This window comes from Salminus brasiliensis, chromosome 25 (assembly GCF_030463535.1).
Source record: "Salminus brasiliensis chromosome 25, fSalBra1.hap2, whole genome shotgun sequence".
Classification (NCBI taxonomy): domain Eukaryota; kingdom Metazoa; phylum Chordata; class Actinopteri; order Characiformes; family Bryconidae; genus Salminus; species Salminus brasiliensis.
Window position 1 is genome coordinate 18,828,890 of NC_132902.1, and position 144,179 is coordinate 18,973,068.

The 144,179-nt window shown below is 41.2% G+C and overlaps 6 protein-coding genes across 6 annotated transcripts; 4 read left to right on the plus strand and 2 right to left on the minus strand.

Annotated features, from left to right (window-relative positions):
- Positions 1-26,831: 26,831 nt before the first annotated feature.
- On the minus strand, positions 26,832-33,837 carry rxfp3.3a1 (relaxin family peptide receptor 3.3a1). Its single transcript, XM_072671664.1, has one exon. The coding sequence runs from the start codon at positions 33,766-33,768 to the stop codon at positions 32,695-32,697; it is 1,074 nt and encodes a 357-aa protein (XP_072527765.1). The 5' UTR covers positions 33,769-33,837; the 3' UTR covers positions 26,832-32,694.
- Positions 33,838-37,572: 3,735 nt separating this feature from the next.
- pias1a (protein inhibitor of activated STAT, 1a) lies at positions 37,573-101,618 on the minus strand. Its single transcript, XM_072671682.1, is given in 15 exon segments — positions 37,573-43,044; positions 43,150-43,190; positions 43,544-43,683; positions 43,897-44,077; positions 46,206-46,265; positions 46,268-46,335; positions 48,030-48,190; positions 48,585-48,658; positions 51,666-51,771; positions 53,881-54,015; positions 54,528-54,618; positions 54,710-54,757; positions 55,442-55,526; positions 75,804-76,242; positions 101,582-101,618. Coding segments are annotated over 15 exon segments (1,962 nt in total). The 5' UTR covers positions 101,606-101,618; the 3' UTR covers positions 37,573-42,735.
- Positions 101,619-108,810: 7,192 nt separating this feature from the next.
- LOC140548022 (cyclin-dependent kinase 5 activator 1-like) lies at positions 108,811-109,524 on the plus strand. Its single transcript, XM_072671372.1, has one exon. It carries the CDS (start codon positions 108,811-108,813, stop codon positions 109,522-109,524), a length of 714 nt encoding a protein of 237 aa, XP_072527473.1.
- A 10,473-nt stretch (positions 109,525-119,997) lies between these two features.
- Positions 119,998-120,711, plus strand: LOC140548023 (cyclin-dependent kinase 5 activator 1-like). Its single transcript, XM_072671373.1, has one exon. The coding sequence runs from the start codon at positions 119,998-120,000 to the stop codon at positions 120,709-120,711; it is 714 nt and encodes a 237-aa protein (XP_072527474.1).
- A 9,642-nt stretch (positions 120,712-130,353) lies between these two features.
- LOC140548024 (cyclin-dependent kinase 5 activator 1-like) lies at positions 130,354-131,067 on the plus strand. Its single transcript, XM_072671374.1, has one exon. It carries the CDS (start codon positions 130,354-130,356, stop codon positions 131,065-131,067), a length of 714 nt encoding a protein of 237 aa, XP_072527475.1.
- A 10,473-nt stretch (positions 131,068-141,540) lies between these two features.
- Positions 141,541-142,254, plus strand: LOC140548025 (cyclin-dependent kinase 5 activator 1-like). Its single transcript, XM_072671375.1, has one exon. The coding sequence runs from the start codon at positions 141,541-141,543 to the stop codon at positions 142,252-142,254; it is 714 nt and encodes a 237-aa protein (XP_072527476.1).
- Positions 142,255-144,179: the final 1,925 nt, after the last annotated feature.

Sequence of the window (144,179 nt, forward strand, 5' to 3'; positions counted from 1 at the left end):
CTGCCGTGTGTGAGATCCACTCGTACAACCAGCACAACACACACTACTAACACACCACCAGTGCACCCAAATAATATCTGCAGGGTGGAAGGGGGTTAACAAAGTACACAGAGAAACAGATGGACTACAGTCTGTAATTGTAGGACTACAAAGTGCTCCTATATGGTGTGTGGAGCTGATATAATGATCAGTGTTTTAATGTTATGACTGACCAAAGTCATTTTTTAAAACAAATGATAGAGATAAACATTTGACTAAGGTTTAGGGGTGTGAGAAAATATGGATATATCAAAGTTTTGCATTGTACTCAGAGCCCACTCATCTGATTGGATTAAAAGTCAACTTTTCTTTTATGCATATGATGGGGTATTGTTAGACCATGACAGTTAAACAGTTTACTAGAATGTATATATTGTAATTGCAATAAACACCTTGCTTACCGTATTACAGTACATTGAATAGTAACCCCTGAATTGTGATACGTATCATATTGCCTAGGTTCCTGCCAATACACAGCCCTACTTAGATTGGGGTGAAAAAAAGTTCAAAAAGCTTTGCTTTATTAGCTGGTTTACGACACAGGTAAAGCTAGCAGACCCCATATATAATAGCATAGGTTTTAACACTGTCACAGAAACACTGTAATTATCTAACCATATAACGTTGCTGTCCTCTCACGGTGTTCTCTCAGCGTGATTTGCTGTTAGCAATATAAAGAGGCTGTAGACGGTTAGCTTTTAACCTTGCCCTCACTAGGTTCCCCGGGTTTGAAATTAAGCCACTACTCTCCCTTTACTATTGCTCTTATTCTTTAACTATGCTGAGGTAAATACAGTTCTCCATTCCAGGGCAACCTAAAAGTTTACATAAAGAACCATATACAAGAGGCTTTACTGTATTCCAACCTCCATTCATGCATTCAAAGGGTTCTTTGGTCATGGGTCCATTTATGAATCCACAGAGAAAGAGCAGTGAAAACAAGGTAGCATAAACTCCAAAGACAGATTATTAATTCAAGTCAGGAATGACAACTCATGTATATACAGTTACCCTGGGCAACTTACAGCTAAGTTAAATGAACATAAGAGTCTTGCCTAAATAATCTTATTTCTGCTTAGAAGGGGACCTAAACCTCCAATCAACCATGTGTGGAACTGTGGCGTTATCCACTATGATATTCATCCATCCATTCAAGTGATTACATCACCAAAATATTACATCATGCCCTTTTCTTATTTTGCATGTAGCCAACAAATACAACACTGACAACAGACCCTCTTTCCCTCCAGTTGAGAGACGTTTTCACTGGCCGCATTAGTTGTGTAAGATGAGCCGGCCTGTAAGGTGCAGCAGGAACGGATGCTTTGTCCTCTCAGGTCAGTCCTGAGGGAGGAGGGACAAGGGATGGAGGTAGAGAGACAGAAAAAAGGAAAGACGCGATGTAGGGATCAGGTTTTTGTGACTGAGTTTCTGAGACGGGAGTGAAAGGAGGGGCTCGGCTGGGCTCCGTAAGGGAGGAGGAGATAAACCCACAGGCCCTGCTAGAACAGTGAAACATCTGGACAGCATATCAAAACATTCCTCTCTCCCTGTTGGCATCCTACCCCTGGTAGACTGAGTGAAAGAAAGCGAGAGAAAGAATGAAGCAACAAGGACCCTGAAGGGATGATCACACAGGGATGAAATGCACCCTACTAGCACAGTGTGATATGGTGGGGTAAAGGTTTTAGTCTTAGCATGTTCTCAAATGTAGGTGTGCAAGCAATTCAGCAGCATAAGATGATATAACAAACAACAATCAGATTGTACTGTCTCCTAGTGCTCGCTCTAATTTCAGAAGAGCATTTAGAACAACAGAGGAAAAAAGTAATAGCTCTTGAAGGTGTTTTGGAAGCCTTTAAATGTCATTAGTCAAAATGTTAAAATCAAATCATGTGAGCGTTTCAGCAAGGGAACTCCTGCAGGATAAAGACAGCCAGGGAGAATGTGTTAGTGTTCTTTCTCACTGTGCTTAACGGTTCTAATCGAATGCACTTTGAATATGTTTACTGACTTTTTAAATGAAAAAGGTTTCTGTAGTGGAAAAGCACACCTCAAAAAAAAAAAATATTGGATTACCTGTCTCAATGACTTATTTTGAGACGGCAAAATGCTCGTAGCAGTTGCTTATTTTGAGATGGTCTGTATTAGTGACTTGTTTCGAGATGGTCTGTATTAGTGACTTGTTTCGAGATGGTCAATTTGTTCATTGTAGTGGCTTATTTGTAGAACTGGCAGTTAGTAGTAGTGGATTATTTTGAGATTGTCAATTTGTTCATTGCAGTGGCTAATTTTGAGACAGTCTGTTGATATTAGGGTTTTATTTTGAGGCGATCTGTTTGTGATGTAGATGTGTTGCACATCACTCTCTTGCAGCCCGTGCCCATATGAGACCAAGTCTGTATGTTTTCACTGCAGCTCTACATCCAGACTGAGGCCATTATAAGTGTAAGAAACTACAGAAAAACAGTTTGTTTATTGGTTCATGTGCACCCCTAACCATGAGGGGAAATCAGTACAGATCCTCATCTGCGAAACATGGCACCCCGACCCTACTAAAGCCAAAAAACTAGAAGAAACTAAAAGGTCCCACCAGACTCATCTGGTCTTGTTCAGCTTTGTTGTAGCTGCTGGTTCTCTGCAACGTCTAACATCCTAAGCAAAGGCAAAGACTCAAATTCTTAAAAAGCTGGATGGCTGGTATCACTATATGGTATAGCAAGTCCTCCTGTATGTAGCACTGTCACAAAGGTCAGACACCTGCCTTTTCTGTCTGTCAATTACTTTTCCAGCTATTTGAACAATTCTAGAGAACAGCTTCCTGCACTTTGTACCATGATCAATCACATACAGTAATGTTGAAAACAAGAACACTCTCTTCCAGCCAGACACATACCATAAAATATTCATGCAGACTTCAAATCTCTCAGCTTCCTGAGCAAGTGCAATCATTGTTTGTACAAAAGCCAATCTCAACACTGTTTATAAAAGCCTACTCATCATCTATTAAAGTCTTGAAAGAATTAATATTGGCTGTTTTATTAAGTGGTGAGACCAGGGCTGGGAATCTCAGCAATTAGAGTTAACAATTATCATCTTGATGCTGTGTTCTCACTGTGGTACCTTTAAAGCACAGTATTTAAAATTATCCATAATGAATTTCCTTTCCATATCTTTTATTAATAAAACAAATGGATGTGATGTGGCAACTCAACTGGAAGGTTTTGATGGGGCTGCAGTAGAAGAAATGTAGCCTTAATGCAGCAGGCAACCTCAGCACTCACTAAGTGGCCAGGGTCAGCATGTAGGCACGGCATTTCACATGTAGGAATTTACCCAGTGCGGCAACTAACACTAAACCTATCTTAGCGACCTGCCGTTCCTCTGCTCCAGTCTCAGACAGCTTAGCTGCACCCATATGGCTCTGCTTTCCTTCACTGTTCTTGTTGTGGAGCACAGGAGACGCTAGCTGCCACTTATCAATGGTAAACTGTGCAGTTATGGGGACATCAGATTCTGTGGCAATGGATGTCCATTCAGTGATTACACAACTACAGTTGAGTCTTGTTGTAGAGTGTGGGGACCAGTGGCTCAGTAAAATATCTCCAAAGCGCAAAACATAGCATGAAAGCCATGGTTAATAACTGAACCTCAGTAACTAGTCACTCGCTTTATGGTCCTCTGGTTGGTAGCAATGAAAAACGACTGAGGATTGCCAAGGATTTGCATCCATGTAGAAGCTGAAGTAGCGGCGTGGGGCACTCGTCCTTAAAACGACCTTATCAAAGAAACGTCCATTACAATACATTCTCTGTGGGTGATCGGTCAGGAAGTCCTTGATCCAATGAATAAGACTTCCATTTACATTCAGGTCCAGGAGTCGCTGAAGAGAACTACAAATCCGCATAGTATTAACAGCTAAACTAAAATCTGGACCTCTGTAAATGTTTGCCCACCATATTAAACATTCTGAAAGCTCCAACCTCTTCCTCCTCGCGTGCATTATATATTATTATATGAAAACTGTCAGGGTCCAGCTGCCCAACTGTGGATGAAGGTCAAATAGTTACTTCCAACACTATCTAGCATTTCGACAATACTGATATTAAGGCCACAGGTCCAAAGTCATTTAAGTCTTTGCTTTAGTCCTAGGTTTCTTTGCTGGGGGTGGGATAATAGTCAATTTCTTCCATGAGCTAGGCACTGTACAGATGTCTAATAAAAACTTAAAGAGGTGGGCCATCACCCCTCTCAGCCGAGCGGTACACACATTAAGAACCCGGCCACAGAGTCGGTCAGGGCTAAGTGCCTTTCAAGGGCCATACAGAAGAGAGGCAGAAACCATCTTTTTGCAGATGTTATTTTTTGGGAATATCATCATCATCATCATCCTCCTCATCAAGAATTTATGCTATTACTAAAATCTTCAGCATTAAACCTGCTGAAAAAAAATTTTATCATTTAAAAACACAAGGCTGTTTAGGGGCTTGGGAGGTATAACAGTAGAACCGTATACCATAAAAATGACCATATACAATATTCAGTCTACTTACAGGATAAAAGTGAACACTGAACAATTTAAAAACCAACCATTCAGTAAATATTAAACAATCAATCTGACCATTACCAGTGTTAAACTGCGCTGGATCAAGAGAGGGTGGCTAGTTAGCATTAGTTTAGTTAGCATGATAGTCTGTTTACCATTTTCTTTAACAGCACAAGCATTAGATGGAGGCATGACATCATAACTACATGCATACGGTTACTGTCAAACAAAAACCTTTTTTTTTTGTAGTTCTGCACTTTTTGACATTTAAGTTCTAATGGTAGCTTTCCTTTACTTTGTGTCAAACTATCATGAAGGTAAGGTCCAATAGAAATGCTTTAAAATGAACTGGAATCAAATCTTGCATATACAGTTGCTGATGGGAGATAAAAGGCCTTGGTCAACACCTACATTGGTCAGTACATTTTATATTGTCTAGCCTGATTTATGACTACGAACCAGAAGCACTCTATTACGGACTACATCAGGCTATGGAAATGAACACTATGTGGGAGAACTGACACTATATGTATCATATAGTAGTTGTTTTAATATTAGGGAATTACGTGACTGCCCACTCCATAGCACATTTGGGCTCATCCATCACTTCATCTACCACAATACTGGCACCCCAAATGCCTTCAGTGAAGAAAGTTGTCTTCACTGAATTTTCAATTTTAATAACGACAGTGAAGTGTACCAACTCCTTGTCTGTGATAAAGACTAATAGCTCAACAAAATACAAATTTTCCTCAGGAGATGAAAGCCATTCAAGTGCCTTAATGAAATCACTTCATCATCTGAGGCTGGCATCTTAAAGATGAATTCCTCTTCAAACAGCGCGGCTTTACTGTTGTTTTCACAAGAAATCTATGTCAGGAACCTCTTCGATACGCCTGCATTTAGTTTTGTACAGAGTGAAGAAGAAGCGGAGCTTCACGGGCATAACGTTCACCAACTCACACGTCAAAATACAGCAACAGATGAAAGAAACGAGGACCAGTGGCAATGTTTTGAAGGAAAGATTCCCCCCAAAGCCATAGCCATGTAGAGAATGGGTGGTAGGTCAGCGGTTAGAGCACCAGGCTATTAACGACAGGGTCATGGGTTCAATACTCAGGCTTGGCAAGCTGCCACCGTTAGGCCTTTGAGCAAGGCCCTTAACCCTCTCTGCTCCCTGGGTGCTGCATTGATGGCTGCCCACTGCGCCGGGCATGTGTGCTCACAGTCCCTATTCATGCTTACTAGCTTCTTCACCAAAGTATTGAAGTAACGCTTTTAAATGACTGAATACCAATTAGTGACGAGAAAGCGAGGAGTCTGATTATAGGTATGATCATCACACCAATTCTTAACCTTCTAAATACCTGAAGTACGGACCACCTCCAGATTAGCAGCTTCCCACATCAAAAGGCTCACATCAAAGCTTTCTTTCCTTCTCTTACCCTCTCTGGCCTGACCACCTCCATATGAAAGCCAGAAATTATTCTATACTTTATGGGAAATGCAGGCTGGACCAAAGTCAAACCAAGTTCCAAAAGTCTGCTGAATCAGTTGATTTGAGAGAGTTTAAGCGCTTGGTGGAATAAATAAGCTTGAAGGCGTTCTTATGACAGAGTTCTAGCCTTGTGAGGTCAGCCCTGCAGGCATGGGGAGGCAGAGGGGGAGCTTTCATCTACAACACATTCCCATTGCCTGTAATCCCCAGGCCTTTGCTCAAGCTAGGATAACCTTCAATCCACATTAGCAGTTTCCCAGCACTCTGGGGCCTCATGGCTCACTGACAGGCTTTCAGAGAGGCACACACAGTCCCACGAACACAGACAGCCATGCACACAGGCCTGTCCACCCCAACAACATACCCTTCCAGGAATCAGCGGAGAACACACATAGACAGTTTTCTACATGAGTTAACATATGATTGGCTGAGGAAGCTTGTTTATGAACTATAAGCTATAGATTAGGTAGGAGTGGGGAATCGCTACAGGCCTCATGATCCGACAGTACTGGAGTCAGGATATTACCTTTTCTGAAATGTAAGGATCTGTGATGTGTTATATATTGCAATGTGACATTGGGCTATAGTGTGATTTATTGGTGTTCCTGATTCCTGTATAGACGGGGCATCAAATCCTGTTCTCTTGCGTGAGGCATCAGACCGTTTCTAGCAACTCTACTGACAAACCTTGATTCATCTTGAGAATCATGAAACCATGTTTTAGTAATCACATCTTCACTAAAAGGACACCAGGGCTGGACAACGCTAATATGTTCAGTACATATGTGATCACCATTTTGGGAAAAAACTACAAAATTAGAAATTGCTGTAATTTTGCTTATGTGCATTTAATGCAGGTGGACGAATTTCATAAATCTTGCAGGATTTCATAAAGACTCTATGCCACTCAAATATACTATATTCTACTGTTATCCACCTGGGTATTTGGACATATTTAATAAATATGAATGAAATTCATATTAAGCCTACCAGAACTGACAGCAAAAGGTCAAATTTGCAAATGCAGTAAAACAGAAAGTAAATATTTAAGTGCAGCAGCTTCAGCGTCACCTTAACATTTTGCTCTTCTGGAGTTCAATTAAACACAACAAATATCAGTTTTTTAAAAATCCAAGCTAAACTGCTGATAATGTTTAGGAAAATACCACAAGTGCTGATAACCACACAGTAACAATGCCTTTACATTCATGTTTGCAGTTGATCCAATTCTTCACAAAAAGACTCAACACCAAAACTATTTTCTTCATCAGCATTTTCTGTCGTATAAAGGAGGTCAGGACTCTAACAATGCTTATAGTTACTGCAGGTCATTAACATGCAGGCCAACACACAGTAAACACTCTCTGGCTTCAAAACACCAGTAATAAGCCAGCATGAACACACACAGTTTGGTCCATTAAGCTCCATTTTTCTGACAAATACCAAGCAGTTGAAAATAGCTGAAGAACATTATGTCTCTTTTTTTCTGGAAAACAACTAGTCACCATGACATATCTCCTCACCTTTTTTTTTTTTAAAGGGCAATAATTCATATGTAATATAATATAATATTTTTTTGCTCAAAAAAGGATAGGACATGTTATTTTTAAAAGGAATAGTGAATCTGCTGTTAATGTAGTGATATCTTGATCTGATTCAGGTCTATTTGAATGGCTTGTGTACTGTCTATTTTAGACCCAATCCAGTGAAATGAAAACTGATTCAGGACAGCCCTGCTTTTAATCCACATAAGAAAACGGTATATATTGTGAATAGGGTTGAAACAGTATGAGATTTTAACACATTTGAATGTTTTACGGTATCACATAAGGTGTTTCACAATTCTTATCATCATCATCATTTTCATCATGTACATTTCCCTTAAAGGAATAGAAACAGAAGGTTGTTTGATTAAGCAAATGCTAGTAAAACATTTTTACTAATGGAAATATACACACAATAAAAAAGAAAAATCTTTTAAAAAATGCTTATAACTATTTCCATTATATGTTAATCTGATTATTTTCTCTGTTCAACTGCAATACTGGCATTAAGCACATGTACACAGTATGATGACTATCAATTTCCATACCATGGTACGCAATCCCAATTGTGAGCGTTACATTTCCCAAACCACATCTATTTTTTCCTACAATATCTTTTTAATTGAGCAATTTCCAGGGCAAACAACCATGGGCTTAGGCAATCCCATCTCAGCACTCCTCTCAAACCACTGCCCGCTGTCTGACTATTCAAATATTAACAACACAACACAAAGAATTGAGTTTCTTAGACAGATTAAATACTACACTTGAATGAGACCCTTTAACACAGATTCTCAGTTCTAGATCAATACAAAGCAGTTATTCGAGGAGTTATTCGAGCAGGTTCGAGGCCTGGTTTAGTTTGTGTTCAAGAACACATCCAAGCGTAGGAGATTCTAAATCGCAGAAGGCAGCAGGAGATACACACGGTGCAATCACTGCAAATTACATTCAGTCCAGCTGCTGAACAGTAGGCTTTGAATAAATAAATGAACACACTCATTACTGGCTTTCTCCAGCTGCAAGAGTGACAAACATTACATATGCAAAGAGCATTCATTAGTGAGAGCCTCAGGCACAGTTAAAGGTCTCTACAACTGGGATGCTCTCAGCAACGTACTTGATAAAATTTTACTGAGCAGTCATTAATTCGGCTGAAGCAAACCGCTCAAATATCAATACGTTTTCAGCTCATTAGCTCTCAGGAGATCTGCTCAGACTCAAAACACCCGTCAAATCGACTCCTCCTCCTTTCACAATGGAATGCAGAAACATCACAAACGCTGCAATGCCGGAGCATGAGCGAGGCCTGGAGAAGGTTCGGATGTTGTCATCATTCCATTACTCCACTCGCTCGCTCACGCAACGCTCTCCGTGAGCTGAGTCAGCCCTTTCTGCAGCATGAAGAAATGCTGCCCACGTTCAGGGAGTAACTGAGGACACAGAGCATGAAGAACCTGCATTTGGAAAAGGCAGTGGGTGTGTGCTTATCCCCCTTTGTGCTCTGTTAAATGATAGGGCTCTCAATAATAGCAGTGTATTGTAGTCTGGCTGCGGCACACTGTAGACCCATGTTAAGAACTATGGGATTCATAAGAAAACAGTTATCATGTGATAACGTTCTGGACAGCACAGATACAAAAAAAATATTAATATCACAATATATCACATGCCTGGTAGTAACTAGTGAGCACCACATAACGGACACTGTTAAAATGGGTCTGTATTTTCAGATTATACCGTTACTACTAGGGGTGTAAAGAGGTTGTCTTTGCAATCCAGGAACGTCTTTCTACTAGATTTCGGAGCAGTGCTGGGAGGATCCTTAAATCCCCTAAAAGTATTGGATGCAGATCCATCATTCCAAAGTAGTTCCACTATGCCACAGCTCAGAGCTGGGGGGTTCGCCCATAGGCATGGTGCCAATAGGTTTCATCAACAGGTTCACCTGTTTTAGAGAGTCCTACTCTATTGGTAATTTGTTTCTATAGAGACTAGATAAGCTGTGTGTGCGCACTTGCACATCTGGGACAACTTCAAGCTTTCATTAGAAGTGGTGTCCACAAACATTTGGACATACAGTGTATAATGATCTATTATATAGGGGTGTAGGTGAAATGTGTCCTCAGCATTTATCCCATCCATGGTAGCGCGCACACACACACACACACACACACACACACACACACACACACACACACACACACACACACACACACACACACACACACACACACACACACACGGCGACCTTCCGGTCTCAAGCCCACTTCTCTAACCTACAGAGCCCTACTAATGCAACTGCATAGCATAGAACAAGGTTTGCAATCAATCAGCATTAATCAACAGTCCACACCCAGCACAGTCATGTAACGCGCCACACTCCTCCTGACTCCCAGCACTATTCTCATTTACAGAAAAATCGAATTGGGGCCTGAGGACTGTGACACATATAGTTGCTGCAGAGTGTCTTGTGTGTTTATTTGTGTCTATTCTGACACTTCTACAGTCCAAAGCACTGCGTAGTAAATGGGAATCCATGTTCATTTTCTCTTCGTCTTAAGGATAAACTTATTGGTAGTTTTAGTTATTGATAGTTAGTCAAATTAATTTCTAAAATATTTCACAATCATGCACACGCCTTTTGAAAATTTCTGGGTGGAGGGTACTCATATGTCTCTTAAGGTCTCGGGTTTTTCCAGTGATACTTATTGCACATTTAGGACCTTGTTACAGTTAGTTTGATATAGGATATTGAGCGGATATTGAGCGGATATTTGCGTCTCACCCTTAGTAGACTTTATGACTTCATAACAAACACCAACAAGCTCCTTGTCTCTGTTTAAAACTATAAAAACGCTCAGTGTCTGCACTTTACAGACATTCCCTTTCAGGTGCTGCAGCGGTTCTGGCTATTACCATTACATGCAGGCCAACTGGAAGAAATGGAAAGATTGGGAGTAGTTTGTACTTTGTAATAAAAATAAATCAATAACAATAATACAGTGTGGTATGAAAAGTGAATATGCGCTGATCACTGGACAGATAAATCAATGGATTAAAAATAATATAATTGATCAGTCTTTCACATTATCACTTATCATAGTTCATGTTTCCAAATGTTACTTTTTGTGTAGCCCTAATCCCAATCAGTACCAAGAGCCCTCCGAGCTTCAAGTACGACTCAGCTTGACCCACCAAGTGGAACAAACTTTCCCTGGGTGCTCGAACATCAGAGTCCCTCAAACACTGACTGAAGTCCCACCTCTTCTGAGGTCAAATGTAGTGTTGAGTATTATGGTCTCCATATTGACTTGTGTTTAGTAGTATCTAAGCTAGGGTATCTTTTTTTTCTGAGTAAACAGCAAAGCACTTTTGTAAGCAGTTTTGTATAAAAGCATCTACTAAATGCTTTAAATGTACATGTTAATGTAAATGTTTTTATCAGTAAAAACAGGTCATCAAAATATTTTGTCACAGTTTTCATTAATTAAATGAACCCTGCTGGGAATAAAGCAGAATAGCCCCACTACTGATTTAAAAAACAGAAGACACATTATAGAAAACAATCACTAAGTATCTTGTATGTGTGGTACACATTGTTCTAATACCCATTTCTCAACAATTTCCCCTCCTCTCCTGAGCATACCTCTAAGAATAGAATGGATCACACGGTTAATTACGTTGTAGTCACTGTAACCGTGAATGACATAACATCTTAAACCAAGACCTAATCATGCATCAAAGGGAGCCTGAGGGAACGGAAAACACAGCTTTGCGATAGACTTTATGCATTTAGTAAGAAAAAAATTCAACATCTATTCCCCTGTGTGAAAAAGTGCCTGCTCCCGTCCTTTTATAAAGCTGGTTACACTTCGCTTAGCAGCAATAACTGCATCCAAACGCTTTCTGCAGTTGGTAATTAGCGTTGCTGTGGAGGGATTTACCTCACTCCTCTTTCCAGAACTACATCAGCTCAGTGACATTTATTGGCCACACGTTGCAGTGCCCTTTACATTTCAGGGGTTGAGTCGGGACTTTTTGGTTTGTTTGTTTGTTTGTTTGTTTATTAATTAATTTATTTTTAATAAAATCATTCAATTTTTCTCCCGTTTTAGAGAGCCAAATGCCAAACCCACTCAGTAGTACACTCCCCCGATCACATGCAATGCTCCCAACACCGGTAGGGTGAGGCCTTCCTTCAACACATATGCAACCAGCTACTGCTTCTTTTCAAACTGCTGCCGACACAACGTTACTGGGCAATCAATGCGCTCTGAAGAATGTGCCAGGTGTCCAGTTTTGATGCAACGGTTAGCAGAGACCCACGCATCACACTGAAATGAAGCAAGAGAGATCCGCCAGTTGTTGCTGGTAGCAAGGCTTTCAGGTCTGCAGCAAAGCATCCCCAAACCTCCATGCTACCGCCACCATGCTTCACAGCAGATATGAGTGTAGAAACATCTGCCAAATATCTTCTATAAACTTAGATTCTTTATCATTAATATCTCTGTAACACACTGTTCCAAACTCAAGATGGTCATCTAGGTGTTTCTTCCAGGCTGAGGCATGGACACTGACCTAAGCTGAGGCAAAAGACTCCTGCAGTTCTACAGATACCGCTCTTGGGTTCTGTCATTACTTACATCATTTTTTTTGCAGTGCTCTTTCACAGATTTTGGGAGACTGTCCACTCCTGGGAAGATTGCTGCTCCAAACGTTCACCATCTGAACAGTATGTCTCTGATTGTAGCTCGTTGCAACCATACAGCTTTAAACATTTTTAACATTTTCCAGACTGATGACCCTTTTTCTCTGAGGTTTTCAGAAATCTCTCTTCTCTTTGATCATAACCTGAATGGTTACTGATCATAATAATAATAAACGGATATTGTATTTTTTTAAGTGAGAAGTAAACCGAGTCCTCATAATTAGTCAAATATTAAACAATAATATTTTCAGCAAATCTTAATGCAGTGCCTTTTATAACAGAACATCATAAAAATGTGCAGCTTACAGAGTCAGGGCTTATAGTAACACCTGTTTTGGCTGAAATCACAGCCTGTAAATACTTTTTGTAGCAGCAAAAAGTCTTTCAGTTCTTGAAGCTGGAATGTGTTCCCAGTCTTCTGAGATATTCTCAGATAGTCTTGCATGCAAAGCATGTTTCATGTCTATTCACAAACATTCTATGATGTTTATTATCTTGTTGTTGAAGCAATCAAATTCTTAGCTTCAGGCGCTCAACAGATGATTTTTTGCATTTGCTGGAATTTTAAGGAATCCATTCTTCCTTCCACCCCTGTAATATTGCCTGAATACTGCAGGACATGCTTCACAGTTGACAAGGTGCTCCTTTAATAAAACGTCAACCCACCCTCCAAATGCACCTATGCTTATTGAGGCAAAAAAAGGTTAATTTTCTATTTATTCCCTTAAAGAAGTTCAAATTAAACGTTAAAAGAAAAATAGCAACTCCATCAATGGAACACACAGATTACCTAAAGCTGCCAGAAGCGCTGCGACTCTGAGGAGTGCTTTGGCTTGTCTTCTGCATTCGCACAACACCTAGGGTTTGCCCCAGAATGGAACAACTGAGGTATGCACAACAAAACTAAATGCCTTCACGAGTGCCTCCATACTTTTCCACAGGATGCAATATTTGCACATGTCAATTTGCATGGGATTAATAGAGCCTGAGGTTATTTTTAAGGCTCGTTTCACCGAAGATAAATTACTGACATGGCACATTCTGACTAATATCACTGAGAAACCCTGGTAATAGTGTATACAACTGATCTCATCTGAATAGGGATTAAGACTGAAGTTCTGTTCGGTTGCCTTGTACTGTGCCCCAAAACGTACTCTACTCAGAGATGAGCTTTAGTGTGAGGGGGCAGGGACCATCTATTTGCTTAACATGTTCCACACAAAAACATTACAATGTGACTTGCAATGTGTTTTTTCTCCCAATATGTGACATTTATTAAATAAATATGAAACAAATGCTGATTTTAACATTTACATTTGGTTCCTGTAAAGGACTTAAGATTCTCTTAAATCAACAAAACAAGATTTTGCATAAGACTGTATGCAAATGCACTGGTTTTCATGCCATCACAGAAATATCAATCAATGGAATCCTTACACAGGCTGACACAGGTGTAACACGTATAATCTACAGAATAGTCCATGAATAGTATGTCTGAAATGTTGTACTCATGTTTACATACTACAAAACACTCAGTACTCAGGGGGAGGGGTAAAAGAGGGCAAACCAGCTGTGTCTGAAACTGTGCCATATTCACCATCCCCTACCTGCCAAAATTCAGATCACAAGTGAACGATTTCAGACACCTCGTTATGGGAGTGTGAGCTCACTGCTGTCCGACAGCAGAGTGTGACGAATAAACATCTGACGGTCGGTCAAGTACTTCTTTGGTCAAGAAGCTGCAGACAAATCTTCAAACCAAACAACAACAATGGATTATGGATATTCCATGTTATGTGCACATCATTTTTACACTATATATTAGGTAAATTGTGTGATTGGTACAGTGCACTGACAATGCAGCTCTAAGTTTTCTGACAAAATATAGTATTCACTAATATATAGCGAATGGGACACTGTGCTGTAGTGCCCCCTTGCAGTAATGCTTAGAACACAGCTCATGCTTACACTGGGAAATGTGTTGGGACATTTTTGAACACAACTACAAACAAAATGCTTTTCCTTTCTGTGTGTCAATCCCAACGAAAGTTCAAAATCACAGCAAAGGAATGAGAAGGAGGTGCTTTTGGGAAACGATGACTGAATACAGGCAGCATCAACACCCAGTGTTGTAATTTAATACATAGAGATGAAGGCTTTCCCATCTCCGTTTCGCAGAAATGGCTTTGCTTTGTGAGCCGATGTTGAGATATCATGCAAGCCATCTAAGCATTTATCATCTGATAAATTCAGGAATTTGACATAAGCACTGCATGTCTTCTATATTAAACTACTTCAGTTTCCCTTGTGTTCTGTGCCTATGGAACTGCATGAGAATCCCCCCCCCCCAAACACACACACACACACAGCTAGAAATTCAAATGCCCTGGGACGGCTTTCTTTTCCCCCTATTCAAAACAAAACTCATACAAAAGGCCCTTCAGTAGCTGGCCTTCTGGGTCCAACACAAAGATCAGGGCTGAGTTTCTTTGACATGTAAATTCAAGAAGCCAGAAGGGTGCAAGAACCAGGCATCTGCAACCGTGAGCCGTGTCTGAATCTCAGTAGCTATCTTGTGCCAGCGTACCATTTGTATACTATCCAAGTAGGCTACAGTCTCAGGAGTGAAACAACAGGTTCCCCCACATACAGATTTAGATTAGTCCTAAAGTAAATTTAAGCTCGACACTTCTCTGGAACTGTTTATACCACAGCCAGGCCAGAAAAGCAATTATTTCTACTTATTACAGACGGATTTATTCTCCTCATGTTGTCAGTAATGAAAGGAGGCACTGGTATTGAACACAGCTACTCGACGAGGTGAATACAGGATATTTAATAATGCTCAAGCCTTGTTTTGTGTTGTTGTTTTTTTTTTAAGGGAAACTCGAGTATGCATGCATGCAAGTGCCAAAACAAAACTTCTCAGGCCCACAAACCACTTCACTGCCCTCGGGTTACAAGCTGTAGTGGAGCATCCACATTTATTCAGTATCTCACAGAATAGAATAACAGAATAACTCATTTATTTGAATCTCTGTAGCTATTGTAAAAGAAAGGCTACATCTCAAAATGAGGACTGTGGGCAACAGCAACGATGCTTGGGGGTCCGATCAACACAACAGGACTAAATTAAACCCCATAAAGGAGCAAAGAGCTGAATGTAGATAAATCAAGATGTTATTTAGTGTACTGGACACTGCATACAAGTAGCAGTATGATCCTTTGTAAGTTTAAAAAGAACAAATCCATCATGACCTGAGCTCCAGGTTATCATTGAGAGTCTGAGGTCTTACAGACAAATAACCAATGGTCCAGAAATGCATGTAAAGAGATAGATAGCTAATGTAACTTTGCAATGGATGAGAAAACTGATACAACTGTAGCACTAGCTATAACTTCATCGACTACAAGGGGGAACTGGAGGTGGACGTCATGTCTCAACTTTCCCACAAACTGTTGTTCAAGTCTCGCCCAGTTTATCTGCAGCATATCTAGACACCTCACCCACTTCACGTTTAGGCAGGAACATGCTGGAAATTCACTAAACTTGAGCCTTGGGATACTCCCAACTTTCCAGAGAGTCAGGTCAACAAAGCATGTGTATGGAACAGAAACCCATGCTGGTCAAGGTGGTTAATAATGAGGAACCCCTCGCTTCCACACAGCACCCACCCTCACCCCTCCACACACACACAGATATCCAGAAAGCCAGCGTGAACTCACTGTGATAGTGACTTCGTGCTTCTTCAGGCGGTACTTCAGACTCTTCATCGTTGCTCTTTGGTTGAGTAAGTTTTCCTGTGTGTGAAGAACAGGCTTAGTCTAGCAATAGAAAATAAGGAAGGCTGTAACGCTGTGTTAATCTACGACGAAATAGAAAATATATATAAATAATAAAAAATAAACACTTTCCACCCTCAAACTTCTCTCCCCAGAAGAGAAACTGCGATTTTCACCTGATGCGTTCACCACACACTCTGAACCTGTCGTTGGACAGACAGCTGCCTCAACCAACAGGAATCTGAAACCTCACGCACACGCGCTGACCGTGAGCCAATCAGGTCACACTGTGGGAGGGACTTCCTCGACGGTTGGAGTTTAGTGTGGATGTGTGGCGGGGAGCGACCTGAGATTTGGTGACGTCATCCTTACCTGAGAGGGGGCGGGACGTGTTCAGTCAAATGGCGGTTTGTTCATAAGTGAGTTTTTAGAAGTGTTGAAATTGAAAGATTTATTTTAGAAACGTAAGAGATGATGTAGAAAGTGTATTTTTGACATTATTATAAAGTACAACAAAAAATAAATTAAAAAAACAAAAACAAAAAATGAAATATATATATATGTATGTATATGTGTGTATATGTGTGTATATGTATGTATATGTGTGTATATGTATGTATATGTATGTATATATATATATAGGCCAACAAAAGGTTAGAGCACCAAACCTTTAATGACAGGGTTGTGGGTTCGATACCAGGGCTGCCCCTGTTGGACCCTTGAGCAAGGCTCTTCACCCTTTCTGCCTCCAGGCACCACAGCGATGGCTGCTCACTGTCACTGTGTGTGTGTGTGTTTGATGACTAGTGTACGTGTACGTGTGTGTTCACTGCATGGATAGGTTAAAGGCAGTGTCTAACACTAATGGTGAATATGTCTGTCTGGTCTTGTCTTACAACCCTGTAATTTTGCCTCAGAATGAAATATGCTGATTTTCCTTTTCATGCTGGGCTCATGGGGGGATGAGGGAAAATGTATGATATACCTGACAGCCCACAGCTGCATAGTATAGCATAGCCCAGCCTAGCTTTTAACTCTGTATCCACGTTTTTATAATAATATTCTCCAGCCTTACTGGATAGAGTTACAGCCTGTAGTTAGCTAGCTGAAAATACTGTTCAAGGGTCTGAAAGTAGGGCTAGGCGATATGGTAAAAATACTATATCAACATTTAAAGATATTTTCATGCTAAATAATATTTAACACAATTAATCACAATACAATTTAAATATTGTCATATTACTCACTACTTTCTGAAAGGGTTCATTTTAGCCAAGCACCCTGCTAGCACCTGCTCGCTTCATCAGCTTTACTGCGATATCTGCAGTTGGCTCTTCTCTGAGTGGTGCTTCACCCAGTCGGCCTAGCGTTAGCTTATAGCCTTTTTAGCTTCACTTCCATATTCTCCATACGTAGTCATTGCATTTAGCCTGGAAAGGCTGTTACGTAATAATTTTTTTTGGGGGGGGGGTGGTGGAATTGGCCCGTTTTACAACTGACGTGAGTTTTGCTTGCATATATGGTATTGCACGCCACAAATATTACCACACTGCTGGTCATTTAGGATGAAGTTCATTTTTAAGCTTGAATTTCTAAGCTCAGGACACTTTTTGAACAAGGCACCGCACAGGAGAGCCAGTCAGAACAGAGGTACTTTGCATACATCAGCCTTAAAAGAACAGTAAGAAGAACAGCCTGTTTTAATACACCATCTCGTGTTAAAGCAACGGTTGAGTGTAAAGTCAGATTTACATAATTTTCCCTTTACCCCAAACCTATCTCATTCTAGTTTTACAATTGCTGTTATAAAGCTAGCACAGTAAAAGCCTATATCACCAGAATCCTGCTACTTTACTTCATTTCGCACAGTGTGTGAACATATACAGTAAGGTCATGCATAACATTGCACTAATGCAACACATCAGCACTCAATTACTCGATTACTTAATTACGGTCTTCTGGTAGAGGAGGATTATAGACTATAAAAATGAATGTAGTTTTTCACTTGATATGGAGGTTAAGGAGTAGGGGATGAGGTGGGGTGGTGATCAGTCAATATCTCAACCTTACTGAATGCAGTTAAATCCTCACAGCAATGCCCTAAAATCTAGTAGAAAGCCTTCTTCCCTGGACAGTAGCGACAGTTACTCCAACAAAAGAAGGGTAAACTCTTTTAATACCCTTTTGGAGTAAACAAGGAATGAGCCAGTGTCCCAATACTTTTGTCCATATAGTTTATAAGAAATAACAAGAGATTGGAAATGGTAATGTAAAAATAGTTTGAAATATGTGTTTATTGGTAGTACAATTATACAAGAATCGTAATATCTAGGAAATGAGCTCACATTTATTTATTTAATGAGTCCAGAAATGTCCAGATAAATAATGCAATTCTAAACCAGGACTGGCCGCCTGTGTTCCATACACAAGCGGCTTCATGTTACACAGTTGAAAACTCCAATCCAAGCAGGAGGAGATGTTTATTAGGATTCTTGGACAGGCGTTTGGCCAGTCTAGTTGTGAATCAGTGCCACTCAAGAGATCTGTTGCCCCCTTCTGGCCTCACTAAGAACAAATGAGGGGTTAAATTATTTCCTCCTGGGGCAGTGAGGCATGGCAGGCCTCTTAGTCTACAAATAAAGGAGCTACTAAGGGTTCCCAGAGTGATGCCACAGAGGAACCATTTTTGCAAAAGGGATGTTTGTGTAAAGAACCTTTTAAAGGTTTAAAGAAATGGATGTAAAGGTTCTTCACGCTCATATGTCTTATGGAACCAAAAATAGACGTAGAAACACCTGCAGTATGCAGTGTAGTGTGTGAGAAGGCTAATTTAACAGTGACAGGTTGATGTTGTTTTTTTTGGCTCAATACACCTGGTGTGGGATGCAAATAAAAATAATTGTCACTATATGGACAAAAGTATTGGGACACTTATTCATTGTTTCTTCTGAAATCAAGGGTATTAAAAAAGAGTATCCTGCATTTGTTGGAGTAACTACCTCCTACCTACTGTCCAGGGAAGCCTTTCACTAGATTTTGCAGGACCATTGCTGTGAGGATTTGGTTGCATTCAATGACAAAAGCTTGTTGAAATGTTAAATGATCACCACCCCACCTCACCCACAATTTCCCACCTCATCCCAAAAGTATTGGATGGAGCACCAATCATCATTCCAGAGAACACAGTTCCACTTTATACTTCCACTTTATACCTCCATGTATAGAAAGTCCTATTCCATTAGCGATAGTTCTCTACAGGGACTAGACAAGCTGTGTGTGTGTGTGTGTGCATTTGCGCACCGGTGTCAGCAATGGGTACAATGTAAAATAGATGAATGCATTTATTTGAAAGGGGTGTCCACAAACATTTGGACATATAGTGTATGTCTGTATCAGGTGAAAAATATTATATTCCTTTTAGAGTCTCTAGCTATGCAAATGATGTAAATCTAATTTTACATTGAACCATTACTTTAACATGAGATCCAAAGAAGCGCCACGTGTCCGTAAAGCAGGCTATTGTTAGACGACTGATCTTGCGCCACTGCCTTATTTGCATATTGTTCAAGTAGGCAATTGTCTTGAGAGTGGATCTGATTTCTCCACATCCAGATTAACCCTCCATACCTCAAATGCATGTGAATATCAGAGTCCAAACACAGGCTTAAACACAGCACTAGCTATGTTATACAGGTATATTTATAAAGGAAAGCAATGAGGATACAGATGGAGTGTGGTGGAGTGGGGATTTTAAGGAACTGCTCATGATTTGAAAGAAAACCACCTTATCTGTGAGAATACGGTGCCATGGGCTTTAATAACCGCCAGGAGAAGTGTGCTGAAGCATCTTAATTGGACAGCGCTTCACCTTGCAGCGGGACAGTGACCCGAAACACACTACTAAAGCAACTGTGGAGTTTGGAATTGGAATGTTCTTGACCGTTCAAATCACTTTCCTGACCTGAGCTGCAGTGTCCATGAATTTCACTAAATGAAAGAAGAAGAAGAAGGAGCTAGAACTAAAAATTGTTACATTACAGTCCAAACAGAGCCTCACCGGGGAAGACAGTTTGAGAGAGTTTGGTGATGGTTCAGCCCCAGACTGCAAAGGACTTTCAGCCATTTCTTTAAAGCAGTTGTATTCCTAAGAGAAGAGGGGGACAAAATGCTCTAATAATTGGTATCAACCAGCTGACGTGAACATCCCTGCCACGTCTAATCAATTCATTCCAAAAACAGAGTGGTCTGGTAGGTTTTCACAGGAGTTTCTCTGTCACATGCACAGCCTCTGCTGCTGGTTACCTGTGCAATCGTGGCCCGCTAATGGCACTGATACACAAAATGACTACTGAGAGAGCTACTGCCAACATGGAGATGTCCGAAAGGCATACTCGTCGGTCTTCATCTGCTCATTTACTCGTTGTCAAACCAGTGCATGCTCTATGCAATTACACATCCCCGAAACTTACTGACCATCACTTTAACCTGTCTATGTTTTATTAAGATTATGTTACAGCGCTGTGGAAAAGTACTTAGCCCTGCTGATTTTCTCTGTTTCGAGTGTTTAAACAAGTGGATTTATGAAATATCTGAATTATAGGAGGAGGAGCATGCCTGAAGCCCCTCCTACTCCTAATCTAAAGCCCTATGAATTGCATTTCAACCTTGTTCATGTGTTCTCAATGTCTTTACAATGATCCCACACCACCCTGTCACCTCCCTTTTACTCTGCCAATACTCTCATTCTTAGCTCCACTTATCAAAGGAGGTCTGGCTTTTTACCACTAAGCAGAAGCCACCAGAACTCAAGTTCCCCACGTTCTCCCTCTCTTTCACAGTCATCTCCATTTATTGTTATTATATGCTGATGGCATAGTCTAAATTTGCAAAAATTAACACAAATATTTAAAATATTTAAATGATAAAATTATTCAACATAAGAGTTATCCTTGGGGGAAAAGGCTGGACCTTCAGAATGGTCCTTCACATTGTTCTGAAGCATTTTGAGTCTGCTCTGCTTTATAGAACTGCTTTGTTCAGATATAGTTGTAGGTATACAGCATCTCCAGTGGTGCAGTGGTGGCTCAGCGGTTAGAGCGCCGGGATATCAATAACAGGGTTGTGGGTTCGATTCCCGGGCTCGGCAAGCTGCCGCTGTTGGGCCCTTGAGCAAGGCCCTTTACCCTCTCTGCTTCCTGGGTCCTGGAGTTGGCTGCCCACCGTGCTGGGTGTGTGTGTACTCACTGCCCCTAACACGTGTGTGTTCACTACCAGATGGGTTAAATGCGGAGGACACATTTTGCATGTCCAATCCTTGCTCTGGTAATTGTCAGTGAGGAGTTTGGTAGGTGAATTGGCTGTGCTAAGGTGTTCCAGCCTTGCGCCTATTGATTCTGGGTAGGCTTCAGACCCACAGCGTCTCTCACCAGGAAGAAGCAGATAAGAAGGTGGATGGATGGATGCATTCATCTGAATCTTGGTATTGGTTAAATGTGGTTAATTTATTAATAAGGAAGGGGGTGGCAATTTTTCAATGGGCGATTCACCAATTGGGCCAGTACCTTTTTACAAAGGTGATTCACAATGGGACAATTGCTTTTTTACATGGATGATGAACTGTTGTTTAAGAAAAATATTCTAGGGACGTTCTTATCAGGTAATTTTGCTCTCAGATCCAATCTGAGTATCAGCCAGTCCGATCTGATCCGATCTTTGTGCTTGTATGACTAATCCAGCCACAGTTTAGATAAGATGAGCTGTTAATTAATACTGAAGTTAAATCCCTTAATTTTTAGTGTCATTTTCTATAATCAGACATTCTGGACCGATTAATGTAGTTTAGAGACTTTTATAAATGACTGTTTTATAGTGCAGTGTATTTGGGTTTCAACAGTGTGTGTGTATTAGCATTTTCTGAGAATTAATTAGAGTTTTATCAAATTTGCTGGCTGGGCTATACAGTCTGGTAGTCTGGTAATGGTGCCTTGAGGACATGGAAGGAAGACTTGTTGACAGGATTGGGATTAAAATAGCCAATTCCCTATCCTTTAAAATATGTCTGGATCAGGATCGGGCCTCCCTAAAATATGTATTAGAAAATTTTGTTTGTTTAATATAACATAGCAAATATTTAATTTTATAGTCAAAACGACTTTCACTTTGGCCTGAATTGCAGAAGCTCTGGCTATATGGTGTATGATATCATGAGGGGATCATGTGTCTCCCCTTATATCGTCGCTGAAAAACATTGCAATCCAAAATATATAGTAATTTAGAGCATTTCTATTTCATCTATTTCATCCAGACACATTTACGCAGAGTACAGAGCAGCTACAGAATTCAAACGATGAGGGAAACAAAATATAACAGGCAGAAATGGAGATGTATGTACCCGTGTAGGTACATCCTCAAGTATAGGTATATGCAGTGTATATATTACACTGAAGTCTGAAGTCTGGCCCAGCTCAAAGTCTTAAGTAAATGGTGTCCTGTGACATCATTCCGGTGAGTCCTTGGTCTGTAGTCGTTCTCCGTGTCTAAAATGAAATCTTAAGGCCTCTGATGAACTGCTTTATCCTTGAATGGTTTTCATGGTTGCCATGGAAATCATGGTTGCTATGGATTTGTCTGATGTCTGGTCCTGGACCGGTGTGATGAGGAAAAAGGGATTTGATTATCCTGTCACAAACCCTCAGGTCAACACTACTGAGGCGTTCAGACTGTGCTTTAACTCGGCTAGAGGCGCTAGGACAGCGGTTTCAGCGGGTTAAGACCAGGCCTAATAGCAAACACTGTCAACAGCAAATGTGCTTCATTTTAGAGTGATACTGAAGAAGCACTTTAATATATATGTGTGTATATATATATATAGTTAATATATAAGAGACCACTTAATTATTTTCCTTATTATTTGCATCTCTTCGTGTTTGGCAGCCATTGTATTCCAGGCATTTCATCAAACAAAGCTGAATTACATAAATTTGCAGACTATGAATGGCATAAAGTCACCCAGCAGCAATGTGAAAGACTAGTGGAGAGCCTGCCATGACATGAAAGCTGTGATTGGCAGTCAAGGTTATTTCACCATAGTGATTTTTAATGCTCTCAGTTCAAATATTAGTACTGTGTTGTTCAAATTTGAATAATAATGTCTCTGCATTATAATTATTATTATAATTATTTGAGCAGTTGTTTTTGAGCAGTTGTCATTTCTGCAAATAAATCATTTAAATAGCAAAATTTGTATTTGGAATTTAGGGGAAATGTTGCCCATGGTTTCTGAAACAATGAAAATGTTAATTTCCCTAAACACATTCCCTATAAATAGTAAAACCACTTTATGAGAGGAACTCATAAAGTAGGGCGGTCTCTTAATTTTTTTCTGGAGCTATATATATATATATATATATATATATATATATATATATATATATATTACAAATCTTCTGTCATACGCTTTGCACACTCTTCCAACATCTGTGTCATTCTATCTATCCATCTATCAATTTTCTCACCCCTGCTTTGTGCAAATAGGGAGGGTTAAAAAAAGCAAATGGACATGATTTATCACCCCAAACACAGTCGATCCACTATCTGTGGTAGCTGTGTAGTATCTAAAGTTCAGAACAGGAAACGCTAATGTTGCTAATAATAATAATTTATAAACACACCGAAAAGCACTATAAATAACCAAAATCTTCATGTATTTGCTTGAACAAATCATTGGAAAGCTACATAAATAAATTCAAATAAACAACATGTATTAAAACAGCATAGACCTTGTTTAAATATGAATTACATTGGAACTATGTTTTGTACCGGCCACCCATGCCAACTAATAAGAGGATCATGTGACTAACTGCTTGATATGTTATCGTTTATTAAAAAAATCCATCCCTCTTTTTTCACAGCTGTGTGTCATTTGGTTTGGAGCTGGTGACATCCCACATAAATACCACATGGCCTAGTAAGGCGTGGAAACAAGATCCTAAGTCGTGTCTATGACTTTGTAGGACAAGCTCTCGTTCTTATTCTCACGTTTTACTAAGTCATGCCCATGACTTAATTATGTGGGATGTCACCACCGGGACTTCCTTCTTCAAGAGCTCAAATGCTCTTATGAGCTACTATCGCCACATACAGGGCAAGCATTTTCGTCTCTGTGTGGACAGGCATATTTTCAAATACAGGAAATCTGTTTTTAAACATATACGGATACATGTTACAATATCTCTAAAGCTAAAATGCTTTTTATGCAAGGACGAGGTGGAAAAGTTTGAATATCACTAATGGAAATTTTCATTATTAATTTTGGCTTCAGCGATATTCTAACATTTCCACCTCGTTAAAAGCTTTGTGCTGTTTTTGGATGTTTTTTTATTTTGGACTTCTGTTTGTGCATTTTCAAAATCTGAACAAATGGTGGATAAATGCTGGAATAAAACCCATATCAACAAAACAGCATTATTTAAAACAGGACACTGTTGAAAGGTTAAGTGCTGCAAAGACCCTTATTTTAGTACCTTTAATTTGAAGGGCGTTTTACTACTATAGTACAGCATGAGACTAACAGTATCTTTTCGCAGGAATAATAAAATAAAGACAGATAATAAACCTTGAGAATAAAAGACAAGAGACTCTGGTTCTACATGAAGCAGCAAGAGGTTGGAACCCTTTGAAAAAAAAAAAATCAAAAGCCTCAGTACAGACCAACTTCCATCTAAATTATTTAGCCTGAGGAGAAACTTTTTAAATTATTCACTGTCTTTGGCTCGCTTTTGAAGAACATAGTCAAATTAGAATTCATCCTCGTCAGACAGAAATGAGAGTGTTCTTCACAGCTGGCCGAATCGCAGATGCCATTTCAGACAAATATTTGTCTCCTCCTCGTAATTGCTATGCGACCGTGTTGCGTCAGATAAAGTAAATGAGATGATGTAGATAGTTTTTAATTATTTGCTTTTGCCTGCTTGCAGATGTATTTATGGGGTGAAATGATGGATCAGCCCTCTAAACTTCACAAGTCAACCCCGCTTAGAGCACATTGCACATTGTCGGAGCTCAAACTGAGGGGTCCCTGAGGACAATGAGGGTGATCGCAACAGTTCAATTTGTGCTAACACACTCCTATCTGGAACACACTCCGTAATGGAAATAGGTGGACATGAGAGAATAGGTCGGGAAATGGACGCCAGCTCCAAACACGCAATTCCACAGAGTAATAGGATGAGGTCTTCACAGAAAGTCCTGCAGACAGTGGTGTCTGTTTATATTTATGGGCTCTATAGAGAGCGAAGATTAATGGATTATTTGGGTTAAGTTTACCTGTAAAGTGAGCAGCTCATTAAATCTGTTTAATCCCACCAGTCATAGTGATGTGTGTTTTGATTTCTACAGCAAGTAGTTACATATTATTATTATTATTATATAATAAAAAACATACATTTCAAAATGTGTATCATCACTGTATGTCCAGAATGGAAACTTTAAGTCCTTAAGTTTTAATGTAAGTCAATGTAAAAATATTTCATTTTAATAAAGAACAACAGATTGGCATTATGTCAAAAAGTGAAAAACAGCAAAAACTGAGATACAAGGTTTTTGCATGCCAGCTGTGATATGTGGGTCCCATGACCAGAGCAATTAATTTTAAGTATGTTTGTTTTGTTGTCAAGTATGCACTTGAGGAAAATGCTGTCCACATAAGAGCTTTGGCAAAGGAAGTCCAGAAAACAAGCTAACCCCTCTGTGCTCTCAGCTTATTATTATTAATCTATATCTGAATTCAGTCCTTATTTTTTCATTTTCACAGAAGATGCTCAGACACAGATCTCTGTAAAGCTGATGTGTGACAACTTCAGTTTTCGGTTGCACCTTTTATGTAAATAAAGCTGAATTGAATTGAATTCCCACAAACCAGCAAGGACCCACCCTATCACATGATGCTACTAGCATTGGTAAGGTGAAAGCTAGCATGTGCATCTCCAAGACGAAGTCAGCCAACCACACCCTTTTGAACTGCTGCTATATCACTGGACAGCTAAACACGCTTGGAGGAGAATGCTATCTGCCAATTTATGTAATCTAACTAATGCCCACTGGTTAGCATCACTCTGAGTGATGGGGGTGAGGATGGCTGTGGCATCGCCAGGGATCAAAGTAATGATAGGGCTCATTGTTAGACCTGTTGTTCTGTGACTACTGCACTATACTATATTATGCTATACTACCAGTAACTGCCGTGTTGTTTGAGGGCGAAGACTTGAAGTACAGACCCAACAAATTCTTTGCATTCACCAGCCATAACATTATAACCACAGACACATGACGTGAATAACATTCTGATTATATGATTACAATGGCATCAATCCAGAGGTGGGATATACATATAATGCAGCAAGTGAACAGTCAACAGGACAACCAGTGAACCAGCAGCATGGAGGCTCTACCTCACAACTTACAGGACTTAAAGGATCTGCTGCTAATGTCTTGGTGCCAGATGGAGCCTTTCTTGTGGAGTCCATGTCTCAAGGGGGACCTACAAAATATTAGGCTGTTCTGTTGAATTATGATGACAAAAATGTCGATAAACCAGCATTTATGCAGGGAGAATTAACCGAAGGGCACATCCCTTCACACCAAAAATATTTAATCTGACCAAGCAATGCATGTCATGACATCATTACTAAGGTAATGCAAGAGCAAGGCTGATTACTCAGATGTGACAGCATACAGCATTTATTTCAGTAGATACAGCCAGTAGAGCAGCATGTGAATGCTGTGAACACATGACCACAGTGTGCTTCTATGAATATGAGGCCAGTAATGATTGTGGTTGTACTGTTTGTCTCCATTACAGCAGTTCTTCACTATATTACACATGTAACACTCGAACAACTCTCAAGAAGCGACTTTGCTACTGACATAACTTGAGTGATGAGTTTAGTTTTTTTTGCAAGGGCTGCTTTTCACTCAGTTTAGTGACTCCCTTCATCAGAAAGGAACCACAGGCCGAGCTCTCCCAGTGAGCTTCTACATTAGTAGCCCTTAACAGCAGCTGTGTGTGATCTGGAGCCTCACCAGATGTGCTTAGTTTCAGCTCAGTGCCAAATGACACTCAAAACATGATTATGCCTCATTGTCAGCAATTTAACTGCTGAATGCTCAGCACCTCCTTCAGCGATGAACTCGCAATTAACACGGCGCTGCCAGCACTGAGGGGCTCGACTGAATGGCCACGGAAAGCAGCAGTGCTGAGAGCCGGGGTCTCGGACGAATGAAACGTGAATTTTTGTCTGATGTTGTTAGACCCCCTCCCTAAGGACAGATCTCGCTCGGTTCATGCGGTATGTCTGTAGGGGGTGTCTATCAATCTCTGAGGAGAGCTGAGAATGAAACACGGCTGACAGGGTTTCGGAGAGGACAGCAGCAGGAGGGGGCTCGACAGGGGAGATGATGCATTCTTTTATTACAAAGCTTCATGTTTCAAGCTGGTAGCTTTAAAAGACATGAGAGATATGCTTTTAAGAGGAAGTCATCCAGTCATTCCAAATTTCTTAATTCGGTTGTTGAGTTGTAAATAAAGATATACTCAGTGGTTTGATGTGGAGAGGTTCTTTGCAGAGAATCTTCAGAGGTTTATATGTTATATTGATATTAGTATAATAGTGGTAAATCTGCAAATAAGTGTGTGTAGGGGGCTATATCACTCCACCAACACTGCATTTAATAAAATGCATTGGATCGCTGGTTCAAATCCCGGGTCATGATATTTGCCATCAGCAGCCAGAGTCTGAAAGAGCACAATTGGCCTTGTTCTACTAATCACTAGTACTGTGAGATTGGTCAGCACAGGTGTCTGTTGTTGTAGAGTTGGGAGGGTAATAGGGGGATGTCTCAGGCTTTAGACGCCTGGTTCCTGTCACTACTGCTGTCACTGGGGACTATTTGTCTTTGCAACGCCCTTCAAATAAACTATATGGCCACAAGTATTGAAACACCTGGTTATTCACAGCTAGTGCTTTATGAAATTTGACATGACATCTTCTCTACTGATGCCTTGTTAGGCCTGTAATGCAGCCTTTTCTCCCCCCAATGTGTACCAACACAGTTATATGGCTCGTTGGAGAGCTGGCAGCACACAGTCTGGACAATAATAGCTTGTGTAACTGTACCTGTGACTTGCTGTGTCTCACACTGGACAGTGAGGTGAGGATTAAGAGCATCGTTTTCAGCTGTGCAGTTCAAGAGCAGCAATCAGAGACATCACAATAAGCTTTAAACTGGAGCAAATGGACAACAGTGCTCAACAAACACAGATCCACCAACCAGTAAAACTGTGAGATACATATCACTTCCTCTGAGCACTCGGAAGAAACCATAGTCTCTGTAATCATGAATCTGTACAGTCGGGTGGTAAATTAAAGGAAAACCCTGGATAAATGGGTGGAGAAACCTAACAAGCACAGAATCTTCCAGCTAGGGATGTAATATAGCTCTTGAAACTCTACCATGCTCTGTGGCATGTACAAATGCTGAGCAGGCCCTGGAGACCTTGATTCTGGAAAAGGAAAAGGTCTTAGTGAATTTGAAAGAGGGTTCATTATTATGGTAGGAGCTGTAGTCACAAAGGCTACATTCACACAGCAGGTGAAAGTGGCCCAAATCTGATCTGATATGTGACATGGCGGACAGGACACAGGCACAGGAGGATGAGGCTGCAGGGTCAAACACATTCTTGGTGATAAGCCCAGCTGTCAGCCGCTGTGTCAGCTCCTGTCATGCTGGAAACTTCACGTGAAGCACTGCTCCTTTGCACATGAACTGTTAAGTACACTGGTTAAGCAGTGCAAACTCATTAAAAAACAGTGGATTTGGTAAGAAATATGGATTTGGGACACTTTCTCTGCTATGTGAACAGAGCCACAGACTGGCTAACTGACCACTGACTAAAGTAATATCTGCTTTTAGATCAATGGGAAGTAAATCAGTAAATAGGGATGGCAATCGCAATGAGCATGATGTGGTTGGTGTGGCGCAACGGGTAGCACCGCTACCTGTCAGTAAGCTTCGATTCCCGGTCTGGGTGGCTATGCTGTGCTACACCAATAAGAGTCTTTGGGCCAGACTCCTAACACTACATTGGCCCTCAACCTCTGTAATACGAGTAACCTTGGAAGTCGCTCTGGAGAAGAGCGTCAGCTAAATGCTGTAAATGTAATGATGCTTGCGCATTAGTACATACGATATGTAAGAAAAAACAGAAGAGCAGATGTTCCTCAGGTGAGTGAGAACGTCAATGCAGGTCATAATTAGGCTGTCAGCAAGAACAGTCTGTCCACATCTACACAGAGAGGAGTACTGTAGAGCGACAGTGAAGCTGAAGAAACCCCTCATTACAGAGGCCGATGCACATTTGTGAGTTCAGTGGTGTAAAAATCACAGGCACTGGTCTTCACTGATGTGGAAAACAGTGATCCGGTCAGATGAGTCATCTTTTACCATATTATCCACAAGTGGATGAGGGCAAGTGTAGCACACACAGAGAGAACAGCACAGGCCTGAATATTTACCCCTACTGTGAGGGGATCCAGAGGCTCTTTAATGCTGTCAAGGTAATTATGTGAAGTGCATGGTTTGGGTCCATGTATATGAAGTGTTTTCAGGTAGCCGTTTCCTCGGTTCCTGATGTTATTAACAAACGGCAGTCAATAGGATCAGTGGTGGCAAAGGTGAGGTCTGGAGGACCAAGAAAACCTTCCAGGACAACTTGTAGAACTGCTGGATCGACAAATGCAATTCCTTAATCTGACTGCAATAAACCCTGAAAAAGGTTTAGCAGACTGTGGAGTGGTGGTGCACTGTTCTACTGTGAGCTTTATAGAAAAGTCCATAGAAGAAGACTTTTCCCGCATCCACACCACAAAATTCAGTGTCAGAAGTTTCCAAAGGAACATCTTGTGGACTGATAAAATTACAGTACAACCTTCTGGCCACAGGAGTGAAGATTCTCTGCAAATCAGTTCAAAGATATTCTGACTGATCGGCTTTGTCCAAAGATACACCATGTCTGTCTCGGTGAGTGTGGTCTCTTTAGGATGGCATGTCTCTTATATACCACAGCTTTTATAGTCATCAGATCTCAACCCATTTTAAGGAAGATTGAGTCATAGCTTGAACCACATTCTCCACCACCATCATCGTCATCAAAACACTGCCGGCTTATGTTTTGTACAGTTGCAGAGACTTGCAGAGTCTATGTGAAGGTGCTTTAAAGCCGTTATGGCAGATCATGGTGGCCTAACACTGCACTACGCCACTTTATCTGGGGTTTTCCTTTAACTCGTCACCCGTCTGCATATATACAGCTCATCTGTTGCTGCACTATTTATCAGCCTCCCATAGGACCACCCTTGGGCACTACTGACAGGATATTATTTGGGTGGTGGACCATTCTCAGCAGAGCAGTGACACCAATAAGGCAGGGTTCTGTATGCAGCGGCAATATTAATGTTTCAGACACATCAGTTTTGCTGGGGATTTTACACACACTAGTAATGCCAATGGGCTCACCAACCAAGATCACCCAGGCATCATTAAATGTCTCATAGGTGGTCACCTAGACAATTACGTGTAAAAAATAAGCAGTGGTCCTACAATGGTTCTGCAGTTGTGCAGCAACAGATGGACAGTCAGTAATTGTGCACTGTATACTCTATATAATGAAACATTCATAGACACCTACTCAGCCAACGCCGGTTCCAAAATCCAAATCAAGGGCGAAAAGAGGGATTGTCCCCATTTCACAGACTCTAATCTTCTCAGAAGGCTGTCCAGTAGATGTTGGAATATTGCTGTGAGGATTTGATCGTATTGAGCCACAAGACCAATCAGCAAGGTCAGGTACTGATGTTGGGTGGTTAGTTCTGGATCACAAACACCATTCCACGTCATCCTGAAGGTGTTGATAGAGCTCCATAAGACCAGATAATGCAGTTCCACTGCTCCACAGCGCAAATCTGGAGAGGCTTAACACCCCTCAAGCCAAAGGTTTGCATTGGGCATGGTGATTTTAGGCTGAGCTGATGTGCTGCTGGTGCTCCAGAGCACTCCATTCCAGCAGCAATGGTTTAAGGAGATAACATGATTAAACAGATAAGAGTGTGCAATTGAGTGCCTGCTTCAGCAATGGGTTCACCTTAAAGGTGTGTGTTCATAATGATATATTAAACTGAAGAAATGTCTTTAAAATCATTTGTAAATGAATAGAAATGGGTTTCTTGTTAGAACACCCCATCCTTAGAGAGGATTTTGGAGAAGCCTGTCTTCATTAAACCACAGACATTTCGTTTGATTTGCTCTTGCAGATGCAGATCAGTCTGGAAAGGGAACAATTAGAAATCAGCTAATCCAGCCAAACATCTGCCAGCATGGCCAGGTCCGGCTGTCCTGGCAAGTCCAGCCTAACTGAAGCTGCGGGATGAATAAAGAAGTCTTCAATAATGCTAAAATGTCATCACGGGACATAAAGGTAGCTCTTACTACAGTTGAGCACATCTTCTACCATCAGAAATCACAACAAATGTGATTTTGATCATGGGAGGGGCGAAGGGATATAAATATAATTGAAAATATAAATAGGCATTTTACATAGTGATTGTAAAGACATTTCTTCAGTTGTATTAGTTTAGTTATATTATATTTTGTGTGATTGTCCTATATATATATACACACACACACACACACACACACACACACACACTATGGAAAAGGTATTGGGACACCTGCCATTCATTGTTTCTTCCTAACTTAAGGGTATTGAAAAGCTAAAGTCCAGGGAAGGCTTTCTACTACATTTTGGAGCATTGCTGTGAGGATTTGATTGCATTGATCACCATCCCACCTCATCCTCAACTGCTCAACTGATCCCAAGAGTACTGGATGGAGCACCAACCATCATTCCAGAGAACACTGCTCCACGGTTTTACACCCTTCTAGCCTACGCTTGGCATTAGGCATGGTGCCAATAGGTTCATGCTTATCTGCTATCCTATTCTATTGGCAGTACTTCTCTACAGGGACTAGACAAGCTGTGCACATCTGTGTCAGCAATGGGTGCAACTTAAAGTAGCTGCATTCATAGGCAGGGTTATAAGTGGTGTCCACAAACATGTATGTGTGAGTATATATATATATATATAAATATATATTGTAGGCGAATGCAAAAGTTTGGACACTCCAGTTTAAATGTTTTGGTGGTCTTTGATGGGTAATAGTGTGGTGTAGTGAGTAACACTATCACGCTCCAAAATAAGCACTAATCCATGAAACGTGTCACTTACAAAATCAACCAAACTGTCGCCCAAACTTTAGCATACGACTGTAGGCGTGTGTGTGTGTGTGTGTGTGTGTGTTTATAGACCGACAGAGACAGATATAGACAGAGAGAGCGAGAGACACAGACATCAGCATAATCAGTAATAGGTATTTTCAGTCTCGTGAACGCTCCATTAGTCCGACCGCGTCCCCCTCTCGCGCGGGCGCGCGCGCGCGCCTCCGGGCACAGCTCTCGCGCTCAGTCCCGCAGCCAGAGCTCCTTGAGCTTTTTCCTGAAGTCCCGGCGCGTCATGCAGTAGATGACGGGGTTGAGGCAGCTGTTGGCGTGCGCGAGGCACACGGTGAGCGGGAACACGTACGTGTGCACCACGTAGTACGTCCGGTCCCAGCGCACGACGTTGAACTTGACCAGCACGCCCCACAGCGTGACGGCGTGGTTGGGCATCCAGCAGAGGAAGAAGGAGAGCACCACGAGCGTGACGGACCTGGTCACCTGCGTCCGGCGCTTCGTGTTGTTCCTCATGCCGCGGCGGCGCACGATCCTCAGCAGCAGGAGGTAGCTGACGCACACGATGGCCATGGGCACGACGAAGGCCACCAGGATCTTCTGCACGTGGTACACGGCCAGCCAGTGCTGCCCGTCCGGGAAGCGCAGCAGGCAGAGCTTCTCGCCGGCCACGTTGGTCACCGAGGAGAAGACGGAGGTGGGCGCCGTGGCCACCGTGGCCAGCGCCCAGAGCAGCGCGCCGACGCTGCGCGCGGAGCACGTGCTCGGCGAGGCGCGCTCGGTGAGCGCCGAAGCCACCGAGCGGTAGCGCGTGACGCTCATGGCCGTGAGGAAGAAGACGCTCGCGTACATGTTCATCACCGTGGCGGAGAGCACGATCTTGCACATGGCGTCGCCGAACGGCCAGCTGAAGTCCAGTGCAGTGTCCACGGCCCAGAAGGGCAGCGTCAGCACGAACTGGAAGTCCGTCACGGCCAGGTTGAGGATGAAGAAGTTGATCTTGTTGGTCCTGCGGTCCTGGCGCGCGCGCACGAAGAAGAGCACCAGCAGGTTGCCTACCAGACCCGTGGCGCACACCACCGAGTAGGTGACCGAGATGATGAACCTGAGCGCGGGGCTGCCGTCCGCGGACACGTCGATGTCCTCCAGGCTCCTGAAGCGCTCCTCGCTCTCGATGAGAGACCGGTTCAGGGTGCCGCTCTCGTGCTCCTCGTCCACCGGCGGCGTGACCTCAGCGTTCCCCATGTCGCCGAGAAGAAATACAGAAGCTAATTTGAGCGCATCACACCTGCAAGACCACAGCATCCACCCGGTCCTCCGCGCGCTCCGCTCTGGCTCTCCACCGCACCAAACAACCCGCGCTAAACCGCGGCGCGCGCACCAAACCCGCTTATGGCGCGCGCTCTCCAAAAGCGCAGCGATTGGTGAGTTTCATTTGGGCGGGACCAATCACTGGGCTCGATCTCCTCTCTCTCTTTCAATTCATTCGACTTTGTGCTCTCTCTCTCTCTCTCTCTCTCTCTCTCTCTCTGTCTCACACACACATACACACACACACACACACACACACTCTCTGTGAGTCTGTGTCTCTCTCCCTCTCTCTCTCTCTCTCTCTCTCTCTCTCTCTCTCTCTCTCTCTCTTTCACACACACACACACAGTCTCTCTGTGAGTCTGTGTCTCTCTCTCACACACACACAGTCTCTCTGTGAGTCTGTGTCTCTCTCCCTCGCTCTCTCTCTCTGTCTCACACACAGTCTCTCTGTGAGTCTGTGTCTCTCTCCCTCGCTCTCTCTCTCTGTCTCACACACAGTCTCTCTGTGAGTCTGTGTCTCTCTCCCTCTCTCTCTCAGTCTCTCGCCCCTTCTTATGGTCTCTTTCTTTCACTGTCTCTCTCTCTCTCTCTCGCTCTCTCTCCTTTCTTTACAGGCACTTTTCATCTCTCCATCTGTCTCTGCTCTTTTTCTCTCACTTCTCTTTTTTCTGACTCTCTCAGTCTCCAGTTTTCTCTTTTCCCCTCTCCCCCATACACCCACCCCAGTCATGCTGACTGGTCATCAGAGGTCAAGCTTTAAATTCAGTGGTGCAGTCAGATAGTTTTAGATTCAGTCCCTCCTGGGGGGATGAACTGTATTGGCTGCATCATCATCACACCTGCAGGTAAATATCCTTTCAGAGGTCAAGAATAACAACCCATGTAGGTTAAATAATACAGGCAGGCATACATGCATATAATGTGTGTGTGTGTGTGTGTGCCCTTTACAGTGCCTAGAAATCACACAGTTCAGAAAATAGTATATTAAGGGCAAGAACTGACCCCTGACCACAGGACCACCACCCCAGCCAACTTGCTCCTGTAGGTCTCACATAGTGGAACGTGGGCTAGGTGGGTTCTAGGTGGGCATGGGCTGTGAGTGGGTTTGTTCATGTGTTTTTACTGGGACCCAGTTGGGCTTCCCAAATGGGCCCCATTGTTACAGCCACCTTAATCTTACATGGGTCCTATCTAGACCCCATGTTCATTGAACAACCCAGATGGGACCAAGCTTTAACATGAATCCTGGTGAGCACCCATATGTGGAGCCAACATGAAACCAGAGAAAAAAAAACTTTCTGGTTCCCAGTTGGGATACCCGTACCCCCTGAGAGGGGACCACCATTCACTAGTTATTCTTTGGGTAGAGGACCAGTATAAGCACAGGAGTGCTGTCAGGAGTGCTGTCAATTGGGTACCTGCCAAATGCTCCTATATAGTAGGTGTTTCTGATAAAATGGCCAATCAACATACCAGCAATGTGGGTGTACCTAATAAAATGTGTACAGGAGGCTTAGAGTTCTGTTATTATCTGCAGAGCGTAGGAACGTCCAGAGTTCGCAAGTGAAATTAGAGTTCCCTTTGAATGCTTATATGGTTCTTCCTATACAGGAGAAATCTGTGTGTCTCCCTATCTGGGATCTTTTTTTAGTACCAAGTTGTATCATTTGTCTGAACAATCATTAACATGATGATGTAAATATTCAGTTATATAAAGTTTTATTTATTTATTTCATTTGGTCAAATGGGGAAAAAAGGAAAGGATTTTACATCTCTTCCAGAATTACGCATTTTCTGGCAACAACCGAACAAGCTCAAGTCGGAGTATCCCAGTCCATAATATTGAGTTTTTACTGCCATCTGCTGTTTGAAGACGACCTGAAAACCAGCAAACAGTCCGTGTTATTGGGTCATTCAGTTGTCTTCTATTAGTCTGCTCTTTAAAAAGGAGGTTCTTCAAGGGTTCTTTAGTTGAGGCAATGGTTCTTTTATAAAACCAGGACAACTCTGATAACTGTTTGAATACATTAATGGTTCCTCGAGATGGTTATTTAACCATTAAACAAACTGTTCCTGTGTTAAAAAATCCCTTATTACTTAATTTATACCTGAATCAGGGGTGCCGTATGGGAGGAAAGTTAAGATGATTGTGTGACAGGGCCTGTGACTGTATACATGTATTATCTGAGATTTTTGGCAGAATTATTAGAATTGTGGGGCCCAGTGTAATGTCTTTTTATGCAGCCAAAAATTACTGGCAGCACCCCTGACCTGAATCCATTATTTATATTCCACAAGCCAATTCATAAATGAAGAGTAAACACAGCAAGTAAAATCCAACCAGACCTTGAACCTCTCCAATCTCTAATTCCTTAAAACGTGTCAACAGACTGACAGCTTACTGGAGGGTCTCATCTGAGCAAATACGATTCTATGCAGTACTGGAGAAGGATAGTGGAACCCTTTCTGGTGCTTTATCTGTAATGGAGTATTGGAGCTCTGGCAAATTGTGGAATGAGTTGGAGTCCCAGACCCAATCATCCAACATCAGTATCTGAATGAGCTAAATGATTCCATGGCTGAACGCAACGAGATATACAGAACCAATCAGAAGAAGCTTCTAACCAAACGGTTCTCTGAGTTGTCCTGGTATATATATTTATATAGAACCACTGTTTTATTAAACTCATTTGTGAGAGTATGTTTGACAACAAAAATGCTTCTTCTAGCCATAAAGTCATTTGAGTGGGTTTCTGGAGTGAGTAGATACACAATATGTCCAAAAGTATCCAGACACCCCTTCCAGTTAGTATATTTAGCTTTAAGGTTTTAATAAACGCAGGCACTTACAACTTTTGGAAAATCACCACAGAAAAGCACTGGTAATAGAATAGGAAGCTTTGTAGCAGTCAGATATGAGACCAAGTCATACAAATAAACTAATAAACAAATAAACCAAATAACTACAGAGTGTAGTTCCTGCAGAAACCGTGAGTGTGTTGTGGTCAAGGCTAAAATGTGGGGTGCCAAAACATTTGCCCTAAAAATGGTTAGTCCAAAGGCTGCGCAAGGATGAGCTTTTGGACCAACCATTTTTTGGGCAAAAGTTTTGGAACCATGCATTTAAGCTATGGAAAGCACTGAAGAGAAATTAGGGTGCACACATTCTCTAAAATGTATGACAATTTTACAAAGACCCCAAGTTGAATTGGTTAAAAAAGCATAAAACTAAACTATTGGTTCTATGATTGTGCCAAATGTGGTGGGTGTAGTTTGAAATTCGGGTAAAAGTTTACGGACACATTTCAAAGCATTCCTATGAGAGAGTTTTGGCACAGTTTCTCTTTTTTTTCTATTTTCTCGACACTTTTGCTATTGCACTTATCCAAAAGCCATATATAAGCCCACTGTCGCAGATCAGGACAGATAAGAGAGAAAGAGAACAATGTCAATATCTCAAAAACTGTAGGAGGAGTAGCAGCTCCAATACAAAGAGTGTAATAATGAAGAAGAGAATGAAAAATAAAACTAATGCAGAACAAAATAATCCAACATCAGTACCTGAATTAACTAATGCTCTCATAGCTGAATGCAATCAAATCTTAAGCAATGTTCCAACATCTAGGATGAACCCTTTCAGTCGAAAAGTAGAGGCTGTTACTGCAGCAGTGGAGGGAACAAACTCCCCATCAGGACCCCATAATAAAAGCTGATAGGCCGGGTCTACAAACTTTGTATGTGATGCTTAAAAGAGCTAAACTTGCCCTGAAAGACAGAGGAAGAGAAGAACAGACGTTCAAAGTTAACTCAATGCATTTATTACATCTAAACATCTCTAAATAAACAGGTAACATTCATTAAGTAAACAATTTCTTCCAATGCATGTAATAAATATTTTTTTTCCTTAGTACTTTATACAAACCGACATTGTTCTACTGTACAATATTTCTTCCACATCTCCTTAAAAAGCCGTTTTTCTCTCGTAAGGACATGCCACAGACGAAGTAAGTGAGTTTTAAGGCAGTGAGCGCAGATGTCAGCTTATGTGAAATGGAAATTAATAAAATAGACCAAAAAAAAAACCAAACAAAAAAAAAAGATGACTTCGACACCAAGTCCACTTGTAGCACAGTTTTCGCATCTAAAAATATATATATATATATATAGAAATCATTTCAACGCAATGCTCCGGTATCCCACTTCAGAACACGAAATACACATCACGGGAACATCCATGTACGTCAAAACCCAAATACACGCGTACACACACACACACATTCATACTCACACCTCCTACCCCCTCTACGTTTCCCTTTATCAATCGTTGCAAAACAAGGATCAATTAGCATCAAATTTAGTCTGCCGTCATTCTTATGTAACAAACCATTCCAAGCACACCCCCCACTTTACATACAGGGGAAGAACGCCAGAAAAAAAGCTTTGGAATACTGGAATACAGGAATACTGGTCGACATTAATGGTTCAGTTAGATGTTCAGCCTGGACTTTGCCTTCTGCCTCCCATAACTAGTTCCAAAGGCTGTGTCACAGCGGTAGCTTTTAAAATAGGCATGGTCTTTTTAGCAACCTAAGGTCAGCTAAGAAGAGACACCAAAAAACAACCCCCCCCCCAAAAAAAAACAAAAAACAAACCCTCATGGTTCCCATAGCAACCACCGATTGATTAAGTGTTGGTCTGCTACTGGCTGTGACACGCTCTGCATCAGTTACTCCAGTCTCTCCTTAACAGTGTCGGAGACAAGGGGGACTGATAGCAGGTTTCAGAAATGCCTTGCAAACCACAGGAGCCAAACATACAAGACGCTGACTGCCCCCAGCAGACGCCTTACTGCCTATGGCTGTAAATAAAGCTTACTCGTGCATGAGTGAGTTTCTTTGAACAGAGAGATTTAATAATTAAAAAAAAAATGGAAGATCCAGGTCAGACGTAGGCCTAAGACAACTAAGGCAAAGTAATAACATGTCAGTCAGCTGTTACATCAAACAGACTGAGGAACGACTTCTCTTATCTAGACGTCTTTGTTAGGCTACTGAGTGACAAAGAACAACACAGTCTGCGAGAAAATGATGCAACGAACTTCAAATCGAAGAACAGTTTCTGAATGAACTGAAGCTTTGTGGTCGTAAAGAACGTTGTAAATACTCATATTTCATCTCATATTAAAAAGAGCATCGAATTGACTTCTGTTCTGTCATTTCGAAATTAGTCAGGCTGTGTTCACTAGGACGTTTTGATATCTGTCAAAAAAGGCCGCCATCTATTTCCACTGATTTAAAAAACAAAAACAAAAAAAAAAACCAAAACGGACAGCACACCAAAGACCATAGGGGTCAGTTTGGGGAGGGGCTTCAGTGAAAATAAGTGATATATATATTTGTAAGCATTTGTTAAGCTGAGCCAATGACCCATCCACTCACTAGGACTCCCTCCATCACTTCCAACAGTCCTGACACTAGGAGGGTGAAGCACATGCACAAGCCTCTTCCGATACACGTGAGGTCAGCCAGGGCCCTCTTTTTCAACGGCCGCCAATGCAGCATCACTAGGCACTCGGCCTGTGCTCGGAGGAAAGTGCCAGATCTCCATCTCTGATACACCAGCCAATAGATGCCTATGTGGGCCAGCATCATAATAGGAGTGACGAGGAGAGAAAGTGCTTTCTACCTACCCAGAGAGAGCATGGCCAATTGTGCTGTCTCTGGCTCTGACCGCTAATGGCAAAGCAACATGACCTGGGATTTGGGCCATAGTGTCAGCTTACTAGTCTGCTGAGCCACTCAGAGTCCCTTGATCAGCCACAGCTAGAAGGCAGTACAATCAAGCTCTAAAGCTACCAGGCCAGATTAACAAACAGTAACACATCTGCTCATTAATAAGCAAAGATTACCGGCATGTTCTGTACACCACAAGCATCACCAGAATTCAGAACAGAATTTCTTGGCTCAAACTAAAGCACATCCATGCAGTTTGTGTCAAGCACTTAAACCGTCTGTATATCTGGACGCTTTAAATTTTACTCTTTATTCTTTGGCTTGGTCACAGTGGATGGAGGTGGATGGTAACATTTGATGTCATGTTGATATTGTTTGTTCACCAATTTGTGTTTATTTATTTTTTGTCCATAATTTACAAATTCTTTAGGTTTTATAGCTCTATAAAACCTAAATAGCAACCACTAGTAGTTTATGTTTGTGTCCTGTTGAAATCCTGTTGGTTTCTGCTCTAACTGATCTCTGCCCACACCTACAACCCCTATTAATGCATTTGTTTTGACAGATAGTCTTGTGAACACAGTCTAATCCAGTAGTTCTCAACCCTGCTCCCGGAGACCCACTGCTTTTCCTGCTTTAAAAACTCAATCAGCCGAGTTAAAAAAAAAAGTTAATCAGCCGATCAGTTGGATTGGGTATGTTAGAAGCAAGGAAAAGACTAAGAAGTGCAGGGCAGTGGGCCTCCAGAAGCAGGGTTGAAACAAGAAAACTGCATGCATCTGAATCCAGTTAATTCAAAGCATCCGCTTCTTTCAAGAAAATACTGGCAGTAATGTTTTTTTTTTGCACCTAGAAGAAATGTGGTCCGGAGAGACATTATTTGGAGAGCGATGGAAAGATTTGTCACACTAGGAAGGCTAAATAAGGACATAATGATACTATTATAATTATCTCAGTCGGAAAAGCCATTAGGCTTTGGGACACAATCTGAAAACTCCTTAGGCCCATTAAACACAAGTTACACAGTTAAGACTGCAGACACTCAAACAAGTCACACACTCCCACAACCAGACAGACACACCTAGGCAGGCTGACAGGTGGCCTTGAATAGCCTGAATCATGTCAGGCCACAACAGTTACCTTTTACCTTTATTAATTTAGACCACTCATTAAATAAATATATTTTCCTTTGTAACTCGGTAAGTGTTGGGCCGTTAAGAGAACAGTCGCACACATCCAGGTCAGGATGATTTGATGTGTTGACAGATAGAGAGAAAGAGTCTTTCAGACAGGCTTTTTCCCCTCTCATCTGCTCTGATAAATCAGTTTTAGTGGTTTATAAAGAAGGAGGGTCTGTTTTTTTTTTACGCTTTTCTGGATTTATAATTTTTTGGTAATAAAACTAGGTCTGCTTTTGAACTTGAAACCTCAAGTGTCACAATGTTTAACCTGAAATCGCTATAAGTACATGTGGGTTCTACCATATCTCCTTATTTTTAACAAAGGCCAAATCCATTTGTGGACCCTAATCATAAGAAACAGTAGTAAAAGTTGTTTTAAAGGACCTGCATGTCAGTCCAGAAAACGCAGCATCACAGATACTAAGCGAACCAACGACACGGGACTGAAAGGGAAGCCTACACCCTTTACAATAGATGCCATAGAAGAACCACTTCTGGTCCCATAAAGAACCGTGTTTATAGAAGAGATATGGGGTGGTGAGAAACTTGCCGTAAAGTTTCTTAACCAATATAAATACTCTCCTCTACATAAATGATTCTTAGAGGAACTAAAACCTGGTTCTTCTATGGCATCATTCAAATAACCTCTTGAAGCACCTTTTCTTTCTTTTTTTTATCAGTGTAGAAGCTGTATTAAGGGTGTAAGGAACACTCCAGTGTTTTTCAACCTCTGCTTCTGCTGCATTTCTAGCATATGCTGAATTACCACAGCCACTAATTCTGATGCATTACACTGCACTCGGTGAAAGAACACATTTATACAAAGCATAAATGGGATGCTGATGATTTCTGTTCTTTCTGGACTGTTGTAATTGACTATATACTACAGACACAGCAGATAAAGATTAGGATAAAATTAGCTGGAGCGCTTCTCCACTGTGGAACCAGTTAAGACACAGCCACACATCCTGTTTTTCTAGTTGCTTCACACAGGGAACCAGACTAATCAAGCCTTTTCACCTGTCCTATTCTCTTCAGTCAGAAATCTGAAACCTTTCTGGGATGAAATCTCTGCTTTTGTCACCTCACAGAAAAAGAGAGAACTGCACAGTATGAGTCCCAGACAAAGCATGAGAGAGAAGCTAGCAAAACAGCAATCAAAAAAGAAAGAAAAAAGAAAAAAATGATGATTTTCTGTGGTGTAACTTTTGGCCTTGTGCATTACAAAAAAAAAATCTAAGTCAGAGAAATCAAAGAATGAAATTTGAAATTTTGCACAAATTCTCATTCAAGATAATTCCTAAGACGGACACATGACAGTACAAGCAGAGCACAAACCAACTGCTCTAAAGTATAAATAAGTGATTAAGAAAAACGAAATGGCAATCAGTCGTCATCTATCCGTTCTCCCGTAGCAAATTCCTGAAAGAAAAGGAATGCCTGTTAACAGTTCATATACTTCATATAATTTAAAAGTGTTACAAAACCATCTGCGAGTTGAAAAAACACTGCCAGCTCTAGAGAGTCAAGTAAAGTCTGAGCAGAGAAGCATGCCTGGGTCCATCTGGAGACGCGGATGACCAACTGGCTGAAGGACAGCGAAGTCCTTGTGTGGGAGGGCTGCGCCTTTAACGTGGAATTAGAAATTATACTGAATGTAATGTAGCCATGAAAAAAAACAAAACAAAAGATATAAAATATTATAATAACAGTATAATCAAGGGGACAACAAAATAAAGATTGGTGACAAAATCAGGAAAGTCTTCTTTTTTTCCATTGAAGAAAACAAAAACAAACAAAAGAAAGCCCCTTCGTTATTCGCAGAATAGGAAAAAAAAGGTCTTTCAAGTTTATATATATACAAAAAGTAAAACTGAAAATATATTTGTTCTCTGTACACGGCAACGTTCATCATCGTTGTGGAAAAACAAACACATAAGAACACTCTTCGCTTTCCTTATCGGGCTCCTTCCGCATTTTAGTTTATCCTGCCAATGCCCAGGGTCTCTTCAGTCTGTTTGGTTCTCGGAAAATGGGAACTTCGGTCAGTCTAAGGAGATTACGTCCGGGATGGAGCCGTAGATGGCAGAGGCCATGGCCGTGTCGGAGGCGGAGCGGGGAACGGTGGGCAGGCCATGGGTCTCCCGCAGGCTGCTGGACGACACCAGGCTGCCGCTGGAGCTGCTGCTGTTGCTGCGGTTGACGTTAACGGGGGCATGGACAGCACTGCTGCTCACTGGGGTACTGGGTGGGTCCAGAAAGAGCTGGGTGGAGCTGTAGGGCAGGAAACGATTCAGGAGGAGATCGTGGTCTTCTGACGCTGAAGCGGCCGCGGCCATCACCATGTTATAGTGCTGAGAGCAGAGTAAAAATAGAATTAGGCATTCAGATTTTACTGTTTTACTACTGGTGGAAAGCTTAAATTCTCTGGAAAGTGTGTGTGAGGCACCCAGTCTTACCTGATGGTTGTCTCCTTGTAAAAAGGAGAAAAAGTTCAGATCTGTTTGAAACAGAAGGTAAATGTATACATTACATGGTTATGCTGTTCATTGTGATGCAATGATCGAAATTTTGCTATAGGATATGTAGCACATAACATGAAAAAGGGTTTCAAACAAAAGGGGGCGCCAAAGCCATGGCTTTAAAGACAGAAGGTTAAATATATATTTATTTTTTTATCAATTAAACCATGATGTATATGATGTCCAATTAACAATTTTTTTAGTTTTCTCCATCGTTTAAACCCTTTAACTTCCAGTCAAAGTTTATATATATATATATCATAGGTTATAATATTATTCCATGACATTTCTTTGGAGGTGGTAACATGTTTTATATTCTGTATGTGTGTACCTGACAGGTCATTGGGAGTAGGGTAGTAGTGCCGGTAGTCCTGTATGAGAGGCGGTGGAGGAGGGATGTAGTTGGTCTCTACTTGAGGCATACTAGGAGTTCGACTCACAGGAGATGGTTGTGTACATAGATTCAACACTCTGCAGAACCACATACAAATACACACACACACACACACACACACACACACACACACACAAGCACAGAGTATTATAAAACATAATACACACAATTACATGAGTAGTCATACTTAGATTTAGTGGGCAAAAGGCCTGTTTGCTTACTACAAGTTTCAATGAGGTGGCATTCATCTAAATCTGAATCAACAAACGAAAGAAGCATGCCCCACATACCCCTTATTCATCTGTGGGGACGTGGGCGAAAGAGAGGGGCAGTTTCGTTTTGGAGGGGGTTCTTCATCCTCCTCATCCTCCGACGAGCTGTCTAGAGTCAGATCGATCACTTCCACTTTCTTACTGTTGCTGTTCGTGTGCGAGTTGGATTTCTGTTCGGATACTGATGTCCGACATCCGCCTGCCAACATGAGCACATGATAAAGAGAGAGAACAGAACAGAACATGCATGAGAAATTGCTCTAAATCTCTACCATTTATTCCTCTTGTATCTCTTCTCATCTGTAACCCAAAGACCGCTGTTGCATGTTGTAAGCATGGGGGAGGAAGAGTCATGCTCTGGAGCTGTTTTGGAACCGGTGTGGTACACAAAGTGGACTGAATAAGGAAGAAGGAGGACTACAACTTCAAACCATAGATTTAAATAGACAGTTAAAACATGTTGGGTGTTCAACAGGACAATGACCCCAAACACACGTTAAAAGTGGTTGTGGAATAGATTAAGCAGACCTGACCACTGTGGACAGTGCTTAAAAGTCGGCTTATCAAATATCCAGAAGCTGCCAGAAGCCTGATGATGACTAACAAAAGCGTCTGGTCAAGGTGCAAAAAGAAACCCCATGCATGTTCTGTCTTTTACATGGATTCACCAGCGTGTTTTCAATCCACAGTAAAGTGTATCACAGTAAGGAGCTCTACAGTACACTGTACAGTGTTTTGTCCATATAATGAAGTAATTATTACTGGTTATTTGTATAAACTTCAGGTAACTATATTGACTGCCCTGCACCGCAACCCAATTAGTAGGTCTGCTAGCCATCATTGGCTTCAACTTCATTTCTTAGAAGTTTCAGATATTCAAAGTCATTTCTGTGGGTCTCCTGACTGAAAATAACTACAGCTTCAATATCGTACTTGATGAAGGATTTTTGTGCTTAATTGGATGACTAATGCCTTTCACATTTTCTGACAGGCAATTTACAAAGTTTTAATATAACTTCTGCACACTTGACATTCTCCTAATGATTCCTGAAACCCATTTACTTTGTGGATTACCAAACCTCCTCAAAGCCAAAAAAAGGTGACTGTATGATGAAAACTTAACTAAGATCAAGACATATACTTTACAAAAGCAAGAAGGATAATTTAACCAATGATAGCGAAATAAAATGAAGTTGATCAAATTAAACTTGGAAGAGAGATGAAAATCAATAGTAAAAAGGAGAATTAAGTACAATCTGAGACGCTGTTCAAAAGGGTAAAGATGAGTGTTATATACATAAAAAATCAAATAAAAAAGTCTGTATATGACCGTAAAGACACATGATTAGCGTAGCTGAAACAGCTGGGACCCAATGGTTTCTCTCAATATTAAAAGCATGATGTGTTTCTGAAATAGGCTTTTATTCTGAAAGGAAAGTCTTTTAATCAGGTGCCCTCAAATAATAGACTGAATTTAACCTCAGGCAGTTTCTGTACCCTCAAACATTAGCATGACTACTCCAGATTGTCTAATAATGTCTACACCACATATTAAGAAAGAGCAAGAAGCAAGGCTTTTTAATGAGTTTAAAAGCTTCAGATAATGTGTGAGCTTTAGTGGCTATGAAAGAGACTATACACCGGATTATGGTAAACTGACAGATACTTGAAAAGCAGGCAGCTACATTTCTGCATGTATTCTACTCTATATTTGTTTCATTGAGGTTCGTAAGATATGTGCTTTTGGTTAGTTTGATTAGCTTTTCATTTATTTATATTGCTGTTAATGGTTTAATAGATGAATAATCACCTTTTTTTTATTAAAAAAGAAGATTTTGCATTGCATAAACAGCCTTTGTTCCATCTATTGCAAAGTTTCAATTAGGAACTGTTCAGTCCACTTTAAGAGGCCTTTCAGGTACTATTACACATGCAGCATCTTGTGCACCAGTTTCGCCATTTCGCAGTGTGTGTTTAGTGTGAAGACACTAAACTAAATCCACACGTTTTTTTTTTTCCCAAATACCAAGCCAGTCAAACCACACCCACACAATGTTAAATAAGAAACCAAAAGTACAGGCAGCAATACAATGCCTTCATCTCCTGCTCATCTTTAAAAAGCTGAGTTGAGTTAATTAGACCAAATAAAGATGAAATAAAGGCAATCTTAGATTAATATTAGGGGAACAAAACTCTGTTTATTTAATTATAGATTATTTTGTAATTAAACGTTGCTATTGTTATAATAAGTATTTACAAACTGAAAGATTTGTTTATACACAATTGCTAAATAAAAAAAGGAAAGAAGAGCAAAAACAGGATTTTACCGTCTACACCGTTACACGAGGCGGACACCTCCTGCACCTCCTTTTTCGACCTCATGGGGCCCAACTCCCATCCTCTTTAAACTGAATCTCATCACAGTCTACACAGCTGTTCAGAATCTCCATAAACAACCTATAGTGAGACAGCGGAGAGAGAGAGAGAGAGAGAGAGAGAGAGAGAGAGAGAGAGAGAGAGAGAGAGAGAGAGAGAGAGAGAGACACTTGTCACTTGTTTGACTAAACAGCTTTGTTCCTTCATTTGTAAATCAATTGACCTTAATTGATATGCTTATATGTTTAATTGATCGTGGTAATAATAAAATATGTGAGAACAGGTGAGATAGGAACAGAGTGAGGGAGAGTTAATGACAGAGAGAGAGAGAGAGGGAGTATAAAAGAAAACAAGCGAGAGAGTGAGAAAATAAGTGAGATCATGCGAGATGTAGCACACAAAATAAGCAGAAAGATGTGGAGACAAGAGAGAGAGTAAATAAGAGAGTGGGATCTTGCGAAATTGGGAGAACAAAAAAGAAAGAAAGTGAGAGGAACAGAGAGAGGGAAAGTAAAAGGCAGAGAGAGAATGAAAAGGAACAAGTGAGAGAGGGAGTGAGAATAAGTGGGAGCATATAAGATATAGTGCGCAAATGAGAAAGGAAGAGGTGGTGAGAGAGGGGGAGAGAGAGAGAGAGAGAAAAAGTTATTTATGTATGCAAGATGGAGAGAAACAATATGGGGGTGAGAGAAAGGTAGAGCACGAGAGAGAGCATGACCGAGAGTGTGCAAGTAAGACAGTGCAAGATGGAGAGAATAAGTAAGCGAGAGAGGGAGAGTAACAAAGTTACACGCTCTGTGCAACATGTAATGAATAAATGTGAGAGGAAGAGAGTAAAAGAGAGTGGAAGTGATGCACACAAGAAAAACTGAGGGGGTGAGGGAGAGTACGGGAGTGAGAGAAAGAGAGTGCGCAAGTGAGTGTTCAACATAGTGAGGGATAGAGAGAGAGAGATATGAGAAAGAGGGAGTGACAGGGACAGAACGTGGGAGAAAAAGAGTAGTGAAAGAGGGGGAGAGGGAGAGAGAGAGCATGCACGAGATAGACAGACAAGTGAGTGAGGAACGGGGGGAAGGAGAGAAGGCAGGAGAGAGGGCATACAAGGTGTAGTGAACAAACGAGAGAGAAAGAGAGTAAGTGAAGGCGTGCAAGATGGAGAAAAATGAGGGGGTGAGAGAGGGAGAGTGAGAAAGAGAGAGAATGCAAGTGAGAGCATACAAGATGGAGAGACCGAGTGAGTGGGCGAGAGGGGGGAGTGAGGAATAGAGAGAGAGAGAGAGAGAGAGAGAGAGAGAGAGAGAGAGAGAGAGAGAGAGAGAGAGAGAGAGAGAGAGAGAGAGAGAGAGAGAGAGAGAGAGAGAGAGAGAGAGAGAGAGAGAGAGAGAGAGAGAGAGAGAGAGAGAGCAAAACAGAACAAGTGAGCAAAAGAGGGAGGGAGAGTAAAATAGGGAGAGAGAGGGAAAAGGAGAGAGCGAAAATGTGCACAACTGAGAGTGTGCAATATGTAGAGGACGAGTGAGCAAGGAACAAAGAGGGGGAGGAAGGGAGAGGCTGGAAGAGAGAGAGAGAGATGGGAGAGGGGCTAAGATATGAGCTGTCCAGCTTCCAAAGCAAATAAAAACAGCCCCCGCACAAACAAACACACTAACACACACACACCCACATCCACACACACTCATACTGGGAGTTAGAGGGTTTGAAAGTGTATCGGTGCATTTCTACTCAATCTGTACGCCGAAGGTGTTCATATGTTCGTGTGTTGCAGGCAGGCATACCCGTCAATGATGAGATGTTCATAGGGTGCCTTCTTGTCACAGACAGGACACACCCAGGTGGGCTTCTTCTCGTTCATCTGGATGTAGAGTGTGGCATCAAAACACTGCAGGTGTGAACATGTCACCGCCCGGCACGGAATCATCAGCCGCATCTTCCCCAGCTGCATGGCGCACACACGGACATGGAGGCAGAACACACATCCCGCATGGAAAACGGCACAAGCACAGACACACACAGACACACGGGTAGACAGACCAAGAGTTGTGGTATCAGTTTCACAACAAGGTGCACACACACCTATTGTAAAGTATGACTGACAAAGAGTGCTCATGTTTGCCAAATGAAGATTAATGAGAGTGTTTGTTCATGAATGAATCATGACTGAAGTATCTCCGTTTCAAAACATCTACATGAGCTGAAAGAGGTTGAAACCAGGCGTTTCTAAACAGCAGTGTAAATTTTACAACTTCAGATCTCATCAGGCTGAGCTATTAGACTGCAAGTATGGACTTGCAAGGTATCTTTCTATAAAAGAAAAAGGTGTGCGAGCTTACCGGACACAGTAACGACACTCGTAGACTGGTTGTGGCGATTTCACTGTCGGGGTCTGCTGTTAATTTTTCTTTGACTGTAGAAAAAGGAGCAAACACACTATTATCCACAGGCTGCGAGAAAACACATTTGGTGCGTCCCAACTGCGCACTAATTACTAATACTGCAGTATGCATGGTTAGTGTGTTGTATAGATAAAAGTGTCAAAGTTGAGAATACACAAATATCCAAGATACACACTTAGAACCGGTCGTTTTGATTTGTGGTTATGACGGACACTAGTCTCCCACAATGCAATGTGAAACGCAAAAGGAGGAGCTACACATGTCTAGAACAATAATTCGACAAAAATGGCAAATAATGACGCAAAGTGCAGCAACAATGGTGCCTGGAGAACTTGCAGAGTCATATGTTGGCAAAGCAGCGCTTTATGACTTCCTGTAGTGGGTTAGTATACATGCTGTGTAGATGCTCACCTGACACTAACCGTAACGCTTCTCTAATCTAAGCCTTAAATCTAAAAGGTTACGGTTAGGGTAAGGGTTAGGTGAGCATCTATTTGTTACCTGGTATGTTAATATTTTGGGTACTAACATGCCAAACCCGCACAATCAAAAACATATTATAGTATTTGGACAGTGAAAGTTTATAGAGTTTAGTAAAATTGATTGCTGCTCACAGGCTGGACACACAGTCAGGTCCATAACTATCTGGACAGTGACACGTTTTTTGCAATGTCGCCTCAGTACTACCTTAATGTATTTGAATAGAATCCATCAAAATATGAATAAAAAAGTCTTTAATTCAAAGGGTTTAAAAAGGACATAATATGAGCAGTTCAGGAATTACAGCAATTTTACTTTTACATAGTCTCTTCATTTTTACAGGCTCAAAAATAGGTTGACAAACTAGAAAAATTATAAATCTAAGGATTATTTTTTTTTCTTATTTTTTTTTATTAACAATTAAGACATTTGTTGTAATGTAATGTAATGTAGCTCTCTCTCTCTCTCTCTCTCTCTCTCTATATATATATATATATATATATATATATATATATATATATATATATATATATATAAAAATCTATATATCTAATCTATCTTGAAATCTAAACTCACAACTTCTCACAACTGAATTGCTTCTTTTCCATTGAGGTGGTGTACAAAGGCAAAACTACAAATACTATTCAAATACTTATGAATTTAATTGTACACCTAGTCTGTAAGCAGCTACTCTACTCAAATCTAGACTCTCAAAAGAATGTTGATGCAGGTATGCAATTTCATTTTTACATTTCAATGTAAAAATAATTAATTCCATGTGTTTTGGAGCATTTTTTTATTGGTCCATTCATCATGAAATTCTGACTTAATGTAACAAACAACTACCATATTCCAAGTATGTCAAAATGTGAGAAATGTCAAAAATAGAGGGCTCAAAACTTTGGGTGTGGCCAAGCCCCAAAGTTTGGGTTACATGTCCTTTAAGGTCAATTTAATCTGCTATTAAAAATGAACATTCAAGTTAGGTTACATTTTAAATGTATTTAGACCTATTTATTTATTCACTGGAGACCCCAGCAGAGACCCCGGCTGCTCCAGTGTCTGCCTGCCAGCTGAATATGTATGAATCTGCAGCTCTGCTGGGAAGCGACAGGGGGATGTTTTAAAGGTAAATAATGTGAATAAAAGCATGTTTTTGTGAATTCCTTAGTGTACTGGGGACAGTCTGTGTAGAAATATGTTTTTATTTGGAAGCTCAGTCAGAGCTTAGGTCAATGGAGCAAACCACTAACAGCTTTACTAAACTATCCTATCCTAGACTGTGCCTGATCTGGCAGCCACGTGGAACCATAAGCTAATCAGCTTGACCAGTATATCTGCTGTGGTCATGGGCTACAGATCAGGCAGAGTTTAAGAAAACGGATAGGAAAGGGAGATTGAGCAGATACATTAGAGCAAATGGAGTTTAATAAACAAACAGTGAATCTGGAGGTCATATCTGGCAAACAGTGAGTCAGTATTTGTGTATTTTTCGAACATGTTATCTGCTCATTTTAACTGACTAATATATTTCCATTCGTTTATATCCCTAATGACTGTAGAGGGTCTGCAGCCTGGCATGAACCAACAGCATGATGCAACACTGAAATCAAAGAGTCCTGAAAAATAGTGCTGGTGGAATTTTCCATATAGACAGAATTGAGGTAGATGGAGATTTGGACTTGTTTCAACCTACAAATGCAACTTCTACTCTCAGCCACAACAACAGCTTAACGGCAGCATGCTAACACACCATTTATCAGGGTCTCTCTGCAGCATGGTAATAAATTAGAAAAAGCAAGCTGAAGCATTTGGTACAACTGCCTTGAGCCCAGGTGCTATTAGACTAGAATTTATAACTTGCTGTGGCAATTACAGAAGCATTCTTTCAGCATTAACACGCTAGCTCAGACAGTTTATAGGCTGCTGTGTGCAATATGTGGCCATTCAAGTGTTTTGGAAACTTTGTGAGGCTGACTAAAGCACCAAATCTAAGCGACTTGTTCGCCCGAACCAAGATGACGTTGGATCCTCATGTGTTTAATTAAGTAAACTTTACAGACAAAAGTATTGGGACACCTGCTCATATTCTTTAAAATGGGATTAAAAAAAGAGTTTATCTTGCTTTTGTTGGAGTATATGTTTCTACTGTCCAGGGAAGGTTTCCTACTAGAATATAGAGTATTGCTGTGAGCATTGATTGCACTGACCAAAAAGAGTGGTCACGATGTTAGATCATCACCACCCCACCTCATCCCTAACTCAACTCAAAAGTGCTGAATAGCCATGACCATCAATCCACTGCTCCACAGCTCAATGATGAGGGCTTTATACCCCTCTAGCCAACACCTGGCATTAGGCATGGTACCAATAGGTTCATGCTTATCTGCTCCAGAGGGGCCGATTCTATGCAGCATCTGCACAGCTTACAAAGCTTGTTAACAATGATGGCCTTCTTTTTCCATGAATTCCATGAATCTCTGAATCTATGATGTTTGACCCTAGAGATGTGCAGTAACTTAATGTGAATGTCCTTACTGAGCGCTCTGGAGTGGTCTGGGTTTCTGATGCCCTTGGCACGGAGTCTCTGTAACAGTGCCGTAGACGACTGCTGCTTCACCAGATACACCGCCATAGAGTAGCTCTGTGAGAGAACACACACACACAAAAACGCTCTACGTATACTGTATGACATCACACATTGTTGCATGAGGGTTAAAGCATTTTAGAATCCAAAAAATGACCCTGTGTTTTGAGTTAAAACAGTATGGAGGGTGGGCTTCCTAGTGCCTCAGCAGTCTACTGAACCATCACTATAGTCTGGGGGTCACATCCAAATCCAGAGTGATGCACTTTGCCATCAACAATGCTTGCGTTAGGGTAAGCTATGAACATTTGGGTTAATTGGCAGTACCAAATTAGGTGATACCCAACGGCAGTTCCATCTTGTGAGGGTTTTGGTCAAATTTTGTCTAATCTGTGAAAACTACAGTAAAGTATCATAATGTGCATCATATCAGTGTAAAGTGGAAAATGCAAGTTTGGTACATGCAATATGCAATATTAAACATGCAATATGTATTAAATAATACAACTCACATTGCATTATTCATACTTTACAATTAAACCATGTACAGTAAATAATTACTACTAAAAGGTTATATTATTAAAATACATATAAAGACATGGTAATTCTCCCCAACCATGACATATTCATGGCAGTAGACACTCACTGTCACAGTTCACTGCTGCAACATATGAGCATGTCCCCTCCAGGGCACCAGACAGCTTGTACCCAATGAGCTCACAACCACCACGGGCATAATGCACATAATACTGGCTCAATGCAAAATGCTCGCCTATCTGACACACAGCGCACAATTTAGGACATGAGTTAATGGCTTACACCCTATGTAGGGCACTAAAGGTCAAATTGAGTTATTTTGGATGCAGTCACTGTGTCCCCACTCCCCAGCCTGGAGTAAAAAATGCAAAAAATGTACCGCACAGTAGAACACAGCCACATGCAAGCTCAGGCATGGTCTGTGATAATAAATTACGTCACTGCTAAAGGAGCTTTCCCTGAGCAGCCGTGCTTTAAGTTCAAGCAGGTGGATAAGGGGACTGATGAGAAATAGAAAGTAGCCGGACTCTAATCTGAAAAGTAAGTAGTAATTTTAATAGAGAGAGCTTTCTCATTCCATTTGCATTTACTGATAATAGGCAGGATAAGGAATTCATCACAGTGTCATTTTTGGGTAAAAATGAAAGCTATAACTCCTTGGGTTATGCTTCATTTTTATTTTTAAATATTGAAATATGAAAAATTGTATATAAGGGGCACCAAGACAGCAGTCTTGGTAATGGAGCAGCAAAAAAGGCTCTAAAAATGTTTAATTAGTGTTAATCTCAACATGGAAATATTGAGATATATATATATATATTATTTTTTTTTATTAAATGTATTGTATATATATATATATATATATATATATATGTATTTATTAAAATAATTATAAAATATATTTCAATAAATTATATTATAACTACTGGCACTACACATTCAAATAAATAACAAATAATACATTTTTAAAGAATGTTTAAACATTTAAACAGAACTCTTAAAAGCATGACTTCCTCCTCACTGGAGTAAAAGGACAAAGTTAAAGAGTAAGCCAAATATCCTTACTTATCCGTGGGAACTATCAGTGAATCCAACACAATGGAAGGTTGCTGTCTTTCATCAATCAATCAATCAAGAGGTTTAAGTACAACTTCACGCTTGAAAATACCAATCTCCACTAATGAGGCAACAATTACAATAAATGAATAAAAACTGAGCTGTAATTATCCGGTTTGGACGAGCACATAAAGTAATAAAAATGGTTAGAGAGATAAAACTTTCTCGCAAGATCGTACTTTCATAATCACAGGCATTGGCTGCATGCTAGGACCAAGTCTCCAAACCACAAAGTACTTAGAAAGTCCGACCATTTAACTATGGAGATAAGAGCATGGAGTTTGCTAAACATCGCTGGATGGCTTTGATTGAAACTGGCTGCTATGGTCAGATGAGACACAAACCAGAGCTTTCTGCAACAGACACTATCAGTGGGTTAGCTTAAAAAAGCAAGGAGTCCTGCACAATATAACCCAATCCCCCTGTAAAACATGGAGGATACCTGATGTGGTGGGGCTGTTTTCCTTCCACAGGCCAAGAAAAACATTAAAAAATTAGATTAGATGGACTTACCCTTCCGATCTCTGATGTCCAAGACACCACAATGGTGTTGGGGACAGTGGTGGACAGTCTGACCAGTGAGGTAATGTTAATGGGTCTGCTGGGACGCTTTGGTTCGACTCCGTTTTTGGTAGGAGGAAGGTAGCCCTAGGCACATCCAAACACAGGTAACAAAATTTAAAAAACCTTACAGTCAACTTTACGGCTTCACTGTACAGCTTATCAGACCTAAAAAATGTGCTTATACACTATATGGACAAAAGTATTGGGACACTTTATTAAGACTTTATTCCTGCTTTTGTTGGAACAACTGTCTTTACTGTCCAGGGAAGGGTTTCTACTAGGTTTTAGAGCATTGCTGTGAGGATTTGACTGCATTCAGCGACAAAAGCATTGGTAAGGTCAAGAGGCTGGATGATCACCACCCCACCTCATCCATAACTTCTCAACTCAAACCAAAAGTACTGGAAGGAGCACCATCATTCTGTGAAACACAGTTCCACTGCTCCACAGCTTGTTCAGGGACTAGATAAGCTGTGTGTTTGTATGTATTTGCACATCTGTGTCAGCAATAGTTACTGAAAGCATTCATTAGATGGGGTGTCCCCAAACATTTGGACATATAGTGTAGAATTATATCTTTCTTTTCTGTTTCTCACCGGAAGATTACATGGCTTCCCATTGACTTTTACACAGAGGTTAGGAGGAAAGTGGTCTTCCTGCGGACAGCTGGTTTCTGATAAGCAAAACCTAGTGACATTAAAACATAAGAAATATGATTATACAATTTTGGCTATTACAATACAGAGCTGTTTTAGATCTTTTAGATCTTTTTACGTACCGTAACTGTACTTGTACCGTGAAGTCACATTTGGTCCCCGAGATGTCCCTAAAGATAAAATAAAATTCAATTACATATAAACTGCTCTTGGTTTCATAAATATCCTATCCAAAGAGCACCAACAGGCCGGCTGCATGCTGAGAGGTGTTATGTAACTTTTATACATGAAGAATAAACAACACAGCACTGCTTAAAGTGATCAATCACTTTCAACAAAAATATACTGAAAGTAAAGGCCTTTTATATCACCAGCTAAATGGTTTCCAGCACAGATAACCGTTGATCTCAGGGTTTTGAAGTCAGAATACGAAATATGTCTGTTCAGTCAACAGATTAAAAAGTGAGGAACAACACTTTCCATCTTGGTAATTGGCTAATGCCAATTTCCCCTCAGAAAAACTGGTATACGGGTAGCTGACAATCAAAGCAAGTGATGCTCTATGGTCCCTGCAAACCCTGTATCTCCCTCTAAAAAGATGCAATGCACTTACAAACAGGCTAAGCTAATACACTGTGAAAGCGTCAGAAAAAAAAATGCTGGGCAAAAGTATCCCTTCTATTCCAAATCAACGTGATGATGCTACATAGGCTTCAAAATGGCCACAATGAGATGAGATAAGCAACTACAAAGCCAGTAGGAGAGTACCAGGTTCTCCTTTACAGTGCTGCTGTACTATCAGACTACTGTTAATTTGTGAGAAAGACGCAAGTCGAGATTGACAGAGTACTTACATTGAGCCGCTGATCTGTTGGACTTGCTGTGGCGTTAATGCAAAAGCGAAACATGTTTCTTGAAAGCGTTGACTGTTGTCTGAAGCTGGAAATTCAAACAGAGGGAAAAGAGAGACATCAGAAAGAGACAAATACAGAGTCAATAAGTAAATAGTACAATAGCAGAAAAAAACAAGTGATCCCTTTGGAATTACATGGATTTCTGCATTGATTACTAATAAAATGTGACATTTATTTAACATCTCAAGTAAACGGGCAGTGCAGGCTAGAAAACGTAAGTGAATTTTCTTCTTTTTTTTTTTTAGTTGAACTGACTTGTGTGCTTGGGTCATTGTCTTGTTGCGTCACCCGTTGCCAAAGCACATGTGAACCCACACTTCCACACTTCTCATGCACTGTTTCTTCTGAAATCAAGGGAATTAAAACTAGAGTGTATGCTGCTTTTATTGGAGTAACTGTCTCTATTGCCCAGGGAAGAAAACTTTCTACTAGATTTTGGAGCACTGCTGCCAGGATTTGATTGCATTCAGCGACAAGGGCGATAGTGATTGCATGTTGGATGATGACCACCCCACCTCACTCCCAACTACCCAACTCATCCCAAAAGTAATGGATGGAGCCTCATCCATCATTCCAGAGAACACAGTTCCACAGGTCAATGCTGGGGGGCTTTATATCCCTTTAGCCCACAACTGACATTAGGCATGGTGCCAATAGGTTCATGTATAGACTTTGGGTTTAGGTTAGGTCAGAGTTACTATGAGTATTAATAGAGATCTACAGTCATAAGTCACTATATTTAGAGTGACATCATTTACAGTGAGCAGAATTCAGAAGCTCCACAAGGATCAGATTCCCACTGATGATGGTGATTCTGCATAATCTGATCTGGAATTCTTTATATTGAGATTCTCTCCACTTTCTAACCAAAAAATAAGCTTTATAAAATTAAATAAATAAATAAAAAAGTGCAGAGGATATCCTTTTAAAGAAATGCACAGGCATTTCACATTTCCGGGAATGCTCATTCAAACGCAGACCTCAGAAAGGCTAAGCTATGAGTCAGTCTGTTTCAAGAAGATGATAAAGGCAAACAGACGAGGGAGGAAAGAATCACACTTGACTGTGTTATTGTTATTGCAGTTTCAAATGCAAATTAGGCTACACTTAATAAAACCAGTGCACTGGGACCCATTCAAAATGCACTGCTTTTGGGGAGTCCCAACCATTTCTCATTTATAGACCACTGTTTTCCACCTGCCCACTTCAGGAAAACATGTTTCAATTCCTGTAAGTGTCAATCAAAAACAAACTAATGTGGAATATTTGAGATTTTTTTCACATGCAACCCTCTATACTGCAAGGCAATATGGGCTGCAGTCCATTCGTTTTGCAGCCCTAGTTCTACGCCTCTGAACTAGATGTTAATTATTCATAATTCATATAAGCAGCTGCAGAACTAGGCTTCAGTATTGAATAATGTGAAATAAATCTGCCCAGCCTCTGTATAGGATACATTACAGTCACACAACTGTTCTGAAGCACAGCTGTCCTCCACGTTTTTAATGTTCTCCTGCTCTAACACACCTACCTCAACTCAGACAAGGCTTGTAAAAACCAACCTGGAATTAAAACAGGCTGTTAATAACCTTGTTACACTGAAAGCCAATGCAATGATCACTGATTCAAACCGAAAATCAGACAAAGAGTTTCCATCTGTAGTTTTTGTAAGTCATGCTCATCGTCTTGCTAGCCATCTCACACCACTCTGTCTTATTTCTCAATGTTTTCCTTGGTAATCAGCAGCTGAGTGCATTCTGCAGTCCTATCCAATGTAAACCTAACTTAACCTAAAGCTCTAGGGGTCCAATGAACAACAGCAAGAGCCATACTGTCCAAATAGAAAAACTCAATGACCCACCACCAAATACCTGCTCTGTGGCGGTCCTGCTGTGTCCTGACCACTAACAAACAGGCTGAAAGGAGGTTGACAAAGTATGCAGAGAAACAGACAGACTACAGTGTGTGACTAGAAAAGTCATCCATTAGGTTTGGTTAATACAGTTGTGTCCACAAACCTTTGGCTGAAATGTGGGGTTCCAAAACTTTCAACCAAAAGTGCATCCAGTATCTTTAGCTAATAGAGCTGTGTCCACAAACATTTGGCCAAATAGGAGGTGCCAAAACGTTTGTCCACAAGCTTTCAGGAGAACCCTATCCAAGCTAAACCTAACTTGGGGCCTTGAACTCAGAGTGAACTTGTCAGCACACAGGTTGTCAGGCACATCATACTACGGAGAGAAGAAACTCCTGAGGACCTCAGAAAAAGGCTATCAGTCTGGTTACAAAGCCATTTCCGAGGCTCTAGGGGTCTGTGGACGACAGACAGAGCCATACTGTCCAAATAGAGAAACCCTGTAGTCAATCTTCCAAGGAGTAAATGGCCTCCCAAAATTTCTGAAAGAATGAGGTGTAAAACATCTCAAGAATTGCAGAGCTGTGTTGTTTCAGCGAAGGCCAGTGTTCTGATGAACCATCAGGAAAAAAACCCAAAAAAAACACAAGGCAAGAATGAGATTTGAGGCAGAATGCACTGCAGAAACCACCGCTAACTAAGAAGGCGTCCCATCTCAGGACCACCAGAAACTCCTGGATGTTCGGGAACAGTGTCTATTAGACAAATACATCTAAACTTAAGCTTTCTGATCATTAGAGTCTTTGAAGCATGGTGGTGGTAGTGTGATGGTTTGGGGGTTGCTTTGCTGCATCAGGATGGGGAATGTCCTGAGTGACAATAAGGGGACTTTGTATTCTGCTCTGTATCAAATAACTCTTCAAGTAGGGTGACCATAGGTCTTCCTTTTTCCAGGACATGTCCTCTTAGGCTTCTGCCACCACTGTCCTGTTTGTACCTCCCCCTAGCACTAGCAATGCTCTCAACACTAGGAGGGTTAAGACTCAGATACATGTGAAGCCAGCCACTGCCTCTTTTCAGCCGAAACACTGGGAACAAAGCGCTAGGTCCCCAGCTCCAAGCACCAGATATCTGTGCTGGACAACATCATCTTTGAGAGTGATTAGGGGAGAGAGAGCGCCATCTAGCCACCCGGAGAAAGCACAGCCAATCGTGCTCTCTTGGACTACGGCTTCTGATGACAAAGCGGCATGGCTTGGGATTCGAACTTGCGACCCCCTAGACCACAGTGGTAGCAGGACATTTCTTTTTTGAAAACCAAAATATGGTTTTCAACAAGACAATGTTTCAAAGCACACGAGCGAGTCCACTTCACAATGGATAAGAAACGGACAGCTTTGGGACGGCTTAGTCCAAGCCTAGTCTGATCTAAGCCACGCTGAAATGTTGTTGCAGGACCTGAAATGCAGCTCATGCTTGAAGGCCTAAAAAAATGTCATCGAGCTAAAGCAGCTCTGTAAGAAGGAGTGGGCCAAAATGACTCATTGTGAGACTCTAATTCACAACCATACAGAAAGCGCTTGGTAGCAGTTATGGCTGCTCAGCGAGGTGTAACCAGCTCTTGAAAAGAAGGGGATCAATCACTGTTTCACACAGGGGGATCGGCTGTTGAATGTCTGCTCTTAATAAAATCATAAAATGACTACTGTACTATTGTTTTTGTTCCCTCAGGGTCCCTTTATGCATTATTAAGGTTTAAGATGTAATCTCATTCAGCGTTAAGGAATTCAGAAATGGTGGTTGTGGTCGATTTTTTCTTCTCCAAACATTCCCCAACAAAGTCCCACAGGTTCTCAGTGGGGCTTAGATCTGGTGAATGTGTTTAGCCATGGCATCTCCTGGCCTTCCTCACTGTTCAACCTACTTCAATAGGTTGGCCTTTCAAGTCATTTATGTGGTTCTCGGCCCCACAATTAAGAGACATACACCTCCAAACCCATCCAAAACAACTGCTGAACATTACTGTACTACCAGAGTAGTCTTAAGAACTTTCTGGATAACAAAATGTTAAGTGCATGACACCAAATCGCTGTGTTCCTGTGCTGGTCACTTGCATCACAAGCAAATAAAAGACCTGACACTGAAAGAGACAGAGATTCTCTAAATTCTTAAGCTTTCCTAAAAATAAGATCATGAGACCTGATCCTATTTTACTAGGACTCAACCCATCTAACCAATTACACATATACATTTCTGCACTTGTACAGTATTTCGCTGCTATTTCTTTTTTCCGATTTTCCCATCCTGTGAAGCCTGTAGCTCCTGTAGTTCTGGATGAACAGACCAATAACAAATTCTCTAAATTATTTATCAATTACTCTTATTTTACAAGTTACCATGTTGGAGATACATGTTTTTACTGGACAGCGACGATATAGTCTGTCTAAAGTAGAAAAGATACAGCAGAGCTTCTTTAATAGTGAGTCCTCTTATGCACTGTAATCTTCTGTAGGTGAGAGCAGCTTAAAATAACCTGAGCTGCTGCAACTCAATCTCTCTCTCTCTCCATGGCTTTACCCAATCAGCCTCTCTCTACCTCATCCTTCTGTCTCTCTCTCTCTCTCTTTCTCTTCCTCTCTCCCTCCCTCCCTCCCTCCCTGGCAATACCCAATCAGCCCCTCTCTACCTCATCCTTCTGTCTCTCTCTCTCTCTCTCTCTCTCTCTCTTCCTCTCTCTTTCTCTCTCTCCCTCCCTCCCTCCCTGGCAATACCCAATCAGCCTCTCTCTACCTCATCCTTCTCTCTCTCTCTCTCTCTCTCTCTCTCTCTCCCTCCCTCGCAATACCCAATCAGCCTCTCTCTACCTCATCCTTCTCTCTCTCTCTCTCTCTCTCTCTCTCTCCCTCTTCCTCCCTCGCAATACCCAATCAGCCTCTCTCTACCTCATCCTTCTGTCTCTCTCTCCCCCTCCCTCCCTCCATGGCAGTACCCAATCAGCCTCTCTCTACCTCATCCTTCTGTGTCTCTCCATCCCTGGCAATACCCAATCAGCCTCTCTCTACCTCATCCTTCTCTCTCTCTCTCTCTCTCTCTCTCTCTCTCTCTCTCTCTCTCTCCCTCCCTCCCTCCCTCCCTCCCTCGCAATACCCAATCAGCCTCTCTCTACCTCAACCTTCTCTCTCTCTCTCTCTCTCTCTCTCTCTCCCTCGCAATACCCAATCAGCCTCTCTCTATCTCATCCTTCTCTCTCTCTCTCTCTCTCTCCCTCCCTATACCCAATCAGCCTCTCTCTACCTCATCCTTCTGTCTCTCTCTCCCCCTCCCTCCCTCCATGGCAGTACCCAATCAGCCTCTCTCTACCTCATCCTTCTGTCTCTCTCCATCCCTGGCAATACCCAATCAGCCTCTCTCTACCTCATCCTTCTGTCTCTCTCTCTCTCTCTCTCTCTCTCTCTCTCACTCTCTCTCTCCCTCCCTCCCTCCATGGCAATACCCAATCAGCCTCTCTCTACCTCATCCTTCTGTCTCTCTCTCTCTCTCTCTCTTTCTCTCTCGCTCTCTCCCTCCCTCCCTCCCTCCCTTGCAATACCCAATCAGCCTCTCTCTAGCTCATCCTTCTGTCTCTCTCTCCCCCTCCCTCCCTCCATGGCAGTACCCAATCAGCCTCTCTCTACCTCATCCTTCTGTGTCTCTCCATCCCTGGCAATACCCAATCAGCCTCTCTCTACCTCATCCTTCTCTCTCTCTCTCTCTCTCTCTCTCTCTCTCTCTCTCTCTCTCTCTCTCTCTCCCTCCCTCCCTCCCTCCCTCGCAATACCCAATCAGCCTCTCTCTACCTCAACCTTCTCTCTCTCTCTCTCTCTCTCTCTCTCTCTCTCTCCCTCGCAATACCCAATCAGCCTCTCTCTATCTCATCCTTCTCTCTCTCTCTCTCTCTCTCCCTCCCTATACCCAATCAGCCTCTCTCTACCTCATCCTTCTGTCTCTCTCTCCCCCTCCCTCCCTCCATGGCAGTACCCAATCAGCCTCTCTCTACCTCATCCTTCTGTCTCTCTCCATCCCTGGCAATACCCAATCAGCCTCTCTCTACCTCATCCTTCTGTCTCTCTCTCTCTCTCTCTCTCTCTCTCTCTCTCACTCTCTCTCTCCCTCCCTCCCTCCATGGCAATACCCAATCAGCCTCTCTCTACCTCATCCTTCTGTCTCTCTCTCTCTCTCTCTCTTTCTCTCTCGCTCTCTCCCTCCCTCCCTCCCTCCCTTGCAATACCCAATCAGCCTCTCTCTAGCTCATCCTTCTGTCTCTCTCTCCCCCTCCCTCCCTCCATGGCAGTACCCAATCAGCCTCTCTCTACCTCATCCTTCTCTCTCTCTCTCTCCATCCCTGGCAATACCCAATCAGTCTCTCTCTACCTCATCCTTCTGTCTCTCTCTTTCTACTCTTCTATCCTAATCCGTCATTTACTAAAACAATAACAAAAACACTTTAAATGATGAAAAAAGAAGCAAGGGTGGTGCTTCAGACTGAAGATGGAAAGAAGTTCATATGTGTGTTTACGTGTGTTTAGATGTGTTACTCACTGTCGCTCTTACTGTGGCAGGCAGACACACACTGTCCTGCCAAAGAGCTGCTTTTGTGACAGCATAGGACGTCTGGCATTAGAGAAATGTCTGAACTGTATCCCAAATTGTACAAAGTGTGATTTATTTCATGCGTGTGAATGAAAGAAAGTGCATCTATGTCTAGACAGCTGATTGGCTGTGTTCACTGTGCTCTCTCTACCATCCCAGTGCCTCGGGGAGTCTGCTACAGTCTACAGTCTTCCTACAGCCCAACAGCACAGCATCATGTCGGTGTGTTGTGTTTTAATGGTTGATGTGGTTTAGTTTCTTGGTGTGTGGTTTAGCATGTTCTGGTTTAATTCAGTACTATGTTTGTAATACACAGCCCCAACTTATCTGTGATGGAGCAGAATCATTCCAGGTGGTTCATGCATATCTGCTCCAGAGAGTCCTATTCTATTGCCATACGTCTCTACGGGGACTAGACAAGCTGTGTGTGTGCACAGCTGCATGTCTGGGCCAGCAATGGGTGCAACTTAAAATAGCAGAATGCATTCATTAGAAGGGGCGTCCACAAACATTTGGACATATAGAAAATATTTATTTTTGGTTTGTTTTCACACAGGGAAAAATCCAAGCCTACTAAAATGCATCACAACAAACCATGTGAGAATGTTCTCTCTGCTTATTGGTCAGACCTGTCTGGGCCGGGAGCAAGAAAGTAAATACAGGAAGACGGTTCTGAGGCCTGGAATGTGTTCAGAGCTGTCGTAAGTACACTATCTGGCAAAGCACACCTGGCTATGACATCCGTTTAGCTCAAACCTGTGGAGTACACCCTGAGAGTTGAACCGGATTGAGGTCAGATCATGTTTTCACCACGAACAAACCGGTTCAGAGTTTGTTTGGGTCCAGACAGAGAACACCTCCTCAGAAGGGTCTCAGTGTGGTTGTTTTAGTCCGAGTGTGATTACTGTATTCACACCTGCCCAAACGAATCTCGAGCCTTCACCCTCTTTCTCCACCTTTTGCTCTTTCTCCAAGTGATTTCCTTTCTCTTCCTTACGCTCTCAACCTCATTCCCTTTACCTCACCTTCCTGCTTTCTCGCTCTCTCCCCATCTTTCTTTCACTCCATCCCTCTCCCTCATCCTTTTTCTCTCCACTTCATTTATCTCTTCGTCTCATCTCACTCTCTCCCTCACATACTATTGTATCTCTCTCCATCTTATTCAACCTCATCTCTCTGTCTCACACACCACCACCGTACCTGCCTCAGCACACAGCAGCACAGTCAAAGAAGCAAATAAAACAATAAAGCTATTGTATCTATTTTTTCTCACTCTCCCATCTTTTCATGCCTGCACACACTCATACACACACACACACGTACATGCACATACACACAACACACACGCGCAAGCACACATGTGCAAAACATAATGTTGATATTCGTGAAGGGCAGAAAGCTTATCAATGCCCTTCAGCAAGTCAAGACTATACATGTGTGTGTACGAGAGAGAGAGAGAGAGAGAGAGAGAGAGAGAGAAAGAGAGAGGGGGGGGGGGGGAGTGAGTCTCACAGGTGCTGTTATGGAGGTAATTACTCTCTATTCACATATGCACCAAGGCCTTACTACAGAAAGGCCATAACAGGTGTGTGTCCACACACGCACACACACACACACACACACACAATCAATCACTCGATCAGGGGTGGGGGAGTACAGTGAGTAAATGAGTGAGGAAATGAGGGAAGGAGAAGCAAGGAAGGGAGAGAGCAACAGAGAGAGGCGAGTGAGTGAGTGGGTGACAAAGAGAGAGAGGGGAGAATGAATAAGGTCTGGAAGTCAGAAGGGGGAAAGTAGAGAGTGAGCGAGAGAGAGAGAGAGAGAGAGAGAGAGAGAGAGGGAGGAGTGAGAGAGAGAGATGGGGGAGTGAAAGATAGTGAGCAAGAGAGAGTAAAAGAGAGGGAGGAGTAAGAGAGAGAGATGGAGTGAGCACGCATGCGAGAAAGAGGGAGGGCAGAGAGTAAGCGAGAGAGAGAGTGAGGGGGAGGAGGGAACGAGTAAGTGACTGAGTGAGTGAGGGAGGAAAAGAGGGAGTGAGCGAGAGAGAAAGGGGGAGTGAGACAGAGCAAGCGCGCACAAGTGAGAGAGAGGGAGGAGGGTGAGAGTACATAAGTAACTAAGTGAGGGAGTGAGAGAGGAAAGAGGAGGGGGGAGAGAAAGAGAGAGAGGAGTGAGACAGAGTAAGCAAGGGGGGTAAATAAGTGACTGAGTGAGTAAGGCAGGAAAGAAGGGAGTGAGCGAGAAAGAAAGGGGGAGTGAGACAGAGCAAGCGTGCAAGAGAGAGAGGGAGGAGGGTGAGAGTACATAAGTAACTGAGTGAGGGAGGGCGGAAAGGGGGGGAGAGAGAAAGAGAGAGAGGGAGGGAGAGAGAGAGAGAGGAGGAGGAGTGAGAGAGTAAGCGAGCGGGGGGGGGGGGGGTGGGGGGGTAAATAAGTGACTGAGGGAGGGAGAGAGAGAGAGAGAGAGAGAGAGAGAGAGAGAGAGAGAGAGAGAAAAAGAGAGAGAGAGAGAGAGAGAGAGAGAGAGAGAGAGAGAGAGAGAGAGAGAGATAGCTCCCTCCCTGTTTGAGCCGGAGCTAAAAATAGCAGTGCAGTCTCTGCCATCTGATGTGTTTTTACAATCGGATGCAGAGTGGGAGTGAAGGCCTGTGTGTTTCCCTTTGAGTCTCATGAAAGGTACAAAACTGAGTCTTTATCTCTGCTCACCTCTGAAAAGCACAAACAGGGAAGAACTGGAAGAAATCCGCCTTTGAACCAGTGTGAATTCAGTTCAGTTCAGTTCAGTTCAGTTCAGTTCAATTCAATTCAATTCAATTCAATTCAATTCAATTCAATTCAATTCAGTAACCCGTACCAGCATAGCAGTATGTACAGTATTCCCAAACTTTCAATGAAATAACAAAAACAAGCATTTACAACATCACTACTGTACTTCCCTGACACACTACCTGTCCAAAAGTATGCAGACACCCCTACCAATTAGTGAGTTCAGCTTTGAAGCGTTTCCACCCATTGCTGAAACCCATGTTCAGCTGTGAACACAATGCTCATGCAGTGTATCTCCACACACACACTTAAAAGTAAAGGGTCTTCAAGCAATGCCATAGGACAGGGGTGGGCAACAGAGGCCGGAGTCTAGGACAGCTTGCTGATTTCCCTGCTGTTTTCCTGATTTCCCCAGCAATTAACAAGTGAGTTAAATCAGGTGTGCTTGAGCAGGAAAAGCAGCAATCCGGCCTTTCAGAACCAGAACTGCCCACCCCTGTGCCTCAGAAGAAGCACTTTTGGCTCCATACAGAACCATGTTAATAATAGATATGGTTGAGTGAGAAGAACTTTTTAAAAGGTCTTAAAAACTTCACTTCTTATAGAAGTTATATTAAACAGACAAAAGTATTTGGACACCTGCGCATTCATTCTTTCTTCCGACATCAAGGGTTTTGAATCCTTAAATAAAATAAATTGTTGTAACTCTACCTACTGTCCAATAAAGGCTTTCTACTACATTGTGGAGCTATAAGATTATTAGTGAGGTCAGAATGCTGGATGATCACCACCCCACCTCATCCCCAACTTATCCCAAAAGTATTAAATGGAGCACCATCATTCCAGAGAACACAGATCCACTGCTCCACAGCTCGATGCTGAGGGGCTTTATAGCTACCCCTCTAGACCATGCCTGGCATTAGGCATGGTGCCAATAGGTTCATGCATATCTGCTCCAGAGTGTCCTATTCTATTTCCATACGTCTCTACAGTGACTAGACAAGCTGTGTGTGTGCACAGCTGCATGTCTGTGCCAGCAATGGATGCACCTTAAATAAGCTGAAGGCATTCATTAGAAAGGGCGTCCACAAACATTTGGACATTTAGTGTATTATAAACATGATTCTTTATGGAATTTGCACAAAGAACCTTTTGAAGCACATTTATTGTGAAGAGTACGCAAAAGCACTGCACGTAGAATGGGATGCTCTGGAGCAGCACATGAGGCCTGAGGTCATATGTCCATATGTCCATATGTCCATTGCGAGAGGGGTATAAAGCCATGGGTCGTGAAGCTGTGAAACTGCATTCCCTGGAGTACGGAAGCTACATCCAACCCCTTTGGGATGAGCTGGAGTGGCGTTTGTGATCTAAAACTAATCATCCAACATTAGCACCTGTCCTCACTAATTCTCTCATGGTTGAATGCAATCAAATCCTCACAGCGATGTCTCAACATCTAGTAGAAAGCCTTCTCAGATAAGCAGAGACTCTAACTACAGTGAAGAAGGACGGACCTCCTGTTAATACCCATATTTTTAGAAGGAAAACTGCATAAGTAGGTGTCTACAAACTTTAGGACACACCGTTTGGCTTTAGGCCTCCCCTCTATTAACGAAATAAAGGCCTGAAAAGCACCACTAGGTGTGTGAACGAGTGTGCGCATCCTCTTTTTAAGCCCCCAGAATACAGTTGCAAGCTGTGCTTCCACAGTGTCTGAGCGTGTACGGATGCATTCGGGGTGTTTTTGTCCAGGGATGATCCTTCTTGCACATTCAGAGCAAAATGGAAAATAAGCACTCCACGAGCTGCTCCAATTATGCCTTTGTTTCTCATGCTTTGTTTGCACACGTGTGCTTGTGCATTCGTGTGTGTGTGTGTGTGTGCGCACAGACGTGTGTTTTGTTTTTCAGCTTCAGAGCAGACGCTTCATTGTGTTAATATGGAGTTGTAGCCTATGATGCAAGACTTAATGACTATTTTTACGCTAAAAGAGATTTAGCGCGGTCTGTCTGATAAGACGCTTTAGAAGAGGCTGGAGGTGTGTAGGGTGCGCAGTGGGAGAGGTAAGTAGTACTTTAGTTGGCACAGTGTGAGCAGGGCTGGCTGTACGCATAAAGAAGAAGCTACTTATGGTCTAAGGCACTGAGTGTGCTTCATTGCCTGAATCTACTCAGACAAACTTCTCAGTTATTCAGAGCCGTAGAGCTGCACACTGTACCGCTTGCTAAGGTCAACTCAAAACAAACGGCAGGGTCTGCTGTTTAATCTACGGATCACTGTTGGATCGGGTATCGGCTACTTTATCAATCAAATGTGTCCATGTGTCCACCTTTCCATGTAGTTTAACTCTTCTAACTCTTCTAACCAATCACACTTCTCTTTCAGTGTGCTCTCAGCATTCTGACCAATCACAGTTGCTGATGAGTGCTTCTCTGTGTGTTGTGATTAATCATCACATGCAATGTGCAGCAACCTGACCATGATGCTAGAGCATTCTGCCCAGATCATATCATCTACTCATGTCAGGTGACTGTGTATAAATATATGGGTATAATGTCCTCTCTAGCACACCATGGGTGTTCCTGAATCTCTCTCCCTCTCTCTCTCTCTCTCTCTCTCTCTCTCTCTCTCTCTCTCTCTCACACACACACACTCTTACACACACAAAGCCTACGTGAGATCATTCATCTTAATGAAAACACTGCTCAGGATGTTGTGTAATCCGTCCATGCATACTAATAAAAATTCCTTGCAGTCTTTTTACCCCTGTGTGTGTGTGTGTGTAGATCCCTAAAGCTTTTACTTCTGAGTTCAAACAGCAGCCTCATTTTCATGTCTTACTATTGATTTACTTTACACCCCTTAATTCTACCATGCAAAGCGAACTCCCACTCTTTCTGACTACTCATTATTCAACCTGCTGGTGTCAGTAGCAAGGCTTCTGATTATAGGGTAGTAATGCTGTTGACCAGCCGTTATAAATAATCTGAAAACAGGACCCTCCTCAAAAGCAATATGTTCATTACAGAGGACTTCGCTACGTCCTTATTAGGCAATGTTATGTGGTTTAGTGACTCTCTCATCGTGAAAGGCTCACTGGTGTATAGGGATGACCCTTGCTAAGTACTAGCATTAAACGGGTTAAACAGTCGTTTGTCTCTCACTTGACTGATGTAAAGGAAGTGCATGAAAGAGCAGGTAGACAAACTCTGCATTAGAGGTAAAATTCTTACAGCTGTGGTGATTTTGCACAGTTTGCATCAGACAGTCTGTATTTGAGTGAGTCCAGTGCCTGAGGCTAAACTAAGTGAACTACCGCAAAACAGTAAAAACAACAGGTTGACTAGAAAAAACTGGGCACTGTCAGCCTTTCTAATGGCCAAAGCACACCGACCGGACGAACACGAACATTCGATCGGTGTGTCTCTGCTGTTTCTGGCTGTTCCGAAATGTTTGGTTGAACTCGACTCAATGTTGAATTTGCGTCTGACCAGTTTGGGCAGTTGGCCATGACTTCGAACAGACTTCTCCATATGCAGTTGCGCACCCACTGAAACATAGCTCACGCTTTCCTGGTTACCAAAGTGAACAGATCACAGATTCCACTGTTTAGCTCGTTTTTTGTGCTAAGTGATGCCAGTGATAATGGCGTCGTTTTAGACGGAGAGGACTTACTTAAGACCAAAAACCTCAAAGTGCACTGCAGACACTGCCCTGGGAAGATGCAGTCCTATTAATGGTGTTTCTTCAGGTTATACGAGGTGAAGCTAATGGTGGCGGTGCTGTGTAACAAGATAGTCCTTATTTTCCAGTATTTGGAAAGTCTTTAATATCCACTGGAGGAGCTCTGATATGTGCACTCAGACTAAATACAGTGCGCAGCAGCAGCCCCCCAACACCTCTTTTTTATGACATAATTTGTGACTACCTGGAAAAATACAGAAATCCAGACAAGTCTAAAATGATCACAGAGTTGGAGAGGGGGGTAGTTAGGCAGTAGGTAGTTCTGTCATTTTCTCAGAGGACGACATAGAAAAACACAGACATGGTCGATCTGAATGAGGAAAAAACACACAGAGCCGCCCCTGTGAAAAAGAGAATTGCCCCAGGACCCCATGTATATTTACTCCCATCTGAATATGGCTTAAAACATGCCTTCACCATTCCCCCATCATTCTAATCATGAAGGTCTGCTGTTTTGTTGGGTGGTGTTTGGCTGGTGAGACACAGACAGGCAATTTTCAGAATATTCAAAAACAACGAAATGTTGGGTTTGTCCGAGAACGTTTGCTTGGTGTGCTCTGGCCTTAAAACCCTTTCGCATTCAGCCAGCTTATCTTTACCAAAAACGTTCATGCTTTGAGCCATTCAAACTCACACACACTTAGTAAACTTTGGACGCTTGAAAACGATGAACTTAGTATTAGGATTCAGTGTAGTTTTGCGATCACGCAAGTTCCACAACCATTTAGAGAAAAATTGGAAATGCTGATCATGGTCATCCATCCAGGATTTGCCTATCAGTGCCTCTCTAACCTCGCCTTATTCATGAACGAGAAGTTCAATTATGGAAGCATTTAAATCCTCACTGAAGAGGCCTTCCCTCCCAGGGTAAATGACATTGATTGAGATAATGAGTAATATATGCATGGGGAGCTAATAGCTCTAACGAGAACAGAATAATGAGGATAATGATTAGAAAAAATTAAACATGCAGTGCTGGAAGAAACGTATGTGTGTGTGTGTGTGTGTGTGTGAGAGGGAGAGAGAGAGAGAGAGAGAGAGAGAGATAGTAAGAAAAGAAAGAGCTAGACGTAAAGAAACAGGGAGGGAGAGTGAGGGTTTGTGAGAGAGCAAGAGAGAGACAGAGGTGTCAGGGAGAGAGAGAGAGAGAGAGAGAGAGAGAGAAAGAATGATTTAGAAAGAAAGAGAAGCAGAATAAAATAAAATAGAGAGAGATAAGCAGTGCAAGAGATAGAGAGAGAGGCAGATTATAAAAAAGAGATGGAGGGGAGAGAGAAAGGGGAGAGAGGGAGGGAGAGAGCGAGTGAGAGCGAGAGAGAGTATTGAATGCAGCATCTGTGGTGTGAGTGGAATGAGCACACTGTTCCTCCTGTAGAACATTCTGGACTGCTGGAGGAGGACAAAGCTCAGCCCACCACATGAGGGTGGCATGTTTTCAGTAAAGCCAGGTGGACAGGGACTTTTAAAAGTTGCCTGTGGTCAACACTCACAGACCAGCAGATACTGGCTGATAGAATCCTGTTGTAAACATTAGCCGTCTTCATCTCCTTGTAGTTATTGATCAATGTCCTTCATAATTAATGATCTGTCCCTCCATGAAATGAAGGTGCTCGCAAAGGACTTGCCTTTGCTTTTTTCCGAACACATGTTTCAAGGACATAACGTGTAGCAGGTAACACGGGCTGGTTAGGACCAAAAACTGCAGTACAGTAAAACCAAGAACCATCTAAAAGAACTAAAGGGTTTCCAGCAATAAGCAGGAACAGCAGATAATCAATACAATTAATGAAGGTACTGATATTAAAGAGTCAATGTTGCACGTTTCTTATTTTTTCTCTCTCTCTCTCTGAAGTCTACACACAATGCTCAATTCATTTTTTATAAACGCATTTGTCTAATTTACTCCTGCCACCTAACCCACCTGTTCGTAGCTCCCCCTAGTAATAGCAATGCTCCCAACGCTAGGACGGTAAGCACTTAACACATGGCTCCTCCCATACATGCGAAGTCAGCCACTGCCTCTTTTCCAACTGTGGCTGATGCGGCATTGCCAGGCAGCCAACACACTCTGAGGAAAGTGCCGGGTCCCCAGCTCCACAGCAACAGCTAACAGATGCCTGTGTCAGCAACATCGCTTAAAAGTAATAATGTGGGAGAACACCATCTACCCGCCCGTAGAGAGCGCAGCCAACTGTTATACTCTCATACTCTGACCGCTGATGACAAAGTGGCATGGCTCAGGATTTGGATCCAGGCAACACCCTGGTCATACTCCTCTTTATCCAGTCTGATTAAACAGACAGTAAAGGGGTTTCCATTCACCAGGTTTTTTGTGAATTTTGAAAACCTTGAACACCCAAACAAAAGGATGCAGTGGAAAAGTTTAAGGTGGAAAATCTAAAGCTGACATGTGAATAAGAGGACTGGAAAAAAGCAGCATCAAGTAGTAAATCTCTTATCATTGGGCATGATTGGTCGGTTACTGGAGAAACGACCGGGTCTACAGATGGTCCGATCATGACACACAGCTTTTCAAAGATTGCTTTCCACATTATAAAATTCTGAATCCAACGCTGGTCAGAAAAAGGGCTTTGCACGGCTCTCTCAGAGGCTGTTAGACATCTTCAGGGTGGACCAGAGATTTCAGCCCTCATTAGGTGGGCCACTGCTCGCACTGCCTAGCATCTCAGAACTGAAAACCCCACAACCACAAAAGATGTAGATGGTAAACAGCAGTAAGATGATTTTGATATCAGCACAGACTGAGTAAAATCTCTCCATACTGCTTGTTTAGATGCCACTCCTGATCATGGTAGCCTATGGCATCTTCCCGTAACTGTAGTGGATGTACATTTCTTATTCTGCCAAAATTTTAACATTACGCATAACATTTCTTAAGCATTTGAAACTCAGTGTGTTTTGTTGCTGTGTTTAAGTGCTATATGCAAATGGCTTGTGTTTTGATTGACTGTCATGTATTGCATCAACCAAGAACCTTAAGATTAGAATACCATCCTCAAAGACATGAGAAAATACTTTTATTGGATGTCTTAAGGCTGCAACAACATATTTGGTGCAGTGGTACATCACAACCATAATGATAAGAAAACTGGCAGTGATTGACTGCAATGTAGCTTCCATTAATAGACTGGGGACAATCTATAGCTCTATAAACAATCGTTACACAGTGCTGGGGATGGGATTTACAGGCTAATGTGAAATCTCAATTTTTGTTTTGTTGTTGTGTTGTTAAAAAAAAAATAGTATAAAATGTCCAACCCACAAAACAACAGCAGCAGCAGCATCTGGGACTGTACTGTTCTAGAAATATTCAACTGTTTCATTTCAGAACCTACAAAGGATTATTTTTACATGTCCCAGAGTTCCCATGCACTCTGTCAGTTTAACAGGGGTGTGGTTATGTCTGCGCTGCATGACATCTGCCACAAATTTAGCACTGCTATTTAAGGTAAGGAGCTATGTTCTCTGTGAAACTAATAAACGTCTCAGCCAAAAGGGGCCTACAGTCTTATGCAAAGGTTTAGGAAACCCTGCTCAAAGACACACTTATGGACATTTTGAAACAATACCATGATTTATTTGCTTAGACTTTACATTAAAAATTGCACTTTAAATGTTATGTTTTTTTATTCATTCTGTTAAATTTTGAGAATAATTAGGAACTGTGTAATAAACCAAGCATAAAAAATGTCATAAATAAGCAGCACTCTGACAAGTGTCTGCTGCTACCCGCGGTTTGGGTAGAGACATTGTTGAGCCTGTGGTGGTGGCGTCACTGCTGCCCTCAACCTCCCCACTTTGTTTAGCCAGCCTTGACTGTTTGTTTATCTGCCTCAAAATGAGAGCCAGCGACATCAACCAGCATTAAGACATCCTGAGCTTTCCCCCTCCCCTGTCCAACAGCTCAAACGCTAGCTAACTAATGTTAGCTCTTTATTGCTCTGTGATCATCTAGGGGCAGGACAGATTGCTAGTGGCTACCCGATCAGCATCTTCTGCTCAGTACAAACCGGGCAGGGGACTCAAATCGGATAGCGGCGGTGTCGACAGAAGGACGTGCCGCTAGAGGTCTACACACAAGGGCCTGAACAGTTTGCAGTGCAAAAGCAATGAAGTGAGGATGTGCAAGGCTAAGCTAACCCTAGCAGAACCTACTACTACCTTCTTTAGCAGCAAACCCAGAGAGGGCAGCAATACTATCCAGTATTTACAGTGTTCTTGTTACTGTCTCTTTCATTCAGAGGCAAATAACAGGGTTGTAAATATGTAGTATTGTGGGCCTCAATCAAAGTCACACACAATTTAAACATCAAAGTAACATCAGAGTAACTTCAAACAAATTTCATCTTTTAATAGAGGAATGTATAATATTACAAAGAAGCTAATTTGCATATGATCTTAATTTACTCCTCAATTTGTTCCATATAAAACTCCTTCCTACATCGTAAATCTATTTTTTTTTTTTTAAACTTTCTCCTTTTGTTTTCTATGAAATGAAACTTTTAATATTTACCAGAGTTATCTAAAGTTGACTGGTGATTTCTGATACAGTCAACCTTTGTGTTGCCTCACACTGCAGTGAGGGCTCTAGAAAAACACTGCACTACATGTGCATGTTCCAGAAAGAGCTGGAAGTGCGGCATTGTTTTGGAGTGCAGTGCTTTGCACACAGTCTTATTGTTACTAGGCAGAATGGGGAGAGAGCTCAGGTGTGTGAACCTCTGGTTTCATCACTCTTCATGCAAATGAACAAGAGGGCAGCAGAGCAGAGTGAGAGAGAGTGAGAGTGAGATAGAAAGAGAGAAACAGAAAGACTGAGAAATCAGGAGAAAGATGTTGGAAATTAGAGTAAAAAATAAATAAATAACTTAAAGAAAGAAAGAAAGAGTGTATTTCTAATTTCATGACTGGCTTTGCAAATGGAGAAGCGAGAAGAGTGAAACTGAGACAGAGAGGAAGGAAAACAGCGTGAGAGAGTGAGAAAGAAGGTGAGAAAGCATTCACGAGAGAGAGAGCGAGAGAGAGTGCAAGAGCGAGAATGATAAAGCAAGCCAGAAAGAGAGAGGGAGCGAAATACGAGGTAGGGGGGAGGGGTCTGTTTGCAGAATTCCCTTAAGGCCAATGAACATGTCCATGGCAAACCTCCTAAGTGCATTAAAATGCTAAAGTGGAGAAATATGGCCGTTCCTCTGCAGCCCAGCAGAATCAGAATCACATTTATTCACCATTTCCTGTCACCCACGTGGAATTTCACTGTGGTGCATTTAGTGCCGTTCATCACTGAAAATGGTGTTTTCGGCATACTGCCCAAACCTACACCTGCCTCCCACACATTACCACCCACTCGCCCACCCAAACTCATACAGCCCACCGCTCCGCAAAAGGCTGACTAGCAAAGATTAGAAACGGTTAACAAAGGTGAGGCAAAAGCAGGAATAGAAAACAGGAACAAAATCACTTTTACCCTCCAGAGTGAAAATCTGAACCCTGTTTATAACAGCATTATTACATTACACTTAAACACTTACTGAGTAACCGTAGTGCTGAAGGGTGGTCCTGAAATATATGTGGTGACGGGTGCTGCTGCTATTTTAAACAGGCCTAATATACCATTCAAAAACCATTTTAAACACATTTTAACCCTTTACAATCTCAGAAAACAGGTTATTATAGTACATACTAAATAATTTATAGCAGATACTGAATCTTTTTAAATAGCATATTAAATAATTCATTACACTGAAAAAGTCATGGTACATGGTGTAGAATTCATAGTGGATATTGACTAAATCATGGCAGATATTTCGTAGCAGACACTGAATAGAATTTATAGTTAGAATAAATCATAGTGGATACGGAATAAATCATAGTGAATATTAAATAAATAGTAGTAACTAAATAAATAAGAGTAGTCAGTGAATAATTCACAGTGGTTACTAGATAAATTATAGTATAGAATACTTAAGAAATCAAAGAGGATTCATAATAATTAATGATAATGACCAAGTCATGGCATATATAGAATCTTATAGTGTACACTAAATAATTCATAATGGATACAAAATAGTTCATATTTAATAATAAATAATTCATATTGATTACTGAATAAATCATAGTGGATCCTAAAATAATTCTAGTGGATACTAAATAATGCATAGCAGGTACTAAATAAATCATAGCGGATACTGAATAATTCATAGTGGATACTAAGTAATTTATAGTAGTAGCTAAATAAATCATAGCAGTCAGTGAATAATTCACAGTGGTTACTAAATAAATTATAGTGAATACTTAAGAAATCATAATGCATACAGAATAATTTACAGTGGGTAGTGTTAATTCATAGTGGAAACTGTAAAGCCCATCGTTGTTACTGAATAAATTATAGCAGATACTGATAATTCATAATGGATACTGAATAGTTCACAGCTGTTAATGCCTTAACAACTTAAGGGTTAAAGAGGTTAATGCCCCAATCCAGATATTTTGCCCATTTTGTTGCTGGACAGGTGCTATAGTGTTATATAGTGACAGTGATAGGTGGGTGTTATGGAGTTGCTCAGTAGTTGCTAGGTGGTTGTTGGGCAGTTGTTATGATACCCCTGTTCTCACTATAGTGTTACTAGGTGGTTGCTGTGGAGTTGCTAGATGGCTGCTATGGTGCCGGTTGGTAGTTGCAAGGGTTTACATAGAGAACAAGTCAGACTGGATTTTTAGTGAGTTACAGCTGTGAGGCATGCAAGTTTGGAGCCACTGGCAGTTCTGGATTTACTGGTTAATATTGATTAGGATCCAGTTCGACTGTCCTCACTGATTCAGCTAGCAGTTATTTGCATCCGCTATGTATTATGTTACTCTAATATTTGCATCATATGCAATAGCCTGCTCCTTTCTCTCAGTTTTAACAATGTTTCTGTCAGTGCTGGTTTTAAATCCGGAGCAGAGAGTGGAGCACACAGTGCAGAACCTTTCTGTGAGATGTTTGCTTTTCATGCAAGATAAAACGTGGTGGGAGTATGTACATGGTTCTGGTGGCATGCCGCTCATTTTAGACAGTAGATAAAGAAAGTCGAAAGGCCACATGCTCATACTTTACATGCCATGTTTAGATAGCCAGGCAGTTTGTTTGTAGTGGAAACACTGACACTGCAGTTCTTAAACATTTTCTGTACAATATTTCCACACTGCAGACATTCAGACCTTCTAAAAAATGCTGCAGACCTCAGCGCTGCAGGTATGGGCACAGGGCACAGTGCACAGTGCAACAGAACACTACCACACTTACCAAGGCTGGTGGGTTTGATGAGTTCGTCCAGCACGTCGTAGAAAGGCAGTCTCTGCAGCTTGACGTCTGGATGTACGGGGTGAAGGTTGGAGGGCAGGTGGGGCAGGCCCAGCTCATGTTTGGGGCCCAAGAGCGAAATGGGAAGCAGGGGGGACGGGGCGGCCCCATGCCCGTCAAAGGCCAGCTGGGTAAGTCCGGCAGGCAGAGAAGCGGCAGCCGGGTGGACCCCCGGCAGGGCCAGCTCAGCCGGGGACACCAGCTTGGTGGGGAAGCGGCGCCTGTAGAGCTCCTTAATCTTCATCTGCACCGCAGGGCTGCAGCCAGCCTTCAGAAGGTGTAGCGCTTTGGTCAGCAGCTCGTGCTTTCGGCCGTGTTTATTCCTCCCAGCGTAGCCCAGGAGAACCTGCAGCTCCGATACTCGCAGGCTCATCACCATTTGCTGCCAGAGAAACAGACAAAGACAGAGAACAAAATCTATAAGAAAATTACAGAATATAAAATAGGACTGACAGCATGCAGAAATGTGACCAGTGGACTAAGGTGCTGCCAGTATGACCCGAGGATCGCTTGTTGATCAGCTGTCTGTTAGCTGATATATCAGAGCTGGGGAGTTGTGCTTTACATTTACATTTATGGCATTTAGCAGACGCTCTTATCCAGAGCGACTTACAAAGTGCTTTGCTTTTTACCCAAGAAAGAAACCTTAGCTAGTTAGAATAGACTAATAATTCAAAGATACCTCTAAGCTTTAGACATTACTAAACACAATACAATAAGGCGACCACAGTACTCTATTCGCCCAAGTACTCTCGGAAGAGGTGGGTCTTCAGTTTGCGTTTGAAGACCGCGAGTGACTCGGCCGTTCGGACACCCAGGGGAAGCTCGTTCCACCACTTTGGTGCAGGACAGAAAAAAGCCTGGACGCTTGTCTTCTGTGGATTTTGAGGGATGGCGGGTCAAGCCCAGCCGTACTTGAAGCTCGAAGTGCTCTTGGTGCAGACCGGCTTTTGACCATTGCCATCAAGTACGGAGGGGCAGGTTCGTTCTTGGCTTTGTAGGCCAGCGTCAGGGTTTTGAATCTGATGCGGGCAGCTACAGGAAGCCAGTGGAGAGAATGCAGCAGTGGAGTGACATGGCTGAACTTAGGAACATTGAAGACGACCCGTGCAGCTGCATTCTGGATGAGTTGCAGGGGCCTGATGGTGCGCAGAGGGAGACCAGCCAGAAGAGAGTTGCAGTAATCTAGTCTGGAAGTGACGAGAGACTGAACGAGCACCTGGGTGGCCTCTCTAGAGAGGAAGGGTCGAATTCTCCGGATGTTGTACAGAAGAAATCTGCAGGACCGAGTTACGTTTGCAACATGTCTTGAGAACGATAACTGATCATCCATGACTACACCAAGGCTTCGTGCTTCTGTAGAAGGAGTGACCAGCGAGTTCTCAAAGGAGATGGCAAGATCGTTTTTTGGTCCAGCAGTTCCCAGGATGTACAGCAGCTCCGTCTTGCTGGGGTTGAGTTTGAGCGTGATGGCTACCTAGCGATGTCAATAGGGGCATTGCTAGTGATAGAGGGAGTTCACATGAATGGGGATAGTGTAATTGGCCTTCCAAATTGGGTAGAAAATGGCGATATTACACGCCATATTATACCCCAGTTAGTTCCGACCCCATAGGGTACATTATGTGGTTTAAGACGCGGGATTGGATCAGAATCAGATGGAGCACAACCTGCTGCACCATTTAAGCTCATGGGCTTGGCTAAAGTGACTGCTTAGGTGGTGGTAATGACTAAAGGAGACGACAGGGGCATTGGAGAGAATGTGAGGGATTGCATGTGTGTACATGTGTGCGTGAATGTATGTTTGGACATATTAATAGATAGATGTATATGATAAAACAGATTTTAATGTTTTAGCAACACTGAAGATTAACACAGTCATGTCAACAAAGCTTCAAGCCGACAGTGAGAGAGAGAGAGAGAGAGAGAGAGAGACAGACAGACAGACAGACAGGCGGATAGACACACTGACAGAGATACATAGAAAGAGTGAGATGCAGAGACACACTTAAGGAGAAAAAAAGAGAAAGTCTGCGCTACACTGCCACACAGCCACTGCCTCATACACTCAGTTAGCAGCACAGGCCATACTATTTACTAGCCAAACACAGACCCCAGACAGACCCCTGCCTCCCCCAACACACACACAGTCACAGGAATGTACCACACACACAGACTAAACTGCACAGACACCCGTAAATACAAACATGCACTCAAAATCAAACACAACATCCCCAAAACACATCCTAAATCTAAACACACACACACACACACACACACACACACACACACACACACACACACACACACTCTCTCTCTCTCTTTTGCTCCCAAGGGCACTGCAATGACTGCAGGCTGTAATAGTGTGGAGGTGAGCTATGAAATATGCACGAAGAGAACACGATAAGAGTACCTTAGACACACACACACACACACACACACACACACACACACACACACACACACACACACACACAGTGAAGTGTAACCCTATGTCTCATACCTTTGGCTTAAAAAAGGTGCAGCAAGGTTCACCTAGAAAACACTTCATTACACACAGTGCTGTTGCTCTCTTTGGAGGCAGAACCCACCACACACACACTCACACACACAGACACATATATAAACATCAGCTGTGTGTGTGTGTGGTCCCTGGTCAGGTTCGAGTCTGGCTTGCTGGAGTAATCGTTTGTGTTTATGGGAAGGAAACGGTCTGCATGCTTTTCTGTCTGAGTTCATTTTTTGCTTTCAAATATTATTTTTAATAACAATATGGACAAAAGTATTGGGACGTTTGTTGGAGTAACTGTCTCTACTGTCCATTAGTGAGTCTGGCTGTTGCTGGACGATCATCACCCCACCTCTTTAGCTCATTAGACATGGTGCCAAAGCTGTGTATGTGTGCATTTGCACATCTGTGTCAGGAACCTAAAGTAGCTGAATGCATTCACTAGAAAAATGAGAGTGTCCACAAACATATGGACATATAGCGTACAGCAGGGAAAAGTTGTAAAGGACTCCATCCTGGAAAACCACACTCTGCTCTTCTGTGACAGAAGAGCTGGACCTGTGTAAACTGTCCAAGTATAAAGGCGTACCACTGACATCCCAGTCCTAAGCCCCGTTCACGCCTGGCATTAACATGTTTCCCGAGTGATCCGATCATCCGAAGCGGCCAGCACAAAGCACACGTGTGAACAGGGCTAAAACAAAGAATTGGAACTGGATTAGGATTAAAATAAGCGATAATCTATTCAAATATAGCTGGACCTGCCCGGATCCTAATCCACTGTATCAGATCGGGACATCCCTAATTTTAATCATTTTACTGCATTTAAAAAGCTAGATTTATCTGAAATGCTGATACACCTAAATGTGTTCCGTTTTTCTAGATCCTATAAAATCTCTATATCCTTTAATATTAATAGAATATTAGATTGTGGTATTGGCCCATAATTCTGTGCATCCCCAATACTTTACATGCAATATACCAGTAACAGCCTGCTCAATTCAAAGGGATAAAAAGAGGATGGTGATCAGCCATGTGATCACAGCAGCTATACCGGCCCTGCTGAAAATCACCTGCGGTCCAGCTGTCCACTCCAAAAAATGATCAATTATTTAGTCAATACATTTACACTCGCAGGAGCAAACGAGCAGCACAAGAGGCAGAAAGAGGGAGGAGGACGAGGAACAGGACGAGTGTGGATGGAGGAAAGGGACACAGCACAAGAATGTGCAGAAAGAGCGAGAAAGAGCGCCAAAAGAGAGAGTCTGTGAATACTGAAGAAAGAGAGAGAGAGAGAGAGAGAGAGAGAGAGAGAGAGAGAGAGAGAGAGAGGAAATAAGCCAGAGAGAGGAAAAGAGAGGAATACAAGGCAGAGAACCAGTGAGAGAGAAATAGCAAAGGAAGAATAAGAGCATGCGAGAGAGAGAGAGAGAGAACGCATAACAGTGAGAGAGACAGAGAGAGACAACAACAGAGTGTGTGAGCGAGTGAGAAAGAGAATTACAAAGTGAGAGAGTGAAAGGGAGGGTAAGGAGAGAGAGTGAGAGCGAGAGAGAGAGCACAGACGAGAGAGAGGACAGTTGAGAGAGAGAGAGAGAGAGAGAGAGAGAGAGAGAGAGAGAGAGAGAGAGAGAGAGAGAGAGAGATATGGGGGGAAGGGCTGAGATATGAGCTGCTCAGCTTCCAAAACAAATGAAACTGAAAACACACACAAGCGCGCACACACAAGCGCACACGCACACACACACACACACACACACACACACACACACACACACAGGCAGCTCCAGTGAAAACACACAGCGGGCATGAGATTGTCTGTGACAGCGCCTGTTTGAGAGCAGAGCCTGTCAATCATGCTGTCTTAACTCTGCCAGTCTCTCTCTCTCTCCCAGCAATGGTGCACTGCTCCACCCTTATTGCTTTTTATTTATGTGATAGAGAGAGAGAGAGAGAGAGAGAGAGAGAGAGAGAGAGAGAGAGAGAAGGGAAGGGAAGTCCTAAGAGCTAACCTGTGTGAGATGACCAAACTAAAGAGAAATTGCATAGTCCTGTTTCCAGAGGGCAAATACTTTGTACCTAAGACCTCAGCAAGCTACTACACACACACACACACACACACACACACACACACACATACACACACTACAGCTTCAGTCCCTGGTCATCCAGTCTAGATTCCAGAATACCAGACACATGGAAAAAGCAGTCAACAAACAGATTCTGCTGAATGAAATGAAGGAACAGACAAACACTGACGCAACAAGTCAAATATTTAACCACATCTTGTCTTTGTCCAACGTCTAACGCAATGGGCAAAGCAAAGACAGTGTGTCCTGTAGGATTAGCGTCAGTCTGTGGCTGGCCTCTGACAGCATCAGGAATTAGGATTGAGTGATATGAAACGCTCAATATCACAGGTGTGAACGGGGTACGATGTGTCTAGAGGACGCATTGTCATCAGATCCCTCTAACCACATTGGGAGGTGGTCAAAGGCGCGTATGACCACATTATTATTGTAGTGTAAACGCCAAAGCGCCTCAATGCGTCCCCGACAGCAAACCACCGCCTACATCAACCATGCACTGCCCCAGCAGATACAGACGCTACAAATGCTGCTGAAGTACATTCTGTTTTGAGCAAACTATGATAAAATTCATTATGAAAACATCTAAATTCTGTTAATATGTAAATCTCAAATGAAGACATATTTGAGTACCCTATGATCTCCTTAAAGTAACATCTCCTAACATCTCCTGTCTCCTATAAACAGTTTGTAATTCCTAGGCGAATAAAGGTATGTCCAAGTATCAAAACATCCTGCAGATTTCATTGGTTAATTTTTTTTGTCATGGTGTTGAAATTGGTATTGAGGCTCAAAGAATTTTAGTGGTATTGGTACCAACTACCAAATTTATGGTCTCTTGACACCCCTGGTTGATTCTTCTGCACTTTGTTGGTTGTATTTGCCAAATTTTCAAATTTTTTTTACAAAAAGTTAACATTCGAACGCAACATGCAATACAGAGACCACTGTCTGTCACTGGGTCATCAAAGATTTCTCTCTTTCTTCTACACAATGTTATCCTTTCAAATACGGTAATTCCTTTGTATCAGCAACCACGCTTGAAACAAAAACGTGATAATTACATAATACATACATTATAATACATATCTTTAAAGGCTGTCACAGGAGATCACATGTGACTTTACATTTACACAGTAAAAGGCAGCCAGTCTTTTGGTAAACAAACAAACGCTAAGGTCAGGTTACCTCAGCTAGCTAATGTTACTATCCTAGACCTGTACAGCACGTCTCTCTTGCCTCGGCAACAGCCAGTGGGTTAGAGATGCCACATGCAGAAATGGATCTGAATAAATAGTTTACAAAGTTTGCTTTGAAGTCCAGTTTTACTGTATTTTATCTCTGATGTGATTTCCACATTTTAATTTTAAATCCTAGAGGAAACATTGTTTATAATTGTCGTTTGAACATTGTTCTGACCCAAGCATGGATGCAAAGATAAGAATAATTTAAATGAAAATATAGTGAATGTCAATCACGGAAAAACCAGCAAAAATAACATTAGCTTGTTCACGAACGACTCCTGACGACTATCTCTGTTAACATTAGTACATTAAACATAACATTTATGGCCAGGAGCCAATCATCTGAAACATCAGGGTAGAATGAATTTTCCTAGCCTCTAGACCAGAAACAGACGGGTGTAGAAAGAAAAGCAGTTAGGTCTGCACGTGCCAGATTTTAATATCCACGCTGCCCGTTTCTAGTATAGGTTACGTCGCAACCTTGCAACCTTTTATTTTTTCTCTCCCACCCGCTTCTGCAAGCAGCCAATTATCTAACCGCCCAAGCCCACCTCTCTGAACTCTCAGTGAGTGATAGCACCCGCCCCGCTAACCCACAACCTTTCGGCTGTTTGCCTGCGATGACTGTGCTGCTGCAAATTTGATTCTGCTCGCCAGTTACTCTGAGGATCATGTGGTACCTGTGGGCAAACCCGCCTTGTGCAGAGCTCTAGATGCCACTGTCACCGTGTTAATGCCACCAATGCTACGAAGAAAAAAAGTGATCTCAAAGGGCTGGAGGGGTCCAACTCCATCAGAAACTCCGAACTGACTATTCACAATCTGAAATCCTAAACTCAACCTGCTCTGAGGAAGATTAGGCATGCAGCAAGTTGCCATGGCAATATGCACTATATGTACAAAAGTATTCAGACACACCTTTTACTGAGTGAGTTCAGCTACTTTACGCTGCCCCCATCGCATGCACAGCTTGCTTAATCGCAGTAGAAAAGCATTGCAAATATAACAGAACACGCTGGACAATATGCTTTTCTAAACATATCGAGGATACTGATCAGCTGCAGGTTTCCTTACAAACAGTGTAATTAGACTGGTTTAATTAGATGAAGAGCAGCAGTTGAATACAAATCACTCACTATTCAGTATGGGAGAGGATCTCAATAGTAGTTTATAAGAATCTACTAGTCGTTACTGATGTTTTTAGTCTTTGATTACATGTATCACAATAAATATCATGTATCCCAAAAAAAGTCCTTAAATATCGTGATATAGTATTTTTACTACATCGCCCAGCCCTACGCTGAAGCAGCCACACATGAGTCTAAAGGCACCATGCCCAATGCCATCCGGTAGATATAGGGATATAAAGCCCTACAGCACTGGGCTGTAGAGCAGAACTGACGTCTCTACAGTGCCGGAGCTGCAGCCAATACCTCTGGGATAAGCTGGAGTGGAATTTTTGACCTATAACTAATCATCCTATAACTCATTACTATCAGAACCTGACCTCACTAATGCTCTCATGGCCAAATGGCATCTAATCTAGTGGAAGGTCTTTTGCAGATGAGGAGGGGCAACTGTCTACAAACGTCTGTGTGTATGACTGAGAAGAAGGCTAATGCTAACACACATGTAAAGGAAGTAGGAGATGAATGGGCAGGTAGGTCAGTCAGACTGGACTGTAAGATATAAAACACTATAGGGTCAGTTTCCCAGACAGGTTATATGTGTAGTCCTGGAATACCTTGTCATTTCAATAGGGAATAATCATTCAGCATGTTGTGTAGCCCAGTACTAGGCTTAATCTCTGTCTGTGTAAAAAAAATAAATAACCCTCAGATTTTAAAACCATTTAAAAAGTTGATACCAAAGTAAATCAGTTTACAGAAACTGTTACTAAAATACTGGTTTTACTGGGGTTTACTACATTTACAACAGTGCTTTGCTATGTACCCAAGAAAAAACCTCAGCTAGTTTGAATAGACTAATAATTCAAAGATACCTCTAAGCTTTAGACACTACTAAACACTAGTCAGTATGGAGACCATAATACTCTACTCTTCGCCTAAGTACTCTCGGAAGAGGAGGGTCTTCAGTCTGCGTTTAAAGACAGTGAGCGGCTCTGCCGTTCGGACACCCAGGGGAAGCTCGTTCCACCACTTTGGTGCAGGACAGAAAAAAGCCTGGACGCTTGACTTCCGTGGATTTTGAGGGATGGCGGGTCGAGACGAGCCGTACTTGAAGCTCGAAGGGGGCTTTAACCATTACTACTGTGTTATGCTACTACAGTGTTAAGAGTCTGCAGTGTGGAACTATTTTACATTAGAACATGAAAACTTAACCTAATACCTTCAATTTAGCTGCTTTTTGTCCAGATCTATTTTCCCGTCATTTTTGCACGTCACCAAAACCATGTGGAGAACCCCCCACCACCACCACCCCCACACACACTAACTAACACACGAATGGCTTCTTTCTCCCTACTGCACTCTGTGAGTCATGAGACTAGAGCTTCTGCACCCGAACAGTGGATTAAATCCCAAATGGCTCTTTGTTAAAACACATAATGCACTGCAGAAGCCCCTATTATCATGACCTAGGCTATGTAGTGTACTGCATAAGGAATAGGGAGCAATTTAAGCTTTCGAGTCATTATAAAGCTCCAGAAAATCAGATCTGTGTTTTCGTCTGTCATTATTTTCTATCGAAACACTACTGACTGTCTGACAGAACCCTGAAAATGCAGATATTCTTTCCTTGTATCAAAATCCAAATCAAAATTTCCCTGCAGACCTTCAGAGACCATACAGACCTAACTAACCTTAGGAAAAGTGTGTAAAGAAGGTGTGTAAAGATACAGCGTTTGGGAGTGGTCGGCTGATGTCACAGGAAAGAAAATATAATGTGCATAGTTGTGGACCTAAACAAACGGGAAATCATTTCTTTCTGGAATGCAAATATATTGGCTGAGCTTATTTGCCTGGCTGGTACAACCCAGAGAAGCCAACATAAACACAGACCTGCTCTGTTTATGATTCATTATTTCAGTGCATACAGTTTTAAAAAGCAGCACAAGAGGAAAGAAAAGCACATGCAGTGCAGTCCGTATGTAACCAGACAGCTGCAGTTCCTGTTGTTTTGGCTCTGTGCTCCAGTAGACTGGATTTTTAAAAAGAAACCGTGACTATGAGGTTAAAGTGGAGACTGTCAGCTTTAATTCAAGGATATTTGAATCACTGTTTTGTATTGGGTAAACAACAGGCTGTAAGAATATGATTTGCAGAATCCCATTACTCTTCATTGTGAGCGTATTTCAGTGTATTACATTGCCCTGGCGTCTCAAATTAATACATTTGTTGAAAAAGCATCTGATATTGTGATGCTGATGTTTGTCGTTTCAGTTTATCTGCGCCCACGAAGTTACACAACACAACGTTGGACACAATGTTGACAGTAGAGTTTATAACGATTACTGTTAAGAGTTAACAAGTATAGGATTTATATAAACGTAATAAATTATACAACTATTCACCATACTTCCGCCACATCCATGGTTTATGTTCGCATCATATTCAAAGTGAATGCAGTCTGAAGAAGACTACAGCTGTGGACACTGATCATAAAGTGGCTAACCATGCTAATCACATTCCAACAGGCTATTTAGAGCTCACTAACTAGCTTCCCCTAGCTGACACATACTCAAATGGAAAATAAGGTGGGTAATTGCTAAAATTATAGACAATACATTTTTACACAAGCATAAATAGGAGTATGCGATACTCTGGACAGGTCTGCTCAAACAATGATTTTCTAAAAATACAAAAACACCACATCGCCACGCAAAAAAAACAAAAAAAAACTTGTATCTCTAATAATAAAAAATAAAAAAAATGAAATGAAAGTCAATGTAAAAAGACTTTATTTACAAAAGTCATTTTAGAGCACTTCCATTGGTCCATTCTGACACAATGTAAAGAACAATGGTCAGATTTACATTATGTCAAAAAGGCAAAATATGGCACAAGGTTTTTGCATGACAGTGATTTTAAGCATCCTGAAACAAATACACAGTAAAAGCACAGTAAAATAACCTGGGGTGACAACATTATTGTATGTGACAATTACATAACATCATAATTTTCACATAACTTAGAATTGTTACAATATTCCTTTACTTAACTCAAGAGGAAATGTCAGAAAATAAATGATTATAATTTCTAAAAATAAGATATTACATATAACTACTACATTTAAGATGATTTTACTTGCTAAGAGTATCAGTTCTTGGAGAAACCTTAAAGCCACATTTCAGTTCCAATATCAGCTATTTTTGGTGTGAGTTGAACCAGCATTTAAAAATAAAAATAAAATATAAAAGGTAAAGGTGCACGTATTTGTCACTGTACAGCGAAATGTGTCCTCAATGTGTCCTCCGCATTTAACCCAGTGGTGTGGTAGTGAATACACACACACTAGTGAACTAGGGGCAGTAAATACACACACCCAGAGTGGTGGGCAGCCAACTCCAGCTACCGGGGAGCAGAGAGGGTAAAGGGCCTTGCTCACAACCCAACTTGAACCCACAACCCTGTTATCGATAGCCCGGCACTCTAGCCGCTGATCCACCACTGCCCCAAATGTAAGAACTGAGAACTCTGTGGCCAGGTTTCCTCAAGCATGCACCGATACACTAGTGAACGGGCATCTCACAAGTCCTTCACTGCAATGGATAGCATAGTGAATAGCAGCACAAAATGGACAAAGTATTGGGACACCTGCTCATTCATTGTTTCTTCTGCAAAATCAAGGGTATTAAAATGTCCTTGCTTTTGTTGGAGTAACTATTTCTACTGTCCAAGGGAGATTTCTACTTGATTCTGGAGTGTTGTGATCTAGATAGTGGAGATTGTGGAGCACTGCTGTGAGGATTTGATTGCATTTAGCAACAACTTATCTCAAAAGTACTAGATGGAGCACCATGCATCATTCCAGAGAACACAGATACACTGCTCCACAGCTTAACCCTGGGGGGCTTTATACCCCTCTAGCCCACACCTGGCATTAGGCACAGGTCCACTAGGATCATGTGAGGCCTATTCTATTGGCAGTACTTCTCTACAGGGACTAGACATGGTGTTAATGTGCATTTTTGCACATCTGTATCAGCAATAGGTGCAACTTAAAGTAGCTGCCTTTTTTTAAGAAGGAGTGTCCACAAACATTTGGACATTTATAGACAAACATAGAGATTGGATTCTCTGTCCAAGCAGGAATGGAAGAACCTTTAATGCTACATTCACTCACCACTGTAATCAGCTCTGGATAAGAGTGTTAATAACTATGTGTAGAATGTAAGCGTCCGATTTCACAACTACGCAAATTTAACCCTCTAGAGCTTTTTCCTATAGAGTTAGGGGTACTTCATATACAGATTACAGTGAAAAAGTATTTAAGATTAAAAAAATTAACGACTGGTAACGACTAATGATCACATCGCTGTGTTACTCGTTGGTTATAGTTGTTGGTCCAGACCTTGAACCACTGTTCCAGAGGCCCAGACCTCCATCATCTCTTCACTCTTTAAATAAAGGCAAACAGGCTACAAGTATACACCCCCCACACACACACACAAACAGGCTACAAGTATACACCCCCCCACACACACACACAAACAGGCTACAAGTATACACCCCCCACACACACACACAAACAGGCTACAAGTATACACCCCCCCACACACACACACAAACAGGCTACAAGTATACACCCCCCCACCCCACCCCACCCCCCAACACACACTCTCTCACTCTCTCTCTCTCTCTACCATAAGATGCTGGTAATGTGACTGAAGCATGTACATATACACACACACACACACACACACTTATACACACAAACACAGACACACTCCCATCCCCCACTCGCACAGAGAGAGAGAGAGGTACTCTCTCTCTCTCTCTCACTCACTCACTCACTCTCTTGCTCGCCAAAAGCCCAGACTGTGATTATTGTGCTAGCCCCTCCCTCCCTCCCTCCCCCACCACCCTGCTCTGTCCCTCTCTCACTGCCTCACTCCTTCATCTCCAGTGTGCTCGCTCTCTCACTCAGCTTTCTCTCTCTCTCTCTCCCTCCCCGCTATCTCACTGCTTGCTCCCTTTCTCACTCAAACCCCCTCACTCTGTTCTGTCTCTCCTGTCTCTCTCCCACATGTACTCCCCCTCTCACACCCTCTCTCACCCTGTCTCACTGCTTTCCTGCTCCCTCCCTCTCCCCCCCTTCTCTGGTCTGCCCTTCCCCCACTCTCTCCTGAAGCTCACTGGCTGTGGATCAACACTCACATACCTCAGTGCATTGTGCTTTTCCAACACAGTACCAATGACTGACACACACACACACACACACACACAATAACACAACAATGTCTAATATAGAGAATAGAGCACAGCACTTACCAAAAAAAAAAAAAAAGACCAGCCACATGAGCTAACATGGTCTATCAGCACCATAACGTGCAGTCTGCATGAGCGTCCCCCACACCCAACACCTGCCTGCCTAAACCACACAGGTTGACCAGCTTTACCAGACCGGGTTAAATAGACATGCAGTTAATATGACTTTTCTATTCCCATTAACACACCCAGGACTCATTCAAACCAGATACAAATCCCATCACTCAAACCATTTCAGGAGGCGGTCTGATCTGAGACACATTTGAGCAACATATCCTATCAGTGTAGACGCATCTGTCTCTCCGAAACGCATTCAGCAACCAAAACCCCTCCCAGTACAACCAAAACACTAGTAATAACTGCCGTGCAATGAGTAAATGTGCGTATTCTGTCCCACACAGTGATCGGACTTCAGTCTGCCTAACCGGAGACGCATCTGATTACCCAGTGTAACAGCATGTGGCTAAAATCTTATCAGGATACAGTCCAGATACTAGTCACACAAAGTGACCAGGAGTAAATAGGGTCATAAAGGCTTGCTAAGCATGGCTGGCTACATTTTAGTACAGCAACACCTCACACTTTTACAGTTTACAGGGGAAACATGGTGATACACAGATAAGAGAATTGCGAGCCCAGGCACACACCTCACAGCCATTGCACAGGAGTACATTGGACTTCAACCACCACAGCATTTAACCTATAGTGGAAGACCACACACACTCTTACACACTAGTGAAATAGGGGTGAGAACATACACCCTGAGTGCTGGGCAGCTGCATGGGGACAAACTGGGGGATACGCGCCTAGCTTAAGGGTACCTTAGCAGTGAGCATCATACCTAATGCCAGGTGTGGGCTAGAGGGGTATTAAGCCCTCCAGCATTGAGCTGCGGAGCAGTGTAACTGTGCTCTCTGGAATGGTGATACGGATGGTGCTCCATCCATTACTTTTAGGATGAGTTGGGGAGGAAGGTGCTGTGGTGATTATCCAACATCCTGACCTTACTAACCCTCTAGTAGCTAAATGCAATCAGATCCTTACAGCAATGTTTCTCCAGTAAAGCTAGTGGAAAGTAGAGCCACTCCAATAAAAGCAAGACCATTTTAGTTCCCTGGGGTTTAAAAGCAACAATGAATGTGCAGGTGTCCCAATACTTTTGTCCATATAGTGTACTTACTATTTCTAGTATGGACAAACAACCTTAAATACTCAATAAATGCATTCAGTGGCAACTTTAAGATCTCAGGGGCTGTCCAACAGTTCCATAAACACGGAGCAGATTTTGTCTATTGTAAATGTAAACAGTTGAGTGAAACTGCAGAGCAGAACCCTACATTAAAAATCTGGAAAACACTGAAGTACAGTTTCTCAGAGACACCCGGGCTCTTTCAGTTCTTCTTCCTTAGAAAATGACTGTGGCTGACAACCACCAGAATTAACAGGAAACCTGTTGGTAGCCCAACAAAAAGACAGACAACAAAGAGAGAGACCTCTTTAATCCAACACCATGAACTACAGAACAGTGTTATTAATGCATACACTGTATGTCCAAATGTTTGTGGACACCCCTTTTAATGAATGCATTCAGCTACTTTGCTGATGCATATGTGCACACACAGCTTGTCTAATCCTTTTTTTGTATTGCCAATAGAATATGTACCTATAGGCACCATGTGTAATGCCAGACGTGGGCTAGAGAGGTATAAAGCCCCCCAGCATTGACCCGTACGTCTGGGATGAGTTAGAGAGTTGGAAGTGGAGCATTGATCATCCAACTAATGATTCTGTTGCTGAATTGCTGAATGCAATCAAATCCTCACAGCAATGCTCTAATGCTAAATCTAGCAGAAATCTTCCCTGGACAGTATGGGCAAATCAGTGGGTATCCCAATACTTTTTCCCTATATGGTGTATCTTCTGTACGGTTCCTTAATGGTTCTTGGCTTGGGCATATGATACACACGTTTGCAAGTGATCTGGCTGCCTCGGAGTCAAAATATGAGTAATCACAGGGTCATTTTCCACGCCTATGACCAGAAGAGTATAATTAGATGGAAAATAATATTATAGAATTACATAAAGAGGTAAGTGTTTTCATGGATGAAATGTAACACAGATGTGCATCTGCTAAATTTGGCTCGCAATCAGAAAACATTTCTGAAAATCTGAGCCTGGTTTTGCCCAATAAAAGTAACTTTGTTCATCATAAATGTTTTTTAGGGTTTCACTGCAACATTCGGCCCACTCATGTCACATTCGGCTGGTAGATTTTGATTTGTAGGAAAGATGGTGTGCCTTTTTGCTGAAAATGGTTGGGAACCTCTCGTTCTACTGCATCATCATGCATTCACATTATGTGAAAACAAAAATATATAATCCAAGGGGCTTATTTAGGCTTTAGAGATAAGTTGTAAATGAATGAATGAATTTTGTTATAGAAATTCTGTAGATATAATAAGTATATGCAAACTCTTTCATTCTCAGACAGCAGTCAAAGCAAAGAGCAGTACACGGCTAAGATCACAGTGAGAAAGGCTTTTAGCTGCAATTAAAAAGTTCATGAGGTGAAACAGAGAAGAGCACAGTTTTGGTTTGGTTTCCTGTAAGACAAAGGGGATCTCCAATAAGGCCTGCGTTAGCATGCACCAACTTCTCACTGCCTTCTTCAAACCATCACCTATAACCGATAACTGCATTCATGGCAAACGCGACAGAAAACTGAGGATCGACTACTAGGAGGCACAAGGAGCTAAAGCTGCTTCCCCCATCAAATCCTTCTCACAATCAAATCTACTGGAAGTCTTTAGAATAATGTTTGACCATTATAACATAAAAAGACCTGGTAGCTCACAGAGAGCACAGATTCTAAACACTGTACAGTCATATCAGAATATTATGACCACCTACCTAATAGTGGAAATAACAACACTTGGCTCGGATGACAGTAGGGAGACATTGTGGTGTGGACTGTTATTAGGTGATGGAAGGTGTTCAGTATAGAGGTTAACTGTTTCACAGTGGCGCATCAATTGCTCTGTACTACTCGCCGGAGTCGTCATTTCCATTTGGCATCAATGGCCTGTGGGACACCACTGTTACGCTGTGAGGAGGCCCTCACTTTTCAGTACAGCTTCACTACAGCAGCTCTAGAACATCCCACAGAGTAAGCGAACACTCTTCGGTGCCCTAATTTTATGCCGTTTTGGACATCAGTCAAATTGCGTCCTTTGGCCATGACAATCATTCTGCACTCAGCTACAACTGACTGGTGTGCTCGCTTATTTATTTGTGCAGCAAACGTCCCGAGACTAATTCATTTCAAACCAGGGGTGGTCAAAATATCCTGATATGATAGTATCTCGGAAACTGCTAACTTTGTGGGATGTTCTAGAGCTGCTGTAGTGAAGGTGTACAGAGAATGGACTAAAAGTGGTGCCCCACGGGCCACTGATGCCAGCTTTACTTCCATATTCTCCTAAAGTAGCCTTGAAAGGCTTTTGCTAGTGTGCTGAGTGTATGCACATTTTGGCAGCGCAAATAAAACACGTCAAGACTCTTACATTACAGCTCAGCTCTGTTTGACTTACATGGAATTTCGCTTTGAAACAAAGACACGACAGTGTTTGACGTTCACGGTATTTCACTTTCATGTACCGAACGTCATTAGTGAAGTACGCCAAGGTAAGTACAGTTTTCCACTCGAGGGCACTTTTAAGACACTACTGCTGCAAGCAACCAGGCATAGGTATTAAATAAACGCAATTAACCATCATAAAGCACTCTTTTCTTTTCTGCATCATTCATCTTCACTTGTGGTAGAAGTGACCACAGGGATGGTATATTTAACAACAGCAGCAGACTGTGGAAACGGTTCGCTCTGTTCAGAAACAATATTTACACTTTCTTTGAGTCAGGCGCTAGACAATATGACAATAGAAATTCGGGGAAATCCAGATCACCTCAAAGAGAAATCTGAGATGAACAACAGATAAGAATGTGTGTTTGCGTGAGATAGAGAGACATCAAAAAAGTGAAGAAAACGAGAGAGAAAGTAAAATAATGTAAAATAACAGCTCGAGCGTGACGGGGCATTTCTGAAGGAATCATAACCGGCCATCATTCGTCTCCATTCTCTTTCCCAATGTGCTTCAGTGATCAGGTGCAGCGGAAAACGCGTTCAGCGTGCGATGAAGGGCGTTGAATAAATCAAGGCTTTACAGATACGGGTTCAGAAACGTCAGAGAGAAACATCTGAAACACTCCTCTCTCCTTCCTCTGTGAAGCGCTGCGGTGGTTAAAAGGGAAATCACTGAGGGTTAAACCCAGCAAATTAGTACAGGAGCTACTGCCAGGTAGGAGGACATCTGGTGAGGAGAGATAGATACACACACACACACATCTATTAGCATATTTCTACTGATGGAGGCTGTTCGGAGGGAAAGAGAGAGAGAGAGGCAGAGCGAGAGACAGAGCGAGAGACAGAAGGAGAGAGGGAGAGTGCAACAGAGACAGCGAGACAGATGGGAGATTGTTTGTTTTACCCCACAACATTTCTCAGAAACCGAAAAAGCAACAAACATCAGACAGGACGGAAAAAAAACATCTTCCCCCACAGGTACAACATCTGGATCCAGCTCTCATGTTCTCAAGAACAAAACAAAGAGAAATTGCTTTTATGGTTTAAAAATATAGACCCCCCCACCCCCACCCCCACCCCCACCCCCCCATCAATACGAGATGAGTCACCTACACGGCAACATTCCTCTCCAACACTGTTCCTGAACACCCTCCACTGACACAAGTGAGCACAGATGACCCTGTAGAAGATGAAGAGCCAGGGTCCACACAAAAGTTTACTACCTCATCTGCTGGTTTAAGGAGCGATATTGTTTTTAACAGCCTCCAGTATATCAGTTCTGTCTAACACTGCAGCATGCTGAATGTCGGGGTCTGCTGTGAGTCTCTGTAGGACGTTTTCAGACATCATCGTATCATCATACATCAACATACCATTTTTATAAGCCAACACTGGTCACAAGTTTGCATTTGTCTGAGTGGTTGCCTTGCAGATAATGCAGATAATAGTCACATAGTTTCAAGGACATTCCATATAAACATCTGTTTCCTTCCCAAATCCGATCTGATTGAGTGCTTTTTTAATAATGTCGCTTTTGGACCGTTATATTTTTGCAAGAGCTAAAACACCTGTGAGCACACACATGCAAAAGTTGGAGACCCCCTTTTTACAAGTATCACTTTTTTGTATATAGCCTAAAGCTGTGGTCACACTAGGTCTGTTAAAATGACACTGATTTTAATAAGATTCACCCCAGGGAGTGATTCTGTGTCGGTGACTTCCGGTGTGAATACAGTTTGCATGTGAAACTTCATGCTAAGCTCAACTTCGGTGAACTTTGACACAAGAAGTCGTGTCCATGACAAATGTTCTCACACCTGCTCTGTCTGCTCTGAGCTCTGAATGACTAGCTCAACTCTGAAAACCAAAAACGGAGGAAATGCTAATGTCAGCTGCATCTAAGCTCAACCATGCAGAAGGACTGCACCAATGACTATTATTTTCAATTATTAGATTAAACTAACAACTAATTTATTGATTATTTTAAGGATTTTTTGTCTGTGTGCGCACCATCAAAATAATTGAACCATAATAATGAATATATATATATATATATATATATATATATATATATATATATATATATATATATATATATATTTAATAATCAATATTATTTAATCATCTTCTTTTAGAAACACATAGGTTGCACCTCAGGGTGTTAATCTGCAACAAAATATACCTGTGTGTTAGACAGGTAACCTCTCTTTTATGTCACAGCAAGCATTTACCTGAAATGAGTATTAATATTTTTACTTTAATACTACTACTACTACTACTTCAAACTAACTAACTTCAAACTTCAAATGAGGTAGTATGTAGTGATCACTGACAAATATAAATATAAAATATTAATATATAAAATAAATAGAAATATAAGTATTTGAGTATTAACATAGAGCAAACTAATTAAAACAAGGTACAGGTTGAAAACCCAGCCCTACCGCTCTAAATGATCTAATAAAACAGAGAGATTGTATATCGCTGCTGTCCAATTAAAAGAAATTTCCAATTTTGTCTGTTTATACTTTTCTCCATCACCATAGCTTTGGATGAATAGACTGAAAGAAATGCTCTAAATGACTTGGAATAAACTCTTATATTACACTGACTTAGGCAGTCAGCGCAGTTTTATCATCTTTCTGTAATTTTCTTGTTTATCGTAGGCAAGTTAGCTGAGCTGAACACAGCTCAGAGTTAACTTACGGCTACAAGCTAACTGTTTTCGTAGGTTAATCCTAGGTTAGTCCAATAACAGAAGCTTAAAGCAGCAATATGTGAGAATAAGTATTTCTTGCTCCTCATACAGTCGAGAAGTGTAATTTGCGATTTGAGCCACCCCTTTACACATGCATTTCTGGACAAGCTAAGAGACACACAACCAACATCTGAAGTGAAAGAAGCATGTGGACTGACACGGATAGTATTCTTACTGAATAGGGCTGGGCAATGCATCCAAAATTAATCAAAACCAACATTCAAAACACCTAACTGTCGTAATCTTGCTCATATCGATTTTTTTTCTTTTTTATTCTGTTAATAATATTTTTCTAAACTGTGCCCTTCAAAACATACTGCTGTGTGTAGTCATGTGACTCTGCCCATCCAGTCTGCAACATGAAAGCAGCATGGAGGAAAATAAAACATCGAACACACTGGACAACTTGTGAAGCTTGTGTAATTGTTAATTGTAATTAAGGTAAAATGTTAATTGTGAAATTGATTTGAGGTCGTTTTACCCAGAACTATTTTTTTCAGTTTTCCACAAATATGACAATGTTTTAGGTTAATGCTACACGATGTTGCTGTAACTCGTTTTATGATTTCTTGGCTTTTTATTGTCTAAGTACACACTGAAGAGCACACCAAGCCTGGACATGGACTGTGTCTCCTGTTTCAAAGGTAAAACTTTCTCGACTACATCACTTCAACCTCTGCTACGTGAAACTATGCACACCTTGTTGACATATTTTGTTGCTCATCTTGTGGTTGATTAACAATTCATTGAAAAGTGTAAATTACTGTATGTGCTAATCGGCTGTTAGGTTGAATAGCTGCTGCTGAATCCCTTTAATGAAATCAGGAATCCTGTTTGCAACTATTGCACAACTGAGATGCGGAAGATAACATTTATACTTCAGAGATTTCAGCTCTGACACAGTTTAACCTGTCTCTTGAAATCAGCCTGAGGCTACACAGGTTTTACCTTCACTCACTTTTCAGTGCTTTGATTTCTGCATCTTCTCGAGGCACAAATGTTGCATGTGGATCTGTGGCCAGAGGCCTACACCATGTCATTGGCATCAAGAAAGTAACAGAAGTTTAAAACTGTATAAAAACCAGTAAATAATTGGTTGTTTGCATTCTACTGACATTTAAGGCTTGAAACGTGTCTAGAAATGGATCCGAAACTATGGGCAGAACTTGCTAAAAGCATGGTCTAGATTGTCCTCTGTCCTGTCCTCTTCCCCATATGGCTCTGCTTGTTATAGACGGGAGCCTAAATGAGAATCAAGGACAAACAGTAGGTCAACGTGAAGGACACTGAACATTACAAAACAGAGCCACTGGACTACACAGGGAAAAAAACAGTCTACTTCAAATAAATACGAGGAAATTCAGCACCAGATAGCCAGACACAGTCCAGGCCTCCTAGCAAAGAACACACACACACACACACATGTGCTGGTGTGTGCGAGAACACACACATACACACACCTACACCAACTGTTTATATATAACATTTGAAACAGCGTAGGAGAGCTTCCTCCTCCGAGCTGCACATTGTAAGATGGTGTAAAGTTTCAGTACCCTGCATAGCTCCTAATGAACAGGGGCTTGCTCCATCACCTGTTCTGGGCTAAATCAGGTTGTGAGAAAGAGTAGGTAACAAAGTAGGTGGATCTCATGCATTTGCTGCTACGTATAACCTGTTTTTAGCAAAGTGGTGTTTTCCAATTCAAAACAGCTTACCATCCACCACAGTTCACAAGTTCACACTCCCCAATATACCTCCTAGAGAATGATGACTGGTCATTTGTTTATAAGCTACATTACAGTTATGTAGAAACAAAAATCTGTACAGAACAGAAGTGTGATAGCAGCGGGTTAGAGCGATGACTTGTTTACAATCATCATTTGAAAAGGCCTATTTTATAGCTTTATAAATTCCCCGACTCCTCAAACCTTGTCCCAACGATCAGCAGCCATGGGCTTCTCTAAGCAGCTCCCAAACGAACCTGTCCACTGCACTCAAATTGGGCGTCCAAAATACCTCCCCAGCTCATTTTCAACATGTAGTAGTGATTGTGTGAGGGATTGTGGGACAGAAACGTTGAGCTGGCTTCAACTTTATGCATATAACACAAACATAGAAAGCACAGGAGCGTTTTCAGTGCACATAGAGCACGGCAGCTGCCACAACTCTCTTCTATCTCCTGATGTAGCTAATTTTTTTAAATATTTATAGTTGAGTACAGTTAAAAAAGCACAAAACCACAAGTCCACGAGAACAGTACAGTTGAAGAGATTCATTTTAAATGTATTTAAAATTCACGACTTCATAATTGATGTTTTTTGCGTTCTGTGTTGTAGACAGATGTGACCCTCAAGCAGCGAGGCGCTGGTGAAGGGAAGAGACTCCATCTCCAATTCCATCAATTTCCCACCGCTTGCAGAGGACATTGCAAATTAGAACAACTAATGCCCACAAAGCAGAAGCAAAATGCCAGATTCTGATATGGTGGTGCACTATTCTACTGTGCAGCGGCACCTGCACAAATATCACGTCAGGAAAGTCATCAGACGAAAACTTTTCTAGCATTTACATCAAAGTTCAGGCTTCTACACAAGCCTGATACATTTGTAAGCCTTGTCCATATAGTGATCTCATTTTCTAAACTCAGTTATGAATCACACTCAAATCACATAGCAGGCTACATATTCATCACAAGGGTTGCTATTACCATATATACTATGTGCTTTAATGCAAGAGAAAATCAGCATAATAAGATGCACAAGCTGAGTATAGTGAATACCACTGTCTGTTTACTTGTAAGAGAATGATACGTCAGCTATACTGAAGAAAAGCAACAAAGCTCCAGTGAGGTTTAGTGTATTATCATTTTAATATTAATTCCCTCAAATAATTTCCATGATGAGCTGGCTAACTCATAAGCTTTTACTGAACTGCAGGTTCGCTGTGTCCAGAAGCAAGACAAGATTCATGCAAAGAATGCAGTCCAATAAAACAACAACTGATGTGAACAAGTGATCTGGATGGAAGCTGGTTGGAATCTGGATGGAATAAGACATTAGGTTGGTAAAAATGAGACAGGCAATGTCAACTGTTTCAATTCTATTAGAAATCTCATGCTCAAAGCAGAGGCTTACAAATGCACAGCTTGGTTCAATCAACTTCTGTACAATAATACTGCTCAGTTTTTAAAATTAGGCGGCATAGACAGCGTACTATATTTGGCGTAAACCTAGAGCTAGGCAAAATTATATTTTATTGCATTGTGATAAGTTTAGTTATTGTGATACACAATACACTTTTCTTTGAACATTGAGGATATTGTTAATGCTTAAGAGGCACTGATCTAATGCATGTTTCATTACAAACAGTGTAATTAGACTGGCTTAATGAGATGAAGTGCTGCAGATACTGAATAATCAAAATCACTGTATTCAGTACGGGAGAGTATTTGAATAGTAGTTTTTAAGAATCTGTCTGTACTCATGTATTTAGTCTGTGATTAAATGTATTATAATAAATATCTTGTATCTTCGTGAAAAAAGTCTTTAAATATTATGATGAAGTATTTTTACCATATCGCTCAGCTCTACCTCAAACCTACTAAAGTTTCACCTTTTAAGACAAACAACAGTTGGATGATATGAGCCAAACCACCAAGCTTAAATACCCATATTACTTCAATGCATCTACAAATTCGTAGGGGTCTGTTAAGGTAACACACATAATAACTGCAGTTATTATATATAAACACTCCTGATATTATCAGCCTGTGTGACATCTGAAATTTCAATTAATGCCGACCAAATAATTCATTATGCTTGAACGCTTCATTACTTTGTAATGAGCAACAAAATCAAGAAAAAACAGATTTACATTCAGAGATTTTGTAATAACGTCCAAATTGGCAAATTTCACATGCCGTGTTTTTATCTTGAACTCCATTTTTATGTCTACATTTTGCAGAAACCGCAGGGCTCTAAACTGAAACGCCATTATAATACACCAATATCAGCCCTCCGTAAAGACCCCTGAGGATATATTTACCTACTACTGTAAACCACTGTGGGTAAAAACATCAGTTAAATATATAGAGCAGTGGTTCTCAAAGTCAGCACGGAGGAAACAACTAGAACCTAATAAACACGTCTTGGCGTGGCATATCATCACTGTTTGGTACTGGTATCAGGTCAATAACAGATCCATCCTGAAATAGCTCACACTCAATGCACTCTTAAACATAAAGTTGCAAGCTCAAGTGTTTCTTTGAGGGACAACACAGAAGAACCACTTTTGGTTCCATAAAGAACCATGTTTGTAACAGAGATGGTGAGTGTAAGAGGTTCTTTGGACATACATCTCTATTACAGACATGGCTGAAGCACCACTGTTTTTTAGGAGTGTAGAGTGAGGTCCTGTTGTTAGAGGTGTGTTTTTTTCCTACTTTATTAATATTGCAATATCGCTGTCATGCAAAATCCTTGTGTCTTCATTATTCACCGTTTTATTTTTACTTTTTTGAAATAACGTGAATCTGGCAGCTGTTCTTTAAACCCTGTCGAAATTTGAGGAATTGAGGAACGGACGACTAGCAATGATCCAAACTGACCTGGAATAAAATCTTTTTACACTGACGTCCTTTGAAAGTTGAGAAGGTCTTTCCCGTCATATTTTGTCTGATATTTGGGGAAAATACACACTTGCTATCTATGAATGACAGTAAATATAAAAAGACTTGATTCCAAGCATTTCTATTGGTCCATTTATCGTGATGGATCATGAGACACAACGCTTTTGACTGACAGCAACGATATATCTCTATCCTCTGACCCTCAACCATCTAGTAACTTCTTGCTTAACTGTCTAGAACACATCCAGTCATGGGTTTCCTGCAGGTAAATAAGGAGAGCTGTCTATGAAGGCTCAAAGCTCTGCTAAAAACCTGGCTGTCACTTCCGACCGTGACCTTAGCTTGTAGTTCCAAAACAGCATTCTTACACCTTAGAAATTCACCTGCAACATGCCCTCGCTGGCTGATGGTGAGAAACCTGCACACTTGTACACACCTCTGCATCATCACGCCTAGATTACAGAGATGCTTTGTGGCCTTGTTGTTGCGCTGTTTTGAACATAAACAACATAAATAAAGCTTATCATCAGTCTCAAAAAAACCTCATATCTCCAAAAAGAAAACTCTACAGAAAAAAAGCAAATCCTCTTTGACTATTAATGGAAGACGGTGTAAAGTAATATTCCTAGTCATTGTGTAGCTTTTCTATTGGTCTATTCATCAAGCATTGAGTAAACGTAAAGAGCTGTCAGATTTACATTAGGTCAAAAAAAAAGTGAGAAAAGAGAAAATGAACAGCGACAATATTTTTTATATTTCATGCTGCCTTGTTCGTTCAGGACACAGCCTGCGAAACGGATTCACTGACCAACAACTACCACTTTAGACAGAGAAGAACGTACAGAAGTAAATTTCACTTTTTAATGTCTTCCTGAGACAGAGCATGAACAGCAGAGAGAGAGAGAGAGAGAGAGACAGAGAGAGAGAGAGAGAGACAGAGAGAGAGACAGAGAGAGAGAGAAGGGAGGGATGGGTGAGCGAGATGGTGAGAGAGGTGAGTGAGAGTAAGGTGAATAAGAGGGGCGGGTGGGTGAGCGAGATAGTGAGAGAGTGCGTAAGGGACTGGAGAAGGGGGTGAATAAGGGAGACAGCGCAAGTGAGGGATGGAGATAGAGACAGGGTGAGAGAGAGAGAGAGAGAGAGAGAGAGAGAGAGAGAGAGAGAGAGAGAGAGAGAGAGGGGAGGGATGGGTGAGATGGTGAGTGAGAGTAAGGTGAATAAGAGGGGCGGGTGGGTGAGCAAGATAGTGAGACTGGAGGGACTGGAGAAGGGGGGTGAATAAGGGAGACAGCGCGAGTGACAGAGAGGGATGGGTGAGCGAGAGAGAGGGATGGGTGAGCGAGAGAGAGAGAGTGCGTAAGGGACTGGAGAAGGGGGTGAATAAGGGAGACAGCGCGAGTGAGGGATGGAGATAGAGACAGGGTGAGAGAGAGAGAGAGAGAGAGAGGGATGGGTGAGCGAGAGAGAGAGATGGGTGAGCGAGAGAGAGAGATGGGTGAGCGAGAGAGAGAGAGAGAGAGAGAGAGAGAGAGAGAGAGAGAGAGAGAGAGAGAGAGAAGCTGGGTCCATGAGGGATTGGAGAGATAAGGTAAGCGAGACAGAGAGCGAGCGAGAGACACAGAGAGAGACCTAGAGAGAGAGAGAGAGAGAGAGAGCGAGAGAGAGAGAGAGAGACCTAGAGAGAGAGAGAGAGACATAGAGCCTTCTAGCAAGTAGTAGTAGTAGTGTTAGCTTAGCTCAGCTAGCTGCTGCTGCTGCTGCTGCTTTATCACATATACAACCACAAAACACCACCTTCCAAAAAAACACCCGGATACCTCATCAGCAAACACACACACACAGCACTGAGCCACACAGTCTTTTTTAACCAAACTTCTCCGAAAGAGGCAGAAACTTGTCTATTCCCCAGAGGAGAGGCAGCTGTGGACAGCGCTCCCCCCCCCCCTCTCTCTCTCTCTCTCTCTCTCTCTAGGTCTCTCTCTGTGTCTCTCGCTCCTGCGCTCAGGCACTGCTGTCATTCCCAGTACTATGAAACACCTGCCTGCGACTGAGCACATCATTAAGTCTCTAATTCACTAAAGCGGTCTTCTCCCTCTCTATCCACTTATACCACCTCTCTCTCTCTCTCTCTCTTTCACTCTCCCGCTATGTCGCTCTCTCTCTCTCTCTCTCTCTCTCTCTCTCTCTCTCCCAACATCAACAATAACACGTTAAAGCTAGCTAACGCTCCCCAACAACAACCGTAGAAGCCAGGTCGGCTCCAGCGTCAACTTCTCCCGCCTCAACAGAGCCCACAGAGCTCGAGTTAAGGTCTAAGCCCTGTTAGCGAACATCGCAGCTACTCATAGAAACACGACCCTGGCTCTGGTCTGCCCAGCTGAGGGGAAATCGCAGCGCAGCGCTTTACCTTCAGTTCCGCACTCTCCGCCATCTTGTAGTTCCTAAGCGCAGGCGTGACGTAGGCCGGTCACGTGACGCGGGGACGCGCGGCGCCATGGCGTCAGCGCGCACGTCTCCGAAAGGCACCGCCCACTACGAGCTGAATCAATTAACCATCAATTACGCAGATTTGTACAAAATAAGAGCAAACGGCCCTGTCAGGAAGGCGGGTGTGACACCCCAAACACAGCAGACCCCACCTTTAAACTCTTTTAGGCCTGAAACATCAAATAATGACCAAATAAATCCGAATTATTTAAAACAGGAGAGTTTATATTACTTTCTGACCAGTTTTCTTTTTCTTTAAAAAAGGAAACACTTCCCATATGTGACTTTTATTTTGTATAATATTTAATGCAACCGAAATGTATTGCATATGGAGTTTTTTTTAACAATATAAGGTTGATCAGTATAAAATTCACCCTGCTTACGCCTGTTGATGCCCATAATTATATTATAACAAATTGGCAAGATTAGCAAAACAACAACCCCTCAAATGACCAATGAGCTGTCCTAATCAGCTCAGCCCACTTGTTTTAAATCACAAGAGTATGATGGGCATTAAATCACCCCCTTTTCAGCAGAGAGCAGCACTGAAATAATTAACATTAATAATAATTATTATTTAAGGTCATTTGTTATTTAATTATCACACTGATAATGCAGAGGTCTCAGAGACCCTGAATGGGATGCTGTACACTTAAAAATAAAAGATGCAACAATAGATTATTTGAGCGTTGACAAGCAAGAACCATTTTTGGTTTCATAAAGAACTATTTTTGTAAAGGATGTTTAAAGCAGTCAATGTAATGATTAATATATTAAACATACAACGTGTTTTTTTCAATGTTGTCGCTCAAAGAACCCTTTGTAGCACCTTTATTTCAATTTCAACTCAATTATACTATTACTTACTACCTACCTGAAGGTAAAAAAAGCTGCCTTCGAGCCTTACTTGGGAGTTTCTTGGTGTTTAGCTGTTGCTGTTAAAAAACTAAGCACAACCAATTTAAAATACAAATTGTATTATTTTTATTGACCCTCCCACAACATGGAAAACTGGAGTTTCCTCACTAGTAAATATGACCATGTTGGTGTAAAAATTATATTTCTGACATGAATTAAAGTCTACATAAATCTGTAGACTCAAAGTAACCATTAGTGAGTTTAGCAAAATGAGTTTAGCACATAGTCAGCAACAATACTCAAATAGCCTGTGGTGTTTAAGCAATGTTTTCGGCTCACTGCAACTGTACAGAGAGGTTATATGAGATATTATGACATATTCATCACATCATATTGGCAAAGCAGATTTTCTGTATTGCCACCAGATCGGACAAAGACAAGGACAGCAGAAATCAAAGCCGGCTTATTTAACCATAAAACAAGAAAAATCAGTTAAAAAAAAATAAAAAAAAGCAGTTATTCTTTATCATCCATAACATTAATACTACCTGCCTAATTGGGAGTAGGTCCCACGTGTGCCACCACAGCAGATCTGACCAGTCGAGGCATGGACTCCACAAGACATCTGAAGGTGTCCTGTGGTCTCTAGCAGCAGATCCTTTTAGAGTCCTGTTAGTTTTGGAGTGAGGCCTCAGTGGAACACATCACTGAGCCTGAAGTGCCCATGACCATGTCACCAGTTCACTGGTTATCCTTTCTTATACCACTTTGGGCAGGTACTGAGCACTGCACACCAGAAAAAAAACCCTCTCTGATGATCAGACTGATGTTCTGATGATTCTGGAGATGCTCCGACCCAGTCGTCTAGCCAGCACAATTTGGCTCGTCAAAGTCTCTCAGATCCTTATACTGGCCCATTTCTGCCTTTAACACATCTTCAACTAATATATCCACCTATTGACAGATTCCACTGCAGATGAAGATAACCAATGTTTTTCACATCACCAGTGGTAGTAATGATATGGCTGATCAGTGCATGTCATGATTAATATTCCAAATGCAAACATTGTTTAGTGTTTTGCACAAACAATATAAGGTTGATCAGTATAAAATTCACCCTGCTTACGTCTGTTGATGCCCACAATTATATTATAACAAATTGGCAAGATTAGCAAAACAACAACCCCTCAAATGACCAATGAGCTGTCCTAATCAGCTCAGCCCACTTGTTTTAAATCACAAGAGTATGATGGGCATTAAATAACCCCCTTTTCAGCAGAGAGCAGCACTGAAATAACTAATTAGACAGCAGGATTTTATCAGCCAAATAGAGAGCAGCGTTCGGCTCATACCTAAACTTCAAAACACATCCACTAGATGTCAGCATTGGATTTGTGTTAAAATCAATGTAAAATAAACACCAGGGAACTCTGTGAACACAGATATGCTCCAACCAGAGGTTGCTCTAAGCACAGAAATGAGAACTTGGATCCGTTACTTTAATCCTAACTAAGTGCACATCTCCAAATACTTGTAGACGTCCCTTCAACTGAATGTGTTCAGCTACTTTTAGCACAGTTGCATCTACTGCTGACACTGATGTGCAAATGCACACACAGCTTGCCCAGTCCCTGTAGAGAAGTACCACCAATAGAATAGGATTCTCTGGAGCAGATGGAAAGAAGAACCCCTTTGCACTGTACCTAATATCAGGGGTGGGCTAGAGGGGAATAGAGCACCCCCCCCCCCCCTTTCACCCCTCACTCCCAGCACTGATGCTGTGGAGCAGTGGGACTGGGTTCTCCAGGGATCCAATACTTTTGGGAAGAGTTGGGGAGGTGATCATCCAACATCCCAACCTTGCCAAAGCTCTCATCATTGACTGCAGTCAAATCCTCACTGCAATGTTCCAACATCCAGTAGAAAGCCTTCTCTGGACAGTAGAGAGAGAGTCACTCCAACAAAAGCAGGATACGCTCTTTTCAACGCTATAAGAGCAGGTGTGTCCACAGCTAACATTAATAAGATAAGGCCTATTAAACTTACTGTGAATATTAGGAATATTAATAATATACCTGCAATAGACGATACAGACTTCATAAACTGAGCATATTAAAATACAGAGAAATTAGATAGTAGTTTAACCCAACTTTATCATTTCTGAACAGAACTACACACTGACCCAAACACCAGACGTTCATGTAACCCAAGAGAGCAATATATTAAAGTTTAGTTCAACATGAAGTGAACTGTTATATAAATAATGAAGATCAGCAGCTACGGACTCGCTCTCGCTGGTCTGATGGTGGTACAGCAGCAGCAGAGGGACATACCTGCAGCGAGGTCACAGCAAGAGAGGAGAAAGCTCCCTAGAACTAGTTTAACCATTTATAACATTCATTTACAAACGCTCTTACCCCTTTATACAATAGAGGAACTGGTGAAACTTCCAGTGTCTGCCTGGACAAAAGTAGGTGAATCTGAGATCTCATCTAGATGCAAAATATCAAAACCAGACTGAAAGACTTCATTCCAATGGCTGAGTACACACACACACACACACCACACCTGCTAAACTGACTCTGAATGTCTCTTGGTTTGAGTCCTGGGTTTCGTCTGTCAGAAGAAAGGACAAATAAACTGTAATGAATTCTTAATGTACTGGAAAATAATGTTCCAAAAATCGGCGGAGCTTTAGATAACATAGAACAGAGGACGTTTATCAGCACCTCACACCACAAAGAGAGAAAGAGTGAGTGTACTTCAGTTTTTATCTTGTCTTGCGAACCGTCTAAAAACGGGTCAGATGCGTAAAGATGCGTAAAAGCTCCCCAAACGCGCGTAAACGGCTCCCAGACCTCTTAGACTAAAATCCCTGTAGATAAAAACACACACGTGTAACTACAGTGTATTAATCTGATTAATGATCAGGACCCTGCCACCCTGGACAGTACAGGGTAACGCTTTAGGAGAACAGTCCACTATCACTGCTGCTAGTTTTCTTTAAACGGATCTTAATGTAGAAGTTAAAGATCATCCGGCATGCTGTGCCAGCTGGTTTAAGATGTGCTGTTTGCAGTGCTGGTCAACACCTGGCAGCTGGAGGAGAATAATTCTTCAAACCTTCTCCAAATGTGGTGTAAAAACCTTTATTATTAAATATAAATAATTCCATTTTTATAAATAGTATCTAAAACCAGTGAGAAATATGTTTTAATGCCCCTGTGAATAATACTACTCAGTGCTCACATGCCATTAAACACGTCATTTTATTTTTTTGCGTTTTTTTTTTTTTTCAGGTACAGTTTTCCCTCAGATCACGGCTGTTCAACACCAGGATTAATATACAGAACATTCAAAATTAATTTATTTTCACTTTCTACTGCCTGCAATCACAATGTCCACCTCTCCAACCTGGCAACCCTGACTGGACACCCGCACTCATCGTTAAATAGCGGAGCCGGGGGGCGGGGCTTAGGGTTAATTGACGTCAAATAAATGTGAATTTAATTTTAGGTGAATATTTCACCTGTACGTATCTTATACGATCTTATACATCACACGTAAATGTATAAATAAATGTATTATTAATAAAATATTTATTTATTTATTAAACTGGTTGTTTACTGTTGAGTTTTGGTTGCCCACTGTCGTCATTACTGAGCTCGCGCTCTAGAACGTCATCACCATAGCAAACGATCAGCTGGCAAATCCTCAAACAACCTCGCGCTCTCATCAACTGCTCACGAAACCACACCCACTTCTACTTCTTCTACACCTTCATCTTCAGCAGCTTCTACAGGTGAGCATCTGCTGCGTCTCCTGACTGTTACTGAGCAGCTCTCATTATTGTCCTATTTTATTCAGGATACAGGCTGATATTAGGGGAACAGAACCCAATCTTAATTTATCTAAACATTGTTTACATGTAGATACGGTTTACTGGCTGGAACTGCTCGTCTGGTCGATTAAAATAACTTATTTTCAGAGAATAATGAAGAAAGATAGAAAAACAAACGAGAATGATAAAAACAGCCCAATTCTCGAGTAATCGATAAAGAAGTAGCTGGCTAATATCGTCAACGGCAGCCCACGTGACACAACGGTCCTGTTTCTATTTGGCCTTGCAGCTTCACTTTGGTGAACATGTCCTATATTTAGTGACCTTTGTCTGATTTAAGCTTTGAGCAGGACGCAGTGTAAATACATAGACTATAGTCCTGCACTTTACAGCATCTTTCTTAGCTGGTACCTCAGTGTGTCTAACATTACCACATAACCTATTTCTACATGGTTCAAATATCATCAGTTTGGTGTAGGAGTAACATCACTAGATAAATGTGTGTGTGTGTGTCTGTGTGTTTAGTCAGCTAGCTACTTGTGTTTGTGCTACATCTGTTAAAATATGTCATTTGATTTGACTTTTTCATCCTATAATAACATTTATTTAGTACCTTCATTTGTTTAAAAATGTTTTCCAATGTAAAAAAAATGAAACAGTAAAAGATTTTTGTGACAAAAAGTGTCCTCATTTTATTCTATATTTACATATTTTATACTACATTTTATACTATTTTATCATTCTTAATTTACAGTGTTAAAATAAACACAGTAATAGCTTTAAATTAGTCTGTGATGTGCTGTGATGAAAAATGTGATAGTAATTACAGTGCAGTGAAAATTGCTGTAATAACAGTTAAGAGTACTGTGATTATTACTGTAATAAATATTGTGAATAGAAGTTCACATCCTCTACAGAAACACTATTCTGTATATTGTACAGCATAATAACTTTTATTAGCTTAATTTATAATATTTCTCAAAAGAATTGTGTGGCTAAAAGAACACAAACTTGAGCATTTTAGCACATTAAGAAGTGTTTTACATGTGGAAACTCAAGATCACATTAGAACAGATGTAGGTGAATATATCTACAGATAAAGGAACAAGAGTTTCTCATTTTAAAGCTAGTCTGAACAACAAGGCTTGGTTTCAGGTTTCTCCTAGTCGACCCCCAGCCACCGTGTGGATTTGTCAAATTTCCTCACCAGCTCAACTGATTTAACATCATTAAGCACTGATTTACCAAACCAGGTGTTGGATTATAACTAGAAATAATACTAGATTCTAGAGAAATCTTTGAAGATGTTTTCACTACTTTTTGTAGAAACATTTTTGTATTTAATCCAATAACAAACACTTACTGTCTCAATATCTTTTTAAATTATACATTTCCCAGATGCCTAAAACCTTTACCCAGAACTGTATATTCTGTTCTATCTTCCTAAAACCTGCAGTAGTCCTGCATTGTTCAATTTAACTCCACATTTCCATTACAGTGAGCCAATCCCAATTTTTAAAAAACATTTTCTGCACTTTTCAGATATTAAATATTACTGTACTGTACTATGGGCACAGCTTAGTCTGTTATAACATATCTACAATCAGATTGGCCACTTCTTTCACCCTACAAATAATACACAAGGCAGGAGAATCGGCAAAACTAAATTGCCCATTTGTAAGTGTGTGAGATAATGGATGTGTGAGGTAACCTGCGATGGACTGGCACCCTGTTCAGACGGGAATTCCTGCCTTATGCCCAATGATTCTGGGTGAGTTCCGGACCCACCGTGACCCTGACCAGGAAGAAGTGGATAAGACGAAGAGAGCGAAGTGGACATCTATGGTTTGATGCATTGGTTATGCACATACACGTCTTAGCACACACATATTTAACACATTGTGTTTTACATTAATTATCTAAAACAATTAAATGCATCCTTTTACACAAACCTTCACATACCATTAACAGCAAAACATCGCTTTACCTGTTTTAGCCTATGAACAGAATTAATGAATTATTTGCATTACTGATTTTGCCAGATCTGGTAGCTATGAGGGTACTTTGCCTCCACCTATGCTTACATACCTCTACACTAATATTACAGCTAAACTTATTAAAACTGATTTTACCATTTGGTTTGTTCTTCAGTGTTGTTTAAATAAACTAAAGTTGCAGATCTAATTAAACCTCAACCTTAAGAAAACTGCTTGGTTCAGGTTTACTGAGGGCTGGGACAGAATAGAAATGTGAGCCAGTGACGAAGATTAAAACACTGAGTAAATACGGAGTTAAGGGGTTACTGATATGTCTGAAATAACAAAATATGTGCTCCCCCCCACAGGATCATTTTTTTCCCACAGCATTTTTTTTTTCAGGGCCACTACATCTGAAGGACCCCATCATCCATTAAAATCCACCATCCATATTCCTTTTACCATCAGCGAAATATGGAGAACCCCTGCTCCATCTCCCTCCCGGCTGAGGTGACACCTGGACAGGAAGACAAGAAGAGGAGCAGCAAGAAGCGCCCCATCACCCTGCTCTTGCCTGCAACTCTTCCAGCCAAGAGGACGAAGATCTCGACGTCTCCCCCTGAAGATGACGTGGAGAACCCGCAGGCTGGCCCTTCAACATCCACGACCATACCACCTGAGGCTGTATCAGACCAGGCCAAGGTTGCAGCCACACCTAAGAAGGTCCGTAGGAACCCCTCCACCAGCGAGCTGCCCAGGCTGTTTGGAGAGTTCCTGTGTCAGCGGTGCCACCTGATCCAGGACCTGTCTTGGGAGGAGCCTATTGCGTGGATTCGCTTTGTGGACCGTTTCTTCTACAAAGCTGGATGGCAACCGCACCGCTTCATCACTGCAAGCAGCTTGGTCTTCCTCTACATGCTGTGCCGTGACACCATCTCCGCTGACGTCGCCAGCAAGGAGGAACTGAAGGCCACGCTTCTGTCCTGCTTCTACGTTTCCATCGCCTACGTTGGCTCAGAGGTCAGCTACCCAGCCAGGCTCTTCATATCGGATGGGAACAGGACGGCCTTCTGGGATCGCACTCTGGGAATCGCCAAGTGCATGAGCGAGAAGATGCTGCAGCTCAACACCGACCCGCAGTACTTCTCCAAAGTTGTTGCTGACCTGAAGAACAGGAAGGACCGTTGAAGCACCTGGATGGAAGAATTAAATAATCATTCAAAATTAGCTTTAAATAGCTTTAAAAGTAAAAGACAGACAGAGGTGATTAAAACCGAGGATCAATGAAGACAAATCAAAAGGAAAAGATTCTAGGAGCCTAACATAAATACACTGAAGCTGATGATTATTAAGAGTAACATTTTTACTTGGTTATACATTAATTTACTTTAGAACAATTTAATATTTTACTAAGAAATTAATTCATTTCTAAAAGCGAGATTAACTAATTATTAACTCAATATAACAGTTTACAGTGTAGAGTGGACGAAAAAATAGAAACAGGTATTACTATAACAAGATAAATTATAGAACCAATGCAAACAATACTGAAGGAGCCAGGAGACACCCAGTACATCAACAGGATCAGGACTAGGAACAGGCATGGACACAGGACCCAGAAGACGAGGCAGACAGAGTGAGGATAACGGATGGCTGGCTGGGTAGCAGAAGAAGCATCTGAATGGAAAGGAAAAGGTTGCCGGGCTGGGCAGAAGACTTGGGCTGGTTAAGCAGTCGATTTGGAGGGCTTATGGCTAACCACAGGATGGGTCACTGGATGAGCAGCAGGTTAGGACATGAGGGCTCTAGCAATAACCAGAGCTGCTTGCAGGGCAGTGTCATAATCCTGAGCTGCTGGTGGGGCAGTGCCAATCTCTGAACCATGAGGTAAAGGGCAGTCACAATGTCGTCAGCCACTGACAGCACAGGGACAACATCCTCGGCCACTGGCAGGGCTGCAGTGACATTTTTGGTCAGAGGTAGGACAGCACAGACATTTCGCTGCAAGTTTAAGGAGCAACAGCAGCGATGCCTTCAGCTGCAGGCCAGAGCTCTGGAGTGGTGGCTCCTTTTAAGCCACAAGCAGGGCAGCAGGTGTTGCAGCAGTGTGGTCAGTCACAGCCTGGCCTGTAGTGGAGGTAGTGTGGTACACGGCCTTTTTGAGTGAAGGGTCTCCCGCTGGAAATGAAAGTCGTCTGCTCAGCAGGAGGGACTGAAACTGATGCAGCCAACCTCCACCTGCAGCCTGGCGTTATATTCCTCACTATTCTCGCGTTTGCCTGATTATGTCTTTTGACAATTTGTCATTCTTCAATAAAGAGACAGGTAAGTATGGATGCAGATGTAGGTCAGTTCAGATGTTGGTCAGACAGTTCTGTTTAGGTGTATAAGGTAACAGTAACTGGATCTAGGATAGAGACAGTGACAGGCAATAGGAAAGCTGTGATAACTGGGACAAGCACATGGACGGCAGAATGGATGAGATACAGGGATGGACACAGGATGGACACTGGAAGTGGACCGTGTCTGAATATTGGCTGAAGATTGATGCTGATCAGGCTTGAGAGCAGGATTGAGGACAGGAGCAGGACCACAGACTGAAACTGGACCCATGCAGGGCACTAGAGGAGCCCAGGAAGCTGGAACCATAACAACTAGGCCAGCTGAGCAGGAACCTTGGAGTCCAAGTCAGTCAACGTCGGACCACACGCTTGAGATTGGATTGCATGTCCCGGTTGTATTTATAGGTATAAGGTATAGAGTATGGTTTGTACCTAGTTTTCAAATTTTGTATCAGGACCGACTTCTGTATCTTGTAGTGTTTGGGCTATTTTTGAACGTGTTTGCACAATCTAGGAGTACTGTCTGAGAGGAGGAGTAAGCTATTAATGCGGACACTGGTATTGCATCTAGGCATCAGGTATAGCATGTGGTTTGTTCTTAGCTGTGATGTATTGGCCATATTTGTATCTTAATATCAGCACTGATTCTGTTATTTAGCAGTATCTTAGCTTAAGTACATCTCTGGACTTCATGTAGGAAGAGTTTTTGGCTAAGCAGCCCACAAGGCCAGGAGAGTAGGAGCAATGTCCTAGACCACTGACAGGGCAGTGGCAATTTCTTCAGCTGAGGTGAACAGACGCCTCAGTCTTTAAGTATGGGTAGAACCATGGTGCTGTGTTTATGTGGCATTAGGTTTTTTTGACTGTGGGATCCAGGGACGCAAATGGAAGTGGCCTGGAAAAGGCTATTCTGACGGAGAGGAACAGACAAGAAGGCTGGAGTCAAATGTAAGTTGGGTTGATTGCAATATGGATCAATAGATCATTTCTGTAGTGGAGTCGGAGATTGTAAAAATGGAGGATTCAACCAAAACAAAAATAATAAAGCAAAATTAAAAACTAAACCAAACAAAGAATAAACAAACAGTTTAAACCAAAAGTTATAAAACAATAAGATCAAAATAGACGTACAAACAAATACTGGACACATAAAATACAACAACATCCAAGACTACAAAAAAACAAACAGCAGAACAAGTACTGCAGATTAGGGCTCAACCAGTGTGTTTATAGATAATACTGATTTTGAATAAACTGATATTATCAGCCAACGTAAAATTTACATATTTTATACATGTTTTTTATAGTTCAGTAGTTTAAAAGTGTTTTACAGACAGAACATCAGTTCATAGTATTTTATAAAAATAAATGCAGTATTAAATAATATAAATATTGCAGTTAATTAATACAAATTAGTGTAAAGCTGAACAGTTTTATTCATATTTCTTCATTATTAGTTCTCTTCCTAAAAGAGAGCTATTATTTACTGAAATATAACAACAGATATATAAATATTAATTACTTATTTAAATATCTTAGTGTTTTTCATTATTAAAAAGTAAATAGAAAACTGTGGACACTTTTTCCAGAAGTAAAATTAGCTAACCTGATTAGATCACTAGGTAGGATGTATGGCTCTTTTTCCTCTCTTGTTACAGAAGCTGGGAGCAAACGTGGACGGCTGAACCAGAGTCTCCCCCAACGTGAGATCCCTCTTCTACTACTCTTCTACTACTTTTGGGGAGTGAAGAACAGCTTCAACTTTAACCTCTACATTCAACCTGACCTCTGTCTGTAGATTAGAAATAAAGCTATGAAATCCTCTTTTGCACGCATTACCTGTCTCTGTGTGTTTTTTGGAGCTACATTCACTGAAGATGTTACCATGGTAATTGTTCACTTTTTATCTTTTGGATCATACTCCACTTTTTCACATCTTAGCTCATATTTGAACACTGAATGAAACCGATCATGTTTAACTTATTTGTGGCTAAGTGTTATTTCTAAAATCTAAGAGAGTCTGGAAACTTGAATTCTATGATGCTAGTTGTCCTAGCAGTAGATGATACTGATAATATTAAATATCAGAATAATTTCTAAATATCATGGAATTAAATATATAGAGTAGGTCAGATTAATCATCCAACAAGTCATCAAACATACAGATAAGGGAAAGACCCTGGTATTAATGATGTGCAATTGAAGACACTAGATGGCAGCTTTGGATTTAGGGTAACAGTCAGTATAAACCAGAGGTCAGAGACGTCTTTTAGAAGCTCATTGGGTCCAATCTGATCTCAGCATCTCTCACACCCACTCCATTAGTCTTTAAATTCATACTTTGTATATGTGTCGCCTATGCAGTGAAATGTCTGACTAGTGAATTACTGTCTCATTCAAACGCACTCAATGTTTGCACTGAACAAAGAGATTTACATTAAATATCAACACATTTACTTAAATTTACAGAAAAGCTGGCAAATATTAGACAGAGAAGTGAAGGAAGGAAACTATGAAAGTTTAGCTTTGAGATAAAAGATAATTGCTGTGGTTAAATATGGTCATAATCTAATGCAATACATCAAATGTAATCAGAATGACCAACAGTGATGAATTTATTGATATTGACTGATTTGTATTGTGTTCATATAAGAAAAGTCTCCTCTAAACCAGAAGAGGGTTCCTTAGAGAGATCTGTTGGTCTCAGTGTGGGTAGAAAGCAGTGGTGGTACTGGTTAAGGTGGAAGGAAGGGTGGTTTATAGGTGCCTGTCCCAGTGCAGTGGCGTGGAGTGAGCATCTTGCAGGAAAAGGAGTGTTAAGCTTTGAGAGTGTCTAGAAGAAAAACGTATTTAAAACTACACACATTCAGAACTTTACTGTGGAGTGAAGACGCTCATCTCAGACTGCACCGATACAAACAACCACATCTGAAGACCCTCACACTTAAACCCTTAACCAGTTCATGATCATGAACTAAATGTAATATGAGGAAAATGCCACTAAACCTGTCCTGTGGAAATGGCAGTCCTTCTACATGCTTAAACAAAGCGTTTAAGGTTCTTTAGGGAAAAGGAGGATTCAGATGCAAAATACTGGAAAGGTCAGCAAGTAGAAAATTAGGCCTGCTTATTTCTTCTTAGGCCCTTAAGATGATGATGAATTAATATCAGCAAAGCAGTCGTCCCATATAACCATACTGTCTTCTTCAGCTCAGAGGACTGAGATGATTATTTTAATCCTTTCTGTGCAGAGAGAAGAAACTTAGATCAACAGATTGCAGGATTTAAGATGCTCCAAAATCTGATAGAAAGCATGCACTGGACAGTAGCGAGAGTTACTCCAGAAAACACAGGATAAGCTCTTTTTAATGCTTTTGATTTCATAAGAAAGAACGAAGGAGCAGGTGTCCAAAAACTTTTCACCACAGCTAACATTATTTAATAAACAGGGAAAGTACAGTTTTATTGGCTCACTATAAAACACAATATAGAAATTAAGACTAATTGCACTGTTGTTATGGTGGTTTTTAAGGTAAAATTGTGCTGGCCTTCTTTAACTTGACAGATAATGCCTATTAAACACACTGCAGATATTATGAACCTCAAAGTCATTGAAAGACTACGGCTAATCTTGTTTTACTTTCTAATCTTTTTACTTGCATGTAAATAACAGTCCTTTATGAGGTACAGCATGTAAGGACAAGCCTAACAGATCTTGTTAAGAATTTAAAGTAGCTGAATGAAGATCAGGGTGACGGAACAAACTAATTAACCTCCAGTCCTGTTCTGTCCCGGTTCTAGTTCTCCAGTTTGTACACACTTACCCAATCATTTTCTCAGCTAACGCTAATTCCCCCCAAATAAGTTTACATATTGCTAGCCTGAATCATATCATATTAAACAGTTTAAGTATGCTACTGGGCTGTACATTTTTACATTAGCAGCAGTCAATCAAGGATTACACTTACATACTCTACTTTGCTCCATTCTGAATTCCTGTCTTGTGCAGCAAAGAGCTAAAACTCACTTTTGGCTGCCCATAAATAGTGCCTGAGCAGATTGAGGCATGCTAAGTAGACCCATTTCAGATTATACCATGTAAGGGGGGAGTTCTTGAAGCCCCCAATGTTTTAATTATATTTTCTTTTATTTTGACTGTGTTTATTTTATTGGGTTATGACCTATGTTGTGGCCAATAAGTATTTTGTACATTTTTGTTTTTGGATTCTGTGTTTCTTTAATGTATTTTTGTGATTTAGGTCATTAATGTATTACCCTGCAGAGGAAGTTACTTGGTTTTGGCTGTGTTCAGTAGACCAGTGTTAGCATATTTAAGGGCTCATTTCAAGCGTGTGAGAGGGATGATTGGCTATAAGTTGAGTCAATGGGTTGTGCTGAGGAGAAATATTGACTTCTTATGTAAATAGAATGAATGTTTTTTGGTTGTTTTTTTGCCACCTATCACTTAATAAAACTCTTCTATAACATGTATTAATCTTCACCTGCAGTAAAACTGCTGCAGACTTCACAAGCATCCTTCTCAGAGCTCTCCCTCTCTGCACTTTTATAGTACCACTTTCACTAAACATTACTTTTCACTGAACTACAACATGCACGTGATCGTAGAGTTTGCTCTAATTACATAATCGATCAAATATCAGGTGAAAAGCCCTTTCTTTCTAATACACAACACAATGACCGTCCAGCAGAACACGTAGCTACACAAATGCTCAACGCTGCGAGGCTATTAGCAGCAACATGCACTGTACACTTTAATAGAGACCAGACTAGAGACCCACACACCTGCTACAGGTACATTGAAAATCTATCATCTTCAGCTGCAATAGACGATACAGACTTCATAAACTGAGCATATTAAAATACAGAGAAATTAGATAGTAGTTTAATCCAACTTTATCATTTCTGAACAGAACTACACACTGACCCAAACACCAGACGTTCATGTAACCCAAGAGAGCAATATATTAAAGTTTAGTTCAACATGAAGTGAACTGTTATATAAATAATGAAGATCAGCAGCTACGGACTCGCTCTCGCTGGTCTGATGGTGGTACAGCAGCAGCAGAGGGACATACCTGCAGCGAGGTCACAGCAAGAGAGGAGAAAGCTCCCTAGAACTAGTTTAACCATTTATAACATTCATTTACAAACGCTCTTACCCCTTTATACAATAGAGGAACTGGTGAAACGCTTTCATCAGCTGTTTCATTTGAACCCCATTACACTGGTTGATCAGCAAACCAGTGCTTAAAGCTGGATAAATGGTTTATACGGGTCTGGTGCTGACCAGCAAAACACACATGCTGTTTGTCTCCCCTGTTAGCAGCGATGCATGTAACTGTCGGCTCTACACACGTGTGTGTAGTTGTGTGCATGGTAAGACACACACAAAAATACACGTATTGAAACAGCAAGGGCAGTTCTTCTTCTTCTTCTTGTACCCCATGTGATTCCAACTTGGAGGAGTGGCAGAGTCACTTGACTGGAAAATCTTCTAGAAAGTCCCAATAAACACAGACCATGATAAAATCCCACCAACCATGTTTATTCACACATGTGCACAAAAACAAGCAAACTGGCTCACAGACATAAACAATAATTCAACAGCACCAGGTCTGCTACATAAGTCATCTCACCTGGAATTAAATCAGACTCTGGTTGTTTCCACCCCTTGGTGAGATTCGATTGGGTCTAAGACCCTTGAGAAGAGGTCTTGGGCCAGGTCTTGGTCCAGTCCCAAAACAAACAGTTCATTTGTGATAAGAACGTGGTTGGACCCCAAGATGACCAAACTAACAGGTGTACTTGAGTTCATCTACTCCCATAACCAGGTGCTAAGCTGGTATTACTGCCCAGATAATTAGCTACCACACATATAAAAAATACCAAAAAGACAAAACAATGGGAAAACGCTCAAGGTTCACAAACTCTGTAACTGATCTACAGCAGAAGAACGGGTCAGGACCCTGTCACCCTGGACAGTACAGGGTAACGCTTTAGGAGAACAGTCCACTATCACTGCTGCTAGTTTTCTTTAAACGGATCTTAATGTAGAAGTTAAAGATCATCCGGCATGCTGTGCCAGCTGGTTTAAGATGTGCTGTTTGCAGTGCTGGTCAACACCTGGCAGCTGGAGGAGAATAATTATTCAAACCTTCTCCAAATGTGGTGTAAAAACCTTTATTATTAAATATAAATAATTCCATTTTTATAAATAGTATCTAAAACCAGTGAGAAATATGTTTTAATGCCCCTGTGAATAATACTACTCAGTGCTCACATGCCATTAAACACGTCATTTTATTTTTTTGCGTTTTTTTTTTTTTTCAGGTACAGTTTGCCCTCAGATCACGGCTGTTCAACACCAGGATTAATATACAGAACATTCAAAATTCATTTATTTTCACTTTCTACTGCCTGCAATCACAATGTCCACCTCTCCAACCTGGCAACCCTGACTGGACACCCGCACTCATCGTTAAATAGCGGAGCCGGGGGGCGGGGCTTAGGGTTAATTGACGTCAAATAAATGTGAATTTAATTTTAGGTGAATATTTCAGCTGTACGTATCTTATACGATCTTATACATCACACGTAAATGTATAAATAAATGTATTATTAATAAAATATTTCTTTATTTATTAAACTGGTTGTTTACTGTTGAGTTTTGGTTGCCCACTGTCGTCATTACTGAGCTCGCGCTCTAGAACGTCATCACCATAGCAAACGATCAGCTGGCAAATCCTCAAACAACCTCGCGCTCTCATCAACTGCTCACGAAACCACACCCACTTCTACTTCTTCTACACCTTCATCTTCAGCAGCTTCTACAGGTGAGCATCTGCTGCGTCTCCTGACTGACTGAGCAGCTCTCATTATTGTCCTATTTTATTCAGGATACAGGCTGATATTAGGGGAACAGAACCCAATCTTAATTTATCTAAACATTGTTTACATGTAGATACGGTTTACTGGCTGGAACTGCTCGTCTGGTCGATTAAAATAACTTATTTTCAGAGAATAATAAAGAAAGATAGAAAAACAAACGAGAATGATAAAAACAGCCCAATTCTCGAGTAATCGATAAAGAAGTAGCTGGCTAATATCGTCAACGGCAGCCCACGTGACACAACGGTCCTGTTTCTATTTGGCCTTGCAGCTTCACTTTGGTGAACATGTCCTATATTTAGTGACCTTTGTCTGATTTAAGCTTTGAGCAGGACGCAGTGTAAATACATAGACTATAGTCCTGCACTTTACAGCATCTTTCTTAGCTGGTACCTCAGTGTGTCTAACATTACCACATAACCTATTTCTACATGGTTCAAATATCATCAGTTTGGTGTAGGAGTAACATCACTAGATAAATGTGTGTGTGTGTGTCTGTGTGTTTAGTCAGCTAGCTACTTGTGTTTGTGCTACATCTGTTAAAATATGTCATTTGATTTGACTTTTTCATCCTATAATAACATTTATTTAGTACCTTCATTTGTTTAAAAATGTTTTCCAATGTAAAAAAAATGAAACAGTAAAAGATTTTTGTGACAAAAACAGTGTCCTCATTTTATTCTATATTTATATATTTTATACTACATTTTATACTATTTTATCATTCTTAATTTACAGTGTTAAAATAAACACAGTAATAGCTTTAAATTAGTCTGTGATGTGCTGTGATGAAAAATGTGATAGTAATTACAGTGCAGTGAAAATTGCTGTAATAACAGTTAAGAGTACTGTGATTATTACTGTAATAAATATTAGTATTTTAAAAGTGAATAGAAGTTCACATCCTCTACAGAAACACTATTCTGTATATTGTACAGCATAATAACTTTTATTAGCTTAATTTATAATATTTCTCAAAAGAATTGTGTGGCTAAAAGAGCACAAACTTGAGCATTTTAGCACATTAAGAAGTGTTTTACATGTGGAAACTCAAGATCACATTAGAACAGATGTAGGTGAATATATCTACAGATAAAGGAACAAGAGTTTCTCATTTTAAAGCTAGTCTGAACAACAAGGCTTGGTTTCAGGTTTCTCCTAGTCGACCCCCAGCCACCGTGTGGATTTGTCAAATTTCCTCACCAGCTCAACTGATTTAACATCATTAAGCACTGATTTACCAAACCAGGTGTTGGATTATAACTAGAAATAATACTAGATTCTAGAGAAATCTTTGAAGATGTTTTCACTACTTTTTGTAGAAACATTTTTGTATTTAATCCAATAACAAACACTTACTGTCTCAATATCTTTTTAAATTATACATTTCCCAGATGCCTAAAACCTTTACCCAGAACTGTATATTCTGTTCTATCTTCCTAAAACCTGCAGTAGTCCTGCATTGTTCAATTTAACTCCACATTTCCATTACAGTGAGCCAATCCCAATTTTTAAAAAAAAATTTCTGCACTTTTCAGATATTAAATATTACTGTACTGTACTATGGGCACAGCTTAGTCTGTTATAACATATCTACAATCAGATTGGCCACTTCTTTCACCCTACAAATAATACACAAGGCAGGAGAATCGGCAAAACTAAATTGCCCATTTGTAAGTGTGTGAGATAATGGATGTGTGAGGTAACCTGCGATGGACTGGCACCCTGTTCAGACGGGAATTCCTGCCTTATGCCCAATGATTCTGGGTGAGTTCCGGACCCACCGTGACCCTGACCAGGAAGAAGTGGATAAGACGAAGAGAGCGAAGTGGACATCTATGGTTTGATGCATTGGTTATGCACATACACGTCTTAGCACACACATATTTAACACATTGTGTTTTACATTAATTATCTAAAACAATTAAATGCATCCTTTTACACAAACCTTCACATACCATTAACAGCAAAACAAAATTATTTGCATTACTGATTTTGCCAGATCTGGTAGCTATGAGGGTACTTTGCCTCCACCTATGCTTACATACCTCTACACTAATATTACAGCTAAACTTATTAAAACTGATTTTACCATTTGGTTTGTTCTTCAGTGTTGTTTAAATAAACTAAAGTTGCAGATCTAATTAAACCTCAACCTTAAGAAAACTGCTTGGTTCAGGTTTACTGAGGGCTGGGACAGAATAGAAATGTGAGCCAGTGACGAAGATTAAAACACTGAGTAAATACGGAGTTAAGGGGTTACTGATATGTCTGAAATAACAAAATATGTGCTCCCCCCCACAGGATCATTTTTTTCCCACAGCATTTTTTTTTTCAGGGCCACTACATCTGAAGGACCCAATCATCCATTAAAATCCACCATCCATATTCCTTTTACCATCAGCGAAATATGGAGAACCCCTGCTCCATCTCCCTCCCGGCTGAGGTGACACCTGGACAGGAAGACAAGAAGAGGAGCAGCAAGAAGCGCCCCATCACCCTGCTCTTGCCTGCAACTCTTCCAGCCAAGAGGACGAAGATCTCGACGTCTCCCCCTGAAGATGACGTGGAGAACCCGCAGGCTGGCCCTTCAACATCCACGACCATACCACCTGAGGCTGTATCAGACCAGGCCAAGGTTGCAGCCACACCTAAGAAGGTCCGTAGGAACCCCTCCACCAGCGAGCTGCCCAGGCTGTTTGGAGAGTTCCTGTGTCAGCGGTGCCACCTGATCCAGGACCTGTCTTGGGAGGAGCCTATTGCGTGGATTCGCTTTGTGGACCGTTTCTTCTACAAAGCTGGATGGCAACCGCACCGCTTCATCACTGCAAGCAGCTTGGTCTTCCTCTACATGCTGTGCCGTGACACCATCTCCGCTGACGTCGCCAGCAAGGAGGAACTGAAGGCCACGCTTCTGTCCTGCTTCTACGTTTCCATCGCCTACGTTGGCTCAGAGGTCAGCTACCCAGCCAGGCTCTTCATATCGGATGGGAACAGGACGGCCTTCTGGGATCGCACTCTGGGAATCGCCAAGTGCATGAGCGAGAAGATGCTGCAGCTCAACACCGACCCGCAGTACTTCTCCAAAGTTGTTGCTGACCTGAAGAACAGGAAGGACCGTTGAAGCACCTGGATGGAAGAATTAAATAATCATTCAAAATTAGCTTTAAATAGCTTTAAAAGTAAAAGACAGACAGAGGTGATTAAAACCGAGGATCAATGAAGACAAATCAAAAGGAAAAGATTCTAGGAGCCTAACATAAATACACTGAAGCTGATGATTATTAAGAGTAACATTTTTACTTGGTTATACATTAATTTACTTTAGAACAATTTAATATTTTACTAAGAAATTAATTCATTTCTAAAAGCGAGATTAACTAATTATTAACTCAATATAACAGTTTACAGTGTAGAGTGGACGGAAAAATAGAAACAGGTATTACTATAACAAGATAAATTTTAGAACCAATGCAAACAATACTGAAGGAGCCAGGAGACACCCAGTACATCAACAGGATCAGGACTAGGAACAGGCATGGACACAGGACCCAGAAGACGAGGCAGACAGAGTGAGGATAACGGATGGCTGGCTGGGTAGCAGAAGAAGCATCTGAATGGAAAGGAAAAGGTTGCCGGGCTGGGCAGAAGACTTGGGCTGGTTAAGCAGTCGATTTGGAGGGCTTATGGCTAACCACAGGATGGGTCACTGGATGAGCAGCAGGTTAGGACATGAGGGCTCTAGCAATAACCAGAGCTGCTTGTAGGGCAGTGTCATAATCCTGAGCTGCTGGTGGGGCAGTGCCAATCTCTGAACCATGAGGTAAAGGGCAGTCACAATGTCGTCAGCCACTGACAGCACAGGGACAACATCCTCGGCCACTGGCAGGGCTGCAGTGACATTTTTGGTCAGAGGTAGGACAGCACAGACGTTTCGCTGCAAGTTTAAGGAGCAACAGCAGCGATGCCTTCAGCTGCAGGCCAGAGCTCTGGAGTGGTGGCTCCTTTTAAGCCACAAGCAGGGCAGCAGGTGTTGCAGCAGTGTGGTCAGTCACAGCCTGGCCTGTAGTGGAGGTAGTATGGTACACGGCCTGTTTGAGTGAAGGGTCTCCCGCTGGAAATGAAAGTCGTCTGCTCAGCAGGAGGGACTGAAAGAGAGTAGGAGCAATGTCCTAGACCACTGACAGGGCAGTGGCAATTTCTTCAGCTGAGGTGAACAGACGCCTCAGTCTTTAAGTATGGGTAGAACCATGGTGCTGTGTTTATGTGGCATTAGGTTTTTTTGACTGTGGGATCCAGGGACGCAAATGGAAGTGGCCTGGAAAAGGCTATTCTGATGGAGAGGAACAGACAAGGAGGCTGGAGTCAAATGTAAGTTGGGTTGATTGCAATATGGATCAATAGATCATTTCTGTAGTGGAGTCGGAGATTGTAAAAATGGAGGATTCAACCAAAACAAAAATAATAAAGCAAAATTAAAAACTAAACCAAACAAAGAATAAACAAACAGTTTAAGATCAAAATAGACGTACAAACAAATACTGGACACATAAAATACAACAACATCCAAGACTACAAAAAAAACAAACAGCAGAACAAGAACTGCAGATTAGGGCTCAACCGGTGTGTTTATAGATAATACTGATTTTGAATAAACTGATAATATCAGCCAACGTAAATTTACATATTTTATACATGTTTTTTATAGTTCAGTAGTTTAAAAGTGTTTTACAGACAGAACAGCAGTTCATAGTATTTTATAAAAATAAATTCAGTATTAAATAATATAAATATTGCAGTAAATTAATACAAATTAGTGTAAAGCTGAACAGTTTTATTCATATTTCTTCATTATTAGTTCTCTTCCTAAAAGAGAGCTATTATTTACTGAAATATAATAACAGATATATAAATATTAATTACTTATTTAAATATCTTAGTGTTTTTCATTATTAAAAAGTAAATAGAAAACTGTGGACACTTTTTCCAGAAGTAAAATTAGCTAACCTGATTAGATCACTAGGTAGGATGTATGGCTCTTTTTCCTCTATTGTTACAGAAGCTGGGAGCAAACGTGGACGGCTGAACCAGAGTCTCCCCCAACGTGAGATCCCTCTTCTACTACTCTTCTACTACTTTTGGGGAGTGAAGAACAGCTTCAACTTTAACCCTTAACCTCTACATTCAACCTGACCTCTGTCTGTAGATTAGAAATAAAGCTATGAAATCCTCTTTTGCACGCATTACCTGTCTCTGTGTGTTTTTTGGAGCTACATTCACTGAAGATGTTACCATGGTAATTGTTCACTTTTTATCTTTTGGATCATACTCCACTTTTTCACATCTTAGCTTATATTTGAACACTGAATGAAACCAATCATGTTTAACTTATTTGTGGCTAAGTGTTATTTCTAAAATCTAAGAGAGTCTGGAAACTTGAATTCTATGATGCTAGTTGTCCTAGCAGTAGATGATACTGATAATATTAAATATCAGAATAATTTCTAAATATCATGGAATTAAATATATAGAGTAGGTCAGATTAATTATCCAACAAGTCATCAAACATACAGATAAGGGAAAGACCCTGGTATTAATGATGTGCAATTGAAGACACTAGATGGCAGCTTTGGATTTAGGGTAACAGTCAGTATAAACCAGAGGTCAGAGACGTCTTTTAGAAGCTCATTGGGTCCAATCTGATCTCAGCATCTCTCACACCCACTCCATTAGTCTTTAAATTCATACTTTGTATATGTGTCGCCTATGCAGTGAAATCATCAAGTCTGACTAGTGAATTACTGTCTCATTCAAACGCACTCAATGTTTGCACTGAACAAAGAGATTTACATTAAATATCGATACATTTACTTAAATTTACAGAAAAGCTGGCAAATATTAGACAGAGAAGTGAAGGAAGGAAACTATGAAAGTTTAGCTTTGAGATAAAAGATAATTGCTGTGGTTAAATATGGTCATAATCTAATGCAATACATCAAATGTAATCAGAATGACCAACAGTGATGAATTTATTGATATTGACTGATTTGTATTGTGTTCATATAAGAAAAGTCTCCTCTAAACCAGAAGAGGGTTCCTTAGAGAGATCTGTTGGTCTCAGTGTGGGTAGAAAGCAGTGGTGGTACTGGTTAAGGTGGAAGGAAGGGTGGTTTATAGGTGCATGTCCCAGTGCAGTGGCGTGGAGTGAGCATCTTGCAGGAAAAGGAGTGTTAAGCTTTGAGAGTGTCTAGAAGAAAACCATATTTAAAACTACACACATTCAGAACTTTACTGTGGAGTGAAGACGCTCATCTCAGACTGCACCGATACAAACAACCACATCTGAAGACCCTCACACTTAAACCCTTAACCAGTTCATGATCATGAACTAAATGTAATATGAGGAAAATGCCACTAAACTTGTCCTGTGGAAATGGCAGTACTTCTACATGCTTAAACAAAGCGTTTAAGGTTCTTTAGGGAAAAGGAGGATTCAGATGCAAAATACTGGAAAGGTCAGCAAGTAGAAAATTAGGCCTGCTTATTTCTTCTTAGGCCCTTAAGATGATGATGAATTAAATATCAGCAAAGCAGTCGTCCCATATAACCATACTGTCTTCTTCAGCTCAGAGGACTGAGATGATTATTTTACTCCTTTCTGTGCAGAGAGAAGAAACTTAGATCAACAGATTGCAGGATTTAAGATGCTCCAAAATCTGATAGAAAGCATGCACTGGACAGTAGCGAGAGTTACTCCAGAAAACACAGGATAAGCTCTTTTTAATGCTTTTGATTTCATAAGAAAGAACGAAGGAGCAGGTGTCCAAAAACTTTTCACCACAGCTAACATTATTTAATAAACAGGGAAAGTACAGTTTTATTGGCTCACTATAAAACACAATATAGAAATTAAGACTAATTGCACTGTTGTTATGGTGGTTTTTAAGGTAAAATTGTGCTGGCCTTCTTTAACTTGACAGATAATGCCTATTAAACACACTGCAGATATTATGAACCTCAAAGTCATTGAAAGACTACGGCTAATCTTGTTTTACTTTCTAATCTTTTTACTTGCATGTAAATAACAGTCCTTTATGAGGTACAGCATGTAAGGACAAGCCTAACAGATCTTGTTAAGAATTTAAAGTAGCTGAATGAAGATCAGGGTGACGGAACAAACTAATTAACCTCCAGTCCTGTTCTGTCCCGGTTCTAGTTCTCCAGTTTGTACACACTTACCCAATCATTTTCTCAGCTAACGCTAATTCCCCCCAAATAAGTTTACATATTGCTAGCCTGAATCATATCATATTAAACAGTTTAAGTATGCTACTGGGCTGTACATTTTTACATTAGCAGCAGTCAATCAAGGATTACACTTACATACTCTACTTTGCTCCATTCTGAATTCCTGTCTTGTGCAGCAAAGAGCTAAAACTCACTTTTGGCTGCCCATAAATAGTGCCTGAGCAGATTGAGGCATGCTAAGTAGACCCATTTCAGATTATACCATGTAAGGGGGGAGTTCTTGAAGCCCCCAATGTTTTAATTATATTTTCTTTTATTTTGACTGTGTTTATTTTATTGGGTTATGACCTATGTTGTGGCCAATAAGTATTTTGTACATTTTTGTTTTTGGATTCTGTGTTTCTTTAATGTATTTTTGTGATTTAGGTCATTAATGTATTACCCTGCAGAGGAAGTTACTTGGTTTTGGCTGTGTTCAGTAGACCAGTGTTAGCATATTTAAGGGCTCATTTCAAGCGTGTGAGAGGGATGATTGGCTATAAGTTGAGTCAATGGGTTGTGCTGAGGAGAAATATTGACTTCTTATGTAAATAGAATGAATGTTTTTTGGTTGTTTTTTTGCCACCTATCACTTAATAAAACTCTTCTATAACATGTATTAATCTTCACCTGCAGTAAAACTGCTGCAGACTTCACAAGCATCCTTCTCAGAGCTCTCCCTCTCTGCACTTTTATAGTACCACTTTCACTAAACATTACTTTTCACTGAACTACAACATGCACGTGATCGTAGAGTTTGCTCTAATTACATAATCGATCAAATATCAGGTGAAAAGCCCTTTCTTTCTAATACACAACACAATGACCGTCCAGCAGAACACGTAGCTACACAAATGCTCAACGCTGCGAGGCTATTAGCAGCAACATGCACTGTACACTTTAATAGAGACCAGACTAGAGACCCACACACCTGCTACAGGTACATTGAAAATCTATCATCTTCAGCTGCAATAGACGATACAGACTTCATAAACTGAGCATATTAAAATACAGAGAAATTAGATAGTAGTTTAATCCAACTTTATCATTTCTGAACAGAACTACACACTGACCCAAACACCAGACGTTCATGTAACCCAAGAGAGCAATATATTAAAGTTTAGTTCAACATGAAGTGAACTGTTATATAAATAATGAAGATCAGCAGCTACGGACTCGCTCTCGCTGGTCTGATGGTGGTACAGCAGCAGCAGAGGGACATACCTGCAGCGAGGTCACAGCAAGAGAGGAGAAAGCTCCCTAGAACTAGTTTAACCATTTATAACATTCATTTACAAACGCTCTTACCCCTTTATACAATAGAGGAACTGGTGAAACGCTTTCATCAGCTGTTTCATTTGAACCCCATTACACTGGTTGATCAGCAAACCAGTGCTTAAAGCTGGATAAATGGTTTATACGGGTCTGGTGCTGACCAGCAAAACACACATGCTGTTTGTCTCCCCTGTTAGCAGCGATGCATGTAACTGTCGGCTCTACACACGTGTGTGTAGTTGTGTGCATGGTAAGACACACACAAAAATACACGTATTGAAACAGCAAGGGCAGTTCTTCTTCTTCTTCTTGTACCCCATGTGATTCCAACTTGGAGGAGTGGCAGAGTCACTTGACTGGAAAATCTTCTAGAAAGTCCCAATAAACACAGACCATGATAAAATCCCACCAACCATGTTTATTCACACATGTGCACAAAAACAAGCAAACTGGCTCACAGACATAAACAATAATTCAACAGCACCAGGTCTGCTACATAAGTCATCTCACCTGGAATTAAATCAGACTCTGGTTGTTTCCACCCCTTGGTGAGATTCGATTGGGTCTAAGACCCTTGAGAAGAGGTCTTGGGCCAGGTCTTGGTCCAGTCCCAAAACAAACAGTTCATTTGTGATAAGAACGTGGTTGGACCCCAAGATGACCAAACTAACAGGTGTACTTGAGTTCATCTACTCCCATAACCAGGTGCTAAGCTGGTATTACTGCCCAGATAATTAGCTACCACACATATAAAAAATACCAAAAAGACAAAACAATGGGAAAACGCTCAAGGTTCACAAACTCCTTAACTGATTTACCGCAGAAGAACGGGTCAGGACCCTGTCACCCTGGACAGTACAGGGTAACGCTTTAGGAGAACAGTCCACTATCACTGCTGCTAGTTTTCTTTAAACGGATCTTAATGTAGAAGTTAAAGATCATCCGGCATGCTGTGCCAGCTGGTTTAAGATGTGCTGTTTGCAGTGCTGGTCAACACCTGGCAGCTGGAGGAGAATAATTATTCAAACCTTCTCCAAATGTGGTGTAAAAACCTTTATTATTAAATATAAATAATTCCATTTTTATAAATAGTATCTAAAACCAGTGAGAAATATGTTTTAATGCCCCTGTGAATAATACTACTCAGTGCTCACATGCCATTAAACACGTCATTTTATTTTTTTGCGTTTTTTTTTTTTTTCAGGTACAGTTTTCCCTCAGATCACGGCTGTTCAACACCAGGATTAATATACAGAACATTCAAAATTAATTTATTTTCACTTTCTACTGCCTGCAATCACAATGTCCACCTCTCCAACCTGGCAACCCTGACTGGACACCCGCACTCATCGTTAAATAGCGGAGCCGGGGGGCGGGGCTTAGGGTTAATTGACGTCAAATAAATGTGAATTTAATTTTAGGTGAATATTTCAGCTGTACGTATCTTATACGATCTTATACATCACACGTAAATGTATAAATAAATGTATTATTAATAAAATATTTCTTTATTTATTAAACTGGTTGTTTACTGTTGAGTTTTGGTTGCCCACTGTCGTCATTACTGAGCTCGCGCTCTAGAACGTCATCACCATAGCAAACGATCAGCTGGCAAATCCTCAAACAACCTCGCGCTCTCATCAACTGCTCACGAAACCACACCCACTTCTACTTCTTCTACACCTTCATCTTCAGCAGCTTCTACAGGTGAGCATCTGCTGCGTCTCCTGACTGACTGAGCAGCTCTCATTATTGTCCTATTTTATTCAGGATACAGGCTGATATTAGGGGAACAGAACCCAATCTTAATTTATCTAAACATTGTTTACATGTAGATACGGTTTACTGGCTGGAACTGCTCGTCTGGTCGATTAAAATAACTTATTTTCAGAGAATAATAAAGAAAGATAGAAAAACAAACGAGAATGATAAAAACAGCCCAATTCTCGAGTAATCGATAAAGAAGTAGCTGGCTAATATCGTCAACGGCAGCCCACGTGACACAACGGTCCTGTTTCTATTTGGCCTTGCAGCTTCACTTTGGTGAACATGTCCTATATTTAGTGACCTTTGTCTGATTTAAGCTTTGAGCAGGACGCAGTGTAAATACATAGACTATAGTCCTGCACTTTACAGCATCTTTCTTAGCTGGTACCTCAGTGTGTCTAACATTACCACATAACCTATTTCTACATGGTTCAAATATCATCAGTTTGGTGTAGGAGTAACATCACTAGATAAATGTGTGTGTGTGTGTCTGTGTGTTTAGTCAGCTAGCTACTTGTGTTTGTGCTACATCTGTTAAAATATGTCATTTGATTTGACTTTTTCATCCTATAATAACATTTATTTAGTACCTTCATTTGTTTAAAAATGTTTTCCAATGTAAAAAAAATGAAACAGTAAAAGATTTTTGTGACAAAAACAGTGTCCTCATTTTATTCTATATTTATATATTTTATACTACATTTTATACTATTTTATCATTCTTAATTTACAGTGTTAAAATAAACACAGTAATAGCTTTAAATTAGTCTGTGATGTGCTGTGATGAAAAATGTGATAGTAATTACAGTGCAGTGAAAATTGCTGTAATAACAGTTAAGAGTACTGTGATTATTACTGTAATAAATATTAGTATTTTAAAAGTGAATAGAAGTTCACATCCTCTACAGAAACACTATTCTGTATATTGTACAGCATAACTTTTATTAGCTTAATTTATAATATTTCTCAAAAGAATTGTGTGGCTAAAAGAGCACAAACTTGAGCATTTTAGCACATTAAGAAGTGTTTTACATGTGGAAACTCAAGATCACATTAGAACAGATGTAGGTGAATATATCTACAGATAAAGGAACAAGAGTTTCTCATTTTAAAGCTAGTCTGAACAACAAGGCTTGGTTTCAGGTTTCTCCTAGTCGACCCCCAGCCACCGTGTGGATTTGTCAAATTTCCTCACCAGCTCAACTGATTTAACATCATTAAGCACTGATTTACCAAACCAGGTGTTGGATTATAACTAGAAATAATACTAGATTCTAGAGAAATCTTTGAAGATGTTTTCACTACTTTTTGTAGAAACATTTTTGTATTTAATCCAATAACAAACACTTACTGTCTCAATATCTTTTTAAATTATACATTTCCCAGATGCCTAAAACCTTTACCCAGAACTGTATATTCTGTTCTATCTTCCTAAAACCTGCAGTAGTCCTGCATTGTTCAATTTAACTCCACATTTCCATTACAGTGAGCCAATCCCAATTTTTAAAAAACATTTTCTGCACTTTTCAGATATTAAATATTACTGTACTGTACTATGGGCACAGCTTAGTCTGTTATAACATATCTACAATCAGATTGGCCACTTCTTTCACCCTACAAATAATACACAAGGCAGGAGAATCGGCAAAACTAAATTGCCCATTTGTAAGTGTGTGAGATAATGGATGTGTGAGGTAACCTGCGATGGACTGGCACCCTGTTCAGACGGGAATTCCTGCCTTATGCCCAATGATTCTGGGTGAGTTCCGGACCCACCGTGACCCTGACCAGGAAGAAGTGGATAAGACGAAGAGAGCGAAGTGGACATCTATGGTTTGATGCATTGGTTATGCACATACACGTCTTAGCACACACATATTTAACACATTGTGTTTTACATTAATTATCTAAAACAATTAAATGCATCCTTTTACACAAACCTTCACATACCATTAACAGCAAAACATCGCTTTACCTGTTTTAGCCTATGAACAGAATTAATGAATTATTTGCATTACTGATTTTGCCAGATCTGGTAGCTATGAGGGTACTTTGCCTCCACCTATGCTTACATACCTCTACACTAATATTACAGCTAAACTTATTAAAACTGATTTTACCATTTGGTTTGTTCTTCAGTGTTGTTTAAATAAACTAAAGTTGCAGATCTAATTAAACCTCAACCTTAAGAAAACTGCTTGGTTCAGGTTTACTGAGGGCTGGGACAGAATAGAAATGTGAGCCAGTGACGAAGATTAAAACACTGAGTAAATACGGAGTTAAGGGGTTACTGATATGTCTGAAATAACAAAATATGTGCTCCCCCCACAGGATCATTTTTTTCCCACAGCATTTTTTTTTTCAGGGCCACTACATCTGAAGGACCCCATCATCCATTAAAATCCACCATCCATATTCCTTTTACCATCAGCGAAATATGGAGAACCCCTGCTCCATCTCCCTCCCGGCTGAGGTGACACCTGGACAGGAAGACAAGAAGAGGAGCAGCAAGAAGCGCCCCATCACCCTGCTCTTGCCTGCAACTCTTCCAGCCAAGAGGACGAAGATCTCGACGTCTCCCCCTGAAGATGACGTGGAGAACCCGCAGGCTGGCCCTTCAACATCCACGACCATACCACCTGAGGCTGTATCAGACCAGGCCAAGGTTGCAGCCACACCTAAGAAGGTCCGTAGGAACCCCTCCACCAGCGAGCTGCCCAGGCTGTTTGGAGAGTTCCTGTGTCAGCGGTGCCACCTGATCCAGGACCTGTCTTGGGAGGAGCCTATTGCGTGGATTCGCTTTGTGGACCGTTTCTTCTACAAAGCTGGATGGCAACCGCACCGCTTCATCACTGCAAGCAGCTTGGTCTTCCTCTACATGCTGTGCCGTGACACCATCTCCGCTGACGTCGCCAGCAAGGAGGAACTGAAGGCCACGCTTCTGTCCTGCTTCTACGTTTCCATCGCCTACGTTGGCTCAGAGGTCAGCTACCCAGCCAGGCTCTTCATATCGGATGGGAACAGGACGGCCTTCTGGGATCGCACTCTGGGAATCGCCAAGTGCATGAGCGAGAAGATGCTGCAGCTCAACACCGACCCGCAGTACTTCTCCAAAGTTGTTGCTGACCTGAAGAACAGGAAGGACCGTTGAAGCACCTGGATGGAAGAATTAAATAATCATTCAAAATTAGCTTTAAATAGCTTTAAAAGTAAAAGACAGACAGAGGTGATTAAAACCGAGGATCAATGAAGACAAATCAAAAGGAAAAGATTCTAGGAGCCTAACATAAATACACTGAAGCTGATGATTATTAAGAGTAACATTTTTACTTGGTTATACATTAATTTACTTTAGAACAATTTAATATTTTACTAAGAAATTAATTCATTTCTAAAAGCGAGATTAACTAATTATTAACTCAATATAACAGTTTACAGTGTAGAGTGGACGAAAAAATAGAAACAGGTATTACTATAACAAGATAAATTATAGAACCAATGCAAACAATACTGAAGGAGCCAGGAGACACCCAGTACATCAACAGGATCAGGACTAGGAACAGGCATGGACACAGGACCCAGAAGACGAGGCAGACAGAGTGAGGATAACGGATGGCTGGCTGGGTAGCAGAAGAAGCATCTGAATGGAAAGGAAAAGGTTGCCGGGCTGGGCAGAAGACTTGGGCTGGTTAAGCAGTCGATTTGGAGGGCTTATGGCTAACCACAGGATGGGTCACTGGATGAGCAGCAGGTTAGGACATGAGGGCTCTAGCAATAACCAGAGCTGCTTGCAGGGCAGTGTCATAATCCTGAGCTGCTGGTGGGGCAGTGCCAATCTCTGAACCATGAGGTAAAGGGCAGTCACAATGTCGTCAGCCACTGACAGCACAGGGACAACATCCTCGGCCACTGGCAGGGCTGCAGTGACATTTTTGGTCAGAGGTAGGACAGCACAGACATTTCGCTGCAAGTTTAAGGAGCAACAGCAGCGATGCCTTCAGCTGCAGGCCAGAGCTCTGGAGTGGTGGCTCCTTTTAAGCCACAAGCAGGGCAGCAGGTGTTGCAGCAGTGTGGTCAGTCACAGCCTGGCCTGTAGTGGAGGTAGTGTGGTACACGGCCTTTTTGAGTGAAGGGTCTCCCGCTGGAAATGAAAGTCGTCTGCTCAGCAGGAGGGACTGAAACTGATGCAGCCAACCTCCACCTGCAGCCTGGCGTTATATTCCTCACTATTCTCGCGTTTGCCTGATTATGTCTTTTGACAATTTGTCATTCTTCAATAAAGAGACAGGTAAGTATGGATGCAGATGTAGGTCAGTTCAGATGTTGGTCAGACAGTTCTGTTTAGGTGTATAAGGTAACAGTAACTGGATCTAGGATAGAGACAGTGACAGGCAATAGGAAAGCTGTGATAACTGGGACAAGCACATGGACGGCAGAATGGATGAGATACAGGGATGGACACAGGATGGACACTGGAAGTGGACCGTGTCTGAATATTGGCTGAAGATTGATGCTGATCAGGCTTGAGAGCAGGATTGAGGACAGGAGCAGGACCACAGACTGAAACTGGACCCATGCAGGGCACTAGAGGAGCCCAGGAAGCTGGAACCATAACAACTAGGCCAGCTGAGCAGGAACCTTGGAGTCCAAGTCAGTCAACGTCGGACCACACGCTTGAGATTGGATTGCATGTCCCGGTTGTATTTATAGGTATAAGGTATAGAGTATGGTTTGTACCTAGTTTTCAAATTTTGTATCAGGACCGACTTCTGTATCTTGTAGTGTTTGGGCTATTTTTGAACATGTTTGCACTATCTAGGAGTACTGTCTGAGAGGAGGAGTAAGCTATTAATGCAGACACTGGTATTGCATCTAGGCATCAGGTATAGCATGTGGTTTGTTCTTAGCTGTGATGTATTGGCCATATTTGTATCTTAATATCAGCACTGATTCTGTTATTTAGCAGTATCTTAGCTTAAGTACATCTCTGGACTTCATGTAGGAAGAGTTTTTGGCTAAGCAGCCCACAAGGCCAGGAGAGTAGGAGCAATGTCCTAGACCACTGACAGGGCAGTGGCAATTTCTTCAGCTGAGGTGAACAGACGCCTCAGTCTTTAAGTATGGGTAGAACCATGGTGCTGTGTTTATGTGGCATTAGGTTTTTTTGACTGTGGGATCCAGGGACGCAAATGGAAGTGGCCTGGAAAAGGCTATTCTGACGGAGAGGAACAGACAAGAAGGCTGGAGTCAAATGTAAGTTGGGTTGATTGCAATATGGATCAATAGATCATTTCTGTAGTGGAGTCGGAGATTGTAAAAATGGAGGATTCAACCAAAACAAAAATAATAAAGCAAAATTAAAAACTAAACCAAACAAAGAATAAACAAACAGTTTAAACCAAAAGTTATAAAACAATAAGATCAAAATAGACGTACAAACAAATACTGGACACATAAAATACAACAACATCCAAGACTACAAAAAAACAAACAGCAGAACAAGTACTGCAGATTAGGGCTCAACCAGTGTGTTTATAGATAATACTGATTTTGAATAAACTGATATTATCAGCCAACGTAAAATTTACATATTTTATACATGTTTTTTATAGTTCAGTAGTTTAAAAGTGTTTTACAGACAGAACATCAGTTCATAGTATTTTATAAAAATAAATGCAGTATTAAATAATATAAATATTGCAGTTAATTAATACAAATTAGTGTAAAGCTGAACAGTTTTATTCATATTTCTTCATTATTAGTTCTCTTCCTAAAAGAGAGCTATTATTTACTGAAATATAATAACAGATATATAAATATTAATTACTTATTTAAATATCTTAGTGTTTTTCATTATTAAAAAGTAAATAGAAAACTGTGGACACTTTTTCCAGAAGTAAAATTAGCTAACCTGATTAGATCACTAGGTAGGATGTATGGCTCTTTTTCCTCTCTTGTTACAGAAGCTGGGAGCAAACGTGGACGGCTGAACCAGAGTCTCCCCCAACGTGAGATCCCTCTTCTACTACTCTTCTACTACTTTTGGGGAGTGAAGAACAGCTTCAACTTTAACCTCTACATTCAACCTGACCTCTGTCTGTAGATTAGAAATAAAGCTATGAAATCCTCTTTTGCACGCATTACCTGTCTCTGTGTGTTTTTTGGAGCTACATTCACTGAAGATGTTACCATGGTAATTGTTCACTTTTTATCTTTTGGATCATACTCCACTTTTTCACATCTTAGCTCATATTTGAACACTGAATGAAACCGATCATGTTTAACTTATTTGTGGCTAAGTGTTATTTCTAAAATCTAAGAGAGTCTGGAAACTTGAATTCTATGATGCTAGTTGTCCTAGCAGTAGATGATACTGATAATATTAAATATCAGAATAATTTCTAAATATCATGGAATTAAATATATAGAGTAGGTCAGATTAATCATCCAACAAGTCATCAAACATACAGATAAGGGAAAGACCCTGGTATTAATGATGTGCAATTGAAGACACTAGATGGCAGCTTTGGATTTAGGGTAACAGTCAGTATAAACCAGAGGTCAGAGACGTCTTTTAGAAGCTCATTGGGTCCAATCTGATCTCAGCATCTCTCACACCCACTCCATTAGTCTTTAAATTCATACTTTGTATATGTGTCGCCTATGCAGTGAAATGTCTGACTAGTGAATTACTGTCTCATTCAAACGCACTCAATGTTTGCACTGAACAAAGAGATTTACATTAAATATCAACACATTTACTTAAATTTACAGAAAAGCTGGCAAATATTAGACAGAGAAGTGAAGGAAGGAAACTATGAAAGTTTAGCTTTGAGATAAAAGATAATTGCTGTGGTTAAATATGGTCATAATCTAATGCAATACATCAAATGTAATCAGAATGACCAACAGTGATGAATTTATTGATATTGACTGATTTGTATTGTGTTCATATAAGAAAAGTCTCCTCTAAACCAGAAGAGGGTTCCTTAGAGAGATCTGTTGGTCTCAGTGTGGGTAGAAAGCAGTGGTGGTACTGGTTAAGGTGGAAGGAAGGGTGGTTTATAGGTGCCTGTCCCAGTGCAGTGGCGTGGAGTGAGCATCTTGCAGGAAAAGGAGTGTTAAGCTTTGAGAGTGTCTAGAAGAAAAACGTATTTAAAACTACACACATTCAGAACTTTACTGTGGAGTGAAGACGCTCATCTCAGACTGCACCGATACAAACAACCACATCTGAAGACCCTCACACTTAAACCCTTAACCAGTTCATGATCATGAACTAAATGTAATATGAGGAAAATGCCACTAAACCTGTCCTGTGGAAATGGCAGTCCTTCTACATGCTTAAACAAAGCGTTTAAGGTTCTTTAGGGAAAAGGAGGATTCAGATGCAAAATACTGGAAAGGTCAGCAAGTAGAAAATTAGGCCTGCTTATTTCTTCTTAGGCCCTTAAGATGATGATGAATTAATATCAGCAAAGCAGTCGTCCCATATAACCATACTGTCTTCTTCAGCTCAGAGGACTGAGATGATTATTTTAATCCTTTCTGTGCAGAGAGAAGAAACTTAGATCAACAGATTGCAGGATTTAAGATGCTCCAAAATCTGATAGAAAGCATGCACTGGACAGTAGCGAGAGTTACTCCAGAAAACACAGGATAAGCTCTTTTTAATGCTTTTGATTTCATAAGAAAGAACGAAGGAGCAGGTGTCCAAAAACTTTTCACCACAGCTAACATTATTTAATAAACAGGGAAAGTACAGTTTTATTGGCTCACTATAAAACACAATATAGAAATTAAGACTAATTGCACTGTTGTTATGGTGGTTTTTAAGGTAAAATTGTGCTGGCCTTCTTTAACTTGACAGATAATGCCTATTAAACACACTGCAGATATTATGAACCTCAAAGTCATTGAAAGACTACGGCTAATCTTGTTTTACTTTCTAATCTTTTTACTTGCATGTAAATAACAGTCCTTTATGAGGTACAGCATGTAAGGACAAGCCTAACAGATCTTGTTAAGAATTTAAAGTAGCTGAATGAAGATCAGGGTGACGGAACAAACTAATTAACCTCCAGTCCTGTTCTGTCCCGGTTCTAGTTCTCCAGTTTGTACACACTTACCCAATCATTTTCTCAGCTAACGCTAATTCCCCCCAAATAAGTTTACATATTGCTAGCCTGAATCATATCATATTAAACAGTTTAAGTATGCTACTGGGCTGTACATTTTTACATTAGCAGCAGTCAATCAAGGATTACACTTACATACTCTACTTTGCTCCATTCTGAATTCCTGTCTTGTGCAGCAAAGAGCTAAAACTCACTTTTGGCTGCCCATAAATAGTGCCTGAGCAGATTGAGGCATGCTAAGTAGACCCATTTCAGATTATACCATGTAAGGGGGGAGTTCTTGAAGCCCCCAATGTTTTAATTATATTTTCTTTTATTTTGACTGTGTTTATTTTATTGGGTTATGACCTATGTTGTGGCCAATAAGTATTTTGTACATTTTTGTTTTTGGATTCTGTGTTTCTTTAATGTATTTTTGTGATTTAGGTCATTAATGTATTACCCTGCAGAGGAAGTTACTTGGTTTTGGCTGTGTTCAGTAGACCAGTGTTAGCATATTTAAGGGCTCATTTCAAGCGTGTGAGAGGGATGATTGGCTATAAGTTGAGTCAATGGGTTGTGCTGAGGAGAAATATTGACTTCTTATGTAAATAGAATGAATGTTTTTTGGTTGTTTTTTTGCCACCTATCACTTAATAAAACTCTTCTATAACATGTATTAATCTTCACCTGCAGTAAAACTGCTGCAGACTTCACAAGCATCCTTCTCAGAGCTCTCCCTCTCTGCACTTTTATAGTACCACTTTCACTAAACATTACTTTTCACTGAACTACAACATGCACGTGATCGTAGAGTTTGCTCTAATTACATAATCGATCAAATATCAGGTGAAAAGCCCTTTCTTTCTAATACACAACACAATGACCGTCCAGCAGAACACGTAGCTACACAAATGCTCAACGCTGCGAGGCTATTAGCAGCAACATGCACTGTACACTTTAATAGAGACCAGACTAGAGACCCACACACCTGCTACAGGTACATTGAAAATCTATCATCTTCAGCTGCAATAGACGATACAGACTTCATAAACTGAGCATATTAAAATACAGAGAAATTAGATAGTAGTTTAATCCAACTTTATCATTTCTGAACAGAACTACACACTGACCCAAACACCAGACGTTCATGTAACCCAAGAGAGCAATATATTAAAGTTTAGTTCAACATGAAGTGAACTGTTATATAAATAATGAAGATCAGCAGCTACGGACTCGCTCTCGCTGGTCTGATGGTGGTACAGCAGCAGCAGAGGGACATACCTGCAGCGAGGTCACAGCAAGAGAGGAGAAAGCTCCCTAGAACTAGTTTAACCATTTATAACATTCATTTACAAACGCTCTTACCCCTTTATACAATAGAGGAACTGGTGAAACGCTTTCATCAGCTGTTTCATTTGAACCCCATTACACTGGTTGATCAGCAAACCAGTGCTTAAAGCTGGATAAATGGTTTATACGGGTCTGGTGCTGACCAGCAAAACACACATGCTGTTTGTCTCCCCTGTTAGCAGCGATGCATGTAACTGTCGGCTCTACACACGTGTGTGTAGTTGTGTGCATGGTAAGACACACACAAAAATACACGTATTGAAACAGCAAGGGCAGTTCTTCTTCTTCTTCTTGTACCCCATGTGATTCCAACTTGGAGGAGTGGCAGAGTCACTTGACTGGAAAATCTTCTAGAAAGTCCCAATAAACACAGACCATGATAAAATCCCACCAACCATGTTTATTCACACATGTGCACAAAAACAAGCAAACTGGCTCACAGACATAAACAATAATTCAACAGCACCAGGTCTGCTACATAAGTCATCTCACCTGGAATTAAATCAGACTCTGGTTGTTTCCACCCCTTGGTGAGATTCGATTGGGTCTAAGACCCTTGAGAAGAGGTCTTGGGCCAGGTCTTGGTCCAGTCCCAAAACAAACAGTTCATTTGTGATAAGAACGTGGTTGGACCCCAAGATGACCAAACTAACAGGTGTACTTGAGTTCATCTACTCCCATAACCAGGTGCTAAGCTGGTATTACTGCCCAGATAATTAGCTACCACACATATAAAAAATACCAAAAAGACAAAACAATGGGAAAACGCTCAAGGTTCACAAACTCTGTAACTGATCTACAGCAGAAGAACGGGTCAGGACCCTGTCACCCTGGACAGTACAGGGTAACGCTTTAGGAGAACAGTCCACTATCACTGCTGCTAGTTTTCTTTAAACGGATCTTAATGTAGAAGTTAAAGATCATCCGGCATGCTGTGCCAGCTGGTTTAAGATGTGCTGTTTGCAGTGCTGGTCAACACCTGGCAGCTGGAGGAGAATAATTATTCAAACCTTCTCCAAATGTGGTGTAAAAACCTTTATTATTAAATATAAATAATTCCATTTTTATAAATAGTATCTAAAACCAGTGAGAAATATGTTTTAATGCCCCTGTGAATAATACTACTCAGTGCTCACATGCCATTAAACACGTCATTTTATTTTTTTGCGTTTTTTTTTTTTTTCAGGTACAGTTTGCCCTCAGATCACGGCTGTTCAACACCAGGATTAATATACAGAACATTCAAAATTCATTTATTTTCACTTTCTACTGCCTGCAATCACAATGTCCACCTCTCCAACCTGGCAACCCTGACTGGACACCCGCACTCATCGTTAAATAGCGGAGCCGGGGGGCGGGGCTTAGGGTTAATTGACGTCAAATAAATGTGAATTTAATTTTAGGTGAATATTTCAGCTGTACGTATCTTATACGATCTTATACATCACACGTAAATGTATAAATAAATGTATTATTAATAAAATATTTCTTTATTTATTAAACTGGTTGTTTACTGTTGAGTTTTGGTTGCCCACTGTCGTCATTACTGAGCTCGCGCTCTAGAACGTCATCACCATAGCAAACGATCAGCTGGCAAATCCTCAAACAACCTCGCGCTCTCATCAACTGCTCACGAAACCACACCCACTTCTACTTCTTCTACACCTTCATCTTCAGCAGCTTCTACAGGTGAGCATCTGCTGCGTCTCCTGACTGACTGAGCAGCTCTCATTATTGTCCTATTTTATTCAGGATACAGGCTGATATTAGGGGAACAGAACCCAATCTTAATTTATCTAAACATTGTTTACATGTAGATACGGTTTACTGGCTGGAACTGCTCGTCTGGTCGATTAAAATAACTTATTTTCAGAGAATAATAAAGAAAGATAGAAAAACAAACGAGAATGATAAAAACAGCCCAATTCTCGAGTAATCGATAAAGAAGTAGCTGGCTAATATCGTCAACGGCAGCCCACGTGACACAACGGTCCTGTTTCTATTTGGCCTTGCAGCTTCACTTTGGTGAACATGTCCTATATTTAGTGACCTTTGTCTGATTTAAGCTTTGAGCAGGACGCAGTGTAAATACATAGACTATAGTCCTGCACTTTACAGCATCTTTCTTAGCTGGTACCTCAGTGTGTCTAACATTACCACATAACCTATTTCTACATGGTTCAAATATCATCAGTTTGGTGTAGGAGTAACATCACTAGATAAATGTGTGTGTGTGTGTCTGTGTGTTTAGTCAGCTAGCTACTTGTGTTTGTGCTACATCTGTTAAAATATGTCATTTGATTTGACTTTTTCATCCTATAATAACATTTATTTAGTACCTTCATTTGTTTAAAAATGTTTTCCAATGTAAAAAAAATGAAACAGTAAAAGATTTTTGTGACAAAAACAGTGTCCTCATTTTATTCTATATTTATATATTTTATACTACATTTTATACTATTTTATCATTCTTAATTTACAGTGTTAAAATAAACACAGTAATAGCTTTAAATTAGTCTGTGATGTGCTGTGATGAAAAATGTGATAGTAATTACAGTGCAGTGAAAATTGCTGTAATAACAGTTAAGAGTACTGTGATTATTACTGTAATAAATATTAGTATTTTAAAAGTGAATAGAAGTTCACATCCTCTACAGAAACACTATTCTGTATATTGTACAGCATAATAACTTTTATTAGCTTAATTTATAATATTTCTCAAAAGAATTGTGTGGCTAAAAGAGCACAAACTTGAGCATTTTAGCACATTAAGAAGTGTTTTACATGTGGAAACTCAAGATCACATTAGAACAGATGTAGGTGAATATATCTACAGATAAAGGAACAAGAGTTTCTCATTTTAAAGCTAGTCTGAACAACAAGGCTTGGTTTCAGGTTTCTCCTAGTCGACCCCCAGCCACCGTGTGGATTTGTCAAATTTCCTCACCAGCTCAACTGATTTAACATCATTAAGCACTGATTTACCAAACCAGGTGTTGGATTATAACTAGAAATAATACTAGATTCTAGAGAAATCTTTGAAGATGTTTTCACTACTTTTTGTAGAAACATTTTTGTATTTAATCCAATAACAAACACTTACTGTCTCAATATCTTTTTAAATTATACATTTCCCAGATGCCTAAAACCTTTACCCAGAACTGTATATTCTGTTCTATCTTCCTAAAACCTGCAGTAGTCCTGCATTGTTCAATTTAACTCCACATTTCCATTACAGTGAGCCAATCCCAATTTTTAAAAAAAAATTTCTGCACTTTTCAGATATTAAATATTACTGTACTGTACTATGGGCACAGCTTAGTCTGTTATAACATATCTACAATCAGATTGGCCACTTCTTTCACCCTACAAATAATACACAAGGCAGGAGAATCGGCAAAACTAAATTGCCCATTTGTAAGTGTGTGAGATAATGGATGTGTGAGGTAACCTGCGATGGACTGGCACCCTGTTCAGACGGGAATTCCTGCCTTATGCCCAATGATTCTGGGTGAGTTCCGGACCCACCGTGACCCTGACCAGGAAGAAGTGGATAAGACGAAGAGAGCGAAGTGGACATCTATGGTTTGATGCATTGGTTATGCACATACACGTCTTAGCACACACATATTTAACACATTGTGTTTTACATTAATTATCTAAAACAATTAAATGCATCCTTTTACACAAACCTTCACATACCATTAACAGCAAAACAAAATTATTTGCATTACTGATTTTGCCAGATCTGGTAGCTATGAGGGTACTTTGCCTCCACCTATGCTTACATACCTCTACACTAATATTACAGCTAAACTTATTAAAACTGATTTTACCATTTGGTTTGTTCTTCAGTGTTGTTTAAATAAACTAAAGTTGCAGATCTAATTAAACCTCAACCTTAAGAAAACTGCTTGGTTCAGGTTTACTGAGGGCTGGGACAGAATAGAAATGTGAGCCAGTGACGAAGATTAAAACACTGAGTAAATACGGAGTTAAGGGGTTACTGATATGTCTGAAATAACAAAATATGTGCTCCCCCCCACAGGATCATTTTTTTCCCACAGCATTTTTTTTTTCAGGGCCACTACATCTGAAGGACCCAATCATCCATTAAAATCCACCATCCATATTCCTTTTACCATCAGCGAAATATGGAGAACCCCTGCTCCATCTCCCTCCCGGCTGAGGTGACACCTGGACAGGAAGACAAGAAGAGGAGCAGCAAGAAGCGCCCCATCACCCTGCTCTTGCCTGCAACTCTTCCAGCCAAGAGGACGAAGATCTCGACGTCTCCCCCTGAAGATGACGTGGAGAACCCGCAGGCTGGCCCTTCAACATCCACGACCATACCACCTGAGGCTGTATCAGACCAGGCCAAGGTTGCAGCCACACCTAAGAAGGTCCGTAGGAACCCCTCCACCAGCGAGCTGCCCAGGCTGTTTGGAGAGTTCCTGTGTCAGCGGTGCCACCTGATCCAGGACCTGTCTTGGGAGGAGCCTATTGCGTGGATTCGCTTTGTGGACCGTTTCTTCTACAAAGCTGGATGGCAACCGCACCGCTTCATCACTGCAAGCAGCTTGGTCTTCCTCTACATGCTGTGCCGTGACACCATCTCCGCTGACGTCGCCAGCAAGGAGGAACTGAAGGCCACGCTTCTGTCCTGCTTCTACGTTTCCATCGCCTACGTTGGCTCAGAGGTCAGCTACCCAGCCAGGCTCTTCATATCGGATGGGAACAGGACGGCCTTCTGGGATCGCACTCTGGGAATCGCCAAGTGCATGAGCGAGAAGATGCTGCAGCTCAACACCGACCCGCAGTACTTCTCCAAAGTTGTTGCTGACCTGAAGAACAGGAAGGACCGTTGAAGCACCTGGATGGAAGAATTAAATAATCATTCAAAATTAGCTTTAAATAGCTTTAAAAGTAAAAGACAGACAGAGGTGATTAAAACCGAGGATCAATGAAGACAAATCAAAAGGAAAAGATTCTAGGAGCCTAACATAAATACACTGAAGCTGATGATTATTAAGAGTAACATTTTTACTTGGTTATACATTAATTTACTTTAGAACAATTTAATATTTTACTAAGAAATTAATTCATTTCTAAAAGCGAGATTAACTAATTATTAACTCAATATAACAGTTTACAGTGTAGAGTGGACGAAAAAATAGAAACAGGTATTACTATAACAAGATAAATTATAGAACCAATGCAAACAATACTGAAGGAGCCAGGAGACACCCAGTACATCAACAGGATCAGGACTAGGAACAGGCATGGACACAGGACCCAGAAGACGAGGCAGACAGAGTGAGGATAACGGATGGCTGGCTGGGTAGCAGAAGAAGCATCTGAATGGAAAGGAAAAGGTTGCCGGGCTGGGCAGAAGACTTGGGCTGGTTAAGCAGTCGATTTGGAGGGCTTATGGCTAACCACAGGATGGGTCACTGGATGAGCAGCAGGTTAGGACATGAGGGCTCTAGCAATAACCAGAGCTGCTTGTAGGGCAGTGTCATAATCCTGAGCTGCTGGTGGGGCAGTGCCAATCTCTGAACCATGAGGTAAAGGGCAGTCACAATGTCGTCAGCCACTGACAGCACAGGGACAACATCCTCGGCCACTGGCAGGGCTGCAGTGACATTTTTGGTCAGAGGTAGGACAGCACAGACGTTTCGCTGCAAGTTTAAGGAGCAACAGCAGCGATGCCTTCAGCTGCAGGCCAGAGCTCTGGAGTGGTGGCTCCTTTTAAGCCACAAGCAGGGCAGCAGGTGTTGCAGCAGTGTGGTCAGTCACAGCCTGGCCTGTAGTGGAGGTAGTATGGTACACGGCCTGTTTGAGTGAAGGGTCTCCCGCTGGAAATGAAAGTCGTCTGCTCAGCAGGAGGGACTGAAACTCTCCTGGCCCACAAGGCCAGGAGAGTAGGAGCAATGTCCTAGACCACTGACAGGGCAGTGGCAATTTCTTCAGCTGAGGTGAACAGACGCCTCAGTCTTTAAGTATGGGTAGAACCATGGTGCTGTGTTTATGTGGCATTAGGTTTTTTTGACTGTGGGATCCAGGGACGCAAATGGAAGTGGCCTGGAAAAGGCTATTCTGATGGAGAGGAACAGACAAGGAGGCTGGAGTCAAATGTAAGTTGGGTTGATTGCAATATGGATCAATAGATCATTTCTGTAGTGGAGTCGGAGATTGTAAAAATGGAGGATTCAACCAAAACAAAAATAATAAAGCAAAATTAAAAACTAAACCAAACAAAGAATAAACAAACAGTTTAAGATCAAAATAGACGTACAAACAAATACTGGACACATAAAATACAACAACATCCAAGACTACAAAAAAAACAAACAGCAGAACAAGAACTGCAGATTAGGGCTCAACCGGTGTGTTTATAGATAATACTGATTTTGAATAAACTGATAATATCAGCCAACGTAAATTTACATATTTTATACATGTTTTTTATAGTTCAGTAGTTTAAAAGTGTTTTACAGACAGAACAGCAGTTCATAGTATTTTATAAAAATAAATTCAGTATTAAATAATATAAATATTGCAGTAAATTAATACAAATTAGTGTAAAGCTGAACAGTTTTATTCATATTTCTTCATTATTAGTTCTCTTCCTAAAAGAGAGCTATTATTTACTGAAATATAATAACAGATATATAAATATTAATTACTTATTTAAATATCTTAGTGTTTTTCATTATTAAAAAGTAAATAGAAAACTGTGGACACTTTTTCCAGAAGTAAAATTAGCTAACCTGATTAGATCACTAGGTAG

Bases quoted from the DNA above. Each gene is read 5' to 3' on its own strand.
- LOC140548022 (XM_072671372.1), top strand. From the start codon at position 108,811: ATGGAGAACCCCTGCTCCATCTCCCTCCCGGCTGAGGTGACACCTGGA.
- LOC140548024 (XM_072671374.1), top strand. From the start codon at position 130,354: ATGGAGAACCCCTGCTCCATCTCCCTCCCGGCTGAGGTGACACCTGGA.
- LOC140548025 (XM_072671375.1), top strand. From the start codon at position 141,541: ATGGAGAACCCCTGCTCCATCTCCCTCCCGGCTGAGGTGACACCTGGA.
- rxfp3.3a1 (XM_072671664.1), bottom strand. From the start codon at position 33,768: ATGCTGTGGTCTTGCAGGTGTGATGCGCTCAAATTAGCTTCTGTATTT.
- LOC140548023 (XM_072671373.1), top strand. From the start codon at position 119,998: ATGGAGAACCCCTGCTCCATCTCCCTCCCGGCTGAGGTGACACCTGGA.